Raw genomic sequence first — 101,259 nt, forward strand, 5'->3', positions numbered from 1 at the left:
GCTAGCTTTACGTTTTGATACTTCACAGAGATCATTTCCGTTATAATTATTTCCTATATAGCTTATGATCAGTCGTCACCAAACTTAATTTGCTCATATGTACTCATGCCCACTTCAACTTCTGTAAATATTAGAACAATCGCAACATTTCGGCATTTTGTTTCACTTATTCAGAAAGTCTGATATTTGGTAAGCGATGAGTATTTGTCCTGACAAAAGTACTAACTATAAGGCATCTCAAACGACCCTCACATTTTATTTGAGAGATTCACAATCCGAGGCTGTTAATCTTTTAGCACAAATTAAAGTCTTCAAATTAGTATCCAAATCACATAATAAAACAACAACAAAAGTGCTTCCGCCTCAGTACACATTGAACTTTTTATTCTCTCATTACTTGTTTTTATCACAGTGAGGTTGTGCAAGCAGACTACAATAAAATGGTATTTACAATCAAGCTGAAACCCAGTTAAACTTTGTGATCCCTCATGACCAGAAACAATAAACATATAAATGAACATATAGTGCTGGCCTGTTCTTTTCCATTCAATTTTACTGAACTAAGTGACATCATAAGTGAATTATTGTTTAAAAAAATAATTTAAAAAATGGAGATGCAGTTATTTTCCTGGGCACATGATGGCAGTGCTCCTCTAGAGCACAATCAAGACAAACTTGAAGGCTACCACATGCAGCATTAGGCTATATTGAATTTCAAAATATATTGTTTTATTTTTTAATTTTCGCGATGCTTTGAGGGGAAATAACGCATCATTTCTCCTTTTAAGTCAATGACGGTGCTATTTGTATGTGTCCAGTGTTGCATTGTTTTGTGGGATATTATAATAATGCAAGTAGAGTTTACAATTTGACTGTATTGTATGCTTCATAGTAAGTGACTGTTTTAAGTTGAATGTATTAATTCCAAAGTAATCCTGTTAGCTATCAAGCTAGCTAACAAGCTATAAGCTTCGCATTGGCTACTATAAAATAAAGGCACTCTATTGCCCCTAGCAGGCATGAAAATGTACTGCAGCGCTTTGTGATAGTGTGCTGTATTTTGTTCTAAACTTGACTAGTAATTATTTATATTTATGGGTTATTTTATGGTATCTAAGTGTAAGTTAGCCCTTTAAAAGTTTATTTTTCGGTAAATGACTACCTCTGAATTTCGGTTATTTGATAATTAGTGATATTTATAAGTTATGTGGCATTTAAGATTATTTTTTAATGCACCCTGTTGGGTTTTAATTGTATTGATTCTCTTCTTCACTTCTATTCGTCTACAATAATTATATATGTGTAATATATATATTTTTTTTTTTAATGGCTTTTGATATTTAGCTTGCTACATTAGCAGCTAGCATCCTTGAGGATGTATTTCAGTGCTCTACCGCCCCCAGCAGCCGCGGCGTGGCACTGCAGCTCGATTGTATCAGCATGACGGCCAGCAGGGAGTGAATGATCCGCAGCTGAGGTGTGAACGGCAGCCGGGGTGTGAGCACGGTGCAGTATGATCACTTGGTTGTAGCGCGGCGGCGGCGGCGGCGGTCAGGAGCGATCAAATGGAGCCGGAAGGCGGCGGCGGTGGCGCGGTGTCTGCAGCGGTGTGCGCCGGAGGTGTGATCCCGCTGCATGAGCACGAGCAGCGCTACTACTCAGGTCTGCACGGGCTGTGTCAGGCGGATCCCTCCGGGAAGCAGCTGTCCTCCTCCAAGGTGGCAGAGCTCTTCAAGGCGTCCCAGCTGCCTCCTGACGTGCTGCACAAGGTGAGTGTGAAGGGGTGGGGTGGGTTGGGTTGGGTTGGGTTGGGGGGTGGGAGGGGGGGTCGTGCAAGGGGCACACCTTAACACAGTTTGCCATCGCTAGCCAAGGCACAGGAAAAATGGCAAAACAAAATGTCAACAACAAAGGGTACTGTTTATCTTTATCACAAACTTTTGATACCAAGTAGTGTACCACTGCCAAATAAATAGCGCTCTGTTTGTCAAGTGTTCTTAAATAATGATTCTATTAAATGTTCTGTAAATAAAATGAGACCAAAATAAAAAATATTTGAACAAGCAGACATCCACATTAAGTGCAAATGTGCTATATCTTTAAAACATTAAATACAGCTGAAATGCACTTGGGTGATTTATGTTTTTACATACCACTAGATGGAGCCTGTGTACCTCTTGTAGTACCACACTGTCGTCATCACTGCACAACAAAACCAAGCGCAGTGTGAAAAGGGCCTTGAATTGAACCAAAACTAGATGACGCAGAAACACATGTTTGAGGAATAGGCTAATTAATTGACTTTTCTGCTCCTTGGATTAATGGCACAGACAGAAGTTTATAGCAGACCGTGGAGCTGATGTTAGCTCGCAAGCTAAGTCTTTATGTTTCGGTAAATTACACAAAGAGAACCCAAGCAAACATTTTATACATAAAGTACCTGTGAAAAATGCTTTCCACAAATCCGCTACATGAACGCACAGTAGCATTTGTATGAATGCTATGCTAGGTGAAGCTAGCAGCCGCAGTTCATGAGCTAGCTGCTGTGAGTGTTTTTGCTGAGCCATCATGATGCTTTAACAGATTTGTGCATTCATTCCGGTGGGGGTTTTCCAGGGGTCCGTTACCACCCTATTGTGCCGGTCGGTGTGCTCCGGCAGGAAGTTTGGCACGGAGCTCATGCGGCTTCCTTCCTGACTGTCGCAGATCGGGGTTGATTGACAGCAGGCGCTTTGGGCCTCGGGCAGGATGTGTGCGCGGTGACTCTTGCGCTCCTCATCGTTTTTTGTTTATTTTCCATTATTCGCTGGTAGTTTTTGAAGTCTCAAGTCATTTTTCACTTTATTTATTTTTTTTAGGACCCGACCGATATGCATTTTTTTAGGCCGATGCTGATACAGATTTTTGTCAGAAAAAAAATAGATTACCAGTTAATCTGCCGATTATTGAAAAAAATATATAATGCATAAAATTACCCCCACCCAATTCCTTTTCAGTGGGTGTCACTTACGCACAACTTTCATTATTTAGATGCTCTGCTTTGAATGACAAGTATAATAAAAAAAAAGTGTCATGAAGTATACAATGTTATTGTATAGATTTATGTGTCAATAATAAAACCTTGTTTACACCTGCTGTAAAGCATATGTAAAGCATTATTTTCACAAGTCTTGGGACTTACTGGGCTAACCTGGGACCTCTGGGATTGTATTTCGTGCCATGTCATGTGGAAATGTGTGTTAAGACAAAAAATAATAATAATAACCTTGGATGTGTGCATCCTAGAATTTTGACAAAAGAAAGTCTTTAGATTCTTGAAATACCAACTTTAAATACTACTTGAAAGGACAATGACAAAATACAAGCAACTGAAAAAACAAAACAAATACTGACTGTTCCTGTGCGTTTTTGGCCTCTTGGGGGCAGTGTGCTGCCGTACATCCATAGCGTACACACTTAAAGTGAGTACAGAAGGAAGTTGCGATTTAATTCTATGAAAATAACTCGTTTTTTACACATTGGGAAGAATTTGTGCCTTTGTGTGGTGTTATCTTTTCTGTGGGTATCTGTTTTCATAGGTTTCGTGTGTGAATATTCATTATTTGAAGGAAAAACACTCCCGAAGTCGATGCTAACTTCCTGTTAGCATTTGAATGGGATCCTCCCTTCGCTTTTAGCATTAGCGCTAGGCATGCTTCGTTTTTAAAACGAAGCATGTTTTGTATTTAAATATACAGTGGATGTAATTTTTAACATCGTGTGTTTAGTTTTACAGTTAACTCCAACTGCGTTGTCATTAAATAGCTTAAGGACGCTTGGGAATAACAGCATAAAATTGCGGCAGTGAGCGTCACAACATCCGGCCACCATCCGTTCGCGTGGTTACCTTGCAGTGAAAGATCTTTTTTGTTTTCTGCTTTTTGGTTCCTAGAAAAAGGTTGTAGAAGAAGCTGAGCCCATTGTCTCTTTTATTCTTGCCCACGTCCTCTCTCTGTGGCAACCCTCTCCTTCCTTGACTGTTACTCTATATTTTAATGGTTTAATAAAAATGACAAAGTGTAATATATTGTATGTGCAGCCTGAAAAGCCTATTCAGGCTCGCTGTTTATCGTCGCCGGGCGTCCATCGATCAAATGGCTCAATGCGTGTGTGTGTGTGTGAGTAGCTAACTGTCATTTTTATGCAATGGTCCAGTCCAAGCCGGGTTCGATCACTTTGTGCCGTTAAAAAGGTTTGCCCTTTTTTTTCTGCTATAGTGGGAGGCAGGGCCATCTGTTCCAAATTGCAAATCAAACAACAAGTATGATGTCCTATGATCATTATTTTTTTAAATTGTCCGCCCCATGGATTCTGCTTGGCAACGAGCAGTCAGCTAATATAAAAAATCTAAGCTAAATTCCAGAGCCTTGCAGCTTGATTTAAGGCACAGACTTGGAATTGGTCACCCTGACCTGGTGTGTAAATCCAATCTTAAGAGTCTTTAGTGACAAATCTCAGCTCCCGCATCACATTCCAGTTGAGCAGATGAACTTTATTAACCTTTCACGAGCGCGTATAATGAAGTTATTGTTATTAGCAGCCGGATGGCGTCGAGGCCGGGGGATCCTGGTTGTCTTTATGCCAATCGCGTTAGTAGTGGTCGTCTGCCATTTGTAAGGATGTGGGTTCGATCCTCACCCCTGGTGGCCATGTCGAAGTGTCCTTGAGCAAGACACTAAACCCCGAGTGGACCTGGCAGCAGTCGACCACTGGTGTGTGAATGGGTGGATGTGAAGCTTAATTGTAAAGCGCTTTGGGCACCATATGGTGTCGTTAAAGTGCTATATAAATGCAGTCCATTTACCATTTCTTTTTTTAAAGTTTATTTTTTTTATATTTGATAATTTTTCATATCAAGTGAACTTGGCATTTGAACAGGAGTGTGTACACTTTTAATAGCCACTTTAAAAGTTGCAATGTTACATTTGTACAATGTAATTAATCTTTTTTTCATTTTATATATGCAAAAAATAACCAAAAAATACTCAAATTATAATGTTCTCTAATATAGTTAAAACAATTATAAATACTAGATCATTTAAAATAATGTGGCTGTATTGTATATAAATTATGTATATATTTATTTTAGGTGTGTCAGGCGATTAAAAATTCATAATTGATCGCAACTCACGATTAATCAAATAATAAAATGAAATGTACAAGTTTTAATATTCTTGTTAACAGTGGAAAAAAATGTTAAACTAATAGAAATATGGCTGCCTCTTTTAGACATTGATACAGTAATTTCATAAAAATTCATAAAATGGAGTTAAAATGAAAAAGATGTACTGTGAGTGCTATTTTTCTGCCACGAGATGGCATAATTGCATTTGTAAGACATTGGTGACAGCTCAGTGCATTTCTCTTGTCATATTTAAAGCGACCTAATCTTTAACAGGAAGTAACTTGTGAAATTCTGCACATTTTAAAAATGGTCAAATACAACGTGACCCCAGTCTCCACAAATATATGCATTATTATAACATTTATTACTGCTAAATTTTGACCTGGACGCGTCTGCTGCGTTTGCGACTGGAATTCCACCAGTACAGCCTTTCCAAGTAAGGGGCGGTCATTAATCGTGCGTTTAAAAAAAAAAAAAAGTTTAAATTAAATCGAAATGAACGCACTCATTTTAACACCCCTAATTTATTTATTTGTATGTGTTAGAAAAAAATAAATTTTCTCTTAAAATCTATAACATCGTGAAGCATTTATTGCAGGATTGTAATCACACTTTTTCTTTGCAACCGCTTACTGTCATTTGCGCCACCAGGTTTGAACTCCAACTTTTGGTTGACTTTTTTTTTCTTCTCCGTCCTCTCGCCAGGTGACGGAAGTGTGCGGCGCAAAGCGCGCCGGCTACTTCGGCACGACTCACTTCTACGTGGCCCTCAAGCTGCTCGCCGCCGCCCAGGCTGGTCTGCCCGTCCACCTGCAGAGCACATCGACCAGTAAGTCTCCAGAGGCAGATCAAGAGATTATTTTTTTTCAACCTGACGGGATTGCGGGCCTAATCCGGATGTAATCAGGCGGGTCAACGCGTGGGAAGAGCTCGCCCTCGTGCTCGCGGCTGTCAATAAGCAGTTAACACGCTCAGCTCAGTTCACACTTTGCTCTCTCAAATGGACACCTTGGCGTTTGAGGTGTTTTAAATGTTCGGGAAATTGTGTTGCATTGTGGGATGGGGGCAGCCATTTTGGTTCAGCAGTTTCCATGGTGAACATTCGTAAACGATGCCAAACCAAACCAGGTCCAAATAACTCTTGTCTGTCGCAGATCTACCTCTGCCCAGATTTGTGGCGATCAAGACAGACCCAGAGATGAGATACATCGCCAACGTGCCCGGCGCCATCGAGGCCCAGTGCGACAGGGTCCGATGTTTGGACTTGAGTGCAGAGCAGAAGGTAATCTGGATTTCCCGATGTTTCCCATTCAAATGATGTGAAATGCAATTAACCCATTTGCTCCCAAAAACGTATAAATATGTTCTATTTTAAATGTTTTAAGTGTCCCAGAGACGTATTTATATGTTTTTTAATGTTTGTTTTTTTATGCTAGAGCATACAGAAGGCTTTGTTGCAGCCTCTCAACTGCAGTTATTACTTTATTATTTAGTTATTAATTAGTTATTACACAAACAGCCGGCAGTTTTTGTTGCTAAGTGTTAACACATAATGGTGGAATGCTTTAGATCTTGACCTGTGTTTATTTTTATTTTTTTTGTCTGTTTATAACTTCATAAGATTTTTGTTGTTTTTAGCCTTGCATGTCCAGCCAGCAGTGCGATGTCACTCCCAGCAGCTCAGCCAATTAACACTTTGAGAATGAAGATAAAACACAGAAGACATTCCGCGCCGCCATACACATTAAAGCAGAAAGTGCCTCCATTTGGAAAGATTAGCGGAGGACAAAATGTTCCACTAATGAAGCGTGCACACGGACGAAACGAACGTAACGCAGACAGCTTGAATGTGGAAAAGCTCTTTTCACCATGACGTCACACGTACGTCCGGCTGGCAGCAGACGGAGAATTCCGCTAATTAACAAACCCTTGTGTCGTTTCACCAAGGCAGAGGGTCTTGGCGAACACGTTTTGGTCATTATTTTTTAGTTTAACGCGTTTTGTGAATGTTTTGGAAGGAGCCGCCACCACCGCTGCCGGGCAGCTCGCCGCCTCGCTCCCCGCTGGCGTACCGCACCTACCAGTACAGCACGCCAAAAGAAAGGCAGATGGCCGACTCGTACATGGGTATGACATAGTTCTCATAAATCGCTCCAACTTTGGTTTACATATTATAATATAGCGCTCAAACCATTGTTTTAATAATCAACTAATCTTTTTTTTTTTTTTATGAAACGGATTAATTGCTCATTGTTTTTCAAATATTTTATTATAATTCAACAAAAAGAAAATCCGTCTGCTTTCATGGAGGACTACAAAAATCGGAATATTTGCTGAGGAGAGGCTGAAATTCAGACGCTCTGGACAATATTAAATTAAACAAGTTGTAATTTCCAATAGTTGCCAACTATTTTTTGTAATTGATTAGTCGTTACTTTAATCATTTCACCTCTTATTTGGATGCCGTAGAGAGGGGTTACCAGCAGGAGTGTGACGATGTCGACCCCTGGAGGATCACAGAGGAACAGCGCGAGTATTACACCAATCAGTTTAAAAGCCTGCAGCCGGACCTGGGGGCTCTAATACTGGGTATAATGAACCCCCATTCCCTAAATATACTTTTTACATATTATCCTTACAATATTCACCTACGTGTAAGTGGATTTAACCTGTTTTTTTTCCAGGGGCAGTTGCAAAGAACTTCTTCACAAAGTCCAAACTTCCCATACCAGAACTGTCACACATTTGGCAAGTGATGATTTATTTACTATATATTGAAAAAAAAAGGTCTAAATTACGCAAATTCATTTAGAGGCAGGTTTTAAATTAAGCAAAAAGGTGGTAAATTATTTCTAATCTGTTAATAAAACATACAGGCTATCAGAGGGAAATTAGGGTATGCTATGCTAGCTATGCTGCATGCTAAAATTTAAAAAAAAAACATTTAGGTTGTGTTTTCTAATCACGGTATAGTGGACTAAAAATGAGTGGGGATATGACATAATCTCGTTATCGCCACATTTTTTCCCCTACATTTTAATATATCGCACTCTCATGACCAACTATGTGAAGTTGTTGTCAGACACACAGGACTAGCTGCTCTGTTAGCCTAGCAACCACCATGCTCGCAAATGTAAATGTTTGCTTTTCTATTGAGTCTTAGTTTGTCAGTTAATGACAGCGACTGTTAAACTGGGATAAATTTTTGGGCCATGTAGTTTGAAATGGACTTATTAGCTGCTTTTAGCTCATATTGTTTGAGCTTGTTTCATCAAAAGCAGCAATTCTCAAAGTGTGGGCTCCCTCTAGTGGTATGCTGAGGAATCTGAGGTATGCTGTGTTTAGCTTTTAAATTCAGTGCGTTTTCATGTATTTTTTATTTATTTATTTTTGCATAAAAAATGATTCAGTTCCAGTTTTTCAAGTTTCTCAACCTCTTTTGAACTTTTAGGGAGCTGAGCGATGTAGACCGGGACGGCGCTTTAACCTTCCCGGAGTTTTGCGCCGCCTTCCACTTGATTGTGGCCCGCAAGAACGGCTACCCACTTCCCGAGAGCCTCCCCCCCGGCCTGCATCCTGGATTCGGACCGCCAGATGAGGATGTCCCCCCTCAAGTATGTGAAGATAAGTTATAGATAAAACACATGCAGCAATGGTTGATTTAAATTGATTCATAAATAAGATTGAGTTGAGCAAAAATATTTTCATTACATTCTATTTAATGATGTGTGATTACTGTGTGTTATTCTAAAATGCAATACTATAAATTTGTATGTACAGAAGTGAAACCATATACATGTATACACAACAAATTGATGGATATGTTTTGAAATTAGAATTCAAGGAAAATATTTTTCACATTTTAAAAAGGTGTTTGGTGACAAAAGGCCGTGAAATTGAGTTATTTCAATATTAAAAGTGAAGAAAATGTATATTTTGATATTGGTGTTTTTTTTTGTTTTTGTTTTTCAGCATTCTCAGTTTCTGGTCGCCCTTGAAGATGGCGCAACAGGATTCCGTCAGACGGTAACGATAAATTGACTGGGTGTCCTTTCATGTGCAGTATCTCATTTCATGCCAGTAGGGGGCGCCAATAACCTTAATATATACTGCAGTTGAACAAAGACTCATTTTGCGGTAGGTTGTACTGAATTAGTTTTACCCTCAAGATTTCTAACATTATTTCGATTTATTTCTACAATACAATTTCAAACATGGATTTACTTTTTTATTTTATTTTATATATATTTTTCTATGTCCGCTATTGGGTACGCAAACAATACTGTTCAGGTGGCGTTTTTATTTTTTATTTTTTAAATCCAGTTTAATAAATTTCAGTTGTATTCAACTTCTATTTACAATACAGCTTGTTTTGTTTCCAAACATTTCCTTACTATTTTTCTAGGTGGTTCCTCTGTTGTAAAAAAAAAATAAAAAATAAAAATGGAGAACCACTTGATGCCATTTATTGTCACGCAGGATCAGAGCATCGATCCCCCAACAAGTGCGACCAAGGCCAAACAAGGTTCCAAAGAGGAAGCAAGTAAAAAACAAGGTTATTTGAAAGAATTATTCTATTGAAAATAAGCACGATGATGGTCGGCGCTAAATCACTCACACCGAGAGGAAAAATACACTCCAGTGGACTTTCTTTCTTTACTGATGATGTCAAAAATCTTTGTAACATTGCAGAATGCAGTTTCAGGGGCGTGGAGACGTTGAAAGAGGGAGCCACTCTGCAATTTGCCACCTTTTCCCACAGGCCAGGTAATGCAAATAAAACATCAGAATAAAAATAATCAAAACAATCAACGTGAACCACAACAATGCAGATTGGTCGATTATTTTTATTTTTTTTACATATTTTCTCAAAGCAAATGTTTTTCTCCTGGCAGAGCCGTCCTCTCGCGACCTTGACCCGCACAGCAAGATGAAAACTCGACCGAGGTTCGGCTGGAATTAATCAGTTGGGCCAAATTCTTCAATTACGACCGTGATCGCTTCCTCTGCAGGTCCTACTCCAGCACCTCCATTGACGACGCCATAAGGAAGGCCGAGGAGCCTCCCACGCCGCCGCCTCGACCCCAGAAAAAAAGCCACTCCAGAGCCTCCTCGCTGGACCTTAACAAGCTCTTCCAGCAGGGGGCGCCAGGTGCATTTCACTCACTTCAATTCGCTCTCTTACAATTTACTGATTCATGTGCTTCTTTTTTTTATGATGGAACTTAACTTATTATGATTCTTTTCTTGATTTTGAAAGGGGTGAAGAGCGGATGGTTGCCCCCTCCTCCAGCGCTCCCTCCAAGACCGTCCGCCTTGCAGGTTCGATTTGACGATTTGAAAATCGTGAATATAAGCGTTCAAGTGGTTTGCTCGTGCCTTGAAAAATATCGTAAATTGGGGTGCTCGTAAATCAAGGTATTACTGTAATCCCACTCACATTTCAAAGGTGGAAAAAGTTGTCAAAATAAAATTTAAAAAAAATGCTGAACCTCGAGCATCTTCGTTTTAACATTCTAAACTTTTCCCCAGATTTTGTTCGAATTCCAAATTGTTTCAACCTTTGATTTTTTTTTTATTGCCATCTAGCAACGTCTCGTCAGTTTGTCTCTCTGTGGTCTCAGGTTGCTCCGGCCAAAGTACAGCAGCCCAACTTTGCAGACTTCAGTCGCTTCACAAAAGAGGTGAGCCGACGTCGCAATCGAACTATGCTTACTCATATTGGTGTGAGTATTTTATTGAGAAACACTTTACACAACAGCCAAGGAGACATTGCATCAGACAAATTAACTCATTCAAACCCAAAGACGTATAAATAAGTTTTTTAATACTTTGTGCTCCACTCCCAAACACGTATTTAAGTTTTTTATGTTTAAAAAAAAAAAACGTAAAAATTGACAAATATATTTGTATCTGTTTCCATTTTGCCGCACTTAGCATTAGAATATAGCTAAGTTTCATCATTATTCACAAATCTATTTAATTTAAATGTGAGTAAACGTGGCCCTGGTTCATCTCTTGCTCTGCTGCCACCTGCTGTATCAGTTTGTGTAATAACTACCATTTCTTCAACTGTTCTTTGCAGTTGAGAGGCTGCATCAAAGCCTTCTGTATGCTCTAGCATTAAAAAACAACAACATATAAAACATTTAAATGCGTATTTGGGACACTTATAATATGTAAAATAGAACGTATTTATACGTTTTTGGGAGCAGGTGAGTTAAGAGGAAAACAAATAATGTTCTAATTATAATTAATGAATAATTATAAATTCAATTTATACATTTTAATAAATAAATAATAAATACATTACATTTAAATTAATGTAATTATAAATTGTATGAATATAATTAATTATAATACTACTTGTATAGTTTACTGTTAAACAAAGGAAAAATATATAGTCTCAGGTAACAACCAATCAAAGCTCAGCTTCAGAAAACAGGTGAGCTGTGATTGGTCGTTCCCTGAGCAACTGTGATGTCATCTTCAGTCGACAGCAAGTGGCAAAATGGCCGCCCCCTGAGATGAATAAAAATGGCTGGATTTTGCCTCATAACTCATATTCCACAAATGTAATATTAAGCAGAATGTCACGTTTAGTGAGGTGACATATAACATATTATTGTCAAGAAATGTTTGAGGTTGACTTTCACTTTAAAAAGATCCAGCACCGCCTTTAAAATGCTTCCATTGTCCAGCTCCATCCATTGCTCACTTTTTTTTTTCTTTCTCGCTCTGGTTCAATCCGCTGCAGAGCCGTGAGCCTGTTTAAACCATCAGCATCACCGAAAAGCACTTCAAGTGTGACGCCGCATTGAGGTCAGCTCGCTCTAACACGAGAGCGCCTTCAATCCGCCCGGATGACAAGGAAACGGAGCGAACTTGAACTCCACACAACTAATCTTGCAATCCAAGAGAAGAAATTCACGTGTAGGGCGTGCAGAAAGTATTTCCATATAGAGCTTAAAGGTGGCATTTAGGTTATTCATCCTTTTTGGAATGACGATGGAAGATTGAATCTGAAAGACGTCTTTTCTGACTGCATAAGCAGCCTTTGAAGTTTCTTATCTGCAATCCGTTTTTTCCGTAGCGCTTGTTCTCGTTAGGGTTGCGGATGAGCTGGAGCTCGCACCAGCTGACTTTGGGCAAAAGAAAGTCAAAGTACAACCTGAATTGTTCGCCAGCCAATCGCAATGTCAGCCAATGTCTTTCTACGTTTTGCAGGAGGAGAGCAGTGAGAAAGCCAAAGAACGCTCCCTACGCTCCACATATCATCAAAGTACCGAAGACGTGTCCAATTCTTCACAACAGGTTAAAGAATATTGCACAGTCGCCATGTGATGTTTATTCTTGCCGTGACGTGTCGTGCCTCTCGCAGGAGCTAACTCACAATCAAGCCCCGCAGAAGCCCGTCCGAAGGAAGTTCCGGCCAGACAGTCAGAATGTGGAGTGCTTGGCGCCATCTACTGGCTCGTTTTTAAAAGCCACTCAAAAGTGAGTCAACTCTGCAGCGATATCCTGCAATATCAGTGCGGAAGAGGCAGAATATGTGCATTATTGTCATCGATGACAAACGACTGCTACTGTTGTTAGCCTTCGCAAGCGTGTCAAACTCAATTTTGTTGATTTTTATGACGTGACAATTTTAGCAAGAGTCATGGAAGTTGCACTGGCCGGATCTTGCCCAGTGTCAGTCTAGCCTGAGTTTGACACCCGCAGCCTGCAGTGCGTTCAAACATCAGTGAATTCATTACATCAACAAAGAAAATTACAAAAAAATATATTTTTTATTTGACCAAAACCAGGCACAAAAAAACCTTGACAAAAAATATGACAAAAAATTCAAATTTGACAACAAATTTAAATAATTTTTTTTTGAAAATGTTGCAAAAATTAACAAACTTGTCAAAAATCTGCCCCAAAAACCCCAAACAAAATTAAAATACCAAAAAACAGCAAAACTTGGACTTGAACTAAAATGGACTCAAATCTGTCCAAAAATTACACAAATCTGACAATGACTTTTTTCAAAACTGAAGAAGCTGGCAAAAAAATAACAATTCAAAAATTTAATTACGGCAAAAATGATGAAACAAACACAAAAATAACAACAAAAAAACAAACAAAAATAAAACAGCCAAAAAACTGACAAGAATGATAACATTGTAAAAAATATATAGAAAATGTGTGAAAAATTAACAAACTTGGCAAAATCTGGCAAAAAAACAAAACAAAATTAAAATAAATAAAAAAACTTTGAACTAAAATTGACTAAAACCTGTCCAAAAATTACACAAAAAAAGTTACAAATCTGACAATAACTTTAAAAAACTTAAAGAAACTGACAAAAAAAATAATCTGGCAGACAAAAAGTTTAAAATATAGCAAAAATGTTTTAATCGTGGCAAAAATTTGATGAAACAAATAAAACCGGGCAAAGAATGATAACTTTAAGCACAGTCAAAAATACAAACCGTCGAGCAAAAATATGTCAAAAGGCGTTTATTTGTCTAGCACTTTCACAACAGCTGTACAAGAAACAACATTCTGTCAAAAAAAAAAAAAGAGATGACAAAACAAGTTGCCCAAACAAGATGTGCAAATATTTGTTGAAATGACATCTCCTATATTTTATTTAAGTCTCACACTTTAATGAAAGTATTGGGGCCCTCTCCAAATGCGCTCGTGTCTCCAGACGGCTCGTTGAAAATGTCAATCTGCATCGGCCACTTCTCCCATCGTAAACGCATCACTTTTATTTATTTTCTTTTTTTTTCTTTTATCTCAAACAGCCGCTCGGACCGCGCGCAAACAAACGCAGATTGCGGAGGGCTTACACGCCGTTTATTTGCACGACTCGGTTTGTTGTTTGGACTGGATGAAGCGGGATGAAGTATTTCTGTCCGTCACAGAACGCTGTCCAGGCAGAAGAGGGAGATCCAGATGGCGATCCGCAAAAACAAGGAAACGAACGCCGTGTTGACGCGACTCAACAGCGAGCTCCAGCAGCAGCTCAAGGTGGGCGCAAATTCATAATCATCATCATTATTTTTTTTTTCCATCAATTCATAATCATGCTTAATATTATAAAAGGTCACCGTCGTTAAATAACATTACGACCTTTGGCTTCGGGTGCCTGTAATGCGATTCAAAAAGTTGCAGACATTCAGTTTGTCTATTTTTCCCTAAGCACGGCCGTGCGATTTTTCACATTTTAACGTTATTCCAACACTTGTCAGATAAATGCAAGAAAGTCAGTTGGACGCTTCGTCAGGTCGGTGCGACACAAAAGGTGCTCGTTGGTGCCGTCGCAGCAGCCTGGGGTCGGCGGGGGGTTAAAGTCAACAATCTTGTGTAGTCATACATGGTTAGAAGTACAAGTATGGTAACAGGAAGTAAAGTCACATAGTTACTTAATTAAAGGCAGGCTTGAAAGGATTAATGGAATATATATATTTATTTTTTGCAAGGACTGATATCAATGCAGATTCACGTGCCACTCTGTCAAAGTTATTCAACAAATAAACATGGAATTAGGGTCAGCTGGCAGATTTTATCATCCAATATTAGCTCTTTTCAAATTATCCAATTTTTGTGTGTGGGAACAATTTTTTTTGAACACATTACAGATAACAAAAAAAAATCTGCAAAAAATTTGCAGATATTTGACCTTTTTTTGTTGTATACAAAAGGAAAATAATGTAAAAGAGTCAAATGTTCTGCCTGTAATTCATATTTTTCATTCACTGACACCCACGTCACTCACCAGACCAAGCCAGATCAAGCCCCACCTTTTATAGCAACACTCTGTAGATGCACATTTTGTGGTTTTACTCATTCACTGCCATTGACGGCTATAGACGTCAAAAATTCATTTGAACAATTTCTATTAGTTTCACTTTTTTTTCCCACTTTTGTTAACAAGAGTATGAAAACCTAGAATTGTTTTTATTGTACATTTAGAACAGATCAAAATTTTCATGTGATTAATTACGATTAAACATTTTAATCGTCTGACACCCCTAATTTTTATTATCTTTTCTTCTTTTTTTTATTAGGGGAATCAGACGATAATTTTTTAAAATTGTAATTAATCACATGACTTCATTAGTTAACTCAGGATTAATCAAATATTTTTTACATCTGTTCTAAATGTACAGTAAAAAAAAATCATACTCTTAACAAAAGTGGGGGAAAAAATGTGAAACTAATAAATAGTTCAAATTAATTTTTGACGTCTATAGCCGTCAATGGCAGTGAATGAGTTAATCATACAAAATCAATTTTTATTTATTATAAGTTACTTGATTAATCGATGTGATTCTCAAAATACCTCAAGGGGTCTGTTAGAATCATTTACCAAAAAAAAAAATCCCATTTAGTTGAGTAGCTGATGAGCAAAGTTAGCTAGCACACGTTAGCCTGGCCGTCATATTAAAGAGTACTAAACCAACCGCATTTGTTACCTGTTAAATGTGCATATCTTCTTTATCTGATGCTGTTCACCTATATATAAAAATTAAAAAAAAGTAAAGTACAGATACTTAAAATTCCAGTTACAAAGTATTACATTACAAGATTGCAGTTTAGCCGTTAGCATCTGCACTCGCGCCACCTATCACGTTCCCGCCATTCCTCTCGTAAACGATCCAGCGGTGAACGCGACGGCGCTCGCGTGAAACGCCGTCGTCCACGTTTGATGACAGCACACAACGCCTAACGGAATGACACGCCGCGAGGTCATCTCGCCTCCGGGCCCGAATCGGCGGCGTTCCGCTACTTTGCGAGACATGTTTGGAATTTGAGGGAATAGCAAGTGCGCGTCTTTATATAGAGACGCGAGCCTGGCGGGAATAGCAACGCCGGCCGCTGGCATTCTCAACTGTCCGCTTGAAAATACGAGACAGCTCCCGTCCCAAATGCGACAAATAGCTTGCTGGAAACAAGAGAGCGCCGGGTGAAGACCTCTGCCAAGGCTTTGTCCCCTGTTAGAAGTCATGGGGTGAGTTTGGGGGGGGAACCGCTTGCACAATTTTTGTTGATTTGACAAAATAAAACACGGTCTGCTTTCAAAAGGAACCAAAAAAAAAACTAATGTTGAAGGTTGAACTGCACGGACACGGAACGGCAGATGTCATGTGATCGCTCCCTCCTATTGGCTGCAGGTGGTGCACCACCAAAGGGTCACCTTGGAGACCCAGCTGGACCTCCTACGTCCCGTGGCCTCGACGTGACCCAAGCTGGAAAATCCCCAAAAGTGTCCTCGGTGAATCGAGGATGAATGTTCAAGTGAGCGCAATCCACCAACAGGCAAAGTGGTAACAGTTCGTTTTCAAACCTTCAATCGCGATCAGGCGTTTTGATGCTGTTACTTTTGCACGACTGGCATTGTTTACTTCATCCTTTCGTCCAGGATTTAAAAAAAAAAAAAATCTTGGAAGTCATGAGTTCTATTTTTGTGTTCTGTTCTATATTTCATAGCCACGAATAATGAAAATCGCGCACCCAAAGAAGGTTTGTAATTCCATATTGAAGCCACAAGATGGCGGCAAAGCACTTTTGTTGTATAAGATGTGGCTACGGCCTGACTACGAATCTCCTTCCGAATGGACATGTTTAGTCACCGTCCAATGAAAAGCAAATATTCCCAACTGGTCTATAAAAAAAAGCTACATTTATAGACCTAGCAAAAACCACTTTCAGTTAAAGCGCCAATATTTCGTTGGAGACCAGCATTCAAATCAGTTCGTTTTTACCTTTTAGGTCAAACGTTTTGTTTTACTTCCTGTGCATCAGCCAAACGACAATAAAAAAATAAATAAAAAAAGTAAAAATGAAATAGCACGAAGAAGAAAACAAAATGTCGTAATCCAGCACAAGTGATGACAGCAGGTGTGCTATGCAAAGACCAGGTTTTGCTTTGAACCGTTTCGTCTCATGCGGGTTGATTGCGAGTGGAAATGATGGCATGCTTGGGCTGCATGCTTACCACGTCATGATGATGACGTCGCGTCTTGACTGCGCTGTCATTTATACTGAAATGAAGATTGGAATCAAAGTGATTAATAAAGTTGCTTATTTTTCACATTTGTGAATTTGTGATGTTTTTTGAGAGGCAAACATTTGGAATTTTCTGATGTTAATTCTTTTTTTCTTCGATCCAAATTTCCAACTAAAAATTTGTGTTTGTTTTTTTGATATGCAAATGTATTCATGCCTGTTTGTTGGGGGAAGCAGCAAGTTTAACCCGTTCACTGCCATTGACGGCTATAAACGTCAGAAATTAATTTGAACTATTTCTATTAGTTACATTTTTTTTCCACTTTTCTTAACAAGAAATATTTTTTTTAATTGTACATTTAGAACAGATATAAAATTTGTGATTAATTGTAAGTTAACTAGTGAAGTCATGCGATTAATTACAATTACAATTTTTAGTCGCCCCTAATTTTTAATAAGCTTTTTTTTAATGAATTTATGGCAATGAATGAGTTAACATTGGTATATATTTTTTTATTACATTTGTATATTTTTTTAATTTACAATGCACAAAATGTGTTACAAATTTAAAATTACAAATGAAAATAAAACGTCTATACATTGATATCAGAAAAAATATCAAAACAAAAAACTTAACTCAAAATTATAGACATGCAATATTTACATTTTACGGTTTTAATAAAAAATCGTTTTAGATAAAAATCTTTTTTTTTGTGCTTTTCCTCAGAAAAAGCTAATTCAAATTTAACTCAAAAATGTTTATTAAATATTTGTAAAAGAGTACTTGCTTTATTTATAACACAATAGGAAAAATATGTTGTCTTATTTGGATACAAACGTTTTTTTTTTTTTTTTCCTACAATTTTTTTACGGCGAAAAAATTATTTAGTCATTTTACACAAAAAACACCAAATTATCACCATACAAATTGTTTGTACATTAATATTAAAATAAAAATACAGTCAAGTTTTAATCTCCCAAAAATACTGTTGTTTTTTAATATATCAAAAGAGATACGTACAAAATAATAATAATTAAACAAATGAAAACTCATATCTTATATATTAGAATAATTCCAAGATCTCAATCCAATGTTATCAGGGCTTTGCTTCGATATGTTGTAATGTTTTTGTCATCTCCATTATCCTCATTTGATTGATGCTAGCCATTGTTAGCATTCATGCTAATGTGAGACTGTGGCCTAACAGCTGCGTGTCTTATCCGTTGTTTCTCGAAAGGCAATTAGCGAACCCTCTGATCGCCAATTCCAAGAGTAAGAGGCGCAGCGTCATTACGGAAATATCAACATGCCGATCCCATCCTGCAATTACGTCGACACGGACAGATGAAACGGCGCGGACACACGAGGGACTAAAACAGCTGTTTTCCAAACACAGACACAAGGGGAGGGGGGGTCAACAGGAGCATTAGCGATGGCCGCATTCCCAGATCCCTCCGCCACTGTTTGTCCCCCAAAATATCCTCTGACACGCTTGGCTCCCTGTTGAACACCTCACACACTAAGTGACTGAAGCGCTAAATGCTGGCAGGATCGCTAACGTGGTTAGCATGAAATGATCTGCATGACTTAACAGGAACTTTGCACCAGGACGTCGCATGTACTTCCTGTGTAAATAGCGCAGATGGCACTATTAAACCCTTGGGTGTGTTATCAAATCCTGTTCAGTCCTGATGTTTTTTAACTCAATGTCGGTGTTAAAAATAGGGACCCTCCTTAGAAGCATGGTTATTATAGTTTTGGAGAGACGCTTCACTCTGGTGTGGCCGCTTTATTGCGCCTCGTTGTCCGCCATGCAGAGAAACGCAAAAGGCCGAGAAAGTGGTAACTTTTTTTTTTTTATCCAATTTGACAACCGGCATATGGAGAGAAGCTTCACGCATGTGTGACTGCTTTAGAGCGCCTCATTGTCCGCTGTGAGTGCGCACATGCCACGCAGAGAAAGACGGAAGAGCGAGGAGGGAGACATTTTTTCTTTAAAAGTCTGACTTGAGAACTAGCATCTGGACAGGGCGGCGTGGTCGCTTTAGAGCGCCTCGTCGTCCGCCATGCAGAAAAACGCAAAAGGCCGAGAAAGTGGTAACTTTTTTTTTTAATCCAATTTGACAACCGGCATATGGAGAGAAGCTTCACGCATGTGTGACTGCTTTAAAGCGCTTCATTGTCCGCTGTGAGTGCGCACATGTCACGCAGAGAAAGACGGAAGAGCGAGGAGGGAGACATTTTTTCTTTAAAAGTCTGACTTGAGAACTAGCATCTGGACAGGGCGGCGTGGTCGCTTTAGAGCGCCTCGTCGTCACAGTGTGGAAAACCATCCAGATGAGCTGGTGGGACATATTCCGGCCATCAGAGGCTGTTTTAGCAGCTCTAACGTGTGATTGACAGATGACAGTTGAGAGGGGGCGGGGTTTCAACACATTCACAAGTTTGAGAGCTGACAGCTTAATTTGATTATTTTTTGTATTATTATTTTTAATCATTCACATTTGGTCAGGTTGTCAGCATAAATCTTCTCTGCGGCGTGTCAAATTGATGTTCACTTTACAGGGACTGTCCAATCAATATAGCGTGATGACATCATTAACAGCAGGCAGCTGGACTATAAATAGCATAACATAAGTATGTGCTTGGCATTGCACAATAACAGCTGGGCCGAAATGGGACGGCCATTTGTCGCCTTAAGTTATATACGGGACGCACCAGGCTTAAAATAAAAATTTGGGGTTTTTCGTTATAGTTTTCTTTTCTTTATGATTTTTTTTTTTAATCGAGATCGTTTTAAGTAATTTTTAGTGCACGTTTGTTTAAATTTTAAAAAAAAATGCTTTGTTTTAATTGAGGTTTTATTAGTTTTAGCCTTAGTTTTATACAGGCATTTGTCATGAGTGACAATAATACTACACCTTTTATTTATGAGTGTCCTCACTTTGTGATGTAACTTCCTCTCCCTAATCTTGTGGAGGCAACTCCTTCCGTATCAAAATAAATGTCAGCAAAAAAAAAAAAGCAAAACGTGCCCAATTAATCCTTCGCAGCTCACTGACACCGAGCGCTCAGATTATCATCTTTTGTGCGCTCAACTTGGCCCTTTTGTCCGCCAAAGCATGACGACATGGCATCTCTCTCCGATTGTCCCGGCCGCGGCTTTGCAAAGGTTTGCACTTCTGCGCTAGCGTTAGCGTTAGCGGCAGACACGAGCGTGGCAACAGGAAGAGCTTTAGCCCGTCGGCCGGCCGGGATTTAGATAAACACGCATTCAGCACATCTGAATGAAGAGGCCGCGGCGAAAGATTAACCTTCACACGCGCGCAGACGCCCACACAAGATTTTTTTTGGGCGGGGTTTCTATCTTTGCTAGCTATCGGTGATTCGTATATCGATTGGAAATGCTCGTTCCATGATCCAAGCATGCCTCTCCGTATGTCACACATAAATCAATCCATCCATTTTTGCTATGGATCTATTTATATATATTTAGGGATGGGCAACTTGAGTCAAACTCATTTTGTGCATAAATTTTTTTTCACAAAAATTAACTCACTCAAAGTGTTAATGTTATTAAGATACTATGTTTGTCCTGCATGTCATTACATATCTAAAAAAAATAAAAAAAGAGGAAGTCCTACTAATGTTGACCAGGTAAGCACAACTCAGCCATGTTGCCATCTAGTGGTGAATGTTGACATTACAACTTAAAACTACAGTCGATTAATTTTCAGTTTTGCATTTTCCCCCCTGTATTTAAAAAATAATAATTTGAAAAAAAAATCTGCTTTTTTGGTCAGATTACCCCCACACCCCACACCCATTTTTACACCTGTTTCCATGACAACACACTGTTTAGCACCCGTTTTAAAGAATTCTGGAGGTTTAAAAAATATATATATTATTATAGTTTATTTTTTAATTAATCAAGGGGTCTGCGATTGGCTGGCAACCAAATCATGGTGTAACCCCGTCCACTGCCCGAAGCCAGCTGGGATAGGCTCCAGCACCCCCCGTGACTCTTGTGAGGAATAAGCGGTTATGAAAATGGATGGATGGGATAATCAAGGGGTCACTCAGTGTGGGATCCCACGGGCTGCCAATTGCCCAATTCTTACATATGTATTTTATTCACATACCCGTCTAGCTAGCTAGCTTGCTAGCTAGCAAGGCCCCAGTATGGAGGTAAATTTGGTGCAAAACTAACTTGTGCAAAAAATGTGTACCTGTAGAAAAAAGTCTAAATTTGTATCTGTAAAAGTCGTGATTTGTATCTGTAAAAAAAATGTGTGCCTGTAAAAAAAAAATTTGTGTCTGTAAAAGAAATGTGTACCTGTAAAAAAAAATTTTGTGTCTGTAAAATAAATTTGTACCTGTAAAAAAAAAATTTGTGTCTGTAAAATAAATTTGTACCTGTAAAAAAAAAAATGTGTATGTGTAAAACAAATTTGTATCTGTAAAAACAAATTTGTACCTGTAAAAGTCATGATTTGTATCTGTACAAAAAAAAAATTGTACCTGTACAAAAACTATAAATTTGTATCTGTAAAAGTTGTGATTTGTACCTGTAGAAATGACAACTTGTAGTCAAAGAAGTCGCCACTAGGAGTCACAAGTGGGTTTTCTGCTGCTGTACTGTGACGTGAGTTTTGCCCCAATTGTTGCGCTACAAATGTAGCAAAACTAATTTGTACTTGTAGAGCGCCTGATTTGTACTTGTAAAGAAGGGGGCGGGCTCTGGTGCAATGAAGGGTTGTTTTGACCAATCAAGTGAGAAGGATTTGAGCGGATTGGAGCGCAACCTCATTGGTTTAGCGAACGACGGTGGCGGGACTCGCGGAAGGATACAAGCAGGACACATCGTCGCCAACCAACATACATATTAAGAATACTTCTTAATATGTATGTTGAGGAAGAATACTTCAGTATTCTTAATATGTATGTTGAGGAAGAATACTTCAGTCGACTGAAGTATTCTTAATATGTATGTTGGTTGGCGACGATGTGTCCTGCTTGTATCCTTCCGCGAGTCCCGCCACCGTCGTTCGCTAAACCAATGAGGTTGCGCTCCAATCCGCTCAAATCCTTCTCACTTGATTGGTCAAAACAACCCTTCATTGCACCAGAGCCCGCCCCCTTCTTTACAAGTACAAATCAGGCGCTCTACAAGTACAAATTAGTTTTGCTACATTTGTAGCGCAACAATTGGGGCAAAACTCACGTCACAGTACAGCAGCAGAAAACCCACTTGTGACTCCTAGTGGCGACTTCTTTGACTACAAGTTGTCATTTCTACAGGTACAAATCGCAACTTTTACAGATACAAATTTATACTTTTAATACAGGTACAAATTTGTTTTTACAGATACAAATTTGTTTTACACATACACATTTTTTTTTTACAGGTACAAATTTCTTTTACAGACACAAATTTTTTTTTTACAGGCACACATTTTTTTTACAGATACAAATCACGACTTTTACAGATACAAATTTAGACTTTTTTCTACAGGTACAAATTTTTTGCACAAGTTAGTTTTGCACCAAATTTACCTCCATACCCCAGGTGTCCATTTTAGGGAAAGGGCAGCCAAACAACGGTGATGACTGTTGAACAAGGTGTGGATTTTGTTTTACTTTAATTCCAAAGTCTACAGACAACAATGCTATCTATCTAGCTAGCTAGATAGATAGCAAATCATTCACTCTTTTACTGCCATTGTCGCCATTCAAAAATTCATTTGAACTATTTATTAGTTTCACTTTTTTTTTTTCAAGAGTATGAAAACTTAGAACATTTTTTAACTGTACATTTCTAACAGATATAAAATGTGTGATTAGTCGTGAGTTAACCAGTGAAGTCATGTGATTAATTACAATTAAAAATTGTAATCGCCTGATGCCCTTAATAATAAAAAAAAGAAGAAGAAAAGATTATTCAAAATTAGGGGCGTCAGACGATTAAAATGTTAAATTGTAATTAATCGCATGACTTCAATAGTTAACTCACGATTAATCACAAATTTTACATCTGTTCTAAATGTAAAAAAATGTTGGTTTTCATAGTCTTGTTAACAAAAGTGGTAAAAAAGGTGAAACTAATAGAAATAGTTCAAATTATTATTATTTTTTTACGTCTATAGCCGTCAATGGCAGTGAATGAGTTAAAATATGTTTTCAAAATTGTCACCAACATTTTCCGCTGCAGTCTCTGTCATTGTGTTGTGTTATAGTTTTCATGCAGTAAGAGCAATTAAAAAAATTTAAATGTTTTTTTTTTTTGTTTAATCTGCCCCAACTCCTCTCGCCAAGCCCTTTCACTCGAACCTCGTGCGCTGCTGTGTTTTCCCAGCGTCCCTGAAGGCACCACGGTCGTCCACTTGTAGTAGGTTCCCGCTCCGCGCGCTCCGCTCCAGGTTTTACCACCTCCTCCCCTTTTAGTTTTTTAAAAACCACCTCTAGTTACCGTGGAGCTGCTGTGGTTGTGCTGGGGAGGGGAAGAGTAAAAAAAAAAGAGAAAGAAAGTCAGGCAGGCAGGCAGCATCGGAGGCAGGCAGACGACCGGAGCGCCTCAGTCCGCCCTCCCAGATGCAACAAGCATGGGGCGCATCTGAAGCCACGCCGAGCGGATCACGGTGGTGGGCCGAGGCGTGGACCGCGTCCGCGCCCACTTTCGCCGCACTTTTGCCGGATTTACGCCGAGCGACATGCCGTTCTTCAAGCGGCTGGTGGAGCCCCGGTCCCTGTGCCGCGTCGAGGTGGGGGACGGGGACGGGGACGGGGACGGGGGCTCGCCCTTCCACGACCTGCTGTCCGTCAGCCATGTGGCGCTGGCTCGGACCCTCCGCCAGCTGTCCGACCTGGCCAAGCACGCCTGCTCCGTCTTCCACGAGCTGGAGGGCGACCTGGCCGCCACCGGCCACCGGCTCCGCGGGCTGCAGCGGAAGGTCGGACGGCTCCAGGAGACTTGCTGCGAGTTGGACCCCAAGCAGGAGGCAGTCCGTGAGTGCACACCAACTTACGCTACTACTATTACGGACTCGATCTAAAAACGCACATTCACTGAATTTACCTCATTCATATCTTTCATAAAGTCACTTTTTTGTGTTGTTAAAAAAGTCGTTTTGAACCCTTTTCTGTTCGGTTTTTCCGACAAAATGAAATTGACTCAGGCCAAAAATATCTTATGAGATATTTGTATCACGTTCTTTACAGCAATATCACCTAAAATAAATACTTAGCAGAAACATCAAAGGCCCCCCCAAGTGTTCTGTTCTGAGAAAAAAAATCTGAAAATCTCTGTACCAGGTTTTGCCTTTAAATTTGCTTAACAAAAATACAGCCGCACCTGAGGAAAAACAACCAATCAGTGACCGAAAGTCTGACTTGCGCTGTCAGTCATCTTGCACACTTCAAGAGCTTTGATTTGGAGCTCCAAACAACTACGCGTATAAATTCACCAGACATAAACAAAAAAAATTAGGGATGTCCCAAATTAATAAAAAAAAATTGCACCCGAGTCCAAGTGACTTGATTTTGAGTATCTGCCAATGCGGAGTCCTGAAAAAGAAGACCACATTCAAATGGTCTTAATTATCTCATTTATTTATTTATTTTTTTATTGTTTTTAATAGAGGTATCCCAAAATGATACATTTTTATATGGCTGTAAATTAGCAGTAACTCAAATCAAGTAAAGAACTAAAATATGTTTATTCTTATATTTTTTCCAGCCGATTTCGATCATCTGACAATCACATGATCGGCCCCGATTTCCAATCATGCCGATCGGATCGGGACAACCCGACTATAAATCAAGATTCTATTCAAATGTAATACAGATAAAATGTGGAAAAATGTATCTGTATAAAAGCTTAAAAAAAGAAACTGTTCATAATGTATTAAATGTAAAAGTTAAATACAGTTGAACTGTACTTGAGCAGTGATTATTTGTACACTCTAAAAAGAGTTGGGTCAAAAATAACCCAACTATGGGTCAAAAATGGATTGATCTGCTACATGGGTCAATTTGACCCAACTTTTTGGGTTGGGTCAAATTGACCCTTAAAGTCCATTTTTTGATCCATAATTGGGTTACCTTTGACCCAACAGAGTGTTGTATGCACCACAACGGGGAACCCGACTCACCACCTTTTTCCCATATCAAATGATTAACTATAGATCGTAATCAATGTTTCAGAGAAAAGTAGAAGCATTTGGTTGATTTTCTGCCACTAATATGATTTGAAAGTTGTCCTGTCCTGCAATAACACAATGATGTGATGCACTACAGTCATAAGTGTATACGTAGTAATCAATCCGGCGTTGGACGTTATGTGAAAAATCCACCTTTTTTTTTTTTTTCACGTGACTTTTTTTAGAGGCGTGTCCGACCGGCCTTCTCTTATTTGTGGCATTCATGCAAGTAAACAGGTTGAACTCTGCATGGCTGCCGTTTAAGAATTCATGACCCAGATAACACAGCATGTGGTCATGCCTGGCTCTTTTAAAACCAAGCAACCCCCCCCCCCCCACACTAGTGACAGTGAAGGGGAGGGGGCGGGGTCTATGCGAAGGGAGAGTGTATTTATGTTTGGTAAAGCCCACACGCACACAGCGGGAAGCACTTGAGCATCTCTTGGCTTTAGAAAAATACGCAACCACCTGAAATTTCAGGAACTTGCTGGATGCCTCCGAAGTAAAAAAAAAAGTTATTATGGTAATGCTATAGTCAAAAAATAGTTATCAAGCTAATGCTATAGTCAAAAAATAGTTATTAAGCTAATGCTATAGTCAGGGAATCGTTATTAAGCTAATGCTATAGTCAGGAAATAGTTATTAAGCTAATGCTATAGTCGGGAAATAGTTATTAAGCTAATGCTATAGGCGGGAAATAGTTATTAAGCTAATGCTATCGTCACGAAATAGTTATTGAGCTAATGCTATAATCAGGGAATCGTTATTAAGCTAATGCTATAGTCAGGGAATCGTTATTAAGCTAATGCTATAGTCAGGAAATAGTTATTAAGCTAATGCTATAGTCAGGGAATCGTTATTAAGCTAATGCTATAGTCAGGAAATAGTTATTAAGCTAATGCTATAGGCGGGAAATAGTTGTTATGCAAATGCTATAGTCAGGAAATCGTTAATATTATGCTAATGCTATAGTCGGGAAATAGTTAATCTTAGTCAACAGAGGCGAGGGCAACTAATCGAATATTCCACTTTGGCAAGTATAATATGGTGTGCTGGGTTTTGTGGCTGCATCAGAGCCATTTAGCCCTCGCCTATGCTTGTTAGCATTTTTCAGTTTTCAGGCTCCCCTGGTGATGTTTGTGTGATTGTCATGTAAACGATCCAACACCTTTTCCAGGTTTCTTTTGCTTCCATCATGAGCGATTGCAAATTTACTTGTGAAAATTGAGAAAATTCTTGATTTGATTTGATTTGAGTAGCGGAGTGACCGCAAAAGGCTAACACACCGCGGCACATGTTGTTGTGTACGTGCGAGCTTAACCGATAAACGGCTGCAAAAGGTCGCCTAATTAATCTTAATTGTTCCTTTCACATTAATGGTGTCGGGTTGTGTGTGTGTGTGTGCTTGTGCGTGTGTGTGTGCGCTGTCAAAGGTTGATATCCTTAAAAAACAGGGCCGTGCCTCATCTGCATAACAATCGGTGTAAATGAGGGCACGGGGGTTGGGGGACTTTTAGAATTGCGCTTATTTATCCATGGAACTAATGAATAAGGACATATTTGTCATTTTTGTCTGGAATGAAGTGCTTGGATTATTCCTGTTTTTCTTAAATGGTAGAACTCGAAATGCACATACCTGCACTTATGATGCATTTGTGTCTGCTGGTAAATCGGAAAGATCCCACTTATAAGTCAAACTTAAAAACATGACATCCGTCCGCAACATTTTTAACGCGATGGCAGATTTCTTACAGTAATTTGAAGTTGCAAAAATTCCCAGTTCTTTTAAATGCGTTCATAAATTTGGGCGTTTAATAATCAAATATTTAATCTATCAATCGATTATGTATTTTATCATATTATTATTATCATTCACATCCTAGCTTCAAGGCATTTTTCTCAGTTCGAGTTAGAAAATTTCTAAAATCCTAGTCTAGTGAATGCAGCAATTAACATGTTTTATCAATAAATTGTATACTTTAGTAAATTAGCATATTTTTATTAATATTATTATTATTAGGAGTGATAGTATATTGTGCATTTTTCCTCGATTAATGCAGCATTAAGAAGGATGCCAATGAATCGATTATTATTGCTGCGCGCATCCCACAACAGCAAAACTCAGAATTCCCAGTTTTCTCGAATGTGTTTTAACAATTAGTTCATTTGATTATTGAATGATGAGCTTTAACAACCAATTAAGAGATGATTATTATGCACATCGTATATTAGTTAGTTTTAGTTTCCTTACAAAGTGAGCAAGCGAGGCTCTCTTCAAAAAAAAAAAAAAAGGGAAAAAAAAGCTTCCATTTGATTTGAACGAACCTTGAATCGGTCCGCTGGTGTTGGGTCGCATTCCCATGAGGGATTCGGCTCAAATGACACTCCGAGTCCAAAGAAGCTGGAAGAAGGCCGTCTGGCAAACGTCCAATCAGGCACGTGTTTGGACAGACATGCGGACGTTGCGCTGGCCAGACGGCGTCCGTCCGTCCGTCCGTCCCGGGTTTTAGGTTACGTGGCTTTCCCCAAACGGAGCACACGGCTGGCAGCTCAGCACATTCCTGTCCCAAAAGTGAACAGCTTCTCGCATGGGCCGTCGAAATAGAGACGGCAAGGAATATTTGTAACATTCCGAATTGTCATGAAAGTCTGTAAAAAGATTTTTGGTATGCTTTGGATTATTCAGTGTGAAATTAACCCTCGATTAGATAGTATAAAGTAAATTCAGAATGATGCGGAATGCTTTGGCTCGTAGTCCTTTCCAGAGACGGATCTTGGATAGTTTGATGTGGTATGCGTTGGATCGGGATTGTTCTTGCCCATAATAGATACATTTGGGACATTCAGCATGATGTGGTATGCCTTGGATCATGACTTGCGTCATACAATTGATCGGTTATTTTGGAAGAAAAATCTTTACAGAATAACTATATTTACATTTTTGAAATATCTTAACATGAATGTAAATAAAGGAAATTAGCACTCTTAGTACCACCATCGTGGCCAAATTATTTTATTTAAGTACATGAAATATTATTGTAAGACACGAAAAAGATCACTTTATGGTTTACTTATTAATTTTCCCAATTATTAAAAAAATAATAATAATAAAAGATCACTTTATGGTTTACCTGTTAATTTTCCCAATTATAATTTTTTTGGTACAAATTAAATTAAATTACATTTTTTAAAGAGCACTTTATGGTTTACCTATTAATTTTCCCAATTATAAAAAAAAAAAATAATAATAAAATATCACTTTATGGTTTACCTATTAATTTTCCCAATTATTTGAAAAATTTGTACAAATTAAAAAAAAAAGATCATTTTATGGTTTGCTTATTGATTTTTCCAAATTATTAGAAAAATATTATTTATTTTTTAAAGATCACTTTGTGGTTTCCTTATTAATTTTCCCAATTATAATACAAAAAAAAAGATCACTGAATGGTTTATTTATAAATTTTCCCAATTATTAGTTATAGTAATGAGTACACCATAAAATGATCTTTTTTTTGTGTCACACAATAGTATTTCATGTACTTCATCAAATAAAATAATGTTGTCATGATGGTGCTACTTGGAGTGCTAAATCTTTTTCATGGTTGTTGCTTGAGTGTTCTTTTGTTGACGTTCCGTTTGACTCTTGAGGCGACGGTGCGAATCGAAGGCGTTGTCCAGCCTTGGCAGAGGTCTCCCTCTCCGTTCATGTCGTGTGTATGTGCGTGTTACGCAACGTTCCGCATACATTTCTCCGCTGTCTTGAGCGAGCGTGCCGCTTCATTTGTCCCGCTGCGCCGTCGCGACGTTCCCCGCCGCCTTTTCCGGGCCGGGATGACACGGAAGAGGAGGAGTTTTGGCTGCCTGGAAAAGCGTAACTCTGCACAATAAATGTTGAACGTGATGTGGTATGCATTGGATCATAAAGTCTTCCTTTAGGTCTTTTGATTCATTGATAGTGAACATGATGTGGTATGCTTGAGATGGTCCGTTAGAGAAAGATATATGTTGGACATATGATGTGGTATGCTTTGGATTGTTCCGTTTCATAGATGGAGTGATAAATGTTTGACAGACGATGTGGTATGCTTTGGATCATAACTGTTCCTTCCCAGATAGGAATATGTGTGACATATGATGTGGTATGTTTTGGCTTGTGCGATGTTCCTTTTCAGCGATAGATAAATAAATGTTTGACAAATGATGTGGTATGCTTTGGGTCAGGAGTTGTGCATTTCAAAAAAAAAAAAAAATACAAATAATTTGCAAAAAATCATATCCAGGCCTGAAATGTGAATTGATCTCTTTGACCTGTAAGTGTAAATCCGCCCATGAAGACGATACGTTTCAGTCATGGGACACAAAAAATGCTGACAGGCGAACGCACCCTCGGATATCTTGCGCCTTTTTACGACATGCGAGGATCTTTTTCTCTTTCATTATCGCAGGCATATTTCTGCAGGTCCGGACAACCTGCCATTGATTTAGTTAATTACAGAGCGCCTTTCAAAGCCAGCTTCTCCCCACCCCCCCCCCCCTGCCCTTCGTCTTACTTCCCAGACGTTGACTGGGCCCAGACAGCCTTGATACGTGTTTGTATTATTCCACTGATGTCATCGCCGCTTCCTGTGGGATCGTACGCAACATTCTGACAGTGCAGCTTCTCTATTTTTATTTATTTATTTTTTTTTCAGTCACGCCTCTCCATATCGCAAATTTCTTTTGGTTTTGTACAGTAAACACGATAGAGTTATGCGCCTTTAGCGTAGTACCACATTGTGCCACAACGTAGCGGGCAGCACGAGAAGACATGCAGCCTAATTAAGAAACGAGAAGAGGCAGAGAAGGCGTCCAACGAGTACTGGAGTCCCCAACAGCAATTCATGTTGTGCGTTCAGTTTTTGGGTTGCTTGTCCATGTGAAAGTAGAAGTTGTTTGAAGGTTTAGAATTTCCGTAACATTGATGCTATTTTCTGCTAGCCCGTCTATTTTGCTTTTTAAGGTAGCAGACTTTCTTTTAGACAAAAGTTTATGGTCGAGTTGCATCATCACGGTTTAATTCTCTCTATTTGTCTATGCTCTGTTTTTGTGTTCTTGTTCTGTGTGTGAAAGTAGCAGTTGTTTGAAGGTTTAGAATTGTGTAACATTTATGCTAATTGTTGTTAGCCTACCGATGAAAATTTTCATTCTATGTTGGCATTAATTTAAGCGAGCTGACTTTTATTGTCATATAGTTCGGTTGAACATTTTGGTGTTTAACTCATTCACTTCCAGCCATTTTCACTGAAGCAACCCTCTTCGCTCCCGGCTGTTTTACTCGATTTTGACTGATTTTGCAAGGTCCACAGAATATTGTGTTCTTTTGCTATAAAAACATGGAACCTACTAAAAGACAGATTAGAGTCTCTTCTTTCATCGGGAAAAAAAAGTATATTTGTATCTGTTTCCGTTTTGCAGCAATTAGCATTAGAAATATAGCTAAGTTTCCTCATTATTCACAAATGTGGGGAAAAGAGCCATTTTGCAACATGGCCCTGGTTGATCTCTTATACTCTGCTTTGCAACAACTACCACTACCACACACCTTTTAAGCGTTCTCTTCAGTTCAGAGGCTGTATCAAGTTGCTCGAGAATTTTTTTTATACGTTTTTGAGAGCAAATGAGTTGAATGTGTGTTTGACTCTTTGTGTCAGTTTTCCCGTAAACTCTTAACTTGTTGTTATGCGACAAGCGAGAGTTGCGGACGGGCAATAAAGTTTAAAATAGGTTTACACTTAAGCATGTGCGAGTATTGAGGGGCGGAGTAAACACAAGGTCCACGGTATGACCGAGCAAAAAAATCCTCGGCGACCTCTCGAAGTGTTTGCCAGTGAAGCGTTCCTGTCAAGTCAAGCGTTCTCAAAAAAGCCAGTGACCAGAAAACCCCGGGGCGGGTTTCTACTTCAAGGACTTTGCCCTCCTCCACACGTGCTCGCTAAATTTGCAAAGTGCGCTTGTTGTAGAGTTAAAGTGAGGGAGGGGGGGGGGGGGTGTTCCGCTCAAGGCAAGGTTGAAGATTTCAATTGCCCGGTGGGGGGGGATTGGTCGAGAAACGTGTGAGTGATTACTAACATTCCTGCGGCGGGACCCTCCGCCGGAGCAAGTGCTTCCGAGATGGGGCCTGAATCTGGAATCCCTCCCAGAGAGGCTTTTTTTTTTTTGTGTGTGTATATTTTCGACGGTCCAGACTAACATTTGTGTTTTGAAGCGGTCAAGGGACTCTTCGTCGGAATGCAGGTGGGAACAAAAAGCTCCTCCTCCTGGTTCTTCGAAAGAAAGACCACAAAAAAACAAAAACAAAGACAAAAACCAGTGCGGGATAAGAAACCTAGCAAAACCATCTTAGCCTTGAACTGAACTCCCAAGACGCCATTAAATCCGAACGCGCTTTTGATGTGAAGATCGTGGGATGATTGACCTTGAGAGGACTTTTTCTTCATCATCTTCATCTTCATCATCAGCAGCAGCAGCAGAAAATAGATCAAGTGAGTCCAGAATGTGGACGGTTGATTGAAAATTCCAAAGAAAATATGGTCCAAAGTAGGGAGAGGGTCCAGAATTTGGGCAGTCAAACAACTGGCTGACTGACCTGAAATTTTTAAAGGAAAATGGAGTCCAAAAGTAGAGGAAGGGTCCCAAATTTGGGCGGTTGAACAAAAAATTAAAAACAGAACGAGAGTCGGAAATCTGGTCTGTCAAACAATTCAGTAACTGGTCTAAAATACCAATGAAAATGGAGTCCAAAAGCGGAACAAGAGTCCCCAATTTGGGCAGTTGGACGAAAACTCAATAATAGAACGAGTCAGAAATCGGGTCAGCCAAACAATTTCGAAACTCATCCAATATTCTAAACAAAATGTGGTCCAATGTCGGAAAAGAGTCCAGAATTTGGGCAGAAATCAAAATGCTGACGATTTAGACCCAAAACTAGAACTAGTGTCCAATCCCAAATCCCGACCCAGACTTCGTCCAGCTCTTCCGAGGGGGCTCTCAAAACATGATCCGAACCCTGAAGATAAACGTCGTGGCGGATGTGGGCAGTCGCGAACCGGCGCCCGCGTGAGGCGTTTTCACCCCCATGAAAAAAACGTCCAGGTGTGCTTTCGATGCAACGAGGGCGGGATGATTGACGACGAAAGGGCTTTTTCTCGGTCCGCCAGATCCAGGTTCACATTCCAGTCAAATCCCAGTCTAAACACCTGCATGGCGAAGGCCGCAAATTCACACGCGCTTCCTTCCTGTTGAAAAATGCCGGGTGGCATGTTTGCTCGCCGCCGCCGCCGCCGCCCAGCTTGTTCAGCAAAACTTCTCAACTCCCTCAAGACGTTTGAAGACAGAAAGTTTTCTCGGTCTCTCCTTTGGTCTCTTGAGGCCTCCCTGATTTTATGTTTTTTGGATTTGTTGGGGTCTGGATGTTTCTTGGGCTGGGGAGGAGTTCTGGTGGGGGGTGTCTGGTCGGTGCTGGATTTCACCTTCCTTGGTTTTCTTCGGTCCCCTCGGGTCTCCTGGTGTTCGGTTTAGGTGAACGGTATGAGATTTTTTCTAATAGGTTTTCTGGTGAGCTAACAAATACACGCATGCACGCACGCACGCACATACACATACTCACCCACACACACACAAAAAAAAATAAAAAAATAAAATAAAAAAAATATATATATATATATATAAAAAAAAAAGAAAAAAAAAAAAGAGCAATGATGATGACATTTCCGAATGAACAATACTGAGCTCTTAAAAAAAAAAAAATGAAGACAGAAAGTGAAACAAGAAATGGCGAATGATGTCATTGCTCATAAAAACCACTTTACTGCTATTTCTCGAGATGGCGACTCGGCGTTATCATCTCTCACTTCCGCCTAATCTCTCGCCCGCAGATATCCGAGTCATAAAATGGAGCTTTTTCTTATCTTTTCTCTCACCTTTTGCGTCTTTTGTGATCTCCCGGAGGCGGGCGGGTCGATGGTATCGCTTTAAAAGCCGCCTTCCCCGCAGGTGGGCCTGAATTGCTCCCGGCAACAAGCGGCAAGACAAAAAAAAAAAAACAAGCAAAAAAAGGGGCCCCACAATAGTTTTATTGCCCTCCCGAGATGTCAATATTTCCTCAGGTTGCCACGGAAAAGAATGCGAGCGCGGGGGACGTCATAAACGGCGCGCTGCAAGTTTGAGCTGCCAGGCGAGCGAGATCCAAACAAACGCAGGATTTACAAAAGCGGTCGCAGACAAAAAAAGGCTGAAGCCGGGCGACCGCTCCGGAAGATGAAAACATGGCGGACAATGTTGAGCTTTCAGACGAAAGCAAGCGGAAGAGTGTAAATGCAAGAAGACCCTCAGCTGGGTTTGCCAAACGTGTGGTCTTGGTGCAGTTTTCCAGAATATGGACTCGAGTTCTTCTTTTGGGACATCGGTTCTTTGAGGGGTTTTTTTTCTCTCTCCAGATTCTGGACTCCTGTTCTACTTTGAGGCCATGTTTTGCTTTGGATTTTAGGTCTGTTCTCAAGCTGGTCAAGTGGCCAGATTCTGGACTCTTGTTCTACCTTTGGATCATGTTTCAGTTAGAACCTTTGGCTTTTTTTTTTTTACTTGTTCAACTGGCCAGTTTTGTTGACCCTTGTTCCACTTTTGGAACACACGTTCTTTGAGTTTTTTTTCCCAGATTGTGAACTCTTATTCTACTTTGGGGCCAAGTTTGACTTTTAGGATTTTAGGTTTGTTCTCAAGTTGAGTTGCTCAACTGGCCAGTTTTGTTGCCCCTTTGTTCTACTTTTGGGCCATATTCTCCTTGTAAATTTTAGTTTGCCATTTGAGTTGTTTGACTGCCCAGATTCTGGACCTCTTGTTCAACTTTTGGACAGTAGTTTGATTTGGTTTTTGAATACTTGGAGAGGAGCCGACTGACAGATTAACTCCCGGACAATTTGGAGTTTCTCAGTACCGCAACTTGAACAGATCGGAAGTCAAACGCATGAAAAATGGATGATGATCCGTGATCTGAGCAACTGAAGGACTCGGGACGCACCAATGAAAATATGGTCCAAAAGTAGAAAAGTCCAGGATCTTGGAAAGTGACCCAGGAAAATATGGTCAAAAAAGTTTAACAATAGTCCAGAATCTGGGCAGTCGGACAACATCTGAAACTGACCTTAAGTTGCAAGGAAATGATGGTCCAAAAAAGGAGCAAGGGTTGAGAAATCTGGGTCGTCAGGCAAATCTGAAATGGATTTCTGATTCCAAAGAAACGGGACCCCTCGGATTTTCTTGGTGACCTCTGGTTTTCACGCTGCTCTCGAGGTTTTCACGCAGCTACCAGAACATCAAAAAAAAATGAAGCACGAGCTTGTTTAAGTCATTGACTTGACAGTTTAATGATGTGGCCTCTCGCACCGCCATTTGACGCCCCGCTGACCTGTCGGCTATTCACCATCTTGTCAAAGACCAAATCCATTCTAATTGGTCACTCCGCAAGATGGAGGGCGTCCGTGTTTGCTCTTTTGTGTTGTGAAGGGAGGGGGGGTCAGGTCAGAAAGCTTTTGAGGTTGGGGGTCAAGTCATCGTGACAGCTACCCCCCCCCTCCCCCCCCACACCTCTTCATCAAGATGAGGAAGAAGATAGCTTCACATGTAGATAAAGATCCAATGCAGCCAAAAGACAAATGCCAGATTCACATCACAGGACTCGATGTGAAAGTTTGAAATGACCCTAAAATCGCCATTTCGGAACTCAAAATGGCAAACGGCCAGTAGTTACTAGTGATGGCAAAATGAAGCTTCATGAAGCATTTGCGATACTTTTTGACTCCTCTAGATGGTGCTCTTGGTTTAAAGATAAAGGCAAGTGCAATGAAAGTGGATTACATTTGCATTGCATCTTTGAATCATGAGTGCCATCTTGAGGAGTCAAAAAGTATCGCAAGTGCTTCATGACGCTTCATTTTGCCATCACTACCAGTTACCGTGCCTCCTAAATTTCATGCAGTGAATTTGGCTTTGAGGACAACTTTTTCTAAATTGCTGAATTATTAGAATTTCACGTTTTATGGCTTGTCATCAATTCCAGAATGTATTTATTTATTTATTTTCATTACCCATTTGCGTCGTATAAAAGTGTCCGGTTTGTTAGCAATCAGACAAATCACGACAACAAGATTGTCGGAAATGCCCCAAAAGAGCCTCAAATGTACTCATCAGAATAACCCGCGGATGGTTTCCTGTGTATTTTTAAGCATGGCTTCCTGAGACTTTTTTGTTGGTCTACTCATAATGGACATGCCTACCAAATTTCATGTTGCTCAGTGAAACTGGTTTCGGAGGCAGAATTTTCAAACATGTGGAGTAATTCGACTTTATTGTTTTGTGGCAAGTCGTCAAAATGTCCCGCCTTAGGGTACAATTTAGTACCAATTGGATAAAGTCCGACTTTGAAGGATCCCTTGAAGTGGCCAAATGAGTCTTCTCAAACCAAAATGGCTGATTTTCAGGTATCATGATTTTTGTAGGTCTACTCACGCTAGTCACGCCCACCAAAACTCAAAAATAATTTGAGGTATGAGTGTGGTCACCAAACGAACTCAACTCATAAGCCAAGGTTACCACTGTATGTAAAAGCTTTCTACTGACGATAAACATTGTTTTTTTTATGACTATTTAGGGTCCAGTCCTTAATTTTCAGGCCCCTGTCATGGTTGTTATCAGTCGCGTGTTCCTGCTCTTCCTCACTTGTCAGACGAACGCCGGAGTGGGAGTCGAGGCGTGTTTACGCAGCCGCGTCTCAAAGCCGCATACGCACGTTCGGGGGCTCGCTCTGCTTCTCGTCACTGCAGGCAGGCCCAACGGAAGCCTTTGAACGCATCGCGCTTCCAAGGCTTCACGCAATTCACAAGTTTGACAACTCGCCCATAAAACACACAACTTTAGAATCCACCTCTGGCAGTAGAGTGGAAGTTGTTAGATTCAAGTTTTTGCCTGAAATAAGAAAACATCTGGCCAAAAAATGCCGGTTTCACCGAGCAACAAGATATTTGGTAGGCTTGTCATTCATGAGACACACAAACCAAACCCACAAAATAGTAGGGGTGTGCCAAAAAATCGATTCCCATAAGAATCGCGATTCTCATTCAGTACGATTCAGAATCGATTTTAAATGTCCCAAAATCTATTTTATTTAATTAATTTATAATTTAATTTTTTTTTTTATTTTTTTAGTTTTTTTCTATAATTTATAATTTAATTTAATAAGAAATTATTTTATATTGTCTCGCCCTCTTTTGTGTGCGCCTTTATTGGGAGCGCTGCTAATGTTGTACACGATTTGGCCACTTAGGGGCAGTGTGTTTCCGCGCATTCTGATACACTGGTAAGTTGTAGCCGCATTAGAGAGTAGAAGGAAAAAGTCACTATCAAGTTATTACAATAAAAGTTTTTTTTTTTTTTGCAGCGTAGGAAGAGCATATGCCGTGGAGTAACGTTAAGATGCTTCTCTGCATGCCTTCCTGAAACGTTTTGTATGAAAAGCCGTTCTTTGGAGCGATTTAAAAGTGCCGCGAGTTGTGCGCTAATTAGCGTTAGCGAGTCGATGGCACTTTCCATTGTGCGTTAGCCTTAGCTAGCTACGTTCGGGAAACAAGCTAAACAAATCACTGCTTTAATCGTCCACTCTGTAAGGTCAGTGGGAACGGAACAGGGTGAAACGGGTGCCAGCCATTGGACTCATTTTGAGGGAGTGGTCGCTGTCTGCTAAACTAGTCGTCTAGTAAACTCAGTCCGCTCAGGGAGGGCAGAATACTGTATAATGTAAAAGTGAATACAAATTAGCGAGCTACATAGAGTAGCAGTTGCAGACGCTGTTTTTGTGGAGAAAAAAAACGTACTATCCTTACAATTCAAAACTTAATAAATGTTTAATTTAAAAAAAAAAATTTTTTTTAATGTCTCCATTTGTCATTCTGTCTCGCGAACCAGACTGGAGTAGATCATGACGATTCTTTGCACATCTATAAATTGAAACAGAAATCCTTGTCAATGAAATTATTTCAAATCAGAAATTCTGAATCAAATCGCAGACCCAAAAATTGGAATCGAATCGAATTGTGAGACAGTCAAAGATTCCCACCCTTACAAAAAAGCCTCAAGAAGAATTTACATTTTACTTAGTAGGGTCATTTTGCCCGTTTCCACGACTCCTTCAAAGAATTTGTCCGATGGCTACCGAATATTAACGTCAAATACTCGATCTTATGTTGATGATTGTCCTGCTTGAGGGAGCAATAAAAGTTGTGGATTAACCTGAGGTCAGCGCGAGAGGACGCATTTTGGGCTTGTTGTGCAGTGAAGCGCACGCGAGGCGAGGCGGCGGCGCCGCCTTCTACTCGGGCTTTTGTTGCTTCCTTTCCACCCTCCTCCTTCATCTTTTATTCTGCGGGCCCCCTCGGGCATGTTCGTTCCTTTTCTCCGACTGGCGTGCATGCTTTCGGGTCGCTCTTCTTTCTCTTGCTATCCCACTTCTTTTTTTTCATTTTTGGTATTCGGCCAAACCCGCTGGCAGCCCAGGCCCGCTGGGGCGGAGAAAATAATGGATGACCTGCTCGCCATTATGTTCTCATTCAGCCGGATGCTTTGTCGTCGTCTCGCTTGAATCACTTTGGTGTTAATATTTTTGAGAGGAGTTGTGAGGACGAAATGGACAAAAAAAATAATGCCTGCTGTTGTTTTTAGGAAATGTGTAAAAATAGACATTGAGCTCGCCATTCCCGAACTTCTCTGGCGTCTTGCGAGCAATCGAATGTTTACTTTCATTTTCTACGAATGGGAAGATCCAGTTACCGGCGCAAAGGTCGCCCTCGGAGGGAACTTCCACTTGTGACATCCGAGCGATCGGACAAGACGTCTTATTGTCCTTCTCAAAGAACGTGTAGAATGAACTGCAGCTGTAAAGATTGTGAATGGCTGGTGAACTTCTTGTCTCACTGAGACAAACTAGGTTTATGGCCTCAATTTTCCGCGGGGCTTTTTAGGATTATTCAGTTAGCCTGTTTTGGCAATCTCACGAGAGGGACTTTTTTTCTTCTATTTTACAACATGGTGGCGAATCCTCAATGAGCGTTTTCAAAGAGGAAGACCTGGAATTTTCCCACAGTGGCTGCTTTAAACCAAAATGGGCTCAATTTGAGACACGGGGTCTTTGAGACTTGAGAGGTTCTGTTGTGATAAACAAGTCCGCCAAATTTTGTGAGCTTCCAAAAAGGCACATCCACTAAATTGTCCCTCTTTCATGGTGAAGCCTCAAAATGACCATCAAATGCAGACGCCTTGTCAAATTAGCATCCAAGCTTCTTAATTTTGTCTGCCTATCTGTCGAGGATTCTTCTGATTGGGGGTCCTTTGGGCAGATTCCGTAAACAGGAGTTCACTAAAACCGTGGAATTAGCCCAAAACGGCATTTCAAACCAAGATGGCTAACTTCCTGTTCAAAATCCGGCATGGGTCCTTAAGACTTTTTCACGTGTCCTGTTATGATTGACATGTCCACCAAACATCATGTTAATTGCTGAAACTGGTTGAGTGAGAAGCTCGGTCATCCGGGAGGGACTGAGGTGGCTTGGGCATCTGGTTCGGACGCCTCCCTGGACGCCTCCCTGGAGAGGTGTTCCGGGCATGTCCCACTGGTCGACCCGGGACACGCTGGACAGACCATGTCTCTTGGCTGTCCTAGGGATGATCCCCGCCAGAGGATCTGGTTGAAGTGGCCTTGGAGAGGGAAGTCTGGCCCCCCATGACCCAACCCTGGATAATGGGTTAGGGTTAGTCTCCTAGGGGCTCTACTGTGTGACTTCTGTGGGTTAGTATTTGGTCCGCTTACAATCAGGGTGGGGGGTGGGGGGGGGGGGGACATCAAATAAATGCAGTGACTCCGAAAGGGCTCAAACGAAACTTTCTCTGTGTTTCTGTGCTTTTGGGAGCATAACGCATCCCTCGCTGCTGGGATTGTTTACCTTGGAGCCAAGTGAGGAATAAATCCCGCGGGACGGGAAGAAGTTATTCCGGTAGAGTTATGAAGAAGGCTTTGGGGCGGCAGCGAAGAAGCGAAGAAGCGGGGAGGGGATCATCAGCCGTCGCCAAAGAACAAAAGGTGACTTCAATCCCGAGCCGGGATTTGAATAATCCTTTGATGGCACAACACAAAGGTGTATTACGCCTCTTCTCATGAAAAAGTTCTTCCCATAATCCCAAGCATTTGATCTGCAGGATCTTAGTTTTTTGCAATTTTCGTTTTCTGTAAAATCCAGGAGAGTTTGATCTTGTAAAAAAAGCTTTAAAAGGCAAATCATCTGTGGGAAATGTAAGAGAGTAAAGTTGCATCACACAACTAATGGAAGGTCAACGTAGCGTGTAGTCGTGGGGGGGGGGGGGGTATACATCCCCCCCCCCCTCTGGGAGGAAAGTACCTGAATTTGCAGCCAAGCAAGCGGGACCTCCATCTGCTGGCCCCAAACCCGCGGCTGGCTTTCATTACACTTTCACTTTCTGTGCACACAAATACAGCGAAACCCCCAAAGTTTAGCGCCCCAAACACAACTTGGAGTTTGACCAACATTTTCCAAAAAAAAAAAAAAAAAAGCCCGTTTCGTTTGAAACCTTGGGGCAGTTAAGTTATTAGAGTTTCAAGTTTTATGGCGACGCCGGGCTCTGGCCACAAGCAATGAAAAATGAAAATTGAAAATTGCTCCCAATTTATTATTGAATGTCTATCAATCATACGTGGTTCAAGTTTGGTAGCAATCGGGCAAAAATCTCTTCCAGGCCAAGTCCACTTTTAAAGGACCCCCCGGAAAAAGCCTCAATGACCCTTGAATGGACAATTCAAAGCAAATTGACAGACATTCTGTGTCTTTTCAGGCATGTCTTATTAAGACGTTTTTTGTGGTTCCGCTCATGATTGACTTGGCTGCCAAAGTTCACGAGGCTCAAGGAAAAACGGGCTTCAGGGGCAGAATTTGTTTTATTTCAAGCAAGAACGCGACTCTGTAACGAGTCTCGCTGTACTGCCAAAGCGTAACCGGAGCTCGCTAATGATTTCTACTGTACTGTCAAAGTTGTACACAGTTTTGCCGGAGTGTAACCAGACGTCAATAACGATTTCCACTGTAATGTAAGACTTTGGTAACGATTTCTGAAGAGTACACGGCTTTGCCAGAGTGTAAGCAAACATCGGTAACTGCATTGCCAGATTGAAACCGGACGTCCGTAATGACTTTTTGTGCATTTTTTTGTATAACAAGCCCAAGCACCTTGTCCTTTTATTTATTATTATTATTTTTTTTAATATATATATATTTTTTAATATATATTTAAAAAAAAAAAAATTTTTTTTAACATAAGCAGCAATTTTACAAACCTTGCCCGGTCCGCCAATGTTCAGCTCATTGTTTGCTCGATTGGCTCATTTGAAGACGACTACCGCGCTAAATGCTTTCACCAGAGAGGCTCATGTACGGTCAAAATGTCTGCCTGTGGGGGGGGGTGCGTACTTAAGAACCTCAGATTTCAACATGTGTGGTCAGCTTTCGTGTGGTTTCGCCGTCAATCCCGTTCTCGGTGCATTCTTCGTGTATTTAGTACGTGTCATTCCTGAAGGCTTTTTGCTTGTAATCTGATCAGCCAAGTCTGATTTTTAGTCCTCCAGAGCCCCCTTAACACTGGCAAAAAAGGGGGGCCAGAAAAAAAAAAGAAGGAATCTCAAGAGGCAAGACAGACAGACAGACAGACAGACAGACAGACCGGCCGGCCCAACTCAGGCGGATTTCTTTGCGCATGCCAGCTGGCTTGAACTTCTACCGTTGAAAAGTTTTTGTGCTTCTCCATTTACGGACACAAAAAGGCAGAAAGTTCTCTCCTCCTGTTTTTCACCTTCAACGTGAAGCCGAGGCTTTACCTGCTGTGATGGCGACCAGTCGTTTTTGCAGTGCAGTCGCACTTGTAAAAGCCGCCCGTAATTCTTCCCATTCACGTTTCTGTCTGGCGCGTTACCTCGACAGCGCTTTTGTCCAAAAGAAGAAATGTGCCGTTTGGCCGAACATAATGGTGGCCTCTCATTTGGAGTCTTTGACTTCCAAGAGTCCTTACGACGTGTCATTGTCTTGCGTGCTGCTTTTATAGCACTGCTGTTTGTATTGCTGCCAGACTAAATGCCAAGCGTGACAAAAAAAAACAGCCTCATTTATCACAGTGATGACATCTATTAATTCATGCCTTCAATGACCCAAGGCAGTATAGGAAAGCTTCACTTTTGCTTTATTGTATAATATTCGATTTAACTTAAAACAGAACGAACACAATGGGCTTTTTTTTTTTTTTTTTTTATGCTCGAGCATACAGAAGGCTTTGATGCAGCCTCTGAATGGAAGAGAATGCATGAAGCAATGGTAGTTATTCCCAAAAAAAAAGGGCCAGCAGGGGGCAGCAGAGTGTAAGAGATCAACCAGGGCCATGTTGAAAAAAAAGCCGTTTACTGCGCTGTTTAACCAGATTTGTGAATAATGATGAAACTTAGCTATAATCTAATGCTAAGTGCTGCAAAATGGAAACAGATAGAAATACGTTTCTCTCTCATCTTTCTTAGCCATAGAATAACCACAGAACACAATTTTCTGTGAGCCTTGCGAAATCTGTCAAAATCCAGTAAAAAAAACATGTTTTTGCATGTTGTGTGAGTGAACACAGCCAACTTGATTCCCAGCCAATCGAAGCGACTCCCCCTCAGTCCCTTCAACGCAGGAGAAGCTCACAGAATTTATAAATTGATTTCTGCAACGATTCACAGGGTTTGATGCGCGACGATATCAGATTTATGAATGAAATTTGATGACATCCACCACGCACATCATCGCAGCACAGAATCGGACTCCCGGCGCCTGGATCAAATCCGCCATAATTGTTAGCCCACCTTGCGCCGCAACTTAGACCTGAAAGTCTCGTCTACTTTGTCACTAAAATGAGGCGTGTGATAGAAAACGCCCAGCGAGCGAGCGAGCCGCTTCAAATTCTCAAGCACGGTCAACGAAACTTTTTCCCCAGCACAAAAATGAAGACGATACCTTCTGAAGAAATCGAGCTCAACGTGTTCCGTTTGATACGAATTACTGCGCACATCAGCCACTACGTTCTCACAAAAACCGGTTCAATGCGGTTGCTGATTTAATCTCTGACAAGCCAGCAATGAAAATTCCCTAAAACAAAACACATGTGACCGAGATCCAGGTTGTATTTTCGCTATGTGTGAAACACGGCCGCTCTGTTATTACGGATTTAAAAGCATCATAAATACCCGAACGCATACCAAGACGGATTACTCGGACCGACCGGCCGGCCGGCGAAAGCAATTTCTCCTCCTTGGGCTCGGCCTCTCTTCTTCGTGTGTATGCGTGCGTTTTGGATATTTCGTCCGGAATCATCCCGCCGGTGCCGCTGCCATCTGTGACTCCGCAGATGGCTCTGCCGGTTAAAGTGGGACATGGTTGGGACCCCCATCTCCTGTCCGGGATGGGACAATGGAGATTACGAGTGTCTGATCTCTTTAAACGCGTCTGAGGACGAGGGGGAGGGGCCGCGCGGGCTTTGGATCAGCACCACAGAGTCAATGAATCACAAGACTTGAGGCCTTTCGGATGCAGAGTTCTGGTTCTGTCCTGCGTTCGCCATTTTTCTTTACCTCTGCTTGTGTATTTCCTGTCTGCCATTTTCGCCGCAGAACCGGGCTGGACTGGCCATCTGGCGTACAGGGCAGATGCCCGGTGGGCCCGGCTTCTTTTGGGGCAGATGCAGTGCTTTCTAATTATTATTTTCCTACATGTCACCACAAGAAACTGGCCCACAATTTAGAAGGACCGGTCCTTAGGACTACACGTCCTACACGTTCGGCAAGAGTCGGGCTAGCCCGGCTAGCGGGCCTAAGTCAAAATGCCAGGGCCGATTTTTTTTTGTGTGTGCAAGTCTAGCCCTGGCTGCAGAGACAAGAGGTTTAGGCTCGTTCATCGAGTGGCAACGTAAGATGGCCACCGCACGTACAAGTAGTTCACACCAAGATTCCTTGTGAATAGAGCATGCGCAGAACACAAACCAAAGGTACCCCGATACTTGTTTATATGGCCAAAATATTCAGGTTCAAAAAAGGGTAACCCATGGGTCTTATTCACACTCTAAAAACAGTTGGGTCAAAAATAACCCAACTATGGTTAAAAAGTGGACCGATCCTCTACTTGGGTCAATTTAACTAAACTTTGAGTCAAGTAATTGGTCTTTTAGTGTAAAATAACTCGTAAATATTGGTCAGATCCTTTATTTGGGTCAAAAAATTGGGTCATTTTGTATAAAACAATTCAGAAAGTTTGGTCAAATTTCACCCATAAAGTGGATCGGTCCATTTTTGAGTCATTATTGGGTTACTTTTGACCCAACAGTTTTTAGAATGCAGGTTTTGAAAAACCCTAATAATATATATATATATATATATATATATATAATATTTGGAATTTTGCGTGTGTTTACAAGGTCTTTAAAAACTGGAATAATGCAAAAATCTCAAGGGCCCATTGCTGGAAATGTGATGATTATTGTAAGGTTTGGTAATGGAAAAACAGGGTGCGAGGACACGTTCAAAGCTGCTTGATTTCACTCCCTTTGTGTGTGTTATGCTTGCTTGATGGTTGCAAAACACGCTTCTCTGCCAAGAAATCTTTTGTTCAACCTGTTTGGCTTCTTCAACAACAGTACGCTTGTTATTCGCCAATGATTTGGAAAAAAAATGCTTTGCCAGCATCATTTGACTTTTTTTTTTTTTTGTGGGCGTCAGTTACTTAGTTTGCGACACTAATTAAAAAAAATTTGGTGGGGCTTTATGTTTTTTCTTAAAGATCATTTTGCTTAAATTAAGTACTAAATAGTTTTTTTAAGTGGCGTTTTTGAAGTGAAATGTTTGTTGATGACGTACGTTATGACTATCAAAGTAATCAGAGTTGAAGGAAACGGGTCGGCGAGCGTCTCCAAGCCGCAATAAAACGGCCGCACGTGTGCCGTCCGAATCCAGCGCCACGTAAACGCGCGGCACGGCCGACTTTTAATGCTAGTTGGCATTCGGAGTTACGGCGTAATCTTTCCTCTCGTCCTCCCTTCGCTTTTCTTTCAACGACCTCGACGTCGGCGGCCGGAATGCGAGACGTTTGGGAACGGGCCAAGGCGCTCGGCGGCGGATCTGATTTACCGCCGCGGTTAGTTCCTCCTTATCTGCGGAACACCTTGTAATTTATGACGACGCCTCGTCAGAGGGAGGCCAACGGTTTCTTTTGCCGCCAAATGTGAGACACTCGGCCATAAGAATTTATTGGCAATAGCATTAGGCTAATATTTAGTCTCTGTCCTATCACTTATTGGTCTTTTTGCAGAATTGGAGGAGAATTTCGACACTGACATTTTTGAAAATCTGGCCATTCTTTAGTTGTTGTTTTTTTTATGGTTAGAACTATCAACTGTACACTTTCTGTGCCTCGAAATACGAGTGACCCAATCAAAAGGTTTCTCAAGATGCAAGCTGTCGTTTAGCTCATTTTTGTTTTGACATGCAAGCAAAAAATTTGGGATGCGATCGCTGTCGGATATAGAAGTGAACTCGACTCACTTCAACGAACAACAGTTGATAACTAAACATAAAAAAGGAGAGTTGCATGTTGTGTATTTGAAACAACATAACTTTGCCCTAGGAAAGTCCGTTAGCTTAATGCTAACACGATGCTACCTGGTCAAGAACAAGCTTAACTAGAAAATACAAAACAAAAGCTCATGTTATGTTGTTGTGTATGTTATGAAATATGAAAGCGTTAGAGGGTTGCGTTGGTTTAAGTGACAAATAGAAAAACCTTATCTTGATGATGTCATTTCTACGGAGTCGTGTAACTCATTTCTTTCTCATCCTCCAGAGCGTTAAAAAGGTTTTAGGAGCAAGGTTGCGTGTCGATTAAGAGCAGCGATGGCAAATCCAGGTCCAGAAAGTAAAAACCCTGCCACAGTTTGGCTTTAGCCCCAGGTGGTAGCTAGCTAGCTTCCATTGTGCTCGTTTACCTGCTAGGGAGCAAGCTAGCTAGCTAGCTAGCTAGCTATCACCTGGGGCTAAAGCCAAACTGTGGCAGGGTTTTTACTTTCTGGACCTGGATTTGCCACCGCTGGTTACGAGACACAATCATTTCTATTTAAAATATGTATGTGATAAAACTAAAAGTTTTGACAATTACAAGGAAGAAATATCAACAAAATCATACAGAAAAAAAAGTTCAAATTAAAACATATTTTATGTGTGATATTTGATACATAAGCTAGCTTACATGCTAGCTTGCATGTCGGTTAAGAGCAGAAGTGGCAAATCCAGGTCCAGAAAGTTAAAAACCTATCCACAGTTTGGCTTTAGCCCCTGGTGCTAGCTAGCTAGCTAACTCCTTAGCAGGTAAAAAGGAAGACATATCAACAAAATCCTACAGCAAAAAAAGGTGATTTAAAAAGTTACATATGATATCTAACCTAGTTTACATATTTTTAAAAAAGCCTCCAAAATCACCTTTACTACAGCTAGTTATATTTTGTCAATTTACGCAATTAATGTGTGTGTTTGTGTATTTTACATTAGGATTATTTGAAATTTCATCAAATGTCCTCCCAATTCCGAAAACGAACCCTTCCAAACCAGTGAGTACCGTACACACGCACACACTTGTGGCATATTTGCAGCTGGGAATGGCATCTGGTCTAAATCACCGCATTAAAAAAAAACGAGCGTGTGTATATTTTCACAATGGGTCGCTACGGTGGGATTGGCACCCTTGACCCTGGGTCAGGGGCTCTTGCCAATGAGCAACAAAGCCCCTTGGTGGTTCGTGTAGTTTCACAGATGGAGAGCCAGAAAGCAGCTGCCCGTCCGTCGCCTTTGAAAGCAGCATATTTGCATGTAACCGTATTTGTCGCTTTCATGACATCATCGGAATGTTTGGCTGACTTGTTGTTGTTGTTGCCCGTCTCACGTATTGTATCGACACAAGTAAACACAGATTTTGGATGTCTGAAAAGTTGTAAGAAAGATGCCTTTCAACAGCCATGTCTGCCATCTAGTGGTGAATGGTGATATTGCAACTGTTGGCGGTTTGTTCCAATTATTGGTGTGTGTTTACCCCGCTTAAGAAACAAAGTCCATGCACGTCATGACGGTCTTGTTTACAACCGCGGGAATTTGCTTTTGCACGTGGGCTCGAAAGGGAAATCATCTCCCCCCCCCCCCCCCCAAAAAAAAACATTAAAGCGCTCGGTGTTTGAAAATGTTATACTAGCTGGTAACATCTTGAAGAGATTATATAGCAGCATCTGGACGTATAAAGTATGACGATGGAGGCGGAATGTTAACATCCGTACGACGGTTGAGAGGCTTTGAAGTCGGCAGTGAATTTACCGTCGGTGACATGTGCGCTTCTTCGCTTAATATTTATTTCAAGTGCTGATTGGAAAGAACTGCAGTTGGCTGGCAACCAGTCCAGGGTGGACCCCGAATCATGTTCAAAGTCAGCTGGGAGAGGTTGGATGGACATTAACTCATTCACTTCCCAGACATTTTCACTGAAGCAACCCCCTTCGCTCCCGGCTGTGTTACTGGATTTTGACAGATTTTGCAAGGCCCACAGAATATTGTGTTCTATTGCTATAAAAACATGAAACCCATTAAAAGAAAAAATTGAGTCTCTTCTTCCATTTTAGAAAGCATTAGAATATAGCTAAGTTTCATCAATATTCACAAATCTGTTTAAAACAGTGGGGATAATAGCTTTTTTTTGCAACATGGCCCTGGTTGATCTCTTATACTCTGCTGCCACCTGCTGACCGTTTTTGTAATAACTACCATTGATTCAAGCATTCTCTTGAGGCTGCATCAAAGACTTCTGTATAAAGAAAAACATAAAAACGTCTAAATACGTTTTTGGGAACATGGTAATATTTAAAATAGAAAGAGTGTGAATTTAACGTAGCTTCAAAAATAAAATTTGATAGACATATGAGCTCTAACAAAAAAAGTGTCAAAGATACAAGGCGGGAAGTCAGACATTTTGTTTTTTAGAAACCATTTTGAGGGGTATGCCAGTGCTCATACTTTTACCCTGGAATTTGCCAAAAATGAGCCCCAATTGGAAGCTGGTATCACTTACGGTAGAGGTGTCCAAATTAATCGGTTAATCAGCAACTAATCAATTATCAAAATAATCAACAATTATTTTGAGAATTGGCAAACATGGTGCATCAGCATTTAGCTGTTATGCTGCATGCAAATGAATTAAGCTGACAACAAAAGTGACGTTCCACCCAAGCGTAAATGCTTCTAAATCCAAAACAATCAATAAAAAAAAGAAAGAAGTGAAAGCCCTACCAGACTGCTAGATGATACAGAATGACCCATTTTTTAAGACTATACCATTAAATGTGGGCGGAGCATGGCATCAAAATTTGATGATGAGACTTGGAAAGTAAAAAATAAATAAATAAATAAGTAAATCACTCCCTGATGCCAGTTCACAAATCAACGGACGCAGTGAAAAGTCGCCTGAAGTCATTTCCAGATTTGTTTTGCTCGTTTACGTTTCTGCGGCCATCCCACATGGCTAAAACATTGGTCACGGTCCTCGGCGCAGGTCAGGAAAAGATCGGACTGGTGCCGAGGAGACGATCCGTTGGCCAATCGGCCTCGGGGATGCGGGTTTTGTTTGTAGCATTCCGCCGAGCACAGATGTGACCCCAAGATCCATCTGGACTTTTGCCGGCGCAACAAGAGGAAATGTGAGGTGTGACGCCGCCGCGATTCTTGTCGGATGTCGCGCCGCTAATGCGGCCTTTTCACACCCGAGCCAGTGACAAGCGTAAGCGGCAAGCCAGCGGGACCTCATTTCCTTGCGTCAACAAAGTGCGGAGTGATGTGTCTGCACCGACATTACTCATTGTTAACAAATGTGTGCAATGCAGCAACGTGCCATTTACAGGCACACAAACACAACGTGTCAAGTCAGACGCCCGATGACAGCCAGGACAAAACGTCAGCCCCAAAGCATCAATGCTCAAAAACAAAATACTGCAGTTATTTGACAAGCGTGAGCTACACTCGTGTAAATTTTCCGCTTGAGTTTGAATTCTTAATGATCTTGATTCTTATCGATTTCATTCAGACAAAATGAGCATGTACTTGTGTAATATCATAGTAGTAACTGTATGCCATGTGTTATTACATGCTAATAACTAATTTAAACTAACGAAACAACTACTGACACCTTATATTTCACAGCAAATGACAATATGTGTTATTGCATGATAATAACTCCTGAATAATCAAAATATAATTGTAATAACATATTCACACTTGTGTTATAACATGATAATTACTTGGTACTGTATATAGTTTGGTTAGAATCAATAGATTCTAGATGTATACATGTATGCAATTAATTCAAACTACTACTACTACAAACTACTTGATATTCAAATTCTGTGTATTTTTATTTTTACTACATGATAAAAACTATTGAATACAGATTTTAGAACTACATAACTACTGAATACCAAATACATTGTCGTACCAAGGACTGTATTAGTACATTGTAATAACTACTGAACATGTGTGCTATAACATGCTAATAATTGTTGAATATTTAAAATAATGTAGCAAAAATTATTGGATGCATGTGTTATTGCATGATTTGACTGGATACTCAAACCATTGCAGTATTGACCAATGAAAACTTATTTTATTACATGATTAAAATTACTGGGTACACAAAATGGTGCTAACTACTGAACACTTATTTATTATGCAATTACCATTCAATACTCCAAATATTGAAAACTATTGAGCACTTTGCTGCCATAAAAACTACTGAAAATGTTCATTATGACGTGATAATAACTAATTACTTCACAAAACATTGTATTCTATTTACTAAAGGCTTGTGTTATTACCCAACTGTAAAAAAAAGAAAATTGTTATTACACGATAATAACTACTTTGTCATTGAAATATTTACTTTAATATAGTACCAGTAGTTATTACATGTAATTGTGATTACTGAGGGGTGTGTAATGTGGCATAATAATTCCCACCGTGACTGAGCATGAGCAGGTCAAATCGTCACCATGTTGCCCGCTGTCGGTGATGTCATCCCTTGCACGGACATGTAATGCGTATTAATGTCCATGACTGTTGTTATTGTGCAAGCTTTGAGGATGTTTGCCGCTTGGTGAGTGTCACCTGACCCCTTTAATCTGGGTCGTCGCCCCTAATCTGCCGTCCCCACTGTCACTGCTGCCCGACGTAGACAAAGCATGTGTGCAGCCAGCCAGTCCTCCTTATTAATATTCCATCTCAGGCCACGCCCACCCCGCTGACATCTGGCCTGCTGATGTTGCTGACCCCGTATCGCCGTTGTTATTATTATTATGTGCACTTTTATTCCACATGCTCCACTTTAATACGTGCTTCTGTGTTCGGCATCAACTAAATGAATATGGAAATTTAGTTTTCTCAATGGCAGGGTTTGAAATATTTAACGTTGGGCCAGTGGAGTTTAAAGATAAAAGTGTGATTCTGTTCATGGTTTCAACGACTTAAGCCCAAGGGATGGCCGGAGGAAGGCTCGGCTTCTTTGGCAGATAAAAGCAGATAGAACAGGAGGGGTCGGCGGTCGCGCATAACTGGCGACCAATCTGGGGGTCCGTCGCTTACAACCCCCCGCTGAGTCTGAAAGAGGACTTTGGTTAGAGCTGCTTCTATTCAACTGACACTTTGTTCTTGGACGATGGAAAGGAAAGCTCACTAGGTAGCAGTTTACTTCTTGTTGTTAGTGTACTTTTCAAGCAAGTAATCAGTAAGTAAGTCACTATGAAAGTAATTTTTTTATCTAACTTAATTTTAAAACCAAGTAGTCAGTAGTTAAGTTACTTTTTAAAGTAAGTAATCAGGTAACTTTTAAAGTAGCATGTCATCTAACTTAATGACTTTTAAAACCAAGTAATGGGTAATTAAGTTACTTTTTAAAGCAAGTAGTCAGTTAAGTAACGATTAAAGTAACTTGTCATCTAACTTCAATTTAAAACCAAGTAATCAGTTATTAGGTGACTTTTTTTTTAAAGCAAATCAGTCGAATAGTAAAGTAACTTGTAATCTAACTTGATTTTAAAAACAAGTAATGAAGTAATTAGTTAAGTAAGTAAGATGGAACAGAAAGCTCACTAGAAATCAGTTTACTGAGTATCTAATTAGATAGAAAAGCGCTATATAAAACTGATTATTATTATTATTATTATTATTATTGTCAGTTTAAGCAAGTAATCAGTTATGTAACTATTAAAGTAACTTGTAATCTAACTTAATTTGAAAACCAAGTCGTCAGTAATTAAGTTAATTTCTAAAGCAAGTAATCAGGTAACTATTAAAGTAGCTTGCAATCTAATGTAATTACTTTTAAAACCAAGTAATCAGTCATTAAGTTACCTTCTAAAGCAAATAATCAGTTATATAGTAAAGTTACTATTTAAAGCGAGTAATCAGTTAAGTAGCTGAATTACTTAGGTAACTAAACTGGCAACACTCAAAGACAGCCAGTTTCAGTAGAATGTATTTTATTTCATTTGAAAACCTTTATTCAAATCTTGAAAGGTCATCGTGTTCAGTCGTGAAATCAGGGAATGAAAACGTTTCACCTTTCAGCCCCGCGTGTCGGCTCATTTCAGCAAACACCATCAAAGTGTGAAGTTGAAGCGCGGACACGCCCCCCCCCCCCCCCCCCCTGTTGTGTTGAAAGCAACCGCAACTGTTTTACACGTCACGCCGTCTAATGATGCGATTGCAAGTGTTGCCATGTCTCCGCGTGAAAGCGCGCGCCGTGGCGTCGGCATCCCATAAACGCCGTCCATTTACCAACAAATTGCGGGTGTAATCGCAGCCAGATTGTCGTGGCGCTGATGCTACTACTTTCCTGACAACCTGTCTTCGGTTAACTCTGCCTGGTTGGTTAGCTTGGCAGGAGGGAAAACTTCCGGAATGATGCAAACTGCGGTCAGGATTCTCAGAATGGAGTGTGCGCTGTTGACAAAAGTGTGTGCGTGTCTTCCAATATGGACGCAAACGTAACTGGCTTCCACCAGCCTGTTTATTCAACAAATTATATCCCTAAATGGGGAAGGCCAATGAAAAGAGGGCAGACAATGAAATCCCCCACCAGCTCCCCCTCCCCTCCCTCACACAAAGCCGAGCGACGCCATTGGCCGACAGACCACGCACTTGTGTCCAATTACATCCTACCTACTCCAGACTGTGTTTTCATTTAAACACAGATAATGGCTTTTAAAACAACCAACCACGTCGGGCTTTTTTTTTTTTTTTTTTTTGTAGTTTGCCTTTCATGCGCCGCAGCCAATCAGACGGCGGCGTGTTGTTGACGGCGCGTGAATTGTCTTACGTAACGCGGACATGTCAGGGAGAAAGAGGCCGATGACTTCATGGGCTCTCGTCGGAGCGTGTCCACTTCCCCGCTGGGGTATTTTCTTCTTGGAAGCTGCAGCCGTGCGTGAAACCTGAGAGCAGTGCCCGGGTGGGGGAGGGAGGGGGGGATCGAGGAGGTGGGGGTAAAATGTCCTAATTGATTAACATAACGGTCCTTGTTTGCCTTGCAACATCATCTTATTGAAGGGTTCTTTACAAGTTCAAAGCCTACCGGAGAGAAACCCGTGGAGAGAACATTTTGAAGTCCACACACAAAAGCCCCTTTAACATTGACGGCCACTCTTCCCAGTGTCGCTGTTCTGTGTGAAAGGTACCGACTTGGGCTTGGGGGTAGAAGTCAACAATTTCAGATGGAAATGTCTTATTTGATTGTTTTGTTTGACAGGCAGGATAACAAATGTTTCATGCCTGATTGGCAGCTTTTGTTCAACTCTGTAGCCCCTTTCACACTGCCTGCCGATTTTTTTTTTTTACTGTTCTGTGCGGTAAGTACCAGTGTGAAATTGGGGCGGAGTGGGGTCTAAGTTGATCTAATTACCCAGTTTTTGAGAAGTGTACCAGAATTTCGCAAAATTGTCACATCAGAGATCGTACATTTCTCACCTATGTAGCCCCTTTCACACTAACTGCCAAAGGTAGCTTTTTCTCTTGTTGGACCTGGTACAGAATGGGGGTGTCTGAGTCGACCTTTATATTACGAGGTTTCAGAAGCATAACAGAATCAGTATGGCGGTTGTGTTAGAAGTAATGGCAAATAGCTGATGTGGCAATTTTACGGACACTCTAGCCCCTTTCTCACTGCCTGTCAATGGCTGCCATTTCCCTTCTCCTTCTTCTGTTTGAAAAGTAGCAATACAGAACCGGTGTGTTTAAATCAACCTGTCCAGGTGTCAGTGACGTAACCGAGGCGGTATGTTGGCTTTGTGAAAGATAATAGGCCGTGCTGCAGCATGAAACATTCCTTGCTTTTGCTGAGCTCTGTGTGAAAGTCACATGCGAATAAAAAAAACAACTTCTGTTACGTCTCTGATGCAAACGTTTTGCTGGAAAAATCCTGCTTCGCTGTGTTTTTGTGCCAAAGCCACACAAGCCAATGAATGCAAGTTTTTCTAAAAACTCTGCATGAGAGGGGGCAAAGGGTGGGAATTTCTCGCTGTTTTATGTCCGTACTTACTTGAGCACAAACACTGTGAAACGTTTGAAGACGCTGAGAAAGTAATGAAGAAATTCCACTCAGCCTCCAGCAGATGCCCCCTCGTGTAAAGCCCCCCCAGAGGCGTTTTTTTTTCTCTCTCTCTCTCTCTTTCTCAATGCCTGAAGGCACTCGGAGCCTCGGCTCTGGAGGGGGCGTGTCCCCGGAGGGTGAGCCAGGAGGGATGTCCATATATGGTCACGAGGCCGGCACGATGGACAGAAAGGAGCAAAATGAAATGTAAACACCAGCAGGAGGTTCACAGGCGCAGATCCGCTTGACTGTCAACCTGGCAAAATACAACAAACTCAAGTTCTGAAGAAAATAGTAAAGTTGAAGTACTACTACTACATAATAATAATTATAATAATAATGGTAATAGTAATAACAATAACAATAATAATAGTAATAACATTACGTTTCAAGTCTGCATTTTTGTTTTTATAATGTAAAGCGTTTCTCCTAACTCAGGCATCCCTTAACTGTGATGGGATCACTTTGTGGATGGATGAGTTTAGTGTTGTTGGCTTAGTTAATACCAGTAAATTTGTATGATTTTTGTATGTTATTATGTTCGCTTTTTTTTGGTCCTGTTATTATTTTTTAATATTTTTTGTTGTTGTATTATTTAGTTTCAAAATATTGAGGTTTGGTGACCTTTTTTGTATTATTTTAATAATGTGCCCAATTTACTTTAAAAAATATACAATTATTAATATTTTTTTTACATTTATTAAAAATATTTTTAAATGATACATTTACTGGTTATAGTCAGGTATCCTTTCTCTTGAAGTAATGAAGTGTACTGTATTGTAAGTTTTTTCATTATTGCTTATCACATCTAAATTATTTTCTTTTGTACTTTTATTTATTATTTTTAGTTCTGTTTTCTTGTTTTTCCCAGATTTTAAAATATAAAGTTTTAAAAATGTATTCTTATTTTTAATCATTAATAAGTTGAATTTTATTTAAAATGTTGCCCCAAATCCTAAATTTTTACAATAAAATTTCCCCAAAAATTGATATTTTACACAAAATTATTATAAATTTATATATTATATTTTACAGAAACTTCAACATATCAGCAACACAAATAAATCCACAGCATTTCATTTCAGCTTTTCCCCCAAATTTTTTTAAATCAAAAGTTGTTTGACAAAAAATCCCACATTCTTACAACAAAATTTCCAAAATAAGAGATATTTTACACAAAAATATTATAAATTTATATATTATATTTTACAGAAAACTTTAAAATATCAGCAACACAACTAATTCCACAGCATTTCATTTCAGCTTCAGCTTTTTCAAAAAAAAAATTTACATCAAAAGTTGTTGGACAAAAACGGCGGCTCGTTGGCGTGAAAGCTCCTCACTGAGGTGTTGTGATTCGTTTGCGAGGCAGCTGAGGGAAATACGAGCCTTCTGGGAATGGAGCTCATCAGGAAAAGAAAGACAATACGCCGTCTCTCGTTGTCGCACAATGCAGCTGCTCGCGCCCGATTGGCCGGATGACAACTCGTGGGCTTCCTGGGTGACTTTTGGATATTTGGGCCTTCAACCGGGACGCCCGAGGCGACGTTAGAACTCGTAGACATGCACTCGCTAAGACGTTTAGTGCCATCCGGGCTTTGATTTTCTCCAGACAGGAACAAAGTTGATTTAATTTAAGGAGAAATTGACCTTTTTACTTAGCGGGACATGTATGTGACTGTCAGTGAAAGGAAATACCATACTTACTTTGGATGGAATCCAGGGGCAGCAAATTCAATAAAAACAGCAGGGGCCCCAAAATTGACCCCTGTGGAACACCGGAGTGGGACTCGGAGCAAGCAAGGCTATCATACTAACTAATGAATAACCAAACAAAACTAAACTAAACTTTAGTTGTTTCTGAGAAGTGTTTCAGATCTGTGTTGCATGTATTTGAACAGCATCCTACAATTTCTCCGATTTTTTTTTTCCCCCCTTCTCATTGTGTTGTATGTAAACGGCTACGTTAGCTTGCCGCCCTCGCATCCTGAAGGTCTTTTGGTGTTTTTTTACGACTCGTCCGAAACTCCCACAGGTGCTCCGAGCGAACGAGTGCAGCTCGTTTGTTATGATAGCGTCTTCCTGAAACGGAGCCATTGTTTAGCACGTGCGCGTTTTCGACGGGAAATATATGGAAGCGTTTCCACTTGGGAGACTCCGGAACGGCTGATAACAGCCCGCCCCGGCTCAGGGCCGTTTATTATCTCGGAGAAATGTTTTCACCGTGTGATTTATTGGAGTGAAGTTTGCCTCAGTGGGATTTGACTGGTGAGAACGCCACAACTGGGTGGCTCCCCCCACACCCCCCCCGCCCCCTTTTTTTTCCTACAGTGCTATTAGTCTGGTGGGCGTCGGCATAAACTTGTTAAAACAAACTTTTGGAAGTAACCCGTAGTTCTCACTCTTTCTCTTGCACAGCTCTCCGAATGAGAAGCCAAGCGTGTTTGCTTCAAGCATATTCAAAAACTCAAATGTTCCAGCAAATCATATTTGAGCAAAAATCTGCTCGTTTAATGCTAACATTCAAATGTAAAATGTCTTATACAGGCTAATGGAAGTTAGCATTATTGTCACTGTAATTTAAACTTGATTGATTTACACAATTTAAACAAATAAAACTTAATTTAATTAACTTTTATTTTTAATCAAACTTAAATTAAACGTGTTTGAAAATGACTAGGAAGTGTTCTTAGAAAAAAAAATATATATATGTAATTAATTTAATAAATTGGCATTTAATACATTGGCACTATATGACTGTTACTTTATATGAATATCAATTTGATGAAAGTCTTAGCAGCAAAATAAAATAAAAATAGCAATATGTAACACGGCCTTATTATATATACACACTAATACAATAGTACACATTAGCAGTATCAGCAATATTTTGTATATTAATTCATTTAAAACATAAATAAATTAAAAAAACAATCGCATATACTGTGGATTACAACAATTACAACAGAAGAGAATTAAATGAACATTTAAACACCAAAACATTCGGCCAACAAAAGCCCATTAGCATGTAAATTAGCATGTGCGCTATATTGCGTATATTCTTAAGCCTAACCACCCCAAATTTTCAACCAAACTCTGTACTCTAATCTTCTGTGATAAATTGTTGATGTTATCTTTTACTTAGCGGTACGGTTAAGTCTTATTGTCTCGGGCGACGTGATTGGCAGCCATATTGTCATCTCTGGGTCGGATCAATTCCTTTTTAATCATGTTTGCACATTTGGCCAGCGTTGCCGTGTTTTCTTAGGTCACACCCGTTGCCTTTAACGCTGATTTGTGGTACCTTTCAGCCTCATCCGTCTTCGCTGTTTGTTTTTTCTCTGTCGTGTTAACACCAGAGGTTCTTTTCCCACATCTTGTTCTTGGTTTGAGAAAATTATTTTCATGCCTTGTCCCGGGGCCGCTGATTTTGACCGATCACGGTTAATGAACTGAAATGAATCATGGTTGTGACTTGTAAACGCTATGTTGGGTATTTAAGGTCACGATTTGGTTTGGTATAAGAAGGGAAGGCGTCAAACAATCATTTACGTGGCTTGTCTTCTTTTTAGTAAAGTTAAACAAAAGTTTGTCTTCTTTTTTCGGAAAGTACAAGGTCAATAGTTTGTCTTTTTGTAAGGAATTTGCAAAATCTGTAGTTTGTCTTCTTTTGAGGAAACGACAACAAAGTGTTTCTTCTTTTTCAGAAAGTTTAACATTCGCCTTTTTCAAAATAGTTCAACATCAGTAGTTTTCTTTCTTTCGAGGAATGTACATGACAACTCTTCTTTTCAGATAAGCGCAACATCAATCTTTTTTTTTTCTGCAACATCATTGTCTTTTTCAGAAAGTTCTACCAGACTTCAACGTTTTAACTTCTTTTTAGGAAAGTGTGATATTAATAGCTCATGACTTCTTTTTTAAGAAATGAACAGCTTCACAGTTTTATACGAGTTTTTGATGTACTCCCAAAAGCATATCGCGAGCTGCAGCATGCGCCAGCCACAGGCTGAGCTCCACTGGGTTTGTTTACAGACAAAACGTGTCAATAGACAAACTATTGATGTTGCACTTTCCTAAAAAGAGAATACTTTAAGCTATTTTACATAATCTGTGTACATTGTTTAATTTATTAGAGGCTAATAATTTATTTGTGGGAGAATTTACTTCTCTGATTTTTTTTTTTTTTTACATTACAAAAATCGATTCCTGTTTACACCAAAAATCATCAATTTTATGTTTTGCATTTTGTTCCCTCGTAGGGTTGAAAAAAAATAAATATATTTTCTCGTACAGTAGTCGCCACGGGTGGCACGCCATCCCTAATTGTGGCGTTAGCCATCATTACGCCAACATTCCTTAGGCGAGGAAGTCGTGAGGGGCAGGAGAGAGAAAAACAGGAATAGCGAGCGCTTTGGTCTGACCGCTTGCGCTGCGCTCGGACCACACGCCGCCCCGCAGGCCGACTTCCTCCATTTTACTGAGCTCTCTTCAGGGACGGAGACAAGTGAGAAACAATCCAGAACGTGTCCGAGATTAGCAAGAGGTGACGATTTGGGCTTCCGGCCTCGCCGCATATGGAGAAAGATAAGCGCTGTCTTATCGTTAGCCCATTGAAATAATGGCTGAAGGGTTTTTTTCAGTTTTTTTCCAGACAGCGCGAAAAACGGAACCAAATCAAGGGTAGAATTGAATCATCTGTTGAACTGAGGTTGGAGTTGATTTTAGCGGAGGTGCTCAGCGTCCAGAGTGATGTTTAAGGCAACAAAAAAAAAATACTTTGGTCAAAACATGATTTAGACTTGTATTTTAAGAAGGTGACGTTCCCAAGCGTTCCCGAATGTCTTATTGTTTGAGAGCCGCAAAAAAACAACTGCAATTTTTGTTGTTTTTGTATGATTATATGCCCAAACAAACTCAAACAGGAAAGTACAACTGGGGTAGTAAACAACATTTGTGCAACATCAAGAGTGTGTCTTGCGAGTGCAAAGTTGATCGTTTGTCTTCTTTTTAGGAAAGTGGAAAACAAATATTTCTCTACTTGTGTGACATCAATATTGTCAGCTTGTCTTCGTTTTATGAAAGTGTGGCATCGATACTGTCCATTTGTCTTCTTTTTAGAAAAGTGTGACATCAATACCATAGTTTGTCTTCGTTTTAGCAAAGTGTGACATCACTACTGTAGTTTGTCTTGTTTTTAGGAAAGTGTGACATCAATATTGTCAGCTTGTCTTCTTTTTATGAAGTGTGGCATCGATACTGTCCGTTTGTCTTCTTTTTATGAAATGTGGCATTAATGTTTGTCTTCTTTTTAGGAAAGTGAGACATCACTACTGTAGTTTGTCTTGTTTTTAGGAAAGTGTGACATCAATATTGTCAGCTTGTCTTCTTTTTATGAAGTGTGGCATCGATACTGTCCGCTTGTCTTCTTTTTATGAAATGTGGCATTAATGCTTGTCTTCTTTTTAGGAAAGTGAGACATCACTACTGTAGTTTGCCATCTTTTTAACAAAGTGTGACATGAATAGTCAGTCTTGTTTTTATGAAAGTGTGACATCATTACTGTCCGCTTGTCTTCTTTTTAGGAAAATGTGATATCACTACTGTAGTTTGTCATCTTTTTTTTTTTTTGCAAAGTGTCACATCAAAATGCCCGACAGCCACTCCTGCCCTGCCTGGTGCCAAACGTCTACAAAATTGTGATTGTGGTTTATAATGATCAACGCTACAAATGCAGCCGTCTCTACGGTCCGTCCGTCCTCGCCGTCATCCGCCACCTTGTCAAGACCTTTTCTTCCCGTCATGCCGTGGGATATTTGCGCAGCTGAAGAAGACATTCCCACAAGCGGGTCACCGGCCGTGCCCCCGGGCCTGACCGCGGTGTGTTTCATTTATAGCTTCTCCGCCGCTCCAGCTCAAGTTTGCTGGTCATTGTGTCTCTGCGAACCGCAGAGACGTCCTCCCTCGCTCCCTCCCTCGCTCGCTCGCTCGCACGTCGTCTGCATTTTTTTCCTCTGGCTTTCACGCTCCGTCTGCTGGCCCGGCGCAAACCAGCGTCAGACATTTATATATGAGGCCGTCTTCGCTGTCCGTCCGTCCGTCTACCTGAGACACTTTGTTGACACGGAGGCAATCAGTCAAATGTTTCTGTAGGCTCCGTTCGACAAGACAGACTTGTGACCCCCTCACCTATTCAAAAACATTGCGGAACCGCATGATTCTCCCCTTTCACGCGACTGCGCTACCTTGACTTGCAAGTTCAATTCGTTCAAAGCTTTGTAATGCGATAAATCAGCTTTCCTCACCGAAATGTTGTGAATGTGTTCCAGCACCCAAAAAAAAAAAATAAAAAAAAGCACCACCGCTTATTTTTCCGCTTCCACATAAATGCCACACAATGTTTTCACAACAGCCACTTTTCAGTGTACTGCATCCAAAGCCCAAGCGAGCTCGCGGTGGTGTTAATTCCGCCAGCCTCTCCTTTTTCCCCGGAAATGAAAGCTGCCAGTCAGCACAGATGAACAAAGAGCAGCCGCCGTCCAATCACGCGTGGGCCTCGCCAGTTTATTGCAGACGATGACTTGCGTGTTTAGACCACCACACCTAGCGCGGAATGGCCTCACCTTGCCTTCACCTGGAGCTTTGATGTGGGAGAGGAGGTGGGAGCGGCGTTGACCTCTGTCTGCAATGCGATGCTGGGAACTGGAAAAAGGGGGACGGCGGTGGGGCGAGGGGGGGGGGGAGGGGCGGTCTGTCTGACGCCGCCGCAAAGCTGTAATCAAGCAGCGCTTTGCTTCCTCAACACAAGCTACTTCATCACCTGCCTGACAAGTGGAAAAGGGGGACTCGGGCGGGAGTCAAGCGACGGTGCGCTCGGTTCGTTGCTGCTGTTGTCTTGAATGATGCAGTTGAAGTAGAGCGAGGCGATTAAATGACGATTAGTTGAGCTCAGGCTCGTACCAAAGATCCACGTTAGCGCATTCGCTATTCGTATTGATATTAGCCACCAAATGACCGAAACGTTTTTTAGTTTATAATAGTTTACTTTAACCTCTAGAATTCCATGTCGTAAACTTGGCCAATGACTAAACAAAGCATGTTTTTTCTATTTGGTCACACTTTGAATCTACGTTGCTATTAGCTTCATCTTAGCTAGCGCTAAGCTAGTTCAGGTACAGTGTCCCTTTCGTTTGTTGCTAGCGTAATGTTAGCATAGCCAACAGCGAGGTGTGATCCGGCCAAATATTCTCGTTGCTAGGACGATGTTAGCCTGTAGGCTAATAATTGTCATAGTTGTGTTAATCTTTAGCATTTTTTTTTTATTTCCAATTCCAATACTTCATATATTAATAAAATGTTGAAGTACGTACTGTTTAGCATTCAGTACACTGTTTGAAAACTGATGTTTTAAAAATAGTATTAAAAAAACGTAAGTACAATAATTGACATCGGACATCTATTATTATTTTCTTTTTTTTATCCATATCGCCCAATTTGGTTGAAGATTGCTGGTTTGACAGTTTACCATGGTTTAAAAAGTCAAGGTTTCAATAACTGCTTTCGGGGGGCTTTTAAGCAGGGCACAATATAATTGGCTGCTTGTAAAGTTGAGTAAACAAACCGTCTCTTTGAAGGAAACTGAATCAAATTAACTGGTTTTTTTCTCCTTCTCGGTGAGCAGAGGGGCAGGGGCGGGCAGTTACGCATGGAGGAGGAAGAGACGAAGCAAAACGAAAGACATATTGCAAACACTGATTCTCTTTTTGCTTTATGGATTCATATGAATTTTCCTAAATAAATAAATGGTGCAGTGGGTACTAGTTAGCCCCAAGCACAACATGAGTAGCCCAAGTATATGACGATGGGACATCGTGACTTCCTAAGAAGAATTAAAATGTGTTATTTATTTATTTATTTATTTATTTAAACTCAAAATGATACATGTTTCTTCAGTGCCAAATATTCTATATTTTGTACATTAACAATAAAATAGATCACGTCCAATGGGAAAAAATATTGAGACATTTAAAAAAAAAATATATATTTTAGAGCTGTAATTTTTATACCATGATACAAAATTTTTGCTCACAGTTATCATACTGTCCAAATCTAATATCAGCCCATGCTTAATACTCATAACAATCCATAAAAAAAGAGATGGTAAATTTAGATATTTTCCATTTTTTGTTTGACATGTGCCCGCTGCCACGCTTCCGGAACTCCTCATGACGCTCCAGAAAAAGTGTGTGACGCCTGTTTACGCAGCCGCTTCGTATTACGGCCCCCCCGCCGTCCCTGCGTTGACTTTCCGTGGCGAAAACCTCAACTTCGCCGCTCACTTTCTCGCCGACCGGCCAGTTTCTTCCCCCCCTGGAGATTTGGGAAAGACCGCTCCACGGATATGTCATACGACGCCTCGAATCTGTGACACGCTTGGAAACATTTACTTTGTCAAGCGCACATTCCTTCCCTCGAGTGTGTGCGGATGGGAACGCGTGTGTTTAAAAACGCTGTAACACATTCATGCGGCTTTCGCTTTCGCTCACAAACAAGAAGTCGACAAGTGGAAACACATTTGGGTTGCGGTGGATTTGATTAGTACACAATAGTCGAGTGTGTGGAGGGGTGTGTAGAATTAATCTCCTCGCGCGTGCGGTCGTAACTACATCAATATGGGGGATGAAATTTCGACTAGCAATCATAAGAATTTTGATACATGCACAGGACAGGCCAATCATCATCTCACTTTAACGCCGAGCTCCGCCCACATTTGATGGCTAACTTTAATCAAATTTTGATTAAAGTTTGTAAAAGTGCGTAAAATATCTGCCTGACTCCTATTGGCTGTTAATGGCCGCACTTTGCCCGAGCTTCCCACAGGAAACTGGGAAGTCTTGCAAACGGAGTGCCTCAGGGCTCGTATATTGTCCCACTCTTTCTCCCAGGAACTGATTTCACCAGCCTGCAGTCGCGTTCACTGCTGCTGCCTGGGCAGGGGAATTGTGGTCCGTTACGACCGCCAATCATCTACTAAAGCCGCGTGAAAAAGCATTCGCGTGACTTTACACGCACGCCGAACACCCAGACGGGCTCGTAAATATCCGCATGAAGCTATATACTGCACAGATGCGGTAGGAAGGGGGAGCCTTCGCGCCCTTTTATGCAACCTCGTCGCAAAAGAAGTCAAACTGGATGACATCACAATTATCTACATGGGACGAAAAGTTACAGCAACAGGAGTATTAAATCGTTTTCTCATGTTTTAGCTCTCCTGTTGGCGTTCGGGTCAATGTGACCCGTTCACATGTTTAAGCATAACAAAATATCACATAACGCAAATGCAATGTTTTTAATATTTAAAAAACTTAAATTAAAAAAATGAAAGCCAGCAGTCAAAGTTGAACCTAAGTTTTTTTTTTCTTCTAGGGTCAGTTTGACCCGCAACATAACAGGAGGGTTAATTAACATAAAAGCATGTACATTAACTTTAATGAGACAATTAAAGTTTTTAATTAAAAGTTTTGTTTTTTTGTTTTTTCTAGATTCCCCAAACGGGTCAATTTGACCCGCTACGTAACATGAGGTTAATTAACATAATAGCATGTACATGAACTTTAATGAGAACATTTAATTTTTTAATAAAAAAATTCTAAATAATGTTTTAGTAAAAAAATAATAATAATCTAGATTTTCCAAACGGGTCAATTTGACCCACAACATAATTAGTTAATAAACATAATAACATGTAGATGAACTTTAATGAGAAAATGTACGTTTTTAATAAAAAAATTCTAAATAATATTTTAGTATTTATTTTTTTTTAAACTAGATTTTCCAAACGGGTCAATTTGACCCACAACATAATTAGTTAATAAACATAATAACATGTACATGAACTTTAATAAGAAAATGAGGGCGCTTAACGTCGACATAGTTTTCGAGAAGCGATGTTCAGCCTTGACTGGCTCGTCATCATCCTCGATGGGTCGGCTGTGAGCTCAAAGCGGATTAGCGGGTCAGCGGGGTATTATTGTTATTATTCCGCCAGACTCTGCCGCTCTTTGTGTTTCACTAATCAGACCTCCGAAAGACTTTCACTCGTCGCCGCCGCGCTTCGGGAAAAAAAAAAACGAAGTCTGGATGAATATCGTCAATATTTGGTTCGTTAGCGCCTCGGCTCGGGTGAGTCGTCCGTCGTCAGCGTTGCCGTTTAAGCGCATTCGGGCAAGTGACGTATACGCAATTGGATTGCGCAAGATGGCGTCATTTTTGGAGGAAGGAAAGATTTGGCGAAAGCGAATTCATTCGTTTCTTCTGAACATAGTTTTGGCAAACTGCTCATTTTAAGCGCTTTGAGATTTCTCTTGAAATGTAAAGTGCATTACAAATACAATTTATTATTATTATTATTATTATTATTTTAAAAGTTTTTTTTCTGTAACAAAACGTTTTGCATATTAAATATAATTCAATTAAATAAGAATTAACTTGATTAAAATGTATTATTGTTCTGTTAGTATTTATTTTTTAAATTAAAAATAATAATAATAATAAAATACTGTACATAAAGTGTCCCTAAGTAATTCACAGGCTTGAGTTTTGAGAAACGTTCTCCGAAATGTGACGAAAGTTGAACAAATATCAATCTAATGATCATGTTGACACTTGGTCGCATCATTGTGACGGATTCCCGCCGCTAACCAAACCTTTGGTGGTCCTCCGTCGCGGTGCGAGCGCCGTTTGGATTAACTCCTGTAAACAGATTATGGAGGGTGAGGTCGGGGGAGGAGCGGCAGCAGATGTTGAGCATTGTTGAGTTTGGGGGAGGTCACATGGGAGGGGAGGGGCGGGGCGGGGAGGGGGTGGGGGGGCATCCAGCCCAGGAGGTGCACTGGAGTTCAAAGCCGGACTCCGACCTCGAGGTAATTGCGAGGCGCGTACCTCTCATTATTTTTTTCCTGCCAAGACGACATGTTGTGTGCGAGTGTGCGTTTACGCCGAGCGTGGCTCCTTTTTTTTCCCAGGCCGTCAGGCGAAAATTGTCGGTGTGTGACGGTGTCGGGAGGTTTGGCTTGGCGCCCGGCGGAGCAAATTACAAGGCTGAGGCGCAGGCTTGCGTCCCGCCTCCTCCTTGTGGCCTGGAGGTCTCGTCCTGACTTGCTATGCAAATGAGGAGGAGGGGCCAGGATTGGCTGATGGGGTCACGGTGCTGATGATTTGTGACGCATTTCTACAAGTGGGCGAGTGGTTGGCACATACAAAGCACTATTTTTGTCCAAAAAAAGATCCTCAATGCACTTGGACGTACTTGGTACCAAGATGGCAACAAAGCACTACTTTTGTCTAAATGAAGCTCTTCGATTCACTTCAACATACAGTAATTTAGGTCCTTTATACCAGGATGCCATAAGATGGTGGCAAAACACTACTTTTGGCTAATTAAAGCTCTTCAACTGACTTCAACACTAGTTCCTTGATACCAAGATGCCATAAGTTGGTGGCAAAGCACTACTTTTGGCTAAATGAATCTCTTCAACTGACCAACACAGTTCCTTGGTACAAAAATGCCCTAAATTGGTGGCAAAGCACTACTTTTGGCTAAATGAAGCTCTCAATTGACTACAGTGTTAGTTCCTTAATACCAAGATGCCATAAGTTGGTGGCAAAGCACTACTTTTGTCTAAATGAAGATCCTTAATTCACTTCCAAACTCAATGACAAACTGCAAATAAGCATTGTTTACAGTATTATTTTTTTTTAAACAAACTGAATTTGGAATCAGTGGTGATAGAAAATATTCACTCATTCATTCTCTTACGTGACAGATGTGCTGAGTCTGTCCCAGCTGTTTTTGGGCGAGAGGCAGGATACACCCTAAACTGGTCGTAAGGAATTTGGTGTTTGTAATATCTGTCAGAAAGTGAAGAAAATGTGCAATTTTGGCACGTTTCTTTTTAAGCAAGAGACATCTTAATTGCGGTCAAGAGGTCAAGCGGATGATTTGTCGCCAGCACGTTTATTTTAGCCGCCTCCTCCATTTGCTGGAGAACAGCCGACCATAAAAGCTGACAGAAACCTTTCAGGATGTCACGCTTTTCATGACTCACTCGGCTCAACGTTGGACTTTCTGTCAAAGTGGAAGTAAACAGCAACAGGCGCTGCTTGCTTGTTGTGAAAATCGCACACGCCAATCGCCAGAGCGGGGTCAAAAGGTCAAATCCCAGCATAGAGGCCTGCGACTCCGTAACAATAACAACATCACAGGGCTGGTCACGTGGAGCGGTCACATGACGAGTGTTAGTTCAAGTGTCACGCTCGCTTTTACAACACACGAGAAACAAAAACAGGAGACTCAAACCAGCAATTCGCGTAGTTCACACACTGACCTGTTGGAGGCAGTGTTGCACCACTGAGCAGACGGAAAGCCAAATAAAAAATGGCCGTGGTGTGTAACAAGAACCACGGCATTACCTGAACATTTTATTGATCTTATTTGTATTGTTGTTTCTGCAGCTGTGTCTGACCTGGACGTGGAGAGCAAGCTGACGTGTCACTTCCGGTCTCCCTGGCACAAGCAGCGGAATCTCTTGCGCCCGGCCACGCGCCCGCCATGCCTGCAAGACATGCACAAGGACGCCGACCTCTGGCACATGCGCACAGGTAACATTCAATTACAAGGCTCATGAGCAGCTGGTCTTTGGTGCCCCCTAACGGACACGTTGCTGTACAGCTGCCGTTACAAGCCGCTCCAAAAAATAAAATAAAAAAAGCGCATATTTAATGTTGTTGTAAGCCAGTAAACAACATTAGAACTCATTTTAAATATAGAAAATTAAACATACAAAAAAATTATTTAAAATTATGGTTCCATTAAAATGTATTGCATGCAAAAGTTAAATTAAATAATGTTGATTAAAAAATGTAACTAAATACATTTATTTTACAAAAAGTTACTAAAACCGAAATTGTAACGTTAAATCCAATATATATACATTATTTTTGATTTTGTAATACTTGTGTATTTTGTCTTTTATTAATGTATGTCATGCATTTTTGCCTAATTTTGTTATATTGTTGATATTTTTTACATGTTTTCTAATATTTGAGTGGTATTCGTCTAATAGTCTTGTATAATCTTCTAAATTTCTTAATTTTTTTCCCCGTCATTTTTTTTCCTGATATATATATATTATTATTTTTTCCTTGTAATTTGTTTAATATTCTATATTCTTTACTAATGCTTTATGAAATATTTATCAATTTAGTCTCTAACATTAGTGTATTTTGTCTAATAGTTTTTTGTTTAATATTTTGTATTATTTATATTATATATGTTGTAATATTTTTGCCAAATATTTTTTTAACTTTGAATATTTTCTTTTTCAAGTCACTTTTCATAATATTTGTATTGTTTTCCAATATTTTTGTCTAATATTTCAAACTTTTTGTCTATTTCTAAATTTTTTGCTATGTATTTTTCATTAAAAAAAAATACTTTTCTTTTGTCTAACAGTTTCAGGGTTTTTTTTCGAAGACAAAAAGGGAAATTTAATTAGATAATAATGTGATATATGTAACATTTTAATGTAATAATAATAATAAAAACTCATGTGTCTGCAGTATAGAAGGAAAAAGATGATGTTGGGTGCAACCTTCAGTTGTGGCTGCACAAAAATAAATAAACAAACACAAAAGACAAAGAATAAAAAATAAAATCGCTATTTGTTTTGGTGTGTTCATTGTTTGCAGACAGTCAGAGGCGGCGCTCGTCCAGCAGGGAGCGCCGAGTGACCGTCTCCATCTCGGCACTGCCGCCCATGCCCACGTACCCATCCACGCCCAACGCCACCAGGAAAGCAAGGAAGGGGCTGCGCTTGACAGCGGTGAGACCACACACACACACACACCACAAATTTTGTGGGCTCTTCGTTGCCCATTTGTATTCACCTCTATTCCTTTTTTTTTTTTTTTTAAGCTGTGTTAGTGCTCCCTCTGCTGGCTATAGAAAGATTACAGTACAGTGGTGCCTTGACTGACAAAACCACTCTTTAAACGGAAATGAGATGAATTCATTCCAGCCCCCGGAAAACACAGACGATTATTAAATAAATAAATAAATAACGGCTTGTATCTTGAAAAACTTGTAAGTCAATTATATTTAAGTCAAAGTGCCACTGTATAAGGAAAAAAAGTAATTCTTCCAAACCAGCACTTTGTGCAAATGTTAGTTAAGAACTTTCGGCATTAAAAGAAGCAAAAAGTCTTCTAAGTAACCGACAATGGCAATGAACAAGCTGAAAAAAGTGAGCAAAATGCAGCAAGGCCTTTGTGTTCCAATCAGCTCCTCTGTGTTGTCACTTTTTATGTGCGTGTCGTCAAAAATTTTCATTGTCTTCATTTTGTTTTTTTATGTTTGTTTGTACCTCTTTTTTGTTGTTGTTATTGTTGGTTTAATTTAGTACCCCAGCTCCCGCCCGTCCTCCCCCACCGAATGTTGCCACTTCTCCCCTTGGAACAGAAAGGTAACACACAAACACCCCCACCCCCATCCTTGCACCCCTTACTCGCTGTCCTCTCACTTCCTTCCTCATCATCATCATCATCTTCATCATTCTGAATACACTCTCCTAAAAAAAAAGGATTGGAAAAGCCACACCAATTGATTTTTTTGTTGCGCTGAAAATCAGGCACACAAAAAAGAAATCTGATAAATGAGGTAAAAATAAGAAAGAAATGACAGAATTATGACAAAAACAATCTGACAAATTTAGACAAAATTATGCAAACTTGGATAAAATGACAGAAAATGGACTAAACATTGACACGAATGATAAAAACTGATTTTAAAAAGTCACACAAAAACAAACAAATATAACATCTGACAAAATTAAATGAATTGGGGGTAAATGCAGCAGAAAAAAACTGCTAATCTAAAAAAAAAAACTACCAAAAAATCTGACAAAATTTTGAAAACTACTGACACAAACGTGAGCAAAATGACAAAAAAATTGACAAATGACTCAAACTTTCTTTTTTTTAATTAAAAATAAAATCAGGGAAATAACAGCCAAAAACATGACAAAAATACATTTAAAAACCTGCTAATCTAAAAAAAACCTACCAAAAAATCTGACAAGATTTTGAAAAATAATGACACTAACTTGAACAAAATGACCAAAAATGGATTGATGACAAAAACTAAAATGATAATTTTTTTAAATCAGAAAAAAACTGATATATTCTGACCTAAAACCCCTACCAAAAATCTGACGAAATGTTGAAAAATAATTGCACAAAATGACCACAAAGCGATTGATGACAAAAACTAAAAATAATCATTTTTAAAAATCAGGAAAAAACTGCCAAAAGCATGACAAAAAGTATTTTTTTTTAAAAAGAAAAAAATACATAAAAAAAAAAGATATAATCTGACCTAAAAAAAACCCTACCAAAAATCTGACAAAATGTTGAAAAATAATGACACAAAATGACCAAAAATGGATTGATGACAAAAACTAAAATAAGAATAAGAATAAAAATCAGGGGGGAAAAACAGACAAAAGCATGACACAAAGTGAAAAATAAATACATTTAAACAAATCTGATATAATCTGACCTAAAAAAAAACTACACAAATTCTAGGCATTAGGTTTTTGCATGTTTTGGTGCATGTGTTAAGGGAGACAAATATATGGTTGACTATGAAATTTTGTGGCGCACGAAGGCATGCCGGCCGCCCACTTCCTGTCCTCTCTGCTGTCCCTCCTCCTCCTCCTCCTCCTCCTTCATCGTCGTCCAATCGGCCGCAGTCGCTCCCCGTCTGACTTGTTTCCAGTCGGGAGAAGTTTCCAAGGAGATCTTTTGTTGAGTGTGGGGGTTTTGTCCTTTGTGCGTGGGTGTCGTCGGGAAGCGCTGGCATTGAAATCGTGGGGGTGGCGGCCGGACGTGGGCGGGGGGTGGTGGGGGGGGGGGGTAGTGAGAAGCGCTCGGACCCGACGGGACAGCTCCCCACATTGGTTCTCCAGGTAAGCGCTCGGAAATGACAGAAAAGAAGCCTTCTGATTGGCTGGACTGCGAAGGTGCCAGATGGGCACAGCGTGACTGACGTGCTGCCGCAACATATTTCCTTTCCTTTTACAATACTATTTTTGCATTTTAGCCATATATTTTTCTTCTTTTCTTAAAATGTTCTTAACATTTTGTCTATTTGAAAAATATATATATATTCTAGTAGGAGGGAGTTGTGGAATTTCTGGTGGTGTTGCAGATGGTCTTGGTGTGACTAAGACATTCCACAGCTGCATGTTGCCATGACAAATGAGCGTTTGTGGCATGTTGTTAGCGTGTTAGCCAAGGAAGCGTGTTCAACATCCGGCGGACAGACTGCAAATGCTGGCGTTTTCCCATCCACACGTTTGATTCATGTATGAAATCTGTGAAGTGCAGAGTAAAATCTTCATTGTTTGGATTTGGATAAAAGTATAAAAGGAGGGCAACATTCGTCTAAAACACAATGACTTATGCAACCATTCTTTACTTTAATGACACGTGAGGTGTAGGTAGTGATTTACTTTTTTTTTTACATCGTTTTTTCAGGTATTATTTTTGTGGAAATAAATCAATTAATTTCCTCATATTTGTCAATTATGTTTTTGTATTTGTTCTCACATTTTTCTTTTTCATTTAATGTTTGCATATGTTTATTTTGTAATAGTTTTATCTAGCATGTTTATGAAAAATATTTGTATTTTTCAGCTAATATTTTTTCTCATATTTTTAAATGTAATATTTTTGCATTGTTTGTGTAATTTTGTTATTATTTTTTAACTTAGTTTGATAGTTTTTGCTTTAAAAAAAAATCCTTCGTACTTTTAAGCACATTTTAGTTTTTTTGCCCTATTTTTTGTTTTCATTTAATATTTTTGAGTCTGCAATTTGAAAATAATATTTCCCAATATTTGTATCATATATTTAAAATTTTGTCCTATTTGTTTGTTTGTTTTCTTTTACTAATATATATATTTAATTTGAGTGCAAAACATCTTCCTCACTCATGTTGAATTTCCTGTATCTCCTGCTGGACATTTCAAGATGTTTAATATTTGTCCAATCTTTTTGTATTTCACCCTAATATTCGCCCCAAATTTTAATTTATGCATACTTTTCACCCCCAAAATTTTCTCTCACATTTTTTTACGTTTTCCCTTCTAATGTTTTAAATTGTTTAGATTTTCTTGTAATATTGTATTACTTCCCATGTGAGACATTTGTACGTTTGAAGCCAATTGCCCAATTTCCCGTCTTGGGCAGTGGCCATGTTCGACTGAGCAGCCAGAACAGAAACATCAGAAATTCAGACTTTTGAGCTTCCGCTTCTTTCCGATTCTTTCGATTTGTCTGCCGGGCACGCTCGCCGTTTTCGTCTTTTTACTCGACTCCGTTTATGACAACAAACCCCTAAAACTTTATTGACACGCTGTTGTGTTGGCAGGCGACCTCCTCTGACCCCGACTCGGCGGCGTTGGCGTCCCCCGGCCATCGCTCCAAACTGCTGCCCGTCTCCAACACGCCGAGCACCTTGGACAAGCAGACCAACTGGTCGCGAGCGCTGCCGCTGCCCACGCCGGAGGAGCGGATGAAATGCCACTCGCGGGTGGTCGCGTCCGCCGTCATCCCCATTAACGTCACCGGTAAAAAAAAAAAAATTGCTCGTTTTGGTTTTAAAATTCAGCCCTGGCTATCTGCTTCAACCCACGCTTGAAACTGAACAGGAAGTCGGCCATTTTGGTTGAAGCTATCATTTTTGTGTGTGTAGCATGCCGAGGAAAATTGGGGGAAAATAGGTCGACAATGGCCAAAAGTGAAAAGGACGTCGGCCATTTTGATTGCAAGCTATCATTTCTGTTTGTGTGTAGCATGCCGAGGAAAATTGGGGGAAAATAGGTCGACAACGGCCAAAAGTGAAAAGGACGTCGGCCATTTTGATTGCAAGCTGACAGTTTCTCCCTCTCAAGAAGCAGTTTAGCAATTTGGGAAAGTTTCGCATGTGTCCGCTAACAGTCCCATGATGACTTGCGCTGCAAATTCCGCGGTTAAATATAATAATTGCGCCACGCGGGCTGCACCACTTCACAATGCGCTGTCTGTAAACGTCCCCAAACTTGAAAAAAAAAAAAAACAGTTGCACAATTAACTGCGGCAGCGACGGATGAAGTGACGATGAGTCTGAGCTTTTGTGCGAGCTCTCGAGCGCTCGGGGCTCGTCTTTGTGGCGCCACAAAGCGGCGTGATGGCGTGACACCAATGCCAATTAGTTGCATCCAAATGCGGCCGCTTATTGACTCTCACTTGCGCCGATGGGGGACTCGCACCCGCCCCGGCTTGAAAGAATCAACATTGTTAGCAAAGAGGGGGGATCGCCATGGCGCTGGATCACATGATCGCAATCATGACCAAGGGGGAAAGGCGGAAAAAAAACGAAAGAAATTCAGTTGGCTTATTTGGAATTATGCGTGATAAAATTGTTTATTGTTTGGGGCATGTTTTTTTTTTTTTCTTCTACAATGACTGATTTACAAGTATTAAAAAAAATATAATAATTCTGTTTCATATGCATTATATATATATATATATACATATATATATATATATTAATTATGTATTTTTAATTGTTTTTTCTAGATGTTTTTAAAGTTTCTTTAAACTATGACACTTTATTAATATAATATTTAATAATACTGGTTTTGAAATAGTTTTTAAAATAGATATTTATTAAAAAAAATATATATATATTTATATAAATTACATTTGTAGTTTTTTTTTAAAAACATGTTTTATTGTGATTTATTTCTGTATTATTTTACTATGTATTTTTTATCATAAAATGTCTTCTATACACACACATGTATGTATATATTAAATTTTTTACTCAAATTTTTTTTTTATTAAACACAATTACTCGTCCATCCATTTTCTTTTTGCCAAAATGTGATGTTGGCGATCCTGTTGTTTCAATTTCGTCAAGTGAGATGTCACAAACTCTTCTCCTTTTTTTTTAAGTAGACAGCGTGGGAGCGTGTCCCCCTCAACAAAGCCCCCTCACACATCTGCCCCGCCCGTCCTACCCACACCCCCCACCCCCCGACCCCCTCCTGATCCTCCTCCCTCTCTGTTTTTGCAGGCGTGAGTTTCGACAGAGACGCCAGTGTGCGCTGCTCGCTGGTCCACTCGCATTCGCTGCTGCAGCGCAGGAGGAAGCTGAGGAGGCGCAGGACGGTGGCCGGCATCCCCCGGCAGCTGCAGGACTTCGCCTTAGGTATGTTCTCTCGCACGTACGCAACACCTCGATGGCTCATTATGCATTCATTTGACTTTTTAATCCATTGGAGATTGTGGAACAGCTGTTTATAACGGCACATGCGTTCCAGCACAACCCGTGATAAAGACAGTTGATATTTTACTTTATTTGTCATCATTTAATCCACTTTATTTTGATGTATTCAATGAATACTAAATAGAAATTTTAATTTTAGATTTAGTTCTTCTAAAGATTGTACTGTTTATTTTTCCTATTTTTTGTTTTATTTATTAATATAATGTTTTTTTTTTACTTATTTTATCTATAAAACATGATTTTTTTGTAATCAGTTGGTTTTTGAAGTGCATTTTTTTTTTATTAATATTTGCAATTCTTTAATTATATTATAAAACATTGATTGTTTTTAGAAAGGTATTATTTGTTTATTCATTTATTTTATTCCTATGAAACTATTATTCACTCTATAAAATGTTTTTTTTAATTTAATTTTCATTTTATTAATTCCATTTAAATTCTTTACATGACATTTACATACAAAACATAAAATTTTTAGGAAGTATTTTTTAAATTGATATTTTTGTTGTATTATAATGAAAACATTTTAATTATTTTTTTTTTGGGGGGGTTTACCTTTGTCAATTTATTTATTTTTATTATTTTATTATTTCTATTTATTCTTTCTTTTTTATTCAACCATATATTTATTTTTGTGCTTTGTCATTAATCATTAAAAAAAATTAAAGTATCTTTTAACTATAAACTCTCATTTTTATTTTATTTATTTTTTATGCAAATAACATCCAAACAATTTTTTCCCTTAACCTCATCTTTTGGACTTTTTCCACGAAGCGCTTGGTTGTGTGTAATTGTTTGTCGGTTCATTTGTCCCCTCAGACTCTGACGACTCACCCGGCTCCGGCGAACGCAGCGTGATCGTCCACGTCAGCCCGTCCAGCGAGGACCTGGCAAGCCATCTGCTCACCCGAGACTCAGGTTGCCAAACCGAGGACTTCCTGATCTCGGTGGGGCCTTCCAGCAGGAGAATCCGGGCCCAGCGTGGCCACCAGGGGGTGGCGCTGTGCCTCTCTCAGTCAGCGGGCGACATCATCGCCCTGCGGGACTACGGCGCCGACGACGACGACGTGTTCGCCTCCCGGCTGCAGACGCGCAGCCTCCCCCGAGATGGCGGCCGGGCGAGGCCGGACGACGACGAGGATGAGGATGAGGCGGAGCTTTCCACTTTCAACGGCGAGGAGGAGCTGATCCTGAAGGACGAGGAGGAAAGCGCCGACGACCGGGCCGGGTCGGAGCAGCTGTCAAGGACCCCCGAGCGGAGCTGGGTAGAGCGGGCCCGCTCGCAGCTGCCCCGCATGGCCGACATGGGGAGCTGCGACATGTCGTCCAGCTCGGACACGTTCAGCAGCCCCGTGCACTCCGTGTCGGCCGCCGGTGTTTTGGGGGGCGCCGTGGACCACAAGGACGAGCACCAGTCCTCCAGCGGGAACTGGAGCGGCAGCAGCTCCACGTGCCCCTCGCAGACCTCGGAGACCGTCGCCCCGGGCACGTCGCCGCTGGCTCGCTGCGACTCCGAGCTCTCCCTGAACGCCGGCGCCGTGGACCACCCCGGCTTCACGCTGGATCCCTTTGCCGGGCTCCGGACCCAGAGGGCGGGCTCCTTCTCCTCCACGGCTATGGACATCTTAGAGGAAGCGGATGCCCCCGAGGAGGGCGAGTGGAACTACTCGCACCGGGACCCCGCCCGCCGGCCCCAGGACTTCAGCCCCGAGCTCGGCAGGGAGGCCGAGAGCAGCCTGGGCTGCCCGAGCTTCACCAGCATGGCCACGTGCGAGAGCAGCTTCTCCGACAAGCCTCCCTCGGAAAAGGCCGACACGGTCTCGCACTACTCCGAGGACACGGAAGGTTACTACACTTCCATGCACTTTGACTGCGGGCTGAAAGGCAGCAGGAGCTTCACGTACATCTACTCGGACCACGGCACTCTGGGCCGACGCTGTCTTTCTTTGAGGAAACCGAAGGCGAAGCCGTGCCCACCCAGGCGCAGCTCGTCGCTCCGGACCATCCACAACGAGGGCGCCGTCCCAATTCTCAAGGAACCAAAGCTGCCCCCGTCAAAGGAGAAAAACCTGCAGCTGGTTTTGTCCAGCTCGTCGGGTTGCATCACCAAAGAACCCCCCGGTATCTGGGGGGCGGAGGGATCGTTCGAGCTGCCCGATTTGGGCGTCTTCAGCGCCACAGACGCGCATTCCTTTAAAGACGAGGGCGCGGTCCAGGCCGACTACGCGGACCTGTGGCTCCTGAACGACTTGAAATCCAGCGACCCGTACCGCTCTTTGTCCAACTCCAGCACGGCCACCGGCACCACGGTGGTGGAGTGCGTCAAGTCGCAGGACAGCTCCGAGTCGCAGGCGTCCCAGTCGGGCTCCAGGTCCACCACCCCCTCGCTGACCCCGGCCGAGGGCGACTTCAAGCTGGCGGGCCTGGCCAGCCCCTCCAGCGGCTACTCCAGCCAATCAGAGACCCCGACTTCAGTCCCCGCCGCCTTTTTCCCCGGCCCGCTGTCGCCGTCCAACGCAAAGCGGAAACCCAAAGTACCGGAAAGGAAGTCGTCGCTTACCCCCAAGCGGGACCCCGAGTTGCCCATCGCCCCCTCGTCGCACCTGGATTTAAGTGCCTTTCGCCGCGTCGACGACGACTGGGCGCCGATCCAAAACTCGGCCAAAGCCGGGATACCGAACGGACCTTCCCTGAGCATCACCCCCGCCGCGCTGCACGCCGTCCAGCTGCGATCCATCCCCAAAGAACTCGACCCAAGTCCTCATGACGACAACTGTTCCACTGTCGACGCCGGCAACGTAGTTGACACGTTGGAACTTGCCGGGCAACACTCGGATGACCTCCAGCGAGCGCTCCCTTCCAACGAGGAGCTCGTCAACGGTGAGACCACCACAGAGTCGCCGCCGCCGCCGCCGCCGCCAGATGAGGAAGTAGAGGAAGACGCAACGACTTCCTTCCCGCCACCTGCCGAAGATCTCTGCCCCCCAACGCCGAGTCCACCCGTCGGTCTGGACCAAACGCCGGTCGCCAGTTCGGGATGCGATGAAGGAAACCAAGAGGCGGAGTCAGCGGAGAATCCGGCGGGAAAAGAGGAAGAATCCGCCACTGAGGACAACCTGAACAAAGGTACGGGAAAGGTGTTGTATGATTTTAGGCAGGAGAAAATTATATACAATAATCCTACTTAATTTATATTTAAAATACATAAAATATGACTATATATTTGAAAAATATTTTTTAAATGTTACTACTTTTTTCTCAAATATGCATTTCTTATGTAAAATATAGAGAGAATACATACAGATATTTATCAATGTAAAAAAGTACAGTATTTCATTTTTCTTTAGGCCGTTATTCTTTTCAAAAATGTTCTCAGCAAATATTCAACTATTTCTCAAAAATGTACATGACTATATATCTAAAAAAAAATATTTTACTCATTTATTCTCAAATATACATTTATTTTGTAAAATATAGAAAGAATACATAAATATACAGATATTCATCTATTCATCTATTTCTAAAAAATGTACAAATTATCTTAAAAATACACTTTTTTTCCTCTAAAATAAATATTTTTTAAATATCTTGAAAATGTCTCCTTAGTGTTTTGTATTTTTCGTCTCAAATGTTGTAATGTGTTTGAGCAGACTCGGCATCAGCAGCGAACGACGATTCGCACGCGGAGGACGACGGCGTCTTCCTGACCCCCACCAAAAGTCGAACCACCGACGACCTGTTCGCCGTCATCCACAGGTGAGCCACAAATCAAATCGTCAGCCTCTTCAAATAATATTTTGACTAAACGAAAATGTGCAGGATGCAAAATAATGTCATAATTGTGTGGCAATCAAATATAAGTTTTTTCTAGAAATTCTAAATAGCTTCATGCCCGTAATATAAATTTAATCTCGAAGAATATCTGACGACTAACTGGAGATGTTTTTCCGCTCAGGTCGAAGAGGAAAGTGTTGGGCAGGAAGGATTCCGGCGACCTGTCTGCAAGGAACGGCCCGTCGTCCTTTAGCGGCACACCGCCGCCCCCTGGTGGCTCCCCGTGTCCCGCCGGCTCACCCTCGCCGGCGGCGTCACCCTCGGGCCCTCAGAGGGCCCCGGGCCCCATCTACAGGAACGTTAAGAAGTCCAGCACCTCCAACGAGGAATTCAAGCTGCTCCTCCTTAAGAAGGGCAGCCGCTCCGAGTCCGGCTACCGCATGTCGGCCACCGAGATCCTCAAGAGCCCCGTGACCCCCAAAGGTCACGCGGCGGGAGAGGATGAGGCGGCGGCGGAAACGACAGAGGTAACCAGGTCGCCCGACCCAGACTGCTTCTTCTCGCCCAAATCGTGGGCGTCGCCCCAATCCAGGCCGGGCCGCGCCAGGGTCCCGCCGGCCGCAAACAGTAGCCGATACGCCGCCCGCGCCCGCTTCTACTCGACGCCAATGCAGGCCATCTCTGAGGGCGAGGCCGAGAACTCCGACGGGAGCCCCCATGACGACGAGCCGGCCGCGCCGCGTTTCGCCTGACAGGACCGTCTTCGTCCTCCTTTCTTCCTCTCTATGCCAGAAGACGCTTTCTACTCTCGCCTCAAAGGAAATCGCAGTTCGTACCGCCAAAACATGTCAGCTGTTCCATTTTTCTGCTAAAAACAACAAATTGGGGGGGAAAATTGTCCAAGGAAAAAAATCTAAATAATAATAATAAATTATAATATTTTACTGAAAAAAATTATGTTTTCCAGCAATCCAGTATTTTAATAGGAAAGATAATTTCAGACAAGAAAAGTCATCTTTTTTTTGTTGGTTTCTCATTTTCACGGTGTATGAGAATGGAATAGTACAGTATTAGGGGGACACTTTTATGATTTTAAAAGTAGACTTGTATGTTTTTAACAAAAAAAAAGATATTTTTAAGATTTTTTTTTATACTTACAAGAACATAACTTGAATATGTTGGAGAAAAAACAATGACTTTTTTTACATGAAAAAACATTGTCCAGAAACAAATATTATATATTAATATAATAATATATTAATAATAATATATTGATTATATACTAATATTTTCCCGCAAATAGTCAGGTAAAAGATTTTCAAGGAGAAAGAAAAGATTTTCAAGGAAAAGTTGTACAGTATATGTTTGAGCAAAAATTTTGATTGTTTTGTGTAATTTTAATTTTGAGGGGAAAAAATTCTTCCTTTCGGACATATTATTACAACTGATTTCACTGATCACATCATTTCAAGTTCAATATATTCATGAGAAATTTGAATTTTTTTTCCCGAATTATAAACAATCATATTGAAAGTGCATATTTTCTAATTTAAAAAAAGATTGTTTTCTAAGCAAAAGTTGATTTATAAGCAAAATGTTTTATATTTTCAAGAATTTTTGAAAATGTTTTGAAGAAAAGTTCCTTTAAAAAAAACAAAAAAAAACAAAAGCTGACTATTTTCAAGGAAAAAATCTTAATCATTTGAATTTTAAAAATATATTTTTTTTTACAGAAGAAAAAAAAGTTATATAATTTTTTTCCCAACAAATAGTCATATATTTTCAAGGGGGAAAAAGTCTGATATTTTCAGGAAAAAATTTCAATATTTTTAAGAATTAAAATCAGGGATCAGAAATATTTTGAAGATGTTCTTGGACTGTTTAAACATTATTACTAACATTATCCCTTTTCCAGTCAAAATGTATTTTCTACGACTTTACTCACTTCTTTTTTCTTGAAAATATACAGTAGTCTAGTTCATTTTGAAATAATTTCACTTTTTTCACCAGGCATTTTTTTCTTGACAATCCTCAATTTAAAAGCACAAATTTCATATTTCAACTATTTCAACAAAGTGACTCTTTTCTTTATTTTTCACCCCCAAGTGGACCACAATTATTTTCTCATTTTCACATTTGAGTGACTTTGAGCATTGTGAGTGACTCAAAACTGGGAACAACCATCTTGTTTCTCTGAAAAACAAAGAGCAAGAAAATGTTCAACATGTTCTAGTGGGTTGAGGTCATAAAATGTAAGACTTGTTTGTTGAAATATCAAACCGTTCTTTCCCTGAAAATTATATATATAATGTTTGAAAAAGACAACTCACTTAAAAAAAAAGTAAAAAAAAAAGTAAAGTACATTTCCCCCCTAAAATTATAACCTACACAGGACTCTTTTTCTACCTTGTTGCATAATGGTTTTGTTTTTTCTTCTTTGTATCTCAGATATTGGTGTGTGTGTATTCTGTGAATACGTCACAACAAAGTCTGAACGAAAACCACTCGAGATATTTATCGCACAGCGGTAAAAGTGAAAAAAGTCTACGATATGTGCAGAGGTGGAGAGCAGGTATAGTTTTTACGTGAGAAGAAGAAAAAGCGAGGGAGATGTCGAAATGGCGAGAAGCAGATCGATTTTTTTTTTCCATAAAAAAATTTCAAACGTGTTTTTTGTTTTTTTGGGTTTGGTTGACTTGGTGTGTTTTTTAAGAATGTTTGCAAACGGTTGAGTAAGTGTGACGCATGTCGGAGTCAGGTTGGACGCCAATGTGGTGACCCCACCCCCATCCTCGCACCCCCCATTCCACAATGATGCAATAAAATCAAAGAATCTATTTTATCCAGATCTCTATAGTTTTATAAGACAACTGACTTTTTATCGCCCCCCGCCTTCCAAAAATAAGGGACTTTATGCAAATGCTGCCCCTGTCCATCTCCGCTTGGCCTTAAAACCCTCCCTCCCACTAACTGGTCTTGTGTATACAGTATATAAAATAATACACGTTATCGTAGCGAAGATGCTAACAGGGTACACAAAGAATTTTATGTCATTCCAACTTTTGTTTGTTTGTTTGTTTTTAGCACTGACAACGTGATTTTTGTGTACTTCCTCGTACTACAACAGTGACGGGTGCGTTTCGACGTGGTACCGGATCAACTTGGACTACACCGCCACCTTGTGGATGTATTTAGTTTTTGTACAAAGGTGTAAATGGAATTAGCATTAGGTGAATTGTGTACAAAAAAATGTGTTTACATGGACTTTATCATGTTGTACATTTATGAGCTCTGGGTTCGGGAGGGGGGGAACTTTTTGTCTTGTATTTATTTTGTTAGTCAACGACGTGGAGTGCAAACGTGTAGCCTACAAAAGGAGAAATAAAAGTGACTGCTTGGAAAATTAACACGTGTTCATTTTCATGTTGATGCGACCGCAAGTTCAACTTGTTACCACTAGAGGGAGACATATTCTCTGATTATCATTTTTTTATTACAGAATAATTTTTTTGTTCGAGTACGATCTTAATCTTTTATCGAAGCATATCGAGTCATATCTCAAATAAAAGATCTTCCTGAAGGCTGTCCAGAAATGTTGATACTTTGTCAATGTGCTTTTATGGTAACCTACAATTACCAAGAAGATTTTTGGGGGGCAGGGACATGCAACTGCACCACAATCCGCCACCCGGGCAGCACGGAGTGGGGTGGGGGGGTGCACTCATTATAGTGCATTAAAGCACCTCCCCATGGAATAATGTAAGCGCCCCCACCCCTCCCTCGTGAGCCTGGGGCTGCTGGAGACTGATAGGGACCCTGGGGGGATCCCAACCCAACCCATCAATACTGCATATTTTACAAGACAAAAAAAGTTTAATATTCTTAGGAAAACCCATTGGATATATTTCTGGGGGGGGGGGGGGGGTGTAAGTCCAGTCATCTTTATTTATATAGAGGACAGTCACTTATTTTCAAGGGGAAAAAATATTTTCTATTTATAAAAAGGCATATTGCTTGAGCTTCATACGAAATATATATTAATTTTAAATAAAAATAGTAACATTTTAAAGAAAATAAGTAAAATATTTTTGAAGAAATAAGTCAAACCCCCTCCCCTAGCTTGCCCCACAAAACAAAAACGGTAGTATGTTTTAGCAAGGACAAATATTTTTGAGGGAGGGGGAACATGTCTATTTTATGTATTGGGGGAGAGGGGGCGTGGCCAATGTGGAGACTGCGCACGCAAACCCGACGTGGCGTCACTTGGCCAATGAAGAGGAGAGCGAGCCCCGCAATAACGAGATAAGCCATATCTCCTTTTTTTCCGGGGATCTGTTAGTATTAGTATTATTTTTATTTTAGATTTTTAGCAACCTTTAAAAATCACGGAGGCTCATCGTCGCGGGCTGGGCTCGAACTGCTGCCGTCCGCGTGCTTCGCTGTTCTAATGTGCTTGAGGTGAGTACTTGAACATTTTATTTTATTGATGGACCGACGTTAAAGGGAAGATGATGATGACGCAGGCTCGGCTCCGTTTTATCTCATTTTTTAAATAAATATTCGCAATGTTCTGCCTTTATAGCTTCGCGTTGTCGTTCAGATGTCTTGTTTGGATTTGCGTGGCTCGCTGTTGTTGCGCGGCTCGGCTTGTACGAGGCTAGTGAACCTAATGTGGGATTTAGCGCAAGGTTAGCTAGCATGTTAGCAGGCTAGCTAAAGTGTCACTCGCGGTGTCCGTCTTCTGTTCTTATGGCAACCGAGGCGCGCCCCCGTCACGCGCCCCTTCTACGTGCGCGTCACCGCGAACGTCGTCGTCCTTGACGTCAAAAACAAAGGAAAACGTTACTGTTTGTTTTAGGACATAGAGTATGGATTTAAAATATTTATTTTGATCACAAAATAATGAAAATTAATTCTAATTTTTTTAACGTTAACTAATAGCTAACTAATAGCTAAGCAAAATAGTTTATTGTAATAAAAATAGTATTTTTAACCATAGTTGATTAACAATTATTCCGTAAAATAATTTTTTTATGCAAATGTGTATGGAAAACTGCTTAATTCTCATTTTAATGGTATTGTAATGATGAAGCCACACTCCTAGCATGCTTGTAATAGTTGTACTGACAATCCCGAGTTTTTTGTTTCATTAATTTTACTTTTCGGACACATTATTGCAGGTTACCTCGATCACATAATATCATTTGCAACATTGACATCCGAAAGAAAGTTTGACGGGTAGAAGCCGTGGCTTACTGGTAAAAGTATTAGTTTACGTCACAAGTCAAAATAGCGGCCTTACTCGGTGAAATGGCGCTCTCCCCTCATTGAAAAGCCTTGATTTGTGAGAATTATTTTTGATTTCAAAATGTGATGAAATGTCGTTTGGCTACTTTTACAATCTGCTTGGTTTGTATGCCAGTCACAGGCAAAAGCAATACAATCCGCCATTTGTTTTCACCGTATAACGGAAACACATGCATTGCGTTGGATTGCGGAAACATCGGAAAGTCCCTATTGTTTGGAATTGTCAGTATTGTTATAAAGTTCAAAGTTGCTATTTATTTGTTTTGTCACAAGTGTCTTGAGATGGAAGAGCAAATGAGAAGAGATTCAAAGGGACATTTCATCTGTAGAAATCCTTCACAGAACGCGAGGGGACCGTAGCAGAATATGACGAGTCAGGAGGGAGCAGACAACGAGCTCAGCCATAATGTGCCTTTGACCTTCCGGGACGAGCAGACGTTAGCCTTATGGCCCTTCATTGATACCCTGATGGACTGTGAGAGCACATAGTAAGAATTACTGTCTTGGACAAGGAGAAAAAAAAAATCCCAAAACCCATGACGTGCCACGTTTTAGCCAAAACGTGCTGCCAGGTTTATAATGAAAGCATACATTGAGCTTCCTGCCTTTAACATGAGCGTCTGTCACTACGACGTCGTCTATTTGCATGTTGCCGCCCCTCCCCCTCCAGTCATGAATAATTGACCCGCATGTCATCGGATCTTGCACTCGGTCCGGATGGATGAAGCTTGACAGGCGGGACGGGACGATGTGTTGTGGCTACTGGAGATGGTTTTGTTGAGCCACTGAAAGATCTCATGTGTTTTGTGTTTCAGATTTTCCTAGAAGGACAATGTCCGATTGTCGCCACTAGCGCTACATGAAGACCCGAAGCCTTGGAATGATGGAAGCGTCCGACGAATTGTCCCGCGTGGCGGGAGAAGCAGACGTTCCAGAGAAAGCGGACCCAGGTTTAATTCCGTCCGCTTCCCAGGAGTCCTGCGCAGCAGGATTAAGCAAAGTCGACCTGGTGGAGACGGCGGGGTCAGCGGTGGGAGTGGACGTCGGCCCTGCAGCCGGCGGCGTGGCTGTGAAAATGGCCACCGCCGTCTTGCACCCTGTGTGTCTGGGAGAGAACCCGCTAATGCTACCCATACACCTCCAGATGGCGGCGGCCCCCGGGCCCCAACTGGGTCCGATGGGGGCGGCGCCCTACTTGCTGACAGGCCCCAACCAGGTCTCCCTTCCACTGGTCCTGGATCCTGCCGTGATCCCGCAAAACAACATCCTGTGTCCCAATCCGTTGTCCTTTGTGGAGCAGAAGTCCGTAGCGGGACCCACGCAGGACACCAACCTGCTCGCCCTCCTCCAGAATCCCGCCTTTGCCGCAATCCTACAGGATCTTTTCCCGCCCCAGACCGGTCCCGCCGCCTGCCAATCCCCGGGCTCCCCATTCTTCCCGCCCACCTACTCGTCCCCTCTAGCACCACTTGTCCCTCCCGCCACTCTCCTGGTCCCGTACCCCGTCGTCATCCCGCTGCCGGTCCCTTTACCGATCCCGCTACCCATTCCCGTTCCCCAGACGGAGGACTCCAAGAGCAACCTGCCCAAAGCCGTCTGCACGGAAACCAAAAGCACTCAGACTCCCCGAGAACTGGACTCGGTGCAGAAAAGCCCGTCCCCGCAAGTGCTGGACCTGTCCATGCGAGGACCGTGTCCCGTAGAACCCAAACAGGAATACCTCAGTCCACAGCATCAAGACAGCGTGCTGGACTTGTCGGTGCCCGCCGCCCGCAAACACCAAACCCCGTCCCGTGCTCCCAGCCGGTGTCTGGAACGCAGCACCAGTCTTGACTCTAAGATCCTGGGCAGTCTGGCATCTCTGGACTTCAGCCGCCAGCACAAGTGGATGGTGGACGGCGGCGCCGGGGCATCCGCCTCGCTGGGGCCGGTGTCGTCCAACCTGGAGATCGTCGGCGCCTCGCAGACGGCCAAGGTCATCGTCTCGGTCAAGGACGCCATCCCGGCCATCCTGTGCGGGAAGATCAAAGGCCTGTCGGGGGTGTCCACCAAGAACTTCTCCATCAAACGAGACGGCAGCCAGGGGGCGCCACCTCAGCTGTTTGGGATGCAACCGTCCCTGACGCCGCCAGCGTGCCAGAACGGTCCCGACGTAACCCTCAAGAAGGGCCCCAGTAAAAACCGAGCCATTAAGCTGAAGAAAGTCAGCTCGCAGGAGATCCACTTCCTGCCCATCAAAAAGCAGAGACTGGCGGCGCTCTTACCCAGGAAGTAAGCCGGCAAGTCCGCCGGGAGCTCAACAATCACTGGGACACACGAAAGCAGGGTTTGCTCAAGTGCACACGCAAGGGCTTTTTTTCTTCTTCTTTACGTACGCCTTACGTCCATGCTAAAGGGAAAGTCAACCTTAAACATTTCTTGACAATAAAATGTGACCTCACTCGTCTAAACATGACATTCTGATTAATACTACATTTGTGGAAGAAGAGTTTTATGAAGCTAAATCCAGTCATTTTTTATCCATCTCAGGGGGCGGCCATTTTGCCACTTGCTGTCGATTGAAGATGACATCACAGTTGCTCAGGGCTCAGGCAATGACCAATCACAGCTCACGTGTTTTCTGAAGCTGACCTGTGATTGGTTGTTACCTGAGACCTGAGCAACATTGATGTCATCTTCAGTTAACAGCAATTGGCAAAATGGCCGCCCCCTGAGATGGATAAAAATGGCTGGATTTTGCTGCTTAACTCATATTCCACTAACGCAATATTAACAAGAATATCGTATTAAGACTACAGTCGTGGGGCTGCACAGAACATATTATTGCCAACAACAAAACATTGGGTTTAACTTCCCCTTTAACGTAGTGGTGGGAAAATGAAGCTTCATGAACCTCTTGCAATATTTTTTTTTACTCTATATGGTGCTCTTTGTTAAAAGCTAAAGGCTAGTGCAATGGAAATTGATTATTAAATTTTCATTTTATTTGCACCTTTAAACCTTAAAATTTTGCAAGTGCTTCATGAAGCTTCATGAAGCTTCATTTTCCCACCACGACTTTAACGGGCTTTCAGGTGAGATTTCACAATTTCACAAAGGTTATATTTAGTGTTCAGTGTTTTCCAACCTTTATTGCGCCAAGGCACCCCCCCAAAAAAATGCGTACTGAAAATTTGATCATCTCCCAAATTGGCTTCCTTTGATGTAACGTGGGCTTGTCGAGTTGAACACAAATCTTTTAATCTGTTGCATGAATGGCAACAGGTGCAAATAAAATACGTTAATGGAATAGCTTTTTGTTCCAATGTCAATGTATGTCGCTGGCATAAATTGGTCAGTAAAGATGATGTGACCAATTTAAGACTACAAATTGAATTGTTGAATAGTCGGTAGTTGGAAACACACAAATGAATTAAATTAATCCAAAGTGAATATATTAACTTTAATTACGAGTTTATTCAACTTAATATATTCACTTTGGATTAACTTAATTCAAGTCAATATATTAAGTTTAATGAACTAATAATTAATGGGTTGCGGTCAAATCCATAATTTGCGCCTTGACCTTCGTGAAAGCCAAATTGAGATAAACTGTTAGCATGTGGCAGCACCATTGGCCACCATTTTTATTTTATTTTTTAAATCCCGACCAATACAAAAGTTGTACTTTTTTATAGCCTGACTGTTGGTAATCCAAATTTGTACCGTTGCAAAAAGAAAAAGAAAAAAAAGTCTTCTTTAACTTTGACCACAAGTTTGTTTTTGTGTATTCCCGACGCCATTTTGTTTTGGTCAAACTGCGCGCGTACGTATGTGTGTCATGATTAGTGTTAGTGTTAGCAGTGACGCTAACTTGGCTGTTAGTTTGTTTACCTTCCCGAGTGCAATTTGTGGTAGTAGTTTAGTGAACAAGAAGGAAAAAAAAGAAAGAAGGAGACAGGGTTTTGTGCCCGTTGAATTGTGATTATGTTTGTGATGAACAAATGAAAGCCTTACGCACAAGCTCCATATTTATTATTATTATTTATACTGTACATGTTTCTCAGTGTTTGATCTGATCAACTTGGTTAATTTATTGTTTGTAAAAATAAAAATATTTATACAGCGCGTAAACGTAAAATCATGCAAGTGACTCTTTGGCGACCCCTGATGGGACAACGTGAACGTCACAACAACATGTGCACACGAAGCATTATTTTCTCCGGAAAACTTTTAATAAAGTTCTTTACACCTAATCTGTATGTGTGTGCTTGTTTTCCGAACAAGTCAGTTGAAATAAATTAGTGCCTGGATTAATTTTGTTTTCGTTTCACACGAGAAAATTGGGGCATTCGAGTGGACGATCGCGATGACATGTTTACATCCGGGCACCTTCACACTGGCATCTTATACACGCAGTGTGAAAGTGGCTTTAATACTGTTAATGTGGGAAAAAAAGCCGGGTCCGACTCCGAGTCATTCTCCACTTTCTATGTTGGTCAAATTTATGCGGAAGAGTAACACAGGAAAAATATGTTTTGTGAAAGACAGCATTGTGATGCATTAAAATTCACACAAAGATTCATCTCGCCTCTGCAGGAACTAAGAGAATAAAATGCGCTTTGTGTGGAACTTCATTTGCCTCCGCTTCTACTCTCAATACACTTCTCAGTGTAAACATTTGCGCTGAATTGGCGACCATGAAAGGATGCATGTTGCTGGACAATAGAGTTTGTTAGCCTAAAAGCATTGTTACCTAATTGATTTGTTCCAGCACATCGTTATTTTTTTATTGCTCCATAACAGAAGCGGAAATTTGGCCATTATGTTATTAGGCTAGCTATTTGTTTAAGTATTTTTAAGCTTGTAATGACACACTAAATTATTATGCTCACATGATCATCTGATGTAATTAAAGAAAGTCTATTTAAAACTCTTGTTATGTAGAAGGTCAATTTCACCTACATTTAGCCTTCAAAATGCGGGACACACTTCTCTGTCATCCGGTGGAAACGTATGTCCAAATTTGGTCAATTTCCTGATTTTCATCCGGTTAGATATTTTTATTTATTTATTTACATTTTTTAACAAATTGAATGACTCATTTTATAACCCAAAAAGTTTTTGATTTTACCATCTGCATTTTGTCCTTACCAAACGGTAACTTTTTGTAACCTTGTAAAAAATCTATTAAAAAAGAAATAAAGAAATACATAGAAAACAAACTACCGTATTTTTCAGACTTTAGGTCAAACTTTTTTTTTCATAGTTTGGCTGATCCTGCGACTTAATACTCAGGTGCGACTTTTTTCCCCTCATCTTCATGATCCATTTTTAAAACCCGTGGGCAGTATTTTATTTTGAAATGGCTTCCGGGTTCCATACATTAGCGTCGTTTCCGGCCACTGATGGCTGCGTTCCAACACTCGCACCGCCACCCCAACCGCACGTTCCCGCCACACGGCGTCTCAACTCTTTTAAATGCTTCGGACAACTGAGACAGACACACTCGCACCCGTCGACGGGAACGCACAACCGAGGGGCACAAAGGCGGAAGCGCAAGAACTGGGACTCGGCCCACACGTCGCAAACAGGAAACGGAAACAAGGCTGATGTGTGAAAACCAGTAAGTCGAAAGTCTCGCATCCTCCGTGGCATATACCCCATACCACCTCGGGCTAATTAAAACGTATTTTTATTTCTATGTTCAAGGAGGGGGCGCTACTGCACCAAAAGTATTTGACAACCGTCAAAAGGAAGTAGAAGAAGAAATACAAGACGAGTAAGAGCAGTCCGTACGCCGCCGTCATGTGAATTTGTAGAGGAAAGAGGATATAGCATGAAGCTACAAGGATTAGAGCAGCAAGGTGCTAACCCACCAGGATTCACTCTAATGCGATGCAGAATTCTAGTTCAGGTAAGCCATTTGAAACTATTAAAAAAAAGAAAGAAGCTTTTTGTAGTGGAAGTTTCATTCAACCAGAACTTGCGGTCTAAACTGTGTTTACGTGTGTATTTTTTTTCCTAGCGGTAGAGAAAAGAACAAAAATAAGGCCAGCAGAAAATGTATTCTATAAAGTTTTGTGTATTAAAAAACTAACAAAGTTTTTACATGTCAATTAGACCCTCAATGGGATAAGTATAAAATTAAGTCATTATATAAAAAAGGTTTTGTTTTGTATAGAAAAAAAAGTTTCTGCTGGTATTTTTTTTCTTCCTCTTCTTAATATGTTTTAATCATTTACTTTCTAATTGCTCTGTAATGTTGTTCAACAAAAAACAATGATAACCAAAACACTTGTGTATGTTCTTGTGTTACAGTACTTGTTTTTGTGTGTATATGAAAAGTAAATTGGACAACAGCGTAAACACGAGTCATTTATCTAATGCAATGTCATAACAAACGTTTCAAATACAAATTGGCAGAATGAGGAAGCATTGACTGGATGTCATACATCTGTCGAGACAAAATTGAAACCAGAGTACAGTGTAACCCGCTATTCGGGGTTTTTGCATCCCCAAATTCGCAATAAAAAATAAAATAAAAATCGTATCCTTCGTTATGCCTATTTGCTGTTTTTGTGTTCAAATCTCCATAGATGCCACAAAATGGCAACAAAGAATTTTTTTTTTCAATTAGACAAGGTGGCCTGTCTGAATGAGAAATTTCAAAATCATTACTTGGCAACACAATCCCACAAGATGGCGCCAAAGCAATGTTTTAACAGTAGACGTGACCTGAGCACAAAAACAGCAAGCAAGATGAGATTTTTTAATTGAATCAAATCTAATCCTGAATCACAAACTTGTGCGGTTTACTCACTGTACACGTGTTTAAAAAACAAAGGGCGGGCGCTAAAAAACACCACATGGACCTGAGAGATGTCGCATTGGGACAATATTTCATATTTCTCGTCACATATAGCCTAAAAAAATATCATCATTTACAAAATGTACATTCAGCGGCACGGTTATCGTGGTTAAACCCAGGAAACGTGCGCTAACAAATAAGAAGCCAAATATAAAGTTCTTATGACCATGTGGTGAGTACATTGCTAACATCAGGGATGGGCATTTCACCACCTCTTTAATCAATTGATTTTCCTAAATCTTTATATTAGGAAATACTAAGTTAGCATGGCGCTGTGTTGTTCTTCTTCAGGTGTGTTGAGAGGTAAACAACAGCGCCTCTGCTGGTGGCGCACAAGTGCACTCCATTTTGCCTCCATTTGCTGCAGGATGTGATTTAAACCCACAGAAATCCATTATTTCATAATTTATTATTTTAACAATTAAAAATGTAAATGCTATGTAATAAATAGCCTCGCTGTCATGTTCTTCTTTTAAATGCAAATGTTGTGCACTCCATTTGACCTCTTTTCCTTCTTGACAATAAATCAACAGAATTCTTAACAAGCCTTTTTTTTTCTGAAATCATATTTTCAGAAGTAGAGTGCACGCCCCACCATTTGCAGCAGAACACGGAACAAGTCCTGTCACAAATAGTAACAATCCTCTCGTCGTTAACCAGTTAAAGGCAGCAGGGGTTCACTGTAGTTGACGACGGTGCCCATCCCTTGTTAATACGGTGTTAAACTCGACAAGAAGGTGTGTGCACCTAACGGAATGCGTTGGGAGACATTCTTCACTCTCCATGGCGGGACCCTGGATACTATAAAAAGTTATCAAAACACTATGGAGAAGAAACCTCCACCGTCTTTGGGGGAAGTAGGAGGAGAAGGTAAACACTACTGGGGCTGGAGGTCCTCTCGTTGCCCCTTTATGTCAGTCACATGACCTGGTTGCTGCGGGTCACACTTTGCCCTGCTTCAGCCTCTCGATGTGGTGGCACAGCTTGAGGGCGGGCCCCAGTTTGAGGCCCATGTACTTCATAATCATGTCGCTCCGCAGCAGCATCAGCGCCTTGCCGTCAATCTCCTGAGAAAGACGCGCGCAAAACGGAGTTAGCAGGTTAGCATGCTCGTAGTGCAACCAATGCTAACGTGTGTGTTTTAGTAAAAGCTAAAAATAAAAATAAAAACTTGCAACATTCTGGAAGTTGTGAAAGATGTGAGCTTTCCATGAGAATTAATGAGAACTTAAGGTAATAAACCAGCAATTTACAAAATTGAAAGCGGTCTGTTAACTCATTCACTCGCAGCCATTTTCATTGAAGCAACCCCCTTTGCTCCCGGATGTTTTACTGGATTTTGACTGATTTTGCAAGGCCCACAGAATATTATGTTCTATTGCTATATTTCCGTTTTGCAGCAATTAGCATTAAAATATAGCTAAGTTTCGTCATTATTCACATTCCTAGTGAAAACGCTGACAAAAGAGCTGGTTCCAACATGGCCCTGGCTGATCTCTTATATTCTGCTGCCACCTGCTGGCCATTTTTTTTCTATAACTACCATTGCTTGACGCCACCTCTTCATGTCAGAAGCTGCATCAAAACCTTCCTAGCATAAAAAACGTCCTTGGGGCGAGGAGGACAAAGTATTAAAAATGTTTTTACATGTTTTTGGGTTTGAATGAATCAACAGGGAACTAAAATAAAGTTACCAACTTGTATTTTCCAAAAACGGAACCTTTAAAAATAGATAAATAACAAAAGCAAATTTAAAACCACAATGCTACTATAAAATGTGAGTTATCAGCGAATACAATGCTAACTTACATGTTTCCGGAATAATTCTGCATGCGGCGCCAAGGCCGCAGGGTCGGCGTCCCTCACAAACTGCATGACCTCATCGATGGACCATGATGCCGGGTTCTTGGCGGGCATCTGCCACCCTTCCCTCTCCGTGGCGCTGCTCTCTGGACCTGTGGTGGAGCTGGCTGTGGCCCAATAACAACGTTTAGCAGTGAAATTTACATCAGTCACGCTTTACATTTTCTAATTGGCAATCAAAAAAAACTAAAAGTGAAAGATACGCAACGTGAAGCGAGGAAGCTTTTGCCACGCACCTTCGACACGCCGCAGCAACTGCGCCGACACCAACTCGGAGGGATTGGAGGCGAGTCGGCGGGGGGCGGCGGCGGCGCCGGACGGCGAGGAGCGGTACTCCGAATGACTGCGTGCCATCGGCGGCCGAGGTGTCATGGAGTTGGAAGCGGAACCCATGTAGTGCTGCTCCTTCATCAGGACGTTGTCTTCGTTGGGCAGCGTCTCGGCTGGTAAACACGCAAAATGTTTGATCATAGCCAAAGAACAGGAAATAAACACCAAAGTCAATCAGTCAGTTATTGTTATAGCTATTTACTCATTTGTATCACAATAATAATAATAGTAGCTTAGCTTTATAATGCACATTCAAGGGGCCCTAAGGAGACTTAACAACTCATTTGGGTGATTACAATGTTGAGTATGTTGGGAATGCCTTTTATTGTATGTCATGTATAAATAATAGTAAGACTTGTGCTCAAGTGTGTGATTCAAAGCCATTGTTTGCCTTTTTTTTTTAAATTTAACCTTTATTTTACCGGGAATGTCAGAAAGTATTTTTGAAACATGTACATTCATTGAGCACCTCATGCACCATATAAATGTGTTTCCTACGTTTACATTAAAGCAGCATATCGACGCCTTAACTCATTTGCTCCCAAAAACGTTTTATTTTAAATATTACCATGCTCCAAAAGACGCATTTATATGTTTTTTTTTATGCTAGAGCGATTACAGAAGGCTTTGATGCAGCCTCTGAACTGAAGAGAATGTTTGAAGCAATGAAACAAAAACGGCCAGCAGGTGGCAGCAGAGTATAAGAGACCAACCAGGGCCATGTTGAAAAAAGCTCTTTCTCCACTGTTTTAAACAGATTTGTGCATAATGATGAAACTTAGCTGTATTATAATGCTAATTGCTGCAAAACCAAAACGGCTACAAATATACTTTTTTTCCTGATGAAAGAAGAGACTCTAATCTTTATTTTGGTATGTTCCATGTTTTTATAGCAATAGAACACAATATCCTGTGGGCCTTGCCAAATCAGTCAAAATCCAGTAAAACAGCCGGGAGCGAAGAGGGTTGCTTCAGTGAAAATGGCTGGGAGTGAATGAGTTAAAATAATCATAAAAACGATTTTTTTTCAGATTTTTCAGGAAGCACAAAAACTGAACCATTTGCATCATGAGATGGTTTAGGCAAAATAATAATAATAAAAAAAGACTTAGACAATTATTTTAAGAGGGTGACAATATACTGTGTGAAGGTCTCATTGTTTTTATTTCCAGAAGAAATCTTGATGTCATGAGGAGGAGGTTGATAAGTACCTTCCGAAGGGTGTGCGTCTGTGCATACATGTTTGGGCGACAGCGGTGCGGCGTATGGAGGCGAAACCCCAGCCAGGCCTCGCTTGCCTGCCCGGGCCAGCGAAGGCGAGTCCAGCGCCTCCTCTTTCACTGCAAGTAAAAAAATAAAATAAATAAACACAACTTGCGGGAATTATCCTTAACAAGGTTCACTGTTTCCGCGACCATGCTCATAACTCAAATCACTCATATCTCAAATCAATCCTCATACCTCACTGAAATGAACGTAAATGCAATGAGTTTCTTGAAATGTCCAATGTTTTGATTCCTTTCTGAATGCATTGGGGCTATTCCGCGCTTTAATTTTCTCCACTCCATTAAATGAATGAGGCACAGAGTGTCCGTTTACCTGACTTGGCCCTGTCGTAAGAAGCGGCGTAGTGGCTGAACGGCTGGCTGCTGAACAGGTTGTCACACTGCAGGTGGCGGCACACGGTTTCCAAGAAGCGCAGCACAAACGCGGCGCTGGAGGCCGACGGCAACTTGACCATGCGGACACCCCCGTCCGTTCTCACTGGGAACAACACGGACATTTCGATTGCAAGATCATCTTTTCAATACAGCGCAGGGAGCTTGCATTTAGACCCCAGGCTGTATATGTGCCTCGGTTGGTGCTGCTGTTTTGGTTAACAACAGGGTTTGTGAAAATCACATCAAATGAACTAGGGTAGATACATTTAACGCCTGTTTTTTTTCTCTTGAGTCAGAAAAAGAAGGTAGGCATTTATTTGAAGTGGATGACACCACTATTTGAGGAAATATAGTATGTCTTCTTGTTTTGAAGTTTTGGCACGAATCAAAGTTCGGTTGATAAGGAAATCATTGCCTTCTAGATGGTGTTGGTTTCAGCATCAGCATTCAGAGTGCACAGATGCCAGCAAAGTATTGGAGTGGGTTTAAAAGTTTGAAACGCAGCACTTGAGACCCCTAGTGGACTGAGGTGGAAGAGCATGGACATGAACGTCCAGTTCTCGCACACTATTTGTGGGAGAGTCCAAGACCTGCTGAGAATAGCAAAATTACTCAAGTAATTGAGAAAGGTTAATAATAGCCTATGGATGCCACTAGATAGCGGCAAACCACTGCTTCTTCCTAAATAAAGCTCCATAACTCATTCAACATAGTTGCTGGGCAAGTTGTTGTTCTGACTTATGTGGAGATGACCTCATCGTTGGAACGGCACTCTGTCGTAAACCTGGGTACTGCGAATTATAACTCGACCAGTTTTTGAAAATGTGTCTTTTACTAGAGGTGATGACATTTTGTGTGCGTTACCTCTGACTACCTTTCCGCCTCCCGAGTGCGTCTGCAGAGCGCCGAGCAAGACTTGGGGCTGGTGCGCGCAGTCCAAACAGGACTGGACCACCTGCTGGAGCACGGAATTGACGGGTGCCGGACCGAAGTGGTCCGGCAGATGCTGGATCTGCTTGCGGTCCAGGTGCGGGCCGCAGTTTCCGTGTTTGTTGACGTACACGCACGCTGGCGCGGAAATGGAAAGAAAAGTGAGAACGTTGCAATGAAACGTCGGCGTGGGTGTGATGTAAGCACCTGTTGACACCACAGTGGGCAAGCTGGCGGGGCTGCCACGTTGAACCTTGATGGCGGGTGCACCTGGATGTGACAAGCTTTGAAGAAGCTTAGGTTTTCGCTAGAAACACACAGAAAGAGACGCAGATAAATCTTGATGCTTTAATCGCCAAGCCCCCAATCACTTGCATTTTTTGGCGGTCGTGGTCAAGCGCAGTCCTGATCCCCCACTTTTACGAGAGTCTTACCTTGCTTCCGGGTTTCGGGCCTCTCTTCTTGTGCGGCCGAGGCGTGAGCTGTAAGTCCTGTATGGCGGTGCCCGCGTTCTGGGCGGCCGCGGCGGCTTCGGCCACAGCTTTGAGGAGGGCGAGGGTCTCGCTCTTCGGCCGGCGACCGCGTACTCCCTTCCTGACAGGCAGCCGGGGCAGCGGGTTGGGGAGTCTGTAGGGGGCCTGCAGAGGGCGCCTCCTGGGCTTAGAAGGCGATGACGTCAGGGCGGGTGGGTTCTTTGCCAGGGTGACTGCAATGCAAGTGCAACACCAATAGAGTCATAATGTGTATTGTTGTTGACTTTTTGATTTGGTTTTGTTTCATGTTTTGTCATATTTTCCCAGTGTCACTTTTTTCATGTCATGTCTACTAGAAATAGACCGATGTGTTTTTTTCAGGGTTGATACTGATTATTAATAGTCAAGGAGGCCGATAACCGATATTTGAAGCCGATATTCATTTTCAGTGAAAAAAAGGGGGGGGCGGGGGGGATGCCACAATGCTACGAATGCCAATCTAGACTTTGTTGTAATATCTTAAAGCATTATTGCATGTTGAACAATTTTTCAGACTTTCCAATAATGTAGAATTTTTTTTTTATCTTAGACCGTATACTTCATTTAAAATTTCCACACAAAAAAAATATATCATGAAGCTCACAAGGTTATCAGCACATCTTAAAAAGTTAAATGGAAACTGGAAACATATTTCTTTGTTTTAATGTTGAACAGAAACAAAATGTTAAGAAGGTTCCCAGGGTCAGCAGCATTTCTTATAAAGTTAACTGAAAATTTAAAGGGGTTACTTGACTCATTGGGCCATTTTCAGCAGTGAAAAGTTAATATTTTGTCCAGAATTAATTTGATAACTTCATTATTTATCTTGTACAATTAGTATCTCTAAAAACGATTTTTTTTCCACCTGTGCTGAGGAACTAGGCAACGACCAATCATGGCTCAGTTTTCTGACCAAACCCAGAAAACAGCAAGCGGAAAATTTAGTTTTTTTAAGTATTAATTGTAAAATGAAAAATAATGAAGTTATCACATTAATTATAGACAAAATATTAACTATTGACTGCTGAAAATGGCTCAATGAGTAAAGTATCCCTTGAGATAAATAGTTCCCTGAGATTAAAATGATTTTAGCTTTACCTTTTATTGGCCATCAAATTTTGAAAAAAAGCTGATACCGATACTCGTCAAAATGCCAAATATCGGCGCCAAACCCAGAAAACAGGCGAGCGGTCGTTACCTACTTCCTAAGCACAGGTGATTTCATCTTCAGTCGAAAGCACGTGGAAAATTTTGTTTTTAAAGATATTAGTTGTACATGAAAAATAATGAAGTTATCAAATTAATTCTGGACAAAATATTATCCCTAATGTCTACTTCATTTCCACCATTGAGCTCCCTCCACCCACTTGTCTTATCCAGTTGTGCCTTGTTATTTTTTTAAAACTTTCTTTCACTCTTGGTCACCATGTCACCTGTGTGTAAGTGTAATCCAAGCATGGCACTTTACCGCTGTTGCCGGGCGGCTGCAGGCTGTGCTTGGTCAGCGAGCACCAGCCCACGGCGAAGATGTCCCGCGAGTCGTATTTGCACCAGTAGTCGAAGGCGCCTCTCCATCCGTCGAACGTGACGAAGACCTCATCGCCCATCACCTCGCCAATGGTGGCCGGGCAGATGAGGTGCGGGTTCTTCTTGTCCACCGCCTCCAGCTTCATGCCCACTTTGAAACTGTTCTGGGGGGGCGTCTGGGGCTCCTGAAAGTGAGGGTGATGTCATTGCGACAACTGCAGTGACATGTTGGTGCATGCTGGCGGTCTTTGCGCTAAGGAGACCTTCTTGAAGGCCGCCGCTGGAGCCATCTCTGCTCCGTTCAAGGTTCTCAGCAAGAACATCGGCCACGAGGAGGCGTTCATGCGAAATCCTGGAGAATGACAAATATACCATGAAATTGACCTGATTTTCCCACTGCCAGTTGAATTTTATGGTAAAACTAAATTCAAAACAAAGGAATTACTCATTATGTATTTAACCAAACAACATGAATTTTCCTTATTGAAGTCGGCTAGCTTAATGCTAACACATAATGTGAAATGCTGTGGGCAGGCTAATTAAAGTTGGTTATAAACCTTTAAATATCTGAAGTTTCATTATTTTTTGTTGGTGTGTCTTTTTGGGCGCTTTAACGAGTTAATAGCCTTTAACGCCAGGGATGAAAGTTGTGATTAGGGTTATTATAGTTTTGGAATTTTCACCTACATTTTTTTTTGTTTTTATTTTGTTTTGAGTTTTGCTTTTTACATTTAGTTATTTTTAATTTGTTTTCGGGGTGGTTCAGTTAGTATTTATTAGTTTTATTTTATTTTTTTATGCTTAGTTTTAACTTCAGTATTACTTGTGTGCAATATAATAAACAACACCATGGTAAAAAGTAACACATTTCTTACCTAGCGTTGCATTTCAGCCGAGTTAAATGAAAAAGCAGGGAAGCCGAGCAATTGGAGCCAAAAGTCAAGCAGGCAAATTTGTCGCCGACGAGGCAGCGACGTCATCTGAAGGTGCTTTTCTATTGGCTGCTGTTAGATGACATCACTTCTCTGTGACACACTTTCAAACGTCTTTATTCTAGTTAATATTGAAATAAATCTACTTAAAATCACAACGTTTTGTAAACATAAAATATAGTTTCAGATAGTTCTGTTTTTTTGAAGCATTTTTGTTTTTATTTTATTTAGTTAACAAAATTGATTTTTGTGTTTTTTGTTAGTTTTTGTTAACTAAAATAACCTTGGTTATATAATTAATTGTCCGTATTGCAATAAATTAAAACGACAAACTTGAAAAACAATGTCGAAATATGAGCACTTTGAAATATGTGATAAAACATTGAACAGTTGGACATGCGCTTACAATAGTTTAGAGACGGGTTCAACTAAGGTTATCTTACTTTTTTTTTTAGAATTTTGAAATTTCATCCCAAAGCCCAACATCAAGAACTTTTTGTGCGAAGTGTATGTACTATTATGCCCCAAAGTGAACCCAATGTTGGAGGGCGACTCTCTTACCCAGCGGCGGCTGCAGCATGTCTCCGTTCTTCTCGCACGTGCCGATCGGCTGAATGTCGGAGGAATCCACCAGCCTCCAGAAGTCGTTGCTGTTGTCGCTCCCGTCCAGGCGGAGCCGCAGGCGCACCCCCGTCAGGCCCATGACAGTGGCGATGCACACTGAGGTGGAGTTGCGTGGGTCGTGGGCCTCCAGCTTCATGCCAACCTTGAAGTCGTTGGACGGTGGGACATGAGCCTACAGGAAGAAAGAAGAGGTAAGAACCCCGTAACTGCTCTTTTGTTAATCAAAACAGCAGCACCCGGATGGATCTTATTTTCTTATTTTATCTTCTTAAAATATATTTTAAAAGCAGAATTCCCCATATTGTTACTCATTTTAGAGCATTTAAACTGATCTTTCAAGACCCATAGAATGTTGTGTTCTGCAACAAAATAAGCACCAAACCGCTCCCCAAAAAGGGTAGACTTTCTTCTTTCACCAGCTTTTGTTCTTTAGTAATCAGCAGCAGAACATACGCTCGTTCCACCAAAAACATAGATTTCTGACCACGAAATGGTAAAAAACAAAAATTTTCAAGCTAATGTTTTTTTCTTTTTGCTTTGGTGACACCTCAAACTATAAACAATAAAAAGAAGACTGATGAAGGGGTTTTGCGGTGCACGTCAATGAGGATGTGTTCGCCTGTCAAGTATGGACGCCTCTAAGAAGAAAAACAATTGATTTAAAGGGACAAAAAAATGAACCAGACCCAAAACCTCAACTGATCACCCAGCCCTAGTTTTGACTTAAATAAGGTTTTCTTCGGGTACTCCGGTTTCCTCCCACATTCCGAAAAACATGCACGGTAGGTTAATTGGACAGGATGCCCCGCGACCCTCTTGAGGAAAAGCGGTTCGGATAATGGCTGGATGGAAGCAATATAAAAGACATGACTTCACAACGTGATACCTGACGAAAACAACTCTGTGGCGCTGGTAACGATGATGTTTCTTTTAGATATTCTTCCCAGGCGAAAGATTCTGAGGAACAAGACAAATTTAAGTTCACTTCTGTGTTTACTGAATGTACCATACATCTATTTATTTTAATTGAAAACACTTTTTTGTTTGTTTTACAAAACATTTATGTAGGTAAAAACTACCAACAGTAACTTGCCTTTGGTTACTTCTGGTGTTGTCCCCACTGTTGGTTTCTCTTTTTTGCCATCCCTTTGCTCTAAATAGGAATTTAACAAATACATATGAAATCTAAGGCTGGGGGTATATTAGTGTGTTTTTCAAGTATCTTAAATAAATGAACAAGGATTTTATTTGTGTCTCGTTTCTTGCCTTTTATTGGTGTTTTTCCCATGTTGCCTGCCTGGTGTGCGATGGCCAAACTTGATGTGGGGCCACTTGGAACCCGCTAAGCTTTTTCTTCTGCTCGTGTGTTTTTTGTTCTACAAAAAACAAAAGATGAAAATACAATCAGACATGGGAACAAAATGATTGTATTCTTGGAAAATTACATATTGTTGTTTTTCTTTTAATATTTCAACTTTATTATGATAGAATTACAACTTTGCCTTTGTAAAATTACCACCTTTTGTTGTAATATTTTGACTTATGTTACATTTACATTCTCGTATATTTTCATGATATGACTTCATATCAACATTACACTTATAAAATGGGACACTTTCTTGTAATATTAAATCTTCAATCTCACATTTCAACTTAGTTGGTGAAATTTGCCACTTTTTTTTTTGCTGATTTTATTCGTGTAAAATAATTCATTCTCCTAACTAAATTGCAAAATGTAACCTTTTTCTCACAATGTTACAGATTTATTCCCATATTGCAGATTTATTTTCTTGAAATTTCAATCTGTTATTACATCTTTATTCATGTAAATTATGACTCGATTATTATAAAACAAACACTTTCTCTCGCACTAGTATTTCTACAGTACTTTATTTCCATAAATTACCACTGTTACTTGTATTACTGTGATTTATTATTCCAAATATGACAAATTTACAATTTCTTTATTGATTGTATTACATTTTATTTCCATAAATAATAACACTATTGTAAAATTGACACTTCCTTTCATTTTAAATGCTATTCTTGTAAAACCACAAATTTATTTTCGTTGTATATATTGTAATATTGCGACTTTTTTAAAGTGATAAACATGGTATGGTGTGAAACGTACGATTCAGTATACAGTGTAATTATGTAACATTTCAAGCGTTTCTTATGCTGCCGGTTATGTAATGAGAAAATGTACTTATATCTCTTTACATTAGCCAGCTAACGTCCATAGGTAAGTCTAGTGTTGTACACACAGTATAAAATAAATAAATAAACAAACAAACTAACTAACTAAAGTGGCCTAGAGGAGTCCACGAATAATGGGCCGGACACGGCTATGACGTGCACGCATTACGCTATATACAGTCCTGTGCCAGCTAATAGCCGGAGCCCCGTATTGACAAGTTAGCCGCGCTTGCTAATTCGGTTGGCTAGCTGCTCTTTTCTTTTTTTCCCCTTCTTTTTTACACTCAGGAGGGCGATATCTTCCTCACTTCTATCTCGATTAATTTGCCTAACTCCTCTTTTCGTGTTTTATTTAATAGCCGCTCTTAATATGTTTCATTTCGTAAGCAGAGTAAACTTACCGGTGACGACTTTCTTGGGAAAAATCGAGGACAATTTTAAGCACTTGTTTTTCTTTCCCTAATCGCCAGCTGCCATTTTTTCCCCCTCCACTGTTTTGTGTGCGTGTGTGTGCGACACGCATGTAATATGTGCCAAAGATCGGACGCTTACAAACCGAACAAAGATTTGATTGGATGAAAGGTAGACATTGCCAATGATACTTCGGAGATTGACATGAGTAGAGCCAATCAGAATATGTTTTCGTTATCGTTAGCCAATCATATTTCGGACTGAAAGCTGCATTTGGGCTTCCGGAGAGTGAGGGGAGCCGGTTGTCCCGCTTGATACACGGGGTAGTAAAATATTTTTAAATGTCGAAAAAAAGTTATATATATTAATTGTTAAGTATATTTATTTAAACAATCAAATAACCTAATAAGAAACACTAAATTAAATTGTAAGAAATAGGTGAATACTACGCAAAGATGGCGATGTCTAGTTGTTTTTTAAGAAGAGATTGAAAAATTCACTTTGCGGTTTTTCTATTGCACAACTCTTTTTATTAGGAATTTCCCACTGAATGAGTGAAGGTGGGTTTACTCGTACCACTTTTTCTTCTTTTTTTTAAGACTAATACCAGTATGACTACTCCACTCTTGAATAATCATCGATACCAATACCTACTTTTGATGCATAAAGTTTCCCCCCAAATACAGATGATAGATTAGAAAGACCTTTATATAACTCTGTAGCATTTTCCTTAAAATTACATGTAAATTAGTGGAAGTTTTCTATTCTAATTTCTCGTTTGTGGCCGTACAACAGTTTAGTTTAGTTTATTTGGTCGTAACAATAAATAAATATATATATATATATATATATATATATATATATAAGAACAAAGACCAAAAGGTGTAGACTGAAGCCAAAGCAAAGTATTTAATTCCACTTGCACTGTGTTCAGAAGCTCTGTTAAGTCTTTCCTGGAGCAAAGTTAAGTGGTGTCATCCGCAAAGAGTACAGATTTAAATTATTCTGATACTGTACATATATCATTTATATATAAAATAAATAAAATAGGACCAAGGATTGACCCCTGGAAAACTCCACATATTACTTTCATAAATTTTGATTTTACTTCATGTAACTGCACATATTGTTTCTTATATGCAAGATAATCAGTTATCCATGACAAGGCTTTTCCTCTAATTCCATATCTTTCCAATTTTCTTATAAGCAATTTCATGATTAATTGTATCAAAGGCCTTTTTAAGGTCAACGAAGACTCCAATTATAGAATCTTTATTATCAATAGCATTTGCAATTTACTCTGTCAGATTAATCAATACCACGGTAGTTGACCTATTTTGTCTAAAACCATATTGTTGTTCATTCAGTAGATAAAATGAATTATTCTATTATTAGCCCGATATGACCCAAAACTCATTGAATCATGATGAAAGTGTTATCTTGTTTTTGTTTTTTTGTTGTTCTCAAAACATTACAGCAGATGACTTGATTTAATTATGGTCATAGTATTTTAATTTCATTTCTTTGAATTAGAAGTATTTTTTTGTTGTTGGTGAAATTCAAACACAATTGTCATATTTCATAAAATGATGACTATTTCTTGTACAATATGACTATCATCATCATCATCATCATCATCAAATTACCACTTTTTGCTGTAACATTACACATTTATTTTCACAACCTAGTATGAGGAAATTGACTTTGTTTTCCAATCTTCAACTTTAACTATTTATATCCACTTTTTCCTTGT

At 40.6% G+C, this 101,259-nt stretch overlaps 4 protein-coding genes and 1 long non-coding RNA gene across 9 annotated transcripts; 4 read left to right on the top strand and 1 right to left on the bottom strand.

Annotated features, from left to right (window-relative positions):
* Nucleotides 1-1,417: 1,417 nt before the first annotated feature.
* Nucleotides 1,418-17,254, top strand: reps2 (RALBP1 associated Eps domain containing 2). The gene is made up of 18 exons (XM_086090125.1): nt 1,418-1,769; nt 5,870-5,993; nt 6,319-6,446; nt 7,183-7,291; nt 7,634-7,753; nt 7,849-7,916; nt 8,620-8,778; nt 9,137-9,190; nt 9,644-9,719; nt 9,857-9,931; nt 10,060-10,111; nt 10,177-10,316; nt 10,425-10,486; nt 10,789-10,848; nt 12,392-12,478; nt 12,546-12,661; nt 14,080-14,185; nt 16,333-17,254. The coding sequence occupies exons 1-18, from the start codon at nt 1,566-1,568 to the stop codon at nt 16,399-16,401; spliced, it is 1,809 nt and encodes a 602-aa protein (XP_085946251.1). The 5' UTR covers nt 1,418-1,565; the 3' UTR covers nt 16,402-17,254.
* Nucleotides 17,255-23,604: 6,350 nt separating this feature from the next.
* On the top strand, nt 23,605-79,945 carry nhsa (Nance-Horan syndrome a (congenital cataracts and dental anomalies)). 3 transcript variants are annotated; one of them, XM_086089380.1, is made up of 9 exons: nt 23,605-24,173; nt 65,707-65,853; nt 66,943-67,076; nt 67,653-67,715; nt 70,685-70,883; nt 72,374-72,508; nt 73,406-75,712; nt 76,237-76,342; nt 76,542-79,945. In XM_086089380.1, the coding sequence occupies exons 1-9, from the start codon at nt 23,879-23,881 to the stop codon at nt 77,110-77,112; spliced, it is 3,957 nt and encodes a 1,318-aa protein (XP_085945506.1). In that variant the 5' UTR covers nt 23,605-23,878; the 3' UTR covers nt 77,113-79,945. The 3 variants fall into 3 exon arrangements, with proteins under 3 accessions (XP_085945506.1, XP_085945507.1, XP_085945508.1); XM_086089382.1 differs by lacking the exon at nt 23,605-24,173 and adding an exon at nt 63,262-63,375; XM_086089381.1 differs by lacking the exon at nt 67,653-67,715.
* A 676-nt stretch (nt 79,946-80,621) lies between these two features.
* rai2 (retinoic acid induced 2) lies at nt 80,622-84,260 on the top strand. Its single transcript, XM_086089562.1, has 2 exons — nt 80,622-80,818; nt 82,483-84,260. The coding sequence occupies exon 2, from the start codon at nt 82,527-82,529 to the stop codon at nt 83,940-83,942; it is 1,416 nt and encodes a 471-aa protein (XP_085945688.1). The 5' UTR covers nt 80,622-80,818; nt 82,483-82,526; the 3' UTR covers nt 83,943-84,260.
* A 2,829-nt stretch (nt 84,261-87,089) lies between these two features.
* Nucleotides 87,090-93,305, top strand: LOC147166399 (uncharacterized). The gene is made up of 3 exons (XR_015096535.1): nt 87,090-87,272; nt 87,359-87,563; nt 91,883-93,305. It is a non-coding gene; the product is annotated as an uncharacterized LOC147166399 (long non-coding RNA).
* LOC147166400 (sex comb on midleg-like protein 2) lies at nt 88,012-99,624 on the bottom strand. 3 transcript variants are annotated; one of them, XM_086089904.1, is made up of 15 exons: nt 99,497-99,624; nt 98,163-98,272; nt 97,990-98,049; nt 97,783-97,853; nt 96,834-97,068; nt 95,604-95,692; nt 95,282-95,525; nt 93,736-94,007; nt 93,509-93,608; nt 93,236-93,439; nt 92,310-92,474; nt 91,922-92,050; nt 90,617-90,823; nt 90,327-90,487; nt 88,012-89,584 (listed from the first exon to the last, which is right to left on the bottom strand). In XM_086089904.1, exons 2-15 carry the CDS (start codon nt 98,182-98,184, stop codon nt 89,459-89,461), a joined length of 2,085 nt encoding a protein of 694 aa, XP_085946030.1. In that variant the 5' UTR covers nt 98,185-98,272; nt 99,497-99,624; the 3' UTR covers nt 88,012-89,458. The 3 variants fall into 3 exon arrangements, with proteins under 3 accessions (XP_085946030.1, XP_085946029.1, XP_085946031.1); XM_086089903.1 differs by having other exon boundaries at nt 93,236-93,608; XM_086089905.1 differs by lacking the exons at nt 97,783-97,853; nt 97,990-98,049; nt 98,163-98,272 and having other exon boundaries at nt 99,497-99,623.
* Nucleotides 99,625-101,259: the final 1,635 nt, after the last annotated feature.

The sequence above is a fragment of the Leptonotus elevatus genome, chromosome 11, assembly GCF_054856555.1.
Source record: "Leptonotus elevatus isolate MCC_2025b chromosome 11, RoL_Lele_1.0, whole genome shotgun sequence".
NCBI classification, from domain to species: domain Eukaryota; kingdom Metazoa; phylum Chordata; class Actinopteri; order Syngnathiformes; family Syngnathidae; genus Leptonotus; species Leptonotus elevatus.

Coding starts and splice junctions, on each gene's coding strand:
- nhsa (XM_086089380.1), top strand. CDS start 23,879: ATGCCGTTCTTCAAGCGGCTGGTGGAGCCCCGGTCCCTGTGCCGCGTC. Junction 75,713..76,236: donor TGAGGACAACCTGAACAAAG/GTACGGGAAAGG, acceptor GTGTTTGAGCAG/ACTCGGCATCAGCAGCGAAC. Junction 76,343..76,541: donor CTGTTCGCCGTCATCCACAG/GTGAGCCACAAA, acceptor TTTTCCGCTCAG/GTCGAAGAGGAAAGTGTTGG.
- reps2 (XM_086090125.1), top strand. CDS start 1,566: ATGGAGCCGGAAGGCGGCGGCGGTGGCGCGGTGTCTGCAGCGGTGTGC. Junction 7,917..8,619: donor AACTGTCACACATTTGGCAA/GTGATGATTTAT, acceptor ACTTTTAGGGAG/CTGAGCGATGTAGACCGGGA. Junction 12,479..12,545: donor TGTCCAATTCTTCACAACAG/GTTAAAGAATAT, acceptor TGCCTCTCGCAG/GAGCTAACTCACAATCAAGC.
- LOC147166400 (XM_086089903.1), bottom strand. CDS start 98,184: ATGGGAAAAACACCAATAAAAG. Junction 92,475..93,235: donor AGGCGGAAAGGTAGTCAGAG/GTAACGCACACA, acceptor TGTTGTTCCCAG/TGAGAACGGACGGGGGTGTC. Junction 90,824..91,921: donor AGACGCACACCCTTCGGAAG/GTACTTATCAAC, acceptor CGTGTTTACCAG/CCGAGACGCTGCCCAACGAA.
- rai2 (XM_086089562.1), top strand. CDS start 82,527: ATGAAGACCCGAAGCCTTGGAATGATGGAAGCGTCCGACGAATTGTCC.